The sequence below is a fragment of the Miscanthus floridulus genome, chromosome 17 (genome assembly GCF_019320115.1).
Source record: "Miscanthus floridulus cultivar M001 chromosome 17, ASM1932011v1, whole genome shotgun sequence".
In the NCBI taxonomy this organism is placed as follows: Eukaryota; Viridiplantae; Streptophyta; class Magnoliopsida; order Poales; family Poaceae; genus Miscanthus; species Miscanthus floridulus.
This window is the reverse complement of record NC_089596.1, coordinates 50,322,840-50,444,780: the sequence shown is the minus strand read 5'-3', so window position 1 is coordinate 50,444,780 and position 121,941 is coordinate 50,322,840. Positions and strand designations below refer to the sequence as shown.

The 121,941-nt window shown below is 44.4% G+C and overlaps 1 pseudogene; it reads right to left on the bottom strand.

Annotated features, from left to right (window-relative positions):
• Positions 1–2,287: 2,287 nt before the first annotated feature.
• On the bottom strand, positions 2,288–67,606 carry LOC136517992 (uncharacterized; annotated as a pseudogene).
• Positions 67,607–121,941: the final 54,335 nt, after the last annotated feature.

Genomic DNA, 121,941 nt, shown 5'->3' with positions numbered 1-121,941 from the left:
GCGTCCGGTCACTGGACCGACGCTGGCATCAGCTCTGTTCTCACTTCTATCTTCTCCACCCTTGCTCCAATGTGCCAACCACCAAGAATTTGCATCCGGCGCAATAGAAAATAGGCATTTCATTTTTCCAAAAGCGCCGAACCCAAACCCATCTCAACCCTGCAAACACCTTGTGCACATGTGTTAGCATATTTTCACAAATATTATCAAGGGTGTTAGCACTCCACTAGATCCTAAATGCATATGCAATGAGCTAGAGCATCTAGTGGCACTTTGATAACCGCATTCCGATACGAGTTTCACCCCTCTTAATAGTACGGCTATCAAACCTAAATGTGATCACACTCTCTAAGTGTCTTGATCACCAAAACAAAATAGCTCCTACAAGTTATACCTTTGCCTTGAGCTTTTTGTTTTTCTCTTTCTTCTCTTCAAGTTTAAGCCCTTGATCATCTCCATGCTATCACCATTGTCATATTATGATCTTCATTTGCTTCTCTACTTGAAGTGTGCTACCTATCTCATGATCACTTGATGAACTAGGTTAGCACTTAGGGTTTCATCAATTCACCAAAACCAAACTAGAGCTTTCAGGAGCCCAAACCGATTCGGATCTACCATGCGAGGACCTCGAGATTTGCTCCCAAGAGGCCCGGTGGGGGAGATGACGCCAGGGACTTGTTGTCCACCAGCTTGACCAACCAGGTGAAGCTCATTGTAGCAGTTGGCGACATAGGCTAGGCTCTCAGAGTTGAGGACCCAACCCGGGGTGAAGGCACCGGCTATGATGAATAACTCGCTAGGGAGCCGTCTAGGGCGGCCTACTATGACGACGAGGCGGTTGACTCCGGCCACCATAGAGCCTTGATCACACTTAACGCACTCCTGTACCTAGCGTGCCAGCTGTCGCGGGTTGGTTGCCATGGCAAGCATTGTTATTCATCGGGTGTCACTGAGTGTGCGTCTCCGGTGACTCAGGTGGACTCAAGAACACAAGAAAAGACACTACGATGAATCCTAGTTCATGTTATCGTAGCCCTATGTCTAGCAGCAGTTGTTCTTTGTATTCGAGAGCACCCAAATCGAGGGGTTACAACGAAGAAGAAAGAGACTTGGCAGGGGATCGCTCAGTGCTATCCTAGGCTCGTCGGTGGTGAGGTTGGTTTCCCGATGAGGGAGAAGAACACTTCTCTCTCCCCCTGATTGTCGTGGGGAGGAATGCTCGGTTGTTCCTCTCTACTTGCTCTGCCTCTCCGCTGAGCTTCGACTAAGATCTCACGCAGGGGCATAACAGCCTCCCGTTGCATACTAAGATCTCATGCAGGGGCATGGACATTGACACATGATGCCTAGTCTGTTGGCGTCTTGATGAAGATGGAGGGCATTGCTTTCTAAAATGTAAAATGGTGAAAAAATGTTGGATAGCTTTGTCCATAAAACATATCCGCGTTGATCTTTTGGAGTCAACTTCAGCAAAGGATATGGTGCTGAAAATCCTATCTTTACAGCAAGAAGCAAAGATGAAAGTAATGTGACTCTTTTTTTATGGTGGGAGGCACACAATAAGGCAAATGCTAGCAAACAGTTGTGGTCGACAGCGGAGGTTGTACATAGAGCCATGCCCATAAACCCTTCTTGCTCTATGCAGTGGCGAGAGAGAGGTGTAAAACACATGATAGAAAAGGTACGCTGGTGTCCGCCAAACTCTAAATATGTGAAAATTAGCTTTGATGGTTCTTTTATCTAGGACAGAAAGAGTGGAGCCTAGGGTTTTGTTGTGAGGGATCATGAAGGATCCGTGATTCTAGCAGGCGCATAAAATTTGGATAATGTTCATGATGCTCTATGTGCAGAAGCGCATGCATGCTTGATAGCTATCACCGCGGCAGCTGATCAAGGATGATGCAAATTCAGCTTGAATCGGATTCTATGGTTTTGGTAAAGGCCCTCAAATCTCCTGACTATGATCTTTCCGCTAGAGGTACTCTGTTTAGAGAAGCTAAATTTCTTCTAGACACCCAGTTCATTTCTTTTGATGTAAATTATGTTACACGTTCTTGTAATGTCTGTGCACATGAGTTGGCTCGCTGTGGTCTGTTATGGGACCCGGATCAATCCTATGTTTGAATTAATCCCCTCCCAGAGTTTGTAATTTCTTTGGCGGTTCGTCACCTTCACGATCCACCTGAGACGTAATAAAGTTGCGAGTCTTTGCTTTCAAAAAAAAAATATTAAAGAGCACCCCTCTATATTAAAAGTCCATGAACGGATCATGATTCAACATTAGTCTTGGGGCCTCGTGCTGATCTGTCCCTAAGAATCTGATGAGAAGGAAATCTGCAGTATGCTTGATTCTTGTCTTGGTAGCATACTGCATGTTAAGAAAGTAGGAATACCAAAACTGCGTCAGGGGCTTCAAAGCCTCCATCTGTGGTTGATGAATGGGCGTTGCAACACGGACTACAAATGTAAGCATAACTAATCCTTCTGGTGTATTCTCATTCATCTGGCAAACTCTGCATAAGAAATCAGGACAATAATAAGATAAAATAGTGTCTGATTTTTTTAATAGACCTTGTCCAAGATAAACAATAGAGCAGGCTCCGTAGGAGAAATAAGCAGAAATATGGCCAGAAACGAATAAATCATGGCTCATAGTTGGTAATTTATTTCTATGCTCTTAATTACGGATGAAAACGGTACGGATATTTTCCGACCGTATTCGAAACCGAATCCGTTTAGAGGGGTCGAGATCTGTCTGTATCCGAGTCCGGATATCCAACATCCGATACCGTATCCGTATCCGAATACTCAAATCGCATATTTATGATGTCGATATCCAATCGTATCCTATCCGACATAGTTGACACTATCCGTATTTGAATCCGAATCCGGACAGAAATATGAAAACAAATGTAATATCGGTGATATCCAATCAATTTGTTCAGCTGCATTTCATCATAAAGATAGTTTAACCCCACGTATAATCGTATAATTCAAGAGTGTATATGCAACGGATAGGTTCGTGAGACCAAAAAACATATTTGAAAAATAGGTGGTGCCACATGTTGTCACTTTACTAGTTGCACATTAGAGAAAATTCCAATGTGCTTACTTCAGTCGAATACAAATAAGTAGTCACTCCGTTCCAAATTATTGGTCATTTTGGCTCTTCTAGAAACATAATTTTTACTATATATGTCTAGACATAGCATATACCTTAGGTGCATAGTAAAAGCTAAAAAAACAAAAACAACCTATAATTTAGGATGGAGGGAGTATTTAGGTGAAGAGTTCCCATTCAGTGTGATCTCTACAATGTAACACAAGTTTTCATGGTGCAGGATAAGCCACGTGTATGGAAACTGTTAGATGTACTCCCTACATCCCATATTATAAGACGTTTTTACTTTTCTAGATACATACCTTTTGTTATGCACTTAAATATACCCTATGTCTAGATATATAATAAAAGCAATGTATTTCGAAAAGCCAAAACATGATAACATGGTAACAGAGCTCTAATGATAGGATTCCATCCTCACTTGGCTGCTGCCGTCGCCGCCGGATGGCAAGCTTTCCCCGGCGAGCAACTCCACTTTTTTCCCTCCCCTCTTTTTTTCCCGCCTCCACAGGTCGCACAACCCCATTCGTGGCTGCCGCATACGCTGGCCATGCAAGCCCTGAACGGTAGCCACATCTGCACTCTGGGCCGTTGGTAGCTCCACAAAAAGAGAGAAGAGAGACAAGACGGTTGTGCCTTAGTGCCATTCATGTTCCTTGATGCCCGATTATTTTCAGTGACACCAATTAAGGAGAGTTTGTTTTTTCACACGGAGATCCATATGGGTGGGTAGCAGCTATGGGCTTATCTCACTGGTGAGGCGAAAATGTCTGCTATGTCCGATTCTCTACACACCACCCACGTATCCCCCCAATGTTGAGGATGCCATCAAGACTATCCGATTGGAGGTGGATTATGATGGAGGCCTATCAGTCTGATCTTGTTGTCTATGACACTTGGCTGTGTGAGAAAGCCTGTGCTAAGGCCATCTTGCTTGCGAGCATTGCAATTGATCTCTCAATGTCTCTCAAGGGTCTTGCCTCCACGTATCTGCTTCGTGGTAGTTATGAGGTCCGTAACGAGGCTATGTATCTTATATAGAGTTGCTTCGTCAGCTAGACTTCTAGCTTAACCGTGGAGGGACTTCCATCGTCAGATTGCCTGGACAGCTTGGGAGCTGAATTCTGTGGTTCCAACACTTGCATGTTGCAAGTGTTGTGATTGTCACCGGAGTCTGTTGTGACTGTCACCGGAGTCAAAGAGACTCTCCGTCTTCATGTGTTCCTCTCTCGGCTTTGTCCTGAGTTCAAGACTGTTCAGTTGCCGAGGCAATGCCTGAGCTATAGGCTGAGGAGATGTGTCTTTGCACTGGTGGTGTGAGTCAGGCTCAGCAACAGGACAGTAGCCCTACATGCTAGCTGCTACGACCTCACAAGTGTCTTTGTTGCTCGCCTCCCTCGCTGCCTCAGCCCTAGCTGGTGGCGGACTTCTTCTATTCTTTGTGGCCATTGTGGCCGGCAAGGCCACGAGGAGCCGATTTTTCACAAGAACATGGCTGCAAGGGCCACAACCGATGTTCCTCTCTAAGCTTGAGTGGTTATTCTACTCCTCAAACCTCTCAATCAGTGCCTACTACCGAGCAAAAGGTCCTCCTTGTTTTGTCGCCTTACTACCTTGATTGCCAGTATGGATTGTTGCTGCTCGAGGAAAGAAAAAAAGGAGAGGGAGAGAAGAGTGTGGGTGAAAGAGGTAGACAAAATCTCAAACGTACATTTTGGTCCAATGGTTAAAGGACAAGGCCTTGGGGATGAGATATTGGGAGACTGCAAAAGCATCCCCTCGATAATACTGGATATTGTATTGCAGTAGCCCCATTACCACTTTATTGGGGAATCATATGGGAGGACTGCTGGAGATGCTCTTAGGGCGTGTTTGGTTTGCGTGGGCCAGGCATGCTTTCCGGGGTGAGAAGCAAACAGCCCCTTTTAGTCACTAGTATAGGGTGGTATCTGTACTTTGTACATGATTATATCCAGCCCTTCACATAGCAATAGATCTAAGCTGCATTTCTAACAGAAACTACTTACCAGACCAAGAGCCTCTGCAGCTGTTTTTACGTTACCAGCAGTACAAGCGCTCCTGTATAGATATAGAAGGTGAACCCTCTCGGCAACATGCAAATTCTTTTCTAGTCCAGCAGCCACCATTTCCATCTCTGCCTGTACGAAACAATAAAATGCAATTATGCTTGTAAGGATAACAATGCAGTAACAAAACCGAACAGTGCATACAGGATGTTGGATTTCTTCAGACAAATAAATAATCATCTTGCATACAAGTGACAAATATATGCTCTCAGCTATGTACCAGGGAAACTATTTAACAGAGGCACGACAAAAATATCAATCAAACTGGCACAAAAAATCCAAGCTTTATATGAGGCATCATCTGCTGCTTCAGGCCTCCAGGTCTAAACATGCTATGTCCTAGCTCAGGCGCACAGGACATAAGCAACTTACTTGGACTTGCTTCCTAGTTTTAATAAGCCTTTAACTAACAAAGAATTAATATTGTCTAGTTATACTCCTACACAGGTCCAGATGCACAATTTTGAACCCACACAGTTCAACCAGCACATCAAGACACAGAGTACACAAAGGGGTGAAAATAGAATGAATGCAGAACAAATGTAATGCCAAAGACAAGCTTTCAAGCTTAAAACGAAACGACATACAGAATTGTCCTCTGGAGGAAATATGTAATGAATTCTACAAATCTTCACAAGTTCATCCAGTGCTTCTGGCCGTTTTCCTTGAATCTCTAAAGCCTAGGGACGAAAAAAACATGGAATCAACATTGTAAGAACATGGAATCCCTGCAGCTATGTATAGGTAAATCCATACCCAGCATTGCAAGAAGCATGTCCGTGTACGAGTAGCAATTGATGCACATACAAGAGTGGCAGCACAAAACTTGTCTAATCCAATATTGCTAGCAAGACCGGCGAGAAACTCCCTTGGATCCTCACCATTAAGTTTTGCTGCACCGATGTCTTTTGCTGCTCTTTATTAAGCACAAAATATCAACGAGTCCAGATCAAGCATAAAATAAGAACAGTATGTACAAAGAAATACGTAAAATTAAAAAAAAACTGTCTGGCAGCAGAAATTTACAAATAGCTGATGAACGGAGTAACTGAAGCCAAAACAAATTCTTTGAACAAAAGCAATAAACACCTGCTGCAATCATCTAAAACAAAGTTCACTGCTGCTCTGTAGAAAGAATCACGAGCATTTTCAGTATCAAAGCAGACCTTTACCCCCGATATCTTGCATAATTGCCTAAGCTGCATATCAAAGCTTGATTACACAATGCTGACAAGCACATGGAACAAATTGCAGCATCATCATCAACAACAACAACAAAGCCTTTAAGTCCCAAACAAATTGGGGTATGCTAGAGTTGAAATCCAACAGAAGCAATTAAGGTTCAGGCACATGAATAGCTGTTTTCCAATCACTCCTATCTAAGGCTAAGTCTTTGGGTATATTCCATCCTTTCAAGTCTCCTTTTATTGTCTCTACCCCAGTCAACTTCGGTCTTCCTCTGCCTCTCTTCACGTTACTATCCTGGCTTAGGATTCCACTACGCACCGGTGCATCTGGAGGTCTCCATTGGACATGTCCAAACTATCTCAACCGGTGTTCGATAAGCTTTTCTTCAATTGGTGCTACCCCTAATCTATCACGTATATTATTGTTCCGAACTCAATCTCATCTTGTATAACCGCAAATCCAACGCAACATACGCATTTCCGCGACACTTATCTGTTGAACATGTTGTCTTTTCGTAGGCCAACATTCTGCACTATACAACATAGCAGGTCTAATCGCCGTCCTATAAAACTTGTCTTTTAGCTTCTGTGGTACACTTTTATCACATAGGACACCAGATGCTTGGCGCCACTTCATCCACCCTGCTTTGATTCTATGGCTAACATCTTCATCAATATCCCCGTCTCACTGTAGCATTGACCTTAAATATCGAAAGGTATCCTTTCTAAGCACTACTTGATCTTCCAAACTAATATCTTTCTCCTCCCGAGTAGTAGTGCCGAAGTCACATCTCATATACTCAGTTTTAGTTCTACTGAGTCTAAAACCTTTAGACTCCAAAGTCTCCCGCCATAACTCCAGTTTCTGATTCATTCCTGTCCGACTTTCAACAACTAGCACTACATCGTCCGCGAAAAGCATACACCAAGGGATGTCCCCTTGTATGTCCCTTGTGACCTCATCCATTACTAAGGCAAACAGATAAGGGCTCAAAGCCGGCCTTTGATGTAGTACTATCATAATCGGAAAGTCATCTGTGTCTCCATCACTTGTTCGAATACTAGTCACAACATTGTTGTATATGTCCTTAATGAGCCCGACGTACTTCGTTGGTACTTTATGTTTGTCCAAAGCCCACCATATAACATTCCTTGGTATTTTATCATAAGTCTTCTCCAAGTCAATATAAACCATGTGTAGGTCCTTCTTCTTCTCCCTATACTGCTCCATAACTTGTCTTATTAAGAAAATGGCTTCCATGGTTGACCTTCCGGGCATGAAACCAAATTGGTTCATAGAGACCTGCGTTATTGCTCTCAAGCGATGCTCGATAACTCTCTCCCATAGCTTCATAGTATGGCTCATCAACTTAATTCCCCGGTAATTAGTATAACTTTAAAGATCCCCTTTATTATTGTAGATCGGTACCAATATACTTCTCCTCCACTCGTCAGGCATCTTGTTCGATCGAAAACTATGGTTAAACAGCTTGGTTAGCCATACTATAGCTATGTCCCCAAGACATCTCCACACCTCGATTGGGATACCATCCGGTCCCATCGCCTTACCTCCTTTCATCCCTTTCAACTCCTTTCTGACCTCAGATTCTTGGATTCTCCGTACAAAGCGCCAGCATCAATCCAAAATAAATTCAGGTATACCAAAGATTGTGAAACTTATACGTTTAATTTATTTACCCAAATAAATCATACGTCTGCTCAGAACTATGGCTAAGCATAACATTACCATCTGCAATTGTTAGGTTCATTGTGTAATAAAAGGAACAAACAACTTCTTCTAAAGCTTGTATGGTCATATAAAGGGGGACAAAGTAACTTCATTTAGGTTCGCAGTTTAATGCTACTTGCTTGGTAGCTTCTTCCCTCATAAGTGTTTCGCCTCAATGTCCAGATGGAGATTGGAGAAAGATGAAACTGACACCACCATGATAATGATACACCACGGACAGGCGGGCAAGAAGCTCACCAAAACTCAGAACACATTTCTCCCCAGTCCCAATCAGTTTGCAGCTCTGCGTCCACTCACCTTTACCAACTGCCGTGGGCATTAAGAGATCGACCATGACCTTTGCCCTTCATTATCAATCACAGACAGGCAGGCAAGCGGCTTCATCAACTATCTCATTCCCATCATATCCGGTTCTCCTTCACCATGGAAAGGTTTTCACCTGTTGGCTGACAGCCACAGCACCACCTGATTGGATGGTCTCATGGTCATCACTCATCAAACTTTGTTGTGGCTCTAACCTCCCAAGACAACACCGATGGTCACCATTGCCTGCACACCAATCATGTCTTCTCATCATTTTTTCCTCAGAATGGTTCCTCACCACTTTTTATCACATTCACATCAGTGCCATGAAATTAACAACCTCCTCTGCCAAAGCGTCCTCACAGCCACTGTTGAGAAGAATTATTCCTCACCTGTTTTGATCACATTCACATCAGTGTCGTGAAATACACGGCCTCCTCTTCAAGACGTCCTGGCAACCACTGTTGAGAAGAGCATCAGAGATATGCCAAGCCATCGACAAGCGTATATGATGGTCTGCAGTTTCAAGGTCATATTGGGTTACTTCAGAAGATCAGACATTCAGAGGTTTCCTGCCATTACCTTCTATGTATTGATAAATTTTCTGACTTTAGAACTGCCACATCAGCAGGTCTTACTTTGCAGGTACTTTCTTATTTCTGATACATTCATTTACTAACTGCTGACTTAGTTTACCTTCTCAAGCACAACTACGCTTTAATACTTATCTACTACATTCGAAATATGTATACATGTACTTATTTCCCAGTTTGGTGGTAGGTAATGAAGTTCCTCGCTGCCTAATATCATTGAAAATATGATTCGAAAGATATGGTTAAGGATTTGACACTATGATCAAGCAACAAAACTGATTGAGTCTCCAGGTCTTCTTTTTTGCTTTTCCTCTACTTCAATGTCATCCTCACAACTATACAAATATAAATTCAGATATCATACAGGGTGCAGGCGGCGAAACGAGCGCGTCCCCCTGCGGTCGAGGCTGCAGCCGACCCTATGGCCGGAGAAGATCACACTACCGAGCAGTGTATGACACCCCCATACAACCGTACCTCTGAGCAACTCGATGAACATTCTATTGAAGAGACTGTTACTTTTTCCTGGAGACCAGCGGAAGAAGTGCTACCCATGGAACTGAGTTCTCATGATGAGGCGCCTGTCCAGCAATCAGGTGAAGCAGGCATTCTCGTCTACTCAAGGCGTCCAAGAAAGAAGCATACCGAGACAGTTGTAGAATTGGGGCCTACGGAGGATTTCATCCACCGGATCTCCAGGCCCTTGCCAACTCTCTCCACCCCAGCTATTCCGAAGCATCGTTGCCAACCCACTGTTTCAACTCTCCCTCCAAGGCGAAGTAGGCGGATAGCCAAGCTGCCGCCAGAAACCAACCCACAAGCAGCCGGGACAGTACGTCGACAACTAGGCTTTGCGGAGAACCATAGCTGTCACTCAGAAGCCTCCAAAGAAAAATGCGCTCGCTTCTTCGACAAACCTCTCTCAAAGAGCCATGTGACTGCCCTTGCTAAGCTCTTGGGCAAAGAGGTGCCGCCGGATGTGCTCGGCGTCCCCGTGGAAGACATGGCTGTGAAATTCTTTGAATCTGTGGTCGCATTTCTTTTCCAATGGATTCCCCAAATTTTTTGGTGTGGAATGTTCGAGGTCTTAATAAACGGGCTCGACGAGACAATATTCGCAAGGTCGTTGATTCTTGACGCCCAGCAGTTGTATGCTTGCAGGAATCTAAGCTTGCCCACATATCTCTCTGGGATGTCATGTCCATTCTTGGTCGAGACTTTTAAAAGTTTGTTTTCCTCCCTGCACAAGGAACTCGTGGTGGCATCCTTATTGCGTGGCGCGATGGAGTGTTTGAGGCTGATGTATGGCACGTACAGCGGCATTCGGTGTCAGTCAAATTTAAGTCCGGCGATGAGCATGTTTGGTGGTTCACCAGGGTTTATGGACCACATCAAGATGCTGAGAAGATTGCTTTCCTAGATGAAATCAGGGAAGTGAGGGCTAACTGTGGAGGGCCATGGATGATGGCCGGTGATTTTAACATGATTTACTCGGCCGAGGATAAAAACAATGAAAATTTAAACAGAGCGATGATGGGTCGATTTCGCCGGCTGGTGAATGATCTAGAGCTGAAGGAAATTCCACTGATGGGCAGACCCTATACCTGGTCCAACGAAAGAGATGCCCCTACCCTGGTTAAATTGGACCGTGTCCTTTGCACGGCAGACTGGGAAGCATTGTATCCAGAGTGCATTTTGCAGAGTGAAGCTACCGACTCTTACTCGGTCTTAAGGAAGGAATTCAAGGCAAAAAGAGATTTCACTTTGAGAGTTTCTGGACGCTTGAGGGCTTCCTAGAAGCTGTAGAGCAATCTTGGTCCGCGCCGGTTACAACCAGCTGTCCTCTTGACCATATCTCAATTAAGCTCAAAAGGCTTGCGCGTGCTCTTCAATCTTGGAGTCAGAAAAAAGTTGGTAATATCTGTGCACAGCTTGGAACAGCCCGTGAAATCTTACATCGACTAGAAATCGCAAGAGACAGCTGGTTATTGACAAGAGAAGAGGATTGGTTGCAGTGTGAATCCAAGCGACACTGTCTTGTCTTGGCATCACTTGAGCATAAATCTGAGAAGATGAATAATCACTCCATCAGTGGAGAGGTATATATAGACACTCATATGGGCCAATAGTAGATGGGCCTTCACTTAGCACCCCCCTTTAAACTCAAGGCGGAAGTGGAGGATCTAAAGCATTGAGTTTGAAAAAGGCAGTTCAGTTGCCACAAACCAAAAGAGCAAAGCTTTGGCCAGCGCTGGTGCTTGTGCTGTGTGTGTGCGCTTGAGCTCAACCCCTTCTTCTACCTCTAGCCATAGTGAGTGTTGTTTACCTGTGCAGGGAGGCGAGGGACCAACAGGTCCGGAGTAGGGGGTATAATTGTACGAGATAGTTTTTTTTCTCTTAATACAATGATACGCAACTCTCTTGCGTATTCGAGAAAAAAAAGATATCATACAGAACGACTATTCTAGAATGCTATTTTATTTTTGGTGTTTTAACCATTGTGGCTACATTCTACAACTGCAAGGTTCCAATTTCACACCAGACAACAAAGGCAGTGTTCGGTTAAACGGGATTATTTGCTATTCATGCTGAAAACACTGTTCATATTGGAATGTTGTAAGAGAAAAATACTGCTCCGGCTGAAAAAAAAAAACAGAACAAGCCGGCTGACGAGCGAGCCGAACACTATCAAATTATAAGCAAATGAAAGGCACCGATGAGCTCACAGCAATTGCTGCATGGAAGACTCTAATAAAAATAGTATATTCCCTTCCATGACTTCACTATTTCTCACTAAATCCTCCTGAAGTCCCACAGCAACGCATGGTGTATCATCTAATCATTAAAATAATTAAATAATATATTTTCTTCCGTCATTTTACTATTTCTCACTACATTATAAAAATATATATTTCCTTTCAAAATTTTACTATTTCTCACAACATCAAACCTCTAAAATCCCACAGCAATGCGCAGGGTATCATCTATCTAGTTACTAAATAGAGAAAGCAAATAGCTATGCTATCAGCAAACTGCATGCTCAAGACAAGCATCGAGCCATCGATGCCGCAGATTGTCTATCCGCAATGACGCTATTGGGCATGCTGATCACCACATGGTGACCCTCTTCCACGAGTTTGACAATGTTACTACCGGCATCCAATATGCTAGGCGCCGGCGTGGCTAAGTGGTGCCCAGATCAATAGATGGCGCCTAGATTAGATGAGCTAATAGCCCAGTTATCCTTATGCTTTATTATTTGTTATTTTCCCCAATAGGATATTTATTTCTTAAAATAGGATTGCTTAGAGGGGATATATATATATATCTTGTAAACATTATTGTGGAAATTAAGCAAAGCAACAATATTGGTTGCACGGCTTCCCTGAAAACCTAGCCGCCACCCCTCTCTGTTGCCGGCGCTGTGGATCACCATGGTGCCAACTCGCTGCCGCCGCTTCCTAGGACCTCGCCCTCCTCTCTTTCATCCCTACAATCTACGCAGCAACTCCGACAGGACTCCTAGTCCTATCAATCTAGTATCAGAGATGTCGGGTCCTCCTCCCACCACCACCACCCTACCACCGCCTGCCACCACCTCTGCACCGCCAGCCACCATGCCGGCACCGCCCATCTCCTCGGCGCCGACTACACCTTCCTCGTCGACTCCTGACCCCCTAGTCAAGGCGGTCGCCAATCTTGCTCGCTCCATCGCTGACATCTATTCCCACCTTGCCAGCGTGGAGACACAGAGGCAGCCGCCCCCATCAGCCACAGCCTTCCTGCCGCCGGTTTTCCCTTATGGGATGCCGGGGTACGGCACGACGGCACTACAGTTCCAGGGCATGCAGGCAACCGTGCCGGCTTCATCCAGGCGACAGCCCTGGTTCCGCTCCATTAGATGCGGTGGCCGCCGGCCCCCTCGCCGATCCCATCCTATGTCATGGCACCAACAACCAGGCTAGTGTTCACCACGGCGCCGCCCTTCACTGCCGCAACGATCGCGTCAGCAGCCACCACCAGCGCCACGCCTTGGCTCGGTGGGCTGAGCCACCAGTACCAACACACTAATGGCACCTTCTATGGGGGCTCGGACGGGACCCTTCTCTATGGTGGCAGTTCGCCGTACCTGTTTGGTGCCGGCCTGATCGGCGCGTCGCCATACCTAGGCTGAGTTCCAGAGCAGGCCATCCACGTAGCCAGCCCGGGCATGGCTCCTCCGCGCTTCTACAAGCTTGAGTTCACGACATATGACGACACCGAGGATCCCCTAAACTGGCTCAACTATTATGGACAGTTCTTCCATGGACAGTGCACCCTGGCTTCGAACAGTGTCTGGCTCATGTCTTATCAATTGACCGGCGCGGCCCAGACCTGGTACTATGCCCTAGAACAAGACGAAGGCATGCCCATCTAGGATCGCTTCAAGGAGCTCTGCAACCTTCGTTTTGGGCCAGTGGTTCATGTCACCCACCTGTCCGAGCCTTCCCGGCTGTCGTTCCTGTCGATAGTCCAGGACAACTCTGACTGCTTCAATGCGGTGTTGTGCCATGCCCGCAACCTGTCCGCCCCTGAGAAGGTGGAACTCTTTGTGGGAGACTTACCGGAGCACATCAAGGTTGACATGGAGCTGCGCAAGCCTCAAGATCTCCAGACGGCCATGCATCTGGCGTGGGCCTTTGAGCGCCACGCCATAGCCATGACGCCGGCCCCTGCCTAGTGTGGGGCATGACTGCCACAGCGCCTAGGCCTACCAGTGCCTCCCCGGTCGGCTATAGCAGTACCAGCGAGCACGGGTGCCCCCCTGGCGTTGCCTGCTCCCCCACCAGTGGCCGACCAATCAGCTCTGGCTCGTCCCTTCCATCAGAAGATGCCAGCTGAGTAGCTGGAGCGTCGTCGCTAGGGGCTCTGTTACAACTATGACGAGCCCTATGTCCACAGCCATCAGTGCCAGCGTCTCTTCCACTTGGAGTCGGCCGATTTCCTTGATGACGACGTCCCAGCTGAGGTGGCCGCCGTGACTACTTTCTAGGAGGAGGCTGCTGCTCCTGAGGCTACGCAAGATGCAGCAGCCCAGCCGACAATCTACCTCTCCGCCATCGCCGGCATTCAGATGGAGAACGCCATGCACCTACATGTCTTCATCCACGACCACCGCCTTGTGGTGCTTCTTGACTCTGGCTCCACGCATAACTTCATCGACGCCGACCACATGCGCTGCCTATGCCTGTCCATAGTGCCACATCCCACCATGAGGGTCTTGGCGGCCAACGGGGACAGAGTGCCTTGTGAAGGGGTCGCCCATGATGTGGCGCTGGCCATCGGCACAAAAGAGTTCTCCATCAGTTGCTTCGGCATCAACCTTGGTGGTTTTGATGTCATCCTCGGTGTCAACTTCCTCCGCACGCTCAGCCCTATCCCCTAGGACTTCGAGGACTTGTGCATGGCCTTCACGCGGGGCTCTTGGCGCATCTTGTGGAAGGGCCTCGGCTCCCCCCATGATGACATTCGGGAGCCGATGGCCCGTGAGGTGGCTGCAGCACCTGACTAGCCCTTAATGGACTGCCTCCTCCGCTAGTTCAATGACATCTTCATGGAGCTTTGTGGTCTGCCTCCAATGCGCCCCTATGACCACTGTATCCACCTGCTGCCCGGCACCATGCCCATCGCCATTTGGCCGTACCGCTACCCGCAGCTTTAGAAGGATGAGTTGGAGCGGCAGTGTGATGCCATGCTCACTTAGGGCATCATTCGGCCTAGCACATCAGCGTTCTCCACACCCATCCTCTTGGAGTGGAAGGCCAATAATACTTGGTGCTTTTGCATCGACTACCGCATGCTCAACAACAAGACATCCAAGGACAAGTTCCCCATCCCAGTGGTCGATGAGCTCCTCGACTAGCTCCATGGCGCCCGCTTCTTCACCAAGCTCGACCTCCGCTCGGGCCATCACCAGGTGCGCATGTACCCAGAGGACATAAAAAAGAAAACATTTCACACACATCATGGCCACTTTGAGTTCCTGGTGATGCCTTTTGGCCTCACCAACGCACTGGCCACCTTTTAGGTCCTGATGAATGACGTCGTTCGACCGTTCCTGCATAGGTTCATCCTTGTGTTTTCGATGACATACTAATCTACAGCTCATCATGGGACAAACATTTTGCAGCACATCCACCTCATCCTCGACGCACTCTGGGCGCACTACCTCCACCTCAAGCGCTCGAAGTGCTCCTTCGGGGTGCCTTCGGTCGCTTACCTTGGCCACATCATCTCCACCAATGGTGTTACCATGGACAGTGACAAGGTGGACGCTGTCGCATCGTGGCCTACACCGTGCTCAACACACGGCCTACGTGGCTTCCTTGGCCTCATGGGATACTACCGCAAGTTCATCCGCGACTTTAGCACAATCGCAGCGCCTCTCACCCGACACTTGCATAAAGACACCTTCTCCTAGTCTGAGGAGGCTGAGGTGGCTTTTCAGGCACTCAAGCGTGCCTTGTCAACAAGGCTGGTCCCCCAAATGCTTGTCTTCGACAAGCTATTTACTGTTGACTGTGATGCCTCCAGTGCCGGTTTTGGGGCTGTTCTCCATCAAGATGGGGGACCGCTCGCCTTCTATAGCCACCCATTCGCCGCTCGTCACCTAAAGCTCACGGCCTACGAGCGGGAATTGATCGGTATTGTGCAAGTTGTGCGTCATTGGTGCCCATATCTCTGGGGCGTCGCTTCCATGTCCGCACCGACCACTTCACCTTGAAGTTCTTGCTTGATTAGCGCCTCTCCACCATGCCTCAACATTAGTGGATCAGCAAGCTCTTTGACTTTGACTTCACTATGGAATACTGCCCAGGGCGGTTGAACATGGTGGCTGATGCTCTATCCTGCTATGACTTCAACACCGTTGCAACCGATGCCGGGGTGCATGCCATCTCAAGGCCCTCGTTTCGCTTCATCGATGACATTCGAGCGGCCACGACCACCGCTGATGATGCCTGTCGTCTCGTGCAGTAGCTTCAGGATAGCGAGCTCGGTGAGCCATGGCACCTTACTAAAGGGGTCCCGCATACATGTGTTGGCCCATGATGACTTGCTCCACCAGGTCATCATGCTGGCGCATGCCGCTGGACATGAGGGCATCCAAAAAATGCTACATCGGCTACAAAGCGACTTCTTCATCCTGGGTGACAGCTCTTTGGTCCAAGACTTCGTGCGTACATGCAGCATGTGCTAGAGGAACAAGGCGCAAGCTCTACTACCAGCGGGTCTATTGTAGCCCCTCGACATGCCGTCCTAGGTTTAGGCTAACATTTTGATGGATTTTGTGGAGGGCCTGCCCAAGGTCAAAGGCAAATCTATCATCCTCACGGTGGTCGATCGCTTCTCCATGTATGCGCATTTCATCGCCCTCAGCCACCCAGACAATGCTGCGTCTATCGTAGGTCCCTTCTTCAATGGTATCATGCGTCTCCACGGGTTTCCCTCCTCCATTGTTAGTGATAGGGAACCGGTGTTCACAGGCCATGTGTGGCATGATCTATTCAAGATGGCGGGTGTCACATTGCGCAAGAGCACAGCCTTTCACCCTAGACGGTCGGCCAGTCCGAGGTCATCAACAAGGTGCTGGCTATGCATCTTCGCTGCATCACAGGGGATCGGCCTCATGCATGGGTTGAGTGGTTGCCTTGGGTGGAGTACTGCTACAACACATCCTTCCACTCTGCCCTACGCGCCACTCCATTTGAGGTGGTCTACAGTCAGCCCCCACCGCCTCTACTACCGTATACAGCAGGGACAACCCATAACGACCAGGTGGATGTGCTCCTTCATGACTGTGATGCCTTCCTCATTGAGGTTCGTGAGCATCTCCTCTAGGCGCAGCAGCTGTCCAAGAAGTACTATGAGGCCTCTCACCACGACGTGGAGTTTGCTGTGGGCGACTGGGTGTGGTTGCATCTCCTCCACCGCACCGCACAGTTCCTGGAGCCCCAAGCCAAAGGTAAGCTTGGCCCTCGCTACACTAGGCCATTCCAGGTGCTTGAACGCATTGGACAGGTTGCCTATCGTCTTCAGCTGCCCGAGGGTGCGCCTGCATGATGTCTTCCATGTGGGATGTTGAAGCCACACAACAGAGACCTTCTAGCCGCTCCAGCAGCCCTGTCTTCAACGCTGGATGGTCGTCTCCTTCCGGTGCCTGATCGTGCTCAGCTTTGTTGGGTGCTTGGCAGGTCCTCATCAAGTGGCATGGTTTGCCAGAAGATGAAGCTACTTGGGAGCCACTCCAAGAGTTCAAGGATCTCTACCCCAACTTCTAGCTCGTCTCGAGGACAAGTTGTTTGTCGAGGGAGGGAGAGATGTTATGACCGACATCCAATTTGCCAGGCGTCGTCGTGGCTAAGTGGCACCCAGATCAATAGATGGCGCCTAGATTAGATGGGCTAATAGACCAGTTATCCTTATGCTTTATTATTTGCTATTTCCCCAATAGGATATTTATTTCTTAAAATAGGATTGCTTAGAGGGGATACATATATATCTTATAAACATTATTGTGGAAATTAAGTAAAGCAACAATATTGGTTGCTTGGCTTCCCTGAAGCCCTAGCCGCCACCCCTTGTCACCAGCGCTGTGGATCACCATGGAGCCAACTCACCGCCGCCGCTTCCCCGGACCTCGCCCTCCTCTCTTCCATCCCTACAATCTATGTAGCAACTCTGATAGGACTCCTATTCCTATTAGACAATCTCTTTGATGAACCACATGGGCCTACTACCTCATCACCATTTGCATCACTGGATCCGTGGTCACAAATCGAATGGTAGTGTGATGAGATGTTGTCTACACATGATCCGACCAAGCTCGTCTCCGTTCTCCTTCCTAGCTCTTCTCGCCATGAAGCAGGATGGTGCCAAGCGATTCTATGTGGACTACCGCATGCTCAACATAAAGGCAAGTTATACATTCTAGTGTGGAGGAACTCCTAACAGGCTGGAGGTGTGAAGTTCTTCACCAAACTCAAGATGTGTTTCAACTATCATGTAGTGCTCATGCACCCAGACAACGTGGAGAAGACCATGTTCCACACATACTAGGGCCTCTTAGTTCATGGTCATGCCTTTTGTCCCAACAAATGCACCCATGACATTCCAGGCATTAACGAATGACAAGAGCAGGGGCAACAAGAACATTGTTAAGGGAAAAAGAAGCATCGGCTATGGGAAGAGTGAAGGTTCCATGACTGATGATGGGAATGGATTGGCCATTGCCCATAATTATATACAGAGAAGAGGGAGGCGAGTGAGTAAAAAGACCTGCCGAGTAGGACTTGTTGGAAGTAGCACCCAAGTGGTGGCACCTAGAAAGGAAATACCACTATCCCTAGGAAATACCCAAGTGCACCATTCCTAGCTTTGTTCCTGTCCCACTCGTCTTCTCATTCTCTATTCAAGGCTGCCAGCAATGTTCAAGAAGGCGCTAGGCGGTCTCTAGCCGGTGACCCACTGCTGCAAGCCTAGGTGAGCCTATGCGTTTGCAAGGCGTTTTCTAGGCGTTAGTATATACACATATATATGTTTCAAAAAGAAAAAGAAAACAAGAGATAAGTGGACTTCACTAAGGAGAAAGACCTATAAACCAGTAAAAGGCCCAAAGCCCAAGTCCCCCACGCATCGGCTTATCCCTTCCTCCTCTGCTCGGTCTGCCGCATGGCCACCGCACACGTATACGCATACAGCCGCTGTCGCCGGTTCCTCTCCCACATCTCTCTCTTTCTCTTCGTCTCCTCTGGTCGGTGCGCCGCCCACACACGCACGCCGTTCCTCGCCCCCACCGGTGACTTCCATCCACCGTTCACCGATCCTCCTCCCCCACCGATGACCTCTGCTCATGGCGTGGCTTCTTCCCTCATGTAGTGCGGCTCTGGATTTGGGTGGATGTCGCCTATCCCTCCGCCTACCCCTTAGGCAAGGCGGCACCCCTCCACCCAACGCGTAAGCACGCCTGGGCGAGCACCTAGGAGTGCCTTTTTGAACATTGGCTGCCAGCAATAGTCGGGCATAGGGCTATGGGATAGGCCAAATCCTTTGGTGGTCATGATCGCTCTGAGGCAGTTGGCACAATCGCGGTAGTTGGCACTCGCCCACTTGAGGCCCACTGAGCATAACAGAATGGCTGCCTAAGCCCAGAGCGCAATGGACCACCTAGACCAATCAAGTGAGGGAGGAGGTTTTTGGTAGCAAAGTTGCTCGAGCCTGGTAGGTGGGTGGCGATGACGTGAAGGCTTGGGCCAAGGGCATGGGCGCTCGTGCCACTCATGCTAGGCTAGGAGCACGGGGCTTCGTGCTCAGTGTTAGCCTAAAGTTGATCTCTATGAGCTTCGAAGCGTTGATGGATAGCAATGTTGACCAAAAGCTTATGGCAACTACAACACATTGAGTGCAGAGGAAGAAGACAACAGGTGCGAGTACAAACTAAGAAGGCTCACCTCCGCCACCGCCCTTGAGCCGTATCAGCCTTATCGCCACAACCGGGCTCCAGCAAACTGGCACAGCATCACCAGTCCTAGGTGACCGCTGAAGTTAATGACAGTTGGGCCCCGTAGGATAGCAGTCACAAAAGAACCGGTACAAAAGCTATGCGGCCAAACATCTAGTTTTTCATCCCTGAGCTTTTTCAGCAAGCCACTTGTTTGGGCAGCCAACAAAAAGCTGACTTAAAAAGCCTGAGCTGTTCCAAAAGGGACCTATGTATTTCAGCACCTAGCATCATCCGGTTTCTTCTGGATGCTAGGAATATGATTTAAATTAATTTGTTTAATATATCATGTGATTATGAAAGGATGCCCAAATAAGGTTAGCATACATAAATTTGGTATTTTCACCAATATTACCAAATAAGGCTTACCATCATACATGAAGAAATTTGGTCATATGTGGTTACATACTACCTCAGGAGTAATTTGGTCTTTTCATATGTGTTGGTACGAAAATTCGTCTCGTGCCGGGCACACGAGCAAGCCAGAAGGGACTGCTCGATGGAGCTATAGATCCGTCTGGCTTCAACGCAGGGGTGGTCGATCCTACGTACTCCTTCCGAGACGTGCCAGTCAATTTGACCCTGCAATTGACAAGGAGAGAAAGTTTATCAGTAATTTAAAGCGGAACATGCCGGTGTTGGTAGACAGTTCCGAATGTGCGGCTCTGAGAGCCGATGTGGAAGGAGATCGACTAAATAGCTAATTCCAGCATACTCATAAGAATAAATCAATTAAAGCTCATGGAATTATGGAAGAAAAAATCAGTTATCATTCAGGATGAATATCAGTTATTTAGATAAATATTAGTCAATGATAATAGGATGTCAACACTAATCAGTTTATGCTAAGCCAATGACTGCAAGTAACCTGAATCTCCTTTTATATAAAAGAAACAGCTCATCATCATTTAACCATTTAATAGAGATAAATATAATGAACATATTAGATCTCATCTATCGCTATGACTAGTGGGCATGAGGCAGAATCATGCAGGCCGTAGAAACAACAATAGATTTGACGATCCCTAACTTATTACTAATATTAGTGGGGCATGAGGCAGAATCATGCAGGCCGTAACACAATAATAAGATCATGGGGCTAACATATCTTTCAATCTACCCTTACTTCAACTAGTCTCATGGCGTGAGCTGTATATGTGAAAACACTCGATATCGGCTAAAACAGCCGATTCAGGCATAGCGCACAATTAAGGCCATGCCCTATCAGAAATAAATCTACCAAATAACGGTCCCCGCTCCTACGGTGTTAACAGTGGGGTAGTGAGGCAGAATCACATAGGCCATGATAACGGGCCATGGAACAGGTTTTCGTTAGCCGATAGATCTATTCAAGACCAGCATGCCTTAACCGCACACTATGCACGATCAAGATTGACATAAAATAGCCGAATAAAACATAACTCATCGTTTAAGGTGCAGATTAGATCAGTTTAGATTAATAAACGATGGGTTAAACAGGATATAAGGCCGATCTAGATCAATCCCAATCGGGCAAAGTGATATTGCTGTAATTAAATAAATAATGAAAGCAATAAGCAATATCGGTAACTTAATGAATCTATCCGAAGGACGTCACCCTTAGATAGAGCCGATAACTTGACCTTAATCTAGTTCGAGCAGTGGAGGTCGACCGGATCGATGCAGTCCGTACTTGAACTAGACAAGAGTCGATAACTAGCTTATACCAGAGTCGTAGTGGAGGTCGACCGGATCGATGCAGCCAGTACGAACAGAAGTATAAGCCATGACGGTACTTACAGACAAGTCAGAGGTCGGCTGGACCGATGCAGCCCTGCTCGCTAAAGAACTCGTCGAGACATACTCTACTCCTACTCCTAAGGGGTGGCCGGAGCCAAAAAAGTAAGTAACTTGTATTTGATTGATTGATTGTTCTTTACAATAGCCGGGGTCTAATATTTATACCTGGAACCTACGCATGAATCCTGCTTAAGCACGACTCATTATAACTTTTGGCCTAAAAGAAAATATTTCTAATTTAAGATAACTTGGACCCTAATCTTTCTCTTTTTGTATAGTCCAACATGTTTTTTCCTGGCGCCGATTGTAGCTATTATAGTTATCTACTGGCGCCATCTGAAGAGAGCCGATTCCAGTGTTGAATTCGAATCAGCTGATACCGACCTTTATGCAATCGATTCCTTGATGACATGATCTTAGGAGCTTTGAAGTTCCTGCAATCTTTCTTCCAAATTCTGGTGTAAACACATGCCCCCTAATTTTGGTATAAAAGTAATTTTATTTCAAAATTATCACATCTGTACTCCCGATAGGTCCTGCTAGTCACGGGTAGAGAATCTTGATCTGGGGTCTACTGTTTGTCACCGTCTATGTCAGCTTATGAGCCCATGCTTCAAAACTTTTACGAGAGCATCATTGCTTCACGGGTGCTTGGATCCATCTTTCCAGGCCTGACTATAAAATGTCTATCCTGACTCTGGCGAGAGCAATTCAACAATTCAGCTATGTTTCTCTTCTATCTGCTTCCTTGAGTGCCTCTGACTCGCCGGACCCTCCATGGTCTATCTTTTTGCCATGAAGATCTTGAGTGGTTAGAAGAATTCTTGTGCATAGGGTGATTGTGTCGCTCATCTTAGCGCCTTGTCGAGCAAGAGGATCAGCTACTGTGGTTAGAAGAATTCTTGTGATATCACCTAGTCTTCTCTCCATGCTCGCTAGAGCTGTTCTAGTGTTTGCAAGGGCTAAAATGTGTGGACACCTTCCCTTGTTTGCTCCATCAAATGCCCATCGGGAGAGCCACAGGCTTCTTTCCCATCAGTTTCCCAGTCACCGAGAAATCAGCTGGGCATCTGTTAGGCAGGCGGCCTTTTCCCCTTCTCTGGCATAATTTTATCAACTGGGCCGATGTGACTTGGTTCATGATGACCTTCGGCCTTGTGGGGATCTAGACTCCCTTCAATCCAAAGAAGCTTGGTGGGTTGATTGCTGGTCAATGTAAACCTTTCGTATCCATCCCACGATATTTTGTAATTATGGGAAGCAATAAGTCTGAATCTATTATCTCTTCGTTATCCATCCCCTGAATTTCTGGAGTGTCGATCCATTTCCGTATCTGACTTCAATTCCATACCCCGGCGAAATCTATCTTCTCACCTTCCTGGGCTATATATACGGGCCACGGCTGTGGATCGAAAAACATCCTGCTTCGTCTCAAACCTTTCGTGTCTTTAGTGCGGTTTCTACTTTCCCATAGGTTTGAGATCATGGAGAACAGCAAGAGGTCTACTGAGGAGGCCCTCAATGGAGCTACGTCATCACGCCTAGCGCCTTCATCACTAGGAGGGTGCAACTCATGATGCTCTCACTGCCTCGGAGCATAGGGCCTGACTCCATTCAGCCTTCGAGGTTCTCTTCATCAATAGCTCACCACCAGCTCCCCTGCTATCCGAGGAGGCGGGTCGACAATGATTACTTGCTCGCCTCCATCGATAGGCATGGCCAGAATCTCATCGACTTATCTCTCCCTCGTAGAATCGGCTCTAGCCTAGGGTCCGATGCCTGATCGCTCTCCCGAGGCCGATTCGGTGGAGGATAGGTTGGCCAAGGCCGACGCCAGAATCGCTGGGTGAGATATCTATCATAACTTTTGTTTCCTCTCAATTTTATCTTCAAGATTCTGATCATCTCCCCTTTGAATCTTTTTAGATTTGTCCGCTCAGCTAGAAAGCCTCCGATTGGCTGCGGAGTATGCAGCGGGATTCGTCAACACCAGAGGCGCCATCCTGGTGGTTCGCCTGCACGACATCCTGAACCATGTTAGGGAGGTCGCCTTGCATGGCGTTCGTCATGGTGCTGCCATGGCGTTGGCTGCAGCGCAAGCCCATTCTGGCCACAAACTATGACTTCTTCCCCACGGGTTTCCAGCCGCGGCACACCCTGGGGATCATGAGCGCCTGGTTGAGGATTTCTTTGGTGCCGCCAACTCCGTAGCCCTTATTTCCTAGGCCGATGATATAGTAACCAAAGTGTTTTTTGGCCTGTAGTTTGTAATAGGTGATATTTAGCAAACAATTTCTCCATCTAGAGTGATTTTTTCTTTTTGCTTTGTACTTCATATTCCATGCATCAATCTGTCCATGTTTGCTTTGCTCCTTTAGGCGATACACATCGTACCGGCTTCTACCCCTTTGGGTTTTATTTTTGCACTAGAGGTGATACCATTCTGGTATCGGCTATTAGGGCCGACGACCGAACAAATCGGTTATCAAGTATTAATCCAAACGCTAGGGTAATATTTCTTTAGATATTTCCCATTGATTGCTCTGCCAAATTCTTCCTCTCCTCTTAGTGTTTCCAAAATATAAGCATTATCAGGCGCACAACGTTTGATCCGATAGGGTCCTTCCCAATTAGGTGACCATTTGCCGAACTTGCTGTCCTTTGACCCGATCGACAATTTCACTTTCTAGACCAAGTCTCCTTCAGAAAATTGCTTACTCTTGACCTTTTTATTGTAATATTTTACAACCCTCAGTTTATTGGCTTCGATATTTTCAAGAGCACGTAGCCGAAAGCAACTCAAGTCCTCTAAGTCATCTATCATAAGATTCTTGTAGACTTCGACTGACAAATCATTTTGCAATGTAACACGCCTCGATCTAGTCTGAACTTCCCAAGGAAGGACTGCATTATGGCCATACACAAGTTCATAAGGCGACTGTTTTAATCGATCCATGATAGGCCATCCTATATGCCCATAGTGCCTCATTAAGCGTTGAATGCCACTTCCTTGGCTGTTCCTCAATCTTTTTCTTGATCAGCTTAATCATAATCTGATTGGATGCCTCTGCCTGGCCATTAGCCTGAGCATAGTAAGGAGAAGAATTTAGTAGCTTGATTCCCATACTGGCAGCAAAATCTCTGAACTCTTCTGATGTGAACATTGTCCCTTGATCGGTAGTTATAGTTTGAGGAATCCCAAAACGATACACAATATGCTCCTTGACAAAATCAACCATGTTCTTTGAGGTTACCATCTTCAAAGGAATTGCCTCAACCCATTTAGTGAAGTAATCTGTTGCTACCAATATGAACTTATGTCCTTTGCTTGAGGGCGGAAAAATCTAGCCAATTAAATCAATTCCCCAACCTCGAAACGGCCATGGTTTGATTATTGGATTCATGGCTGATGCAGGTGATTTCTGGACATTACCAAAACATTGACAGTCCTGGCACCCCTTGTAATATTCAAAACAGTCTTCCAATATTGTTGGCCAGAAATATCCAGTTCTGCGAATAATCCATTTCATCTTATAAGCCGATTGATGAGCTCCACATATCCCTTCATGCACCTCACCCATCAACACCTTAGCTTCCTCTTGATTTAAGCATTTGAGCAACACCCCATCGACTGTTTTATAATATAGCTGATCATCTAGTAAAACATACTTAGTCGATTTATACCTTAGCTTTCTGTAACTTTCCGTGTTGGATTCCTAAGGTAGTCGGCTATTTCAATTCTCCAATCATTACTCAAGGTTTCACTACTCAAGACTTCTTGAAACACTCGATAACCTGAAGCGCTTTGAGCTAAATGATTAGCCTCTTGATTCTGTGCCCTCAGAATATGTTGAAAAGAGACATGAGGAAACTCTTTGAGCAACCTTTGACACTCATCATAATATCCCCTCAGAGTATCTTCTTTGCACTCATATAGGCCGATCAACTGATTAATAATTAAATGTGAATCTCCAAATACTTCAATTGCTTCGGCCTTTACTTCATGAAGAAGTTGAAGCCCCTTAAGAATAGCTTCATATTCTGCTTGGTTGTTGGTAATCATTGGTTCAGTCAGAAAAGCAAACTCAAAACTTGCCCCCTGAGGTGAAATAATAACAATACCAATGCCACCACCTTGCTTGCATGATGATCCATCAAAGAATAACGTCCAAGGTACCGGCTCTACATAATCAATGCTTGGTTTATGATGCTGGGTGACGAAATCAGGCCATTACTTGCCCTTTGACTGCTTTAGCCGATTCGTACCTCAAGTCAAACTCCGATAACATCGAGAATCCACTTTCCCACTCTCCCATTTCAGTATTGGCATTGATAACATGTGCTTGATCACATCAGCCTTGGAAACAACCGTACACTCGGCCGATAATAAGTAGTGTCGCAACTTAGTGCAAGAGAAATATAAGCACAAGCATAACTTTTCGGTGGGAGAATATCTCTGTTTCTAGATCCAGGAGTCTTCTACTCAGATAGAAAACAACCCGCTCTTTTCCTTCGAACTCTTGCATCAAGGCCGATCCAATTGTTTTGTCATCAGCCGATATGTACAACTTAAAAGGCTTACCTTGCTGAGGAGGGACCAGCACAGGTGGACATTTCATATATTCCTTTATCTCCTCAAACGCCTTTTGTTGCACGTCACCCCATTTAAATTCTTGATCATTTTTCAACCTCAACAAGGGAGAAAACGACAGAACTCTCTCCGACAAATTCGAAATGAATCTCCTGATAAAATTAATTTTACCAAGCAAAGATTGTAACTCTAGTTTTACTAGTCGGGGTACTGCTTCGTTGATTGCTTTCATGCTTTTCTGACCGACTTCGATTCCTCTCTCGTGGACCATAAAACCCAAGAATTGTCCAGCTGATACTCCAAAGGCACACTTATTAGGATTCATCTTTAGACCATGCTTTCTTGTGCATTCCAGAGTCTCCCGCAAATCAGCTAGATGCTCTTTGTACCCCTTGGATTTTATCATCACATCATCAATGTAGATTTCAACAATCCTGCCGATCAACTTATGAAAAATATAATTCATTGCCCTTTGATAAGTTGCACTAGCATTCTTCAGACCAAAGGTCATCACAACCCACTCAAATAAGCCGATTGCGCTAGGGCACCTAAAAGCGGTCTTTGCTATGTCTTCCTCAGCCATGAAAATTTGGTTATATCCTGCATTGCCGTCCATGAAGCTAATAACCTTGTGCCCGGCTGCTGCGTCCACCAACATATCAGCTATTGACATCGGATAACCATCCATGGGTGTGGCCTTGTTTAGATCTCTGAAATCGATGCAAACTCTTAACTTCCCATTCTTCTTATACACAGGGACAACATTCGATATCCACTCTGCATATCGGCACATGGTCGGATAAACTTTGCTTCCAGTAACCTTTAGTCTCCTTCTTGATATCATCAAGTACGTTTGGGTTGAATCTCCTTGGAGCTTGTTTAAACGGCCGATATCCAGGTTTGATTGGCAATTGATGCTCAACAATCGATCGATCCAGACCTAGGCATCTCATAATACTCCCAAGCAAAACAATCTTTAAATTCCTTTAATAAACCTACTAACTCTTGCTTATACTCAGGATCCAACTTGGCACCTTACATACATCGGCCTAGGCCTATCTCCAGAACCAATATCCACCTCTTCTAATTCATCGGCCGACTGTGAAGCCATGTCCTAGTTTGCCATCTGTACCATCTATTGGATTATCCATTAAAACAAATTTCTAAAGCCGACTGCTTGGATCGGCTATTGGCTTCATTATTGACTCTAATGAAGCCTCCCTTCCATAACTTGCTAGAAAAGCATTCAAAGTCTGCTAGCTCCCAAAAGACTAGATCGGCTGTTGCGATACTCATAGACTCATCAGTGTGAACCAGCTCGACATCATCTCCATGCCATTGAATCAAACACTGATGCATGGTTGATGGCACACAACAGTTTGCATGAATCCAATCATGACCAAGGTAGTAAACTGTATGACCCTTTTCCATCGAATGACGAAGAATGTGGTGAGCAGAGTCTTACTCTCGATTGTCAGTTCGACGTTCATTGCCCCCCAGGTCTTAGACGCATTACCTCCAAAGTCCTTAAGCATCATGTTGGTTTCAATCAAATCTTCTGGTCCCTTGCTAAGTTTACAAAAAGTGGTGTAAGGCATGAGATTGATAGAAGCACCTCCGTCCACCAACATCTTGTTCATCGGCTTCCCATCAATAAAACCTTTTACATATAAAGCCTTTAAGTGCCGATGCTTGACTGGTTTATCAAATATTGCCTGCTGTATAACTATCAACTTGGCAACTATCTCCTCATACTTCGATTCATCAAAATATGAGTAAACGTCTTGATCTGCTGGAGCTCTAAACTTTGATGGCAACAGAAAAGCCATTTGAAAATTAGCCGATGGTTGCCTTCTATCGGCTATTTGCTTAGCATGCCATACTTGAGGTTTACCGGATGCCTGAGCCTGTTCCAACTCTCTATTCCTTAGGCATTGCACTCTTCTCTTCTGGCTTCTTGTTAAACCTCCTGGACACCATTGGCCTTCCTACCAAACACATTCTTCTTCATTACTTTCATAATCAGCCCAGTTTTGATCAACAACTCGTTTTCCAAGACAATCATGAACACTTCCATTTTTAAGCGCCGATCCATGTTATTATGATGATACGCATCTTGAGCATGGATAGACTGGCGGTTGGCTTGAGATTGCCTAAACTCCCAATATTGATCGCTACACTCTAGACAGTTATTTCTGGTAGGCAATTTCAAACCTTCGTTCTAGCAATGTCTGAAGAAAGGACAATTCCAATGTGATTCAGCTTGCTTTCTTTCATACCTCTCTTTTTCCATTGACGCTGGTATTCTTGCTCTTCTAACCAACGCTGATAATCCTTTTCCTTCTGCCGCTGCCATTTATTCAACAAAATTCGAGATGTAACCTCAGTGGCTTTGTCACCCCATCCTTTGACGTTTCTCCCTGCTCATATCGGCTCTTTTGCTTGTCGCGATGTCTTTTAATTTCTCTGTATTTGTCAGCCGATATTTGCATCTTGGGATCAACTGTTCTAGTTTCTCTTGACTTGGTTGATGTCAGGACCTTAGCCTTTCCTTTGAGCAGCTTAGCATCGACCATGTTTTGATCTCCGTGGGAAAGGATTATCATCAACTTTCATCTTTCGAGGCGTATCAAATTTGAGCCTCCCTTGCTGAATAGCCCTCTATATATGCTACCGGAAAACTCTGCATTCATTAGTAGAAAGAGACATAGCATTGTGAAACTTGCAGAACTTCTTATTTTTCAATTGATTAGGGGGCAACATAACATGATTATCGGGCAACTTGATCTGTCCCTTCTCAAGTAAGAAATCGAAGAGCTTGTCTAATTTTGTGACATCAAAGTCATAGCTCTCCTTGACTCCTCTTCCCCAAGGATTTGGCACCATTACTGTCTTTTTGCCCCAATTCCATTCAGCTGCGGCAACCTCTTCTTCATCTTCATAGCTATCATCGACTGAATATGGATTATAAGCTTCAGCCACTGTGGTACTCTTCTAGAATCGGGTATCTCTACGCATACTCTAGAATTGGCTATTGAGCGCTGCCACTCGTTGAGCCAATTGACCCAAGTTGTCAAATTCTTGTCCTAGCAGCTTTTCTTTCCATGTTGGCAGCATCCCTTAGAACGGCCAAAGCAGCTAGCTGATCATCAGCCAAATTTAATGAGAAGCACAAATTCCTAGTCTCTCGAACCTCTGAAGAAACTCAGTGCCCGATTCGTTAGTTTTCTGCCTTATAGTTGTCAAATCAGTAATCTTCTTTTCTCTAGTCCTAGTATAAAAATATGTATGAAATTTCTTTTCCAGGTTAGCCCAATTGGCAATGGAGTTGACTGGCAGTGATGAAAACCAAGTGAAGGCTGGCCCTGACTAGGGACAAGGAGAAGAAACGAACTCGATGGGCCTCTTCAAGGATGCTTCACCCAACTATGTAAGATACCGACTGACATGTTCTATTGTGCTTGTGCTATCTTGGCCAGTGAACTTAGCAAACTCTAGGAGCCTATAATTTGTAGGAAGAGCGACCAAATCATACCATTCTGATATGGGCATTTGTACGAGAAGGTCAGCCCTTTTGGCTTCAGACCGAACTGATTCTTCATCATCTCGGTCACCTTTAGCAACAACTCATCAGCATGTGAATTTGGATTTCTCTGCACTTGCTGACCCATCTATGGATTGAAATCCCATGTGCCTTGATACCCTAGGATTCAGAATCATGTGAAGGGTGTTATAATCTGATGCCATGAATGATACCCTATGGGAATCTCTATCTACTGGGTCCTTTGCTAGTTTAGCTGCTTGAAGTCTCTGATTGTAGACATGAGGATCTATATCTCTATGGATCCTTTGAATTGATGGTGCTATTTTTTGAGCCGATGACGGTATGTGGCCTGATGTGCCAAAATTAATCATCTAGGTTCTGACCTTGCCCTACTGGCTGTTGCACATGCTGCACTGACGATCTAGGATTATACTGTATCTGATTCATAGTAGTACCTTGAGCTTGCTTAGATGAACTCTGAACTACCTAGACATCATCATTAATAGCTGGTGCTGATTCTTGATGGCTGGTACCTGACTTGATTAGTCCCCTAGGTCGACGGATGTGGAATGTTGTAATAAGCCGGTCCAACCTGATCAACTGGGAAACCCATGAAACATCTCCTTCATGGTGTTGTGGAATGTGTTCAAGAAAATTTCATTATGGTTTGATATGGCATCATGAACAGATTTGTTTATAGCTTCCATGAAGAAACGCCTATCTTCAGTCTCATTTGCATCTATCTGTCCCATGCAACAGAACTCTTGGTAGTGGATATTTCTGAACAATTGTATTGTCACGTGTTTTGGTGTAGGACAACAAACACTTGTTCTGAAATTCTTCTATAGCTTTGCTGATGTACATCTTTATCTCCATTAGGTAGGTCTTAATAAGGTACCATAAGGATGTCATTGTTATTGTAAGCCGCCATGACGATTGTGGAGTCCCACCGAGCGTGCCAGAACGTGTGTCGGCACAAAAATTTGTCTCATGCTGGGCACACGAGCAAGCCGAAAGGGTCTGCTCGATGGAGCTGTAGATCCGCCTGGCTTCAACGCAGGGGTGGTCGATCCTACGTACTCCTCCCAAGACGTGCCAGTTAATTTGACCCTGCAATTGTCAAGGAGAGAAAGTTTATTAGTAATTTAAAGCTGAACATACCGGTGTTGCTAGATAGTTCCGAATGTGTGGCTCTAAGAGCCGATGTGGAAGGAGATCGACTAAATAGCCGATTTCAGCATACTCATAAGAATAAATCAATTAAAGCTCATGGAATTATGGAAGAAAAAATCGGTTATCATTCAGGATGAATATCATTATTTAGACAAATATTAGTCAATGACAACAGGATGTCAACAGTAATCAGTTTATGCTAAGCCAAAGACTACAAGTAATCGAATCTCTTTTTATATAAAAGAAATAGCTCATCATCATTTAACCATTTAATAGAGATAAATCTAATGAACATATTAGATCTCATCTATCGCTATGACTAGTGGGGCATGAGGCAGAATCATGCAGGCCATAAAAACAACAATAGATTTGATGACCTAACTTATTACTAATATTAGTGGGGCATGAGGCAGAATGTTGCAGGCCATAACACAAAAATAAGATCATGGGGCTAACATGTCCTTCAACCTACCATCACTTCAACGGTCTCGTGGCATGAACTGTATATGTGAAACACTCGATATCGGCTAAAACAACCGATTCAGGCATAGCGCACAGTTAAGGTCATGCCCTATTAGGAACAAATCTAACAAATAACGATCCCCGCTCTACGGTGCTAACAGTGGGGTGTGAGGCAAAATCACACAGGCCGTGATAACGGGCCATGGAGCGGTTTTTGTTAGCCGGTAGATCTATTTAAGACCAGGCATGCCTTAACCGTACACTATACATGATCAAGATTAACATAAAACAGCCGATAAAACATAACTCATTGTTTAAGGTGCAGATTAGATCAGCTTAGATTTATAAATGATGGGTTAAACAAGATATAAGACTGATCTAGATCAATCCCAATCGGGCAAAGTGATATTGTTGTAATTAAATAAATAATGAAAGCAATAAGCAATATCAGTAACTTAATGAATCTATCTAAAGGACACCACCCTTAGATAGAGCCGATAACTTGACCTTAATCTAGTTCGAGCAGTGGAGGTCGACCGGATCGATGCAGCCGTACTTGAACTAGACAAGAGTCGATAACTAGCTTATACTAGAGTCACAGTGGAGGTCAACCGGATCGATGCAGCTGTATGAATAGAAGTATAAGCCATGACAGTACTTACAGACAATTTGGAGGTCAGCTGGACCGATGCAGCCCTGCTCGCTGAAGAACTCGCCGAGATCTACTCTACACCTACTCCTAAGGGGTGGCTGGAGCAAAAAAAAGTAACTTGTATTTGATTGATTGGTTGATCTTTACAATAGCCGGGATCCAATATTTATATCCAAAACCTATGCATGAATCCTGCTTAAGCATGACTCATTATAACTTTTGGCCTAAGAGACAACATTCCTAATTTAAGATAACTTGGACCCTAATATTTCCCTTTTTGTAGAGTCCAACATGTTTTTTCCTGACGCTAATTGTAGATATTATAGTTATCTGCTGGCACCATCTGAAGAGAGTCGATTCCAGTGCTACATTCCAATCAGTTGATACTGACCTTTATGTAATCGATTCCTTAATGACATGATCTTGGGAGATTTCAAGTTCCTGCAATCTTTCTTCCAAATTCTGGTGCTCGCCGTCAGCACAGAAGGCCCCATCGCCAACCCCAGCTATCGCCCCTGGTCTGAGGTCCCCATCACCTTCAGCACGGCTGACCAGTGGGCGGACATCCCTTACACAGGGCGTTTCCCCCTCGTCCTTGATATAACCATCCAGAAAGTACTTTTTAGAAAAGTGCTCGTCGATGGCGGGAGCGCTCTGAACCTCCTCTTTGCCGGAGCCCTAAAGGAGCTAGGCCTTGGGATTGGAGATCTCACAACCTCCAACTCCTCCTTCTAGGGTGTGGTACCTGGCAGGGCATCCAAACTACTTGGAGAGATCACCCTACTAGTATAGTTCGGTATGGCTAGCAACTACTATGTCGAGCACATTAACTTTTACGTCGCCGACTTGAACACCGCCTACCATGCCACACTTGGTCAGCCAACTCTGGCTAAGTTCATGGCCATATTGCACTATGCATATCTAGTGCTGAAGATGCCTTCACTTGCAGGAGTCCTAGCCCTATGGGCCAGCCTCTCCATCACCTACACCTACGAGACAAAGTGTCTCGCCCTCGCCGAAGCCACCAACCTCTCCATCTAGATGGCCAGTGTGGTCACCGACGCCAAGATGGTGCCCGCCGATGACCTGGAGATCCCATCGCTGGAGCCTCCTCGTGCCTCAGCCAAGTCCAAAGAAACCAAGGAGGTTGGCCTTGGCCTCGATGACCCCTCCAAAACCGTGAAGATTGGGGCTCACCTCGACCCCAAATAGGAAAGCGTGCTCATCTCCTTCCTACGTGCCAACACCGACGTGTTTGCTTGGAAACCTGTAGACATGCCGGGGTTACCACGGGAGAAGATTGAGCACTCCTTGAATGTCTCACCGACCGCCAAACTGATCAAGCAAAAACTAGCTGGGTGCAACCATACCTATTGCATAGCAAGGGCCAATGACTCTTGCTAAAGCATGAGAACTTAATTATCAGGTAAAGTTGTTCCTCGCTGTCCAAACAATTTCTTCTTCGGATGGGATACTACTAAATCCTTGTGATGATTTCCTTATGCTTAGGAAGATGGAAGGAACTAGCTGGGTGCAAGGTCATCAAGATAACCATCAAGCGGATGCTGGTGTAGACAACAAGAAGACCATACTAAACATTCGAAGCGCATGTTTGGACATTGCAGTAGCACCAGATTGATTAGATCATAACTCTCGACTCCAGATGTTGTTGAAGGCCCATGAGTACTCATTGGAAAGATCTTGATGTCTATTTTCACATGGATTCAACCTCATGGCCAGACTCCACCGAAGACGAGTAGAATCAATGAAAAGACATTCAGACCTCCAGTCATGGGCTGAGAACCACTTATCAAGTAAAGCCCACTAGGGGCCATTCTAATTTAGGGTTTCCACCCTCCCATGCCTCCTGGCTATTTCCCACTATAAAAGACATGTAGCAGTCGCCATTTGAGGGTGGGTTTTGTTCAGATGCAAGTTTAGCTTTAGCTACTTCCTTGTAAATAGGTGTGTCGGCTAGACCACCCGATTTACTTGATTCAGAACCCCAAATTCATGTCCTGATTCGGATCTGTGAGTTGTTTCTTGTTTAACTTGTTCTTGCTTGTTCTTGATTGCTTGCAGGTTCAGGGTTGTTCTTGGCATGGCAAGAACAACAACAAATCAGAGTCAGTGTACCTATTGCTAAGGCGTAGCAACCCTACTGGATGTTGTAGTCGGACAGCCAACATCGAATCCTTCCCCAAATTGAAGTTACCCCATCCTCTCATCGAAAGATCAGGATCAACCCCTGCCATATCATGTGGTAATCAGAGCAAGGTTAATCAGTGGGAGTATCTACCCATCCCTTTTATCTACCTACAGTCCACAAACCCCCCCCCAAAAAAAAGGATAGAACTGAAATCCCTATGACAAGTTTGTGCCTTGCTGTTCTGCATAGTCCTTACTTGTTGAGTTTTCCATTGCATCGATTGGTTGAGTTGCTACTTCTAGTGTTTAATCCATTAGAGTTTTGAGTTCTATTCACGTTTTTGTCACCACCAGATCCACCACTGCTATCACCACCAGTCCCACCTTTTCGCCTCCATAAGAACCACCAGATCCTCCACCACCATCATCTCCATACCATCTCCGCTGCATTCCAAACATCCCCCTATTCAAACGTGGAGCTCCCTAAAGTTTTCCATGCATTGTGATTTGATTAGCATATCTTAGTTCCTTGATTCAAAGAAAAAGAGTGTTTGTGCTTGTTCTCTTATGCAAGTTCAATTTTTGTACCCCTAGTCACAAAAATAAATTGTATGTTGTGAATTGTTTGCTCTCAATTTCTGGTTGCAAAGCTTGAGAGTTGTACTATAGGTGAAAAAAACAAAAAAGGGGTAAAAGAATCAGAAAAAGAAATGAAGCAAGAAAGATAGAAGAAAGGGTTTCAGCAGTTATTATTTTCCACTTCGCTTGTGTTGTGTTGTTGGTGTCCGGTGGCTACATTTGTGTCTAGGCTCGCGTCTCTAGAACGGTTCAACCTAGGACCAGCACAATATCATCGTTGAATGATTATTCAATTTGTTTTGGCTAACGTGGTTCTAGTTGTCCCTTGAATTTGTTTCCAGCCACCTATGGCTCCACAAATTTATCTACAACACCACAAGTTTACATTCGCTGCCACAATTGTTGTTGTTCTTGCTGGCTGACAACACCTTCTACAAGTGTGGTAAGAACAAGTAAGAACTTGGTTAAGCAAGTTTGAGAGGAATAGAATCAGCCATTACTTAGTTTTCTTTTGTTATTCGAGCACCTTCTTGTGTTATTGTTGCTGTTCACTAACCATGTCAGGAAATGGTGAGGATGAGCAGGGGCAACATGCACACTCACCACGCACAAGGGGCATCATACATGACTTTGAGCGTCGTATGAGGTTACGCGCTGAAGACCTTGAAGAGGACGTTCATGTTACCAATGAGCGCCTTGGGCAATTAGAGGCAACTCAAATTGGCACCAACCAAAGGCTTGCTGCGATGGAGGTTTCCATTGGAGAAGTGAACACTTCTCTTGCTGCTTTTTTGGCTAGACTTGAGAGAATGCAAGATGGAGGATGTAACCGTGCACATCAACACCACCGCAATGATGGTAGTGTGGGTAGTGTTTCAGCCAAGAATGATGATGTCTATGCAGGAGACACCGAGCATGATGATGAGGTGGATGCTCAACCCCGTCGTCAACTGCACCGTAATTGGCATGGAATGGGTGCTAGGCCGCCACGCCGAGAGGTACGTGACAATGATGATTCTTTGGGTAAAATTAAGTTCACCATGCCATCTTTTGATGGGAAATATGATCCTGATGCATACCTTACATGGGAACTAGCTGCTGATTAGAAGTTTGCTTGTCATGATTTCCCTGGAAATAAATGGGTTAGGGCTGCAACTAGTGAGTTTACTGATTTTGCTTCTATTTGGTGGAGTGAGTATTGCCGCACTAATCCAAACAATACTCCTCAGACCTAGGATGCTTTGAAAAGGGTCATGAGAGCAAGATTTGTTCCTTCATATCATGCATGTGATTTATTGCATAGGTTGCAGAAGTTTAGGCAAGGGAATAAATCTGTAGAGGAATATTATCAGGAATTGCAAACTGGTATGCTTGGTTGTGGTTTGGTAGAAACCGAGGATGCAGCAATGGCTAGATTTGTAGGTGGTTTGAATCGAGAAATTTAGGACATTTTAGCTTACACGGAATATAATTCAATCGATCGTTTATTTCATCTTGCTTGTAAGGCTGAACGGGAAGCTCAGGGACATCGAGTTAGCACGAGGACTAACTTTTCCGCAGGTCATGCTAACTCTTGGACACCAAAACCTGCTACTACACCATCGACACGAGTAGTTGCTCCATCTCCTTCAAACAACAAACAACACCCTTCTCCATCAAATTCATCAGCGTGCCCGGCTGAACCAACAAATGGAACAACAGCTCCAACAACCAAGAGTTCTTCCATTGCTTCTATGGGAAGAACAAGAGATATTCAGTGCTTGCAATGCAAGGGTTATGGACATGTGAGATGGGACTGCCCAAGCAAACGTGTTCTGATCATGCGACATGATGGTGAATATTCGTCTACTAGTGATTTGGATGACAAAACATATGCTTTGCTTGCCGCTGACCATGTAGGTGGAGATGAGAACCCAGTTGAAGAACACATTGGAGCTAAACATGCAGATCGTTATGAGTGCCTCATTATGCAATGAGTGTTCAGTGCACAAATGGAGAAGGCTGAATAGAATCAGCGCCACACCTTGTTCCAAACAAAGTGTGTGGTATAGGAGCGTTCATGTGGTGTAATAATTGATGGAGGGAGTTGCAACAACTTGGCAAGCTTAGAGATGGTGGAGAAGCTGGCTTTGGATACCCGACCACACCCCCAACCTTACAACATTGAGTGGTTCAACAACAGCGGCAATGTAAAGGTAACACGGTTGGTACGAGTCAATTTTGCAATCGGCTCTTATCATGATTCCATTGACTGTGATGTTGTACCTATGCAAGCATGTTCTATGTTGTTAGGTAGACCATGGCAGTTTGATACAGACTCTATGCATCATGGTAGAACCAATCAATATTCTTTTGTGCATAATGGAAAGAAGCTTGTGTTACATCCTATGTCTCCTCAGGATATTATGAAAGATGAAATTGCTAGAGCTAGAAAGTTGAACACTAAGGAGCATGTTAAGAGTGAAAATTAGATTGTGGCTAAGGAACTTGAGCAACATAAAAAGAGAAACACTAAATCTATTCATGATAAGAAAAATGAGATTAAGTTGAAGGGTTCCTATTTTCTTGCTACCAAATCTGATCTGGAAGAGATTGATACTTGCACTACTATATGATATGCTTTGGTTTGCAAAGAAACTTTGTTTTCACTTGAGGATACTCCTATTTCTTTGCCTCCTGCTGTCACTAACCTTTTGCAGGAGTACGCCAATGTTTTCCCAAAGGAGGTACCACCGGGACTGCCACCAATTGGGGGAATTAAGCACCAGATTGACCTCATTCCTGGGTCCTCCTTGCCAAATCGTGCTCCTTATAGGACCAACCCGAAGGAAACTAAAGATATACAGCGCCAAGTGCAAGAATTGCTTGACAAAGGTTATGTGCATGAGTCTCTTAGCCCTTGCGCTGTTCCCGTACTTTTAGTTCCTAAGAAAGATGGATCCTGATGCATGTGTGTGGATTGTAGAGCGATTAATAATATCACAATTAGATATCATCATCTGATTCCTAGACTAGATGATATGCTTGATGAATTGAGCGGCTCAATTGTGTTCTCTAAAATTGATTTGCGTAGTGGTTACCACCAGATTCGCATGAAGTTAGGAGATGAATGGAAAACAACATTTAAAACCAAGTTCGGTCTATATGAGTGACTAGTCATGCCTTTTGGCCTCACTAATGCACCCAGCACTTTCATGAGATTAATGAATGAAGTTTTACGTGCTTTCATTGGCAGATTTGTGGTGGTATACTTTGATGACATTATGATATATAGCAAAACTTTGGAGGAACATCTTGATCATTTACGTGCTATTTTTGATGCTTTACGTAATGCTCAATTATTTGGTAATCTTGAGAAGTGCACGTTTTGCACAGATCGAGTCTCTTTCCTTGGCTATGTTGTGACCCCGCAGGGTATTGAAGTTGATCAAGCCAAGGTCGAGGCAATTCATAGCTGGCCAGTTCCCACTACGATCACACAAATAAGAAGTTTTCTAGGACTTGCTGGGTTCTATCACCGCTTTGTGAGGGACTTTAGCATGATTGCAGCCCTGCTACATGAGCTCACCAAGAAGGGTGTGGCATTCACTTGGGCTGTAGCACATAGGAATGCATTCGACACGCTAAAAGATAAGTTAACACACGCACCTTTGCTCCAACTTCCTGATTTCAACAAAACCTTTGAGCTTGAATGTGATGCTAGTGGAATTGGGTTGGGTGGCGTGCTGTTACAAGAGGGAAAACCTATGGCGTATTTCAGTGAAAAGTTGAGTGGCCCTAGTTTGAACTATTCTACTTATGATAAGGAATTGCTTGCTCTAGTTCAGACTTTGGAAACATGGTAGCATTATTTATGGCCCAAAGAGTTTGTCATACATTCCTGATCATGAATCTTTGAAATACATCTGTAGTCAAGCAAAACTGAACCATAGACATGCCAAGTGGGTTGAATTCATCAAGTCCTTTCCTTATGTCATCAAACACAAAAAGGGGAAGGAAAATATAACTGCTGATAGTTTGTCTAGATGTTACACCATGCTTTCACAATTTGACTTTAAAATCTTTGGTTTGGAAACTATTAAGGAACAATATGCACATGACAATGATTTCAAAGATGTATTACTGAATTGCCAAGAGGGAAAAACATGGAATAGATTCGTCCTCACCGATGGGTTTGTCTTTAGAGTTAACAAGCTATGCATTCTAGCTAGCTCTGTGCGTTTGTTATTGTTGCAGGAAGCGCATGGAGGAGGGCTGATGGGACATTTTGGTGTGAAGAAAATGGAGGACATCCTTGGTGATCATTTCTTTTGGCCCAAGATGAGGAGAGACGTGGAAAGGTTCATTGCTCGCTGCACAACATACCAAAAAGCTAAGTCATGCCTTAATCTTCATGGTTTGTATATGCCTCTACCTGTTCCTAGTGCGCCATGGGAGGATATTTCTATGGACTTTGTTTTAGGGCTGCCTAGAACAAAGAAGGGGAGAGATAGTGTCTTTGTTGTGGTGGATAGATTTTCTAAGATGGCTCATTTCATACCATGCCATAAGAGTGATGATGCTACACATGTGGCTGACTTGTTCTTTCGTGAGATCGTCTGCTTGCATGGTGTACCAAACACCATTGTTTCTGATCGTGATGCAAAGTTTCGTAGCCATTTTTGGAGGACTTTGTGGGCTAAGTTGGGGACTAAGCTTTTATTTTCACCACTTGTCATCCCCAAACAGATGGGCAAACTCAGGTTGTAAATAGAACTTTATCAACCATGCTTAGGGCTGTTTTGAAGAAGAACATAAAATTATGGGAATAGTGCTTACCTCATGTTGAGTTTGCTTATAATCATTCACATCATTCTACTACTAAGAAATGCCCTTTTGAGATTGTTTATGGGTTTTTGCCTCGTGCTCCTATTGATCTTTTACCCCTTCCAACCTCAGAGAGGGTCAATGTTGATGCAAATAAACATGCTGAACTGATTTTAAAACTACATGAGACCACTAAGGAGAATATAGAGTGCATGAATGCAAAATATAAACTTACTGGTAGTAAAGGAAAGAAACATGTCACTTTTGAACCTGGTGATCTAGTTTGGTTACATTTGAGAAAAGATAGGTTCCCTAATTTGAGGAAGTCTATGTTGCTACCTAGAGCAGATGGTCCTTTCAAAGTGTTAGAACGGATTAATGATAATGCATACAAACTTGAGTTACCTGCAGATTTCGGGGTTAGCCCCACGTTTAACATTGCAGATTTGAAGACGTACTTGGGAGAAGAGAATGAATGTGAGTCAAGGACGACTCAAATGCAAGAAGGGGAGGATGATGAGGACATCTCTTCCTTGGATACAAACATACCTACTGCACAACAAGGGCCAATGACTCGAGCTAAAGCACGAGAACTTAATTATCAGGTAAAGTCGTTCCTCGCTGTCCAAACAATTTCTTCTCCAGATGGGGTACTACTAAATCCTTGTGATGATTTCCTTATGCTTAGGAAGATGGAAGGAACTAGCTGGGTGCAAGGTCACCAAGATAACCATCAAGCGGATGCTGGTGTAGACAACAAGAAGACCATACTAAACATTCGAAGCGCACGTTTGGACATCGTAGCAGCACCAGATTGATTTGATCATAACTCTCGACTACCGATGTTGTTGAAGGCCCATGAGTACTCATTGAAAAGATCTTGATGTCTATTTTCACATGGATTCAACCTCATGGCCAGACTCCACCAGAGATGAGCAGAATCAATGAAAAGACATTTGGACCTCCAGTCATGGGCTGAGAACCACTTATCAAGTAAAGCCCGCTAGGTGCCATTCTAATTTAGGGTTTCCACCCTCCCACGCCTCCTGGCTGTTTCCCACTATAAAAGACATGTAGCGACCGCCATTTGAGGGTGGGTTTTGTTCAGATGCAAGTTTAGCTTTAGCTACTTCCTTGTAAACGCGTGTGTCGGCTAGACCACCCGATTTACTTGATTTAGAACCCCAAATTCGCGTCCTGATTCAGATCCATGAGTTGTTTCTTGTTTATCTTGTTCTTGCTTATTCTCGATTGCTTGCAGGTTTAGGGCTGTTCTTAGCACGACAAGAACAACAACAAATCAGAGTCGGTGTACCTGTTGCTAAGGCGCAACAACCCTGCTGGATGTTGTAGTCAGATAGTCAACATCGAATCCTTCCCCAAATCGAAGTTACCCCATTCTCTCATCGAAAGATCGGGATCAGCCCCTACCATATAAGCCTCGGCCTCGACGACCCCTCCAAAACCATGAAGATTGGGGCTCACCTTGACCCCAAATAGGAAAGCACGCTTGTCTCCTTCCTACGTGCCAACACCGACGTGTTTGCTTGGAAACATGTAGACATGCCGAGGGTACCATGAGAGAAGATCGAGCGCTCCTTGAATGTCTCGCCGACCACAAAACTAATAAAGCAGAAACTCCGATGGTTCACGCCAGACAAGGAGGAGGCTATTTGGGTAGAAATAAAATGGCTCCTAGATGTCAGATTTATAAAAGAAGTGTATCATCCTGAGTGGTTAGCAAACCCTGTTCTTGTTCAAAAAAAGAATAAAGAATGGAGAATGTGCGTTGATTACACTGATCTCATCAAACACTGCCCTAAAGACCCCTTCGGTCTACCTTGGATAGATGAGGTTGTAGACTCCACCATCGGCTGCAAACTGCTCTCCTTCCTTGATTGTTACTCTGGCTATTATAACACCCCAGGTGTTTGTCACCAGTTAAGCAATGGGTTTAAACTCAAGCATGGCATGTTAAGTGGTGATGGAGATGTTAGGTCAAACATATGAAAATGAGCCACACTTAAACTTGGACCATGCACCATTGCTTACATGCTGCCCTTTTCGAAAAGTATGCTTGAGTAATGTTGGATGTACTTCTTTCATGTGTCTCACATCAATATCCATCTATATTGATCCATGGAAAAGTTTCGTGAAGTTTGGAATCAAGAAGTCACATGAAATGATAAGTTATATCCTTATTAGAATGACTTTACTAAGTGCTTGAATTGCACTATTAAGTGAATGGAAATGTAGGTCATTAACCAAACCTTGCAACCTTGCCCAAATGACTCTAGATGAACTCTACAGCAAAAGTCATGAAAGGTTCATGTTGAGCACATGTCAAGAAAAGGCCTCAATTGGTCGAAAACTCTAATTCTAGGGTTAACAAGATGCTGCTTTGACCAAAGTAAAAAATGGTTTATATTCAAGATACAAGGTTTAACCTTCAATAAAAGTTGCAGTATAGTTTGTGTACTACAAACTTTATTTAAGGACCCAAGTCTAAATCTATCTCTAAGCTTGACAAACAAAGGTCACAAGATTGATTCTGCTGCAGTCTTCAACACTTAGAATTATTCTAAGTCTGGAATTTCGCTAAGCAACGACATCAACATCCCATTGTTGGGTACCATAACATGGGGTATCCCAAGTGCATACCAAAAGAATCACTTAAACCCCATCAATAATAGAGCCAAAGGGTAAGCCATTTGTTAAACCCCGGCCTCGTCCGAGCCCGCCAGCCCTCCGCCCCGCTCCTGGCCTCGCACGGGAGGTCTCGGCGGCCTGCCAAACCTCCGCCTCGCGCGAGGCCTTGCATAGTGGGCCTCGATGGGGAACCGATTTTCTATCTCGCCCGAGGCCCCGCACGTAAAGCCTCGGATGAGACGTCGATTCTCCGTCTCGCTCGAAGCTAGCTCGGTAATAATCCGTCGCTTCCGCCTTGACTAGTCTCTCCGATAGCGCGTCGCGTCCCATTAATGCATCAACCACTCCCGCAATCTCAGCCGGACGATGGCTCGACACCGTAGAATGGCCGACGAGACGGGAAGTCACATCAACGCCATACTGACCAGGACCGGGCGCGGCCGGGGTTACCGGGCGCTGTTCTGGTGCTATGCCCACAATCAGCGCCTGCACTACACTGTGCCACGTAACTCCCACCCCGAAGACAACGCGGCATGGGGAGTCTAGTTTGGGTCACCATAGCCTCGGAATCAGTGTACGAGATTAAATGTTCCCTCCAAGCCTCATCAATCTACATTAGGGTCTCGGCAATCTCAGGATTCACGTCATAATCTCGGGATTCACATCTGCTGAGACCCCCATGATGGTTCGGCCTTGGCCCCGACTGAGCCTCAGCTTCTCGCGTAGTCAATACACAGTGACCCGCATGCCGATCGTCACGTCCGCTTCGAGGTAACCCTGGAGCTCCCACGACGCACAAGATCGGATGTGACCGGCGCATCGCCCCAGTACTTCGAGGACAAGACCACTCCGTCGCCCATGCCGCCACAGTAATAGGCTACAGGGCTCGGACATGTCGCCTCCATTTGCACGATGCTGTGTAGCTAGCGCATGTATCACCCTTGTCCCCCCCCTTTCAACTATAAAAGGGAGGGACTAGGGCCGTTTCTAGGAGAGGAGACGGACGATTAGGCCTATGCCCACGTAGCGAACTCACGCATGAACACATAGATGAACGCCCAAGCTTCCTCGCTGCCTGAGATCAACATCTCAAGCAATTCACGCCACTCCACGTAGAGACCTAGGGCTAGTTCCCTCTCTCGCCCTGCTTGTAACCCCCTACTACGAGCACTTCGGTGCAAGGAATACAAGATCGACCTCTTAAACTGGATGTAGGGTGTTCATTACCCAAACCAGTATAAACCTTGTGTCTCTTTGCATCACCATCTGGGACTGGGAACACGCAGTATAAATTTACTAGTTGGTTGAGGGCCGGCCGGTCCAAAACACCAACACCCACGTTCTCCAATTTTGCTAAGCAACTTGAGTTGGTCCAAAAATAAAAGTTGAAGGTTATATTATGGAGAAGAGCATACAAAAAGTTGCACTGAGTTTAACCGAGTTTTGACCTCCGAAGGCGAGCTCCCGTGACTGTTATCAACATGCTGACACTATCACTTTGGAGCCTAATTAACTGCTAATCCATTGCTCAAATGGCCGCGGTCCGTTAATGAAATTTGTAGGTCATCATGTGGACAACAAACTTGCTTAAGGGCCCATGACTTAGTTTGGACCAGAACAAGCCCAATAACGTGGTCCAACCGGCTCGCTCCGACACCTACCAGCTACTCGGTGGAATGCCCCAAAGGGGGAGCACGTGGCAGCCATGCAGAGCTCAGCCACGCCATTGCCGTGCACCGCTGCCGCGTGCCCTGCCGCCCTGTCGCACCCTTGCTCCTTAAACCGAGTGCTCGAGCTCCTCTATCACCCACTCGCCTCTCCACTCTCCCTTCCTCGCTCTCTGGCATTGCACGCGAGCTCTAGGGTGCGGCCGCCATTGATGCTGCCGGCCAGCTCCTGCTGCTACTCATGTAGGTTGTAGCTGGGCCGCTGCTACATGTGGCCGGCTGAGCCTGGGCCTTGGCACGACCATAGCTCTCCTTCGCAGCCAGCTGGCCAGGGCCCAGCGAGCAGCGCCGTCGCCGTCCGCCGCCGGTGCGCCCGTCGCTGCTGCCACTGTAGTACGTGGCTGTGCTGTCTTAGGCTACCATGGGCCAAGCTGTGCGCGTGCGGGCCTAGGTTAGAGCGCAGCGTCGCCGCTCGCCGCCGCTGTCGGCTCTCGCTGGCCGAGCCGGCCGGCCAAGCCTCTGCTCCGACTCGGTGAACAGGATAGGGAGAAGGACTTCGCGCTCAAATTTGAAGAAAGTGAGGGCGTTAAGTGAAGAATCAGTGACTCATATGAATAGTGCACTATTGGATCTGTTTGTTTAGGTTTAATTTCTGTAAACTGCAGGGTCCCCGATGCAAGACTTACATGTCTTTTCTTTTGTTTTTACAGATTTGAATGATGAACTTTGAAAATTCATAGTAATTAGTATAAAAATCGTAAAATAGTAAATGAGGACTTTTTGGAATCCTTGTGAAATTTTCTATGCAATAGATCTATAATATGACATGTTTTAGTTTAAATATTTAGCTGTAAAAATGGATTTATGCAGGTTAGGGTTTGAATGCTAGTCTTATTTGTCTTTTTCATAACTGCAGTTTTTCTGCTCAACTAATTGTGAAATTTTTGTGGAGTGCTACTAAGGTTATTATTGATGTCTGGTAAAAATTTCAATATTTTAGGCTTGATAGTTTAAGATCTATAAAAATAACAAATTACCTATATTGCTTTGCTCCTATTCTGAATAGTCCTGCATGTTTGAATTAATTGGCTTAGTTAAGTTATGAATCATGACTTTATGATAATACATGAGTTGTAGTAATTTTATTAAGATTTTCAAAAAGATAAATATATTGATTTTTGGTTAAGTAGATCTTGAGTTATAGTTGCTTAAATCTCTGTGGTTGTTTCTGCCCAAACCCTGACAGGGTTTCTTTGTTGGCACTGTGGGGACATCTTAATAGTAGAATTAGCTTTAGGTGTTTCTAACAAAGTTGTTTATAATTTGTTAAGCTTTCTAAAAAGTCAAGAACCACAATTATTGGACATGTATAACTTCAGTTATAGCTGTTTAAAGTGGCATTATAGTTTCTGTCTATGTTTTAGACAGAGATGCAATTATTGGATTAATTGACCCTTCTAACTATAGAATCATCTTAATATGAGAATAATAAAGTTGTAGGTAACGTCTTAAGCTTTTCAAAAAGTTATGGTTCATGTTTGTTGGAGGTCTAGAACTCCAGTTATGCTTCTCTGAATTTCCTATCAGTTTTCTGTACCACTGCTGTTGGGCTGCATTTGCAGTTTTGCTTGTGCAATTATTTTCGTAGTGTAAATGATGTTTGCTATGATTGTAGTGAATACAAAAGTTGTAGAAAATTTCATGATCTTGCTTGTGTTCAAAATTTAAGGCCATAGGCCTGATAGTGTAGGAGTTACATGACTTTTAAGTCTTCTGTCAGGATTTGATTGTATTCTGAGCAGATCTAAAAGATGCTAGTTTTTGATCTAGTTAGGATTTGAATAAGCTTTTGGTGATAATAACAAAGTTGTAGATAATTCATGTATCTAGCTTCTGTTAAAATTTGGTGGTATTTGGCCTTGTGGTTTGTGATTTATGCCTGTTTAAAGTTGGGTTTCAGAAATGGCTGCTCTCTATCAATTGTGGATCAGTTTCTGTAAATGGGTATATTTGACTTAGTTAACTTGAGAATCATGCTAAGATGATTAAAGATGAATTGTATAAAATTTCATAAGCTTTCCAAAATGTCTTGTTGCATGGCTATTGGATTTGTATAACTCTAGTTATGATCCAAACATTAAGCTGTTGTTTCCAGTCCAGAAATAGACATATGTTAGTTGTGGTTGTTTACTCCATGTGTTGCTAAGTGTGGCTTATGCCCTTGTTGATGGTCAAGTTATGATACTTGTGACCTTGTTAAACTTGTGTCATGCTTGATGTGCTTGCTCTCTATAGTTAGTTGTGTGATGTTAGTTAAATAGCTATTGGTGTCTATGTCTTGCATAATCTTGTGTTTGTCTTGAATGTTTATGTGATGCCTCTTGTATTACCATTCTTCATATTCATGCACTTGCATCTTGCATCTCATCTAGGTGCGCTAGATTAACAACGTGAAGGACATGATGTTGGAGCCGAACCCGAAGACGGTGTATGGTGGACCTATCCCGAAGGTGGAAGGACTGGACAAGTGCTAGGACGGGAGATGCTCACTTAGCGAGTGTCGTCTAACTAACACTCACTCAGTGTGGGATCCCAGGCAAGCCCTGGAGCATTCTAAGTCTCCCATGTTTTTATAAATATCTTGAGTATCTTTTATTGTTGATGATGCATTAAGTATAGGAATTAGTTGGAATCAATTGTTGCATTATATCCTTACCTTGTCCAGATAAAATCCTATGAATCCTAATTAAGTGTAGGATCGAATGATGCTTAGCTATGCTTAGACCGGTAGAAGTCGGGTGATTTCCTGTCACCTACGAGATGTAGGATGAGCTCTGGTCATGGTTGGCTATATTTGCTATCATGAAAAAGAACCATGTGTTAATAATGAAAAGAGACCGGATGGGATGATGGTAGTGCAGCAACAAGGCATGGAGGTCTTGGGTGTGAATCTAGCCCCGTCTGTGTCGTTTAAGGACCGATACGCTGTATGTCCTCTTGTCTTATTGAACGCAGCCTAACACTTAGCTGGCCGGATAAGTCATTCCGACCACAAAGCCTAGTAGCTTGACTCAGGCCGGGAATGCGAGCAGTGGCGTGCATTCTGGAGGTTGTAGGGATGTGCGGAGAGCCATTGGCATAAGTCCAAGGCGGGTTAGATTCCCGAACAACCTTGGCAGAGTGGTTCTCTTTAAATGCTGATCTATTCAGACTCGCGACTCCTAAATTGTGCCAAATTTGACTTGTTTGCGACCCTGATGGGGGAAGCAGGGTTTGTGTTTAGGAACACCCCTCTAGCTAGATAGGAATCGATTCGAATCACTATCTCTCCTAGATAGTGAGAACTTGACTGAGTAGCGGCAACGTAGATTCACTAAATTTAAGGATATGGTTAAAGGATGATGATGATGATGATAATGATAATAAGCCATGAAATACCTAATATGGTTATTATTGTTTGCAACTTAATCAAGTGATTGATTAGTACAGGTGCTAATATAGATGGTAGGTAATGGCTAAAAGTCACTGCTAGTATAGGTGAATAATGCTAATGGTTACTCAAGCTTTTATGCAAAAAGGTTGTCCAGCTAGATCCACTGAATTAAGTTATGCATGATCCTTGGTGTCATTTGTTTTGGTTTGCGATGTGTAAGTCTGGCTGAGTACATTCGAGTACTCAGGGTTTATCCCACCATGTTGCAGGTGGAGTTCTCAGCCTGTTGAAGATGGTGGCTAACCGTCGGTGGGCTCGGTGATTCTATAGTTACTTCTCATCTATATGCTTTTGTCTGATGATGTCACTTATGCTAGCAATGTATTTAGAACTTATATTAATGTAATCATTTGAAAGCTATGTTGTTTTTAATAATCGGTTTTGAAACCCAAACGTTTACTATTATTTGTGAATCCATTTGTAATATTATTTCCGCTGTAACTCTGCGTATGTGATGTGTATTTGCTTAATCATGCGATCTTGGTTGTGATGTTGATTTATCGAGGTCTTTCGGGACACTCGGCGGACTACCGGGTTTATATGAGTGAAAGTATGTGTGTGTCAATGTGTTAGTGGGGACAGCCGTACTTGATCTTGTATAAATTGGGCAGTTCTGTTATAGCTGGCATCAGAGCAAGATTAAGCATAATACTATCATGCACATAGTTTTAAAAACAAAGTTTTTGTTTTGAAAATCCTATTTTGACTAAAACTTTAGCTATAGGCAAATTTGTCAAAACTTATTTGTAAAACTATGCTAGCGACATCCTCCTTTATACCCAGTTAAGGACTATTAGGTGGCTATCTAAGTACTAACATGGGGGTTTTTACTTTCGTCATCCATATAGCGTGCTATCGTATGGATGACATTCATTTGAATGGTAATGTATGGATCAATTGCCTCTACGCCTAGGTAAGTGTGAGTTGTGAGAGCATGACCGTCCAACTGTCGGTCTTGGGAAGAGTTAGTTGTGGTTACTGGAATATTTACATGTTACACGCATGTATATATGAAGGTACTTAATTGTGGGTATATCTATTGGGTAGCTATGGATACCAAAGTATATACATCTGGGGATGTATATATGGAGAGTATCTTAGTTTACTGCTTTCATTGTGTGCTTATTTATCTCTTGTGGGGATGGGCTGCAATGAATTTGCCTACAGGTACACTAACCACGAATGCGTAGATTGAATGTAGCTGACGACTTGCTATATATTGAGAGAGTACGTGTTATGCCACCGACATAGAACGTGATTGCCACCTTAGGCTGGCAATTTTGTGAGGACAAATAGGACAAGTATGCATCATGATTGTGCTTGTGCATAACTATGCTTCCCTCACTTTGTTCTAATATTAAGTAACTTGTGATCAATGTGATGTTACTATCTTCCCTGTGTGAAGCTAGACAAAATGCCTTGTCCCATGATGCTTGAATAGCTGTGCTTGACCGTGTGTGATTAGTTTCGTCTTGTATGTTTGCTTCCAAAGGAAATAGATGATGAGTTATTAATTAGCAAAAACTCCACCCCTTCGAAGACTAAATTGCTAAATGTAAGACTTGTTTTGTAGAGATATCCACCTACTCAGTAAAAAGGAAATAAAAGATAATAGTACCTTACCACCAGGTTTGCATGTTTATGTGTAGTGGTGTTACTGTAGGTGACTGTTTATTATGTACGAGCTTTGTGCTTAGTAATAGTCGCTTAAGCTAATCGGATTGAGTATATTCGAAATGCTTGCTTAAGACCATGATGTATGTGTGAATGCTCGTTATCTAGGTAGTGCCATAGCTGTCGCCTCTTTTGTCCTCGGTAAGCATACGAGTGTTGAAGAGCGCTATCCTGGAACAACGTCCAAGTTTTGATGATCTCATGGTTGTCATCTCCAATTAAGTTCTCTTTTAGGAGCCTGATCATGTACACAAGGTTGCTAGCCCTTGAATGTTGCGCTATGAAGACCTTTATCCATGCCTTTGCTTGACCTTAGGCCCAAGCTTAGTTCTCTTGAATGCTTGCATGTTTCGTGGTTGTCCCGCTCCTGTGTGGGAGGACCCTGCTGCAAAAATCCTTATTAGATCTCATTGCTCCTTCCTTTACAGATGATCTGGTGCAACGCTAATCGCTATCTACCCTGGCTTTGGAACCTTTTACTCACAGATCATGTCATTGCTTTATCAACTGGATCTCTAGTCAGTGCATTGGCTCTATCCCTCGAGTCTCGTTTGTTTTGTCTCCATCTCTTTCAAGTCTCTGGATGTTTATCAGTCTTAATCTCATGTTGCTCCTCGGCAAGACCAAATCTCATGTTAATCTTTATCTGATAGTCACCTTGGTGGACCCAAGGCATATATGAAATTATGTAAGAGTCCCCTGCTCAGTTGTCTTCGACAATTAAGCTATGTTCTTTTGTGCTATGTTTTGATCTTCTGATCACCTCCTTGTTGAGTCCTAACCTTGTGACTACCATTGTTTGCTATCCCTCCTTTACATAGTGCCTATTCTTATGACCCAATCCGTGCAACTTGAAAATTCACTTTGGGTGTGTGATCAGTAATGGTGTTATGAGTAGCAACTATGGTGCCATGACAGAACCTAGGGCCTCCTTGTGGCCGGCCGGCACATGGTTGTGCTGTTGGGTGCGCGCCGATATCGAGGTTTCTAGTCATGATCCATTGCTGAACTACACCGATGTGTTATTTTTACGTGAGCTCTTCCTTGGTTATCTCTCCATATCTTATCGAAGATCCATATATCAAACCGAAAGTAGTAGATCTTCCTTTTGAAGTCACTAAAAGGATAACCTTTGAAGAACTGGTCACCGACATAAATATTAACAGACTACAAGAGGTGGTAATCAAGTGACCCTACTTGACTGTCCCTATAATGACATCGGTCATCTAGTGAGAAACTTATGTCATTCTCGTTGGATCAACACTTAATGTTGGACAAGTTGTTAGTCAGATAAGAATCGAACGTCACATTATGATTATGACCTGGTTATCCAAGTCTTGATCATTATGTTTATGCAGATCGCACAGTCGAGATCAACCATCTCTAGTGTGACCCCTTGTCTACTGACTTCGATGGCGACCATCTGTTATGCGTCAATCACAACTATTGTTGGCAAGAGTGAAGATTTAGAACTTTTAGTGTTGAGAGACAACTGATTAGTTACTAGTCAGAAGCTTAACCTCTAGCTAGGTGACAACTTTTTGTTAATTATGAAGGCTATGTCTCGTAGAGCAATGTTAAGCAATGTAACAGCAAGTCGTTTAGCAATGCAGCTACTGCTTTGTTTTCCAAAACCTATGCTATCAAGTCAATTCCATCTTGGACAATCACACAGATAGTACAAGACGTTGTATCGGCTATGTAGGAGCTAGCGAAAGCACGTCCCTAGTTTCAGTCAGCATCTTTGTGCCCCTAGGTGCCACTAACACATGTGTCCGGACTGTATTGGACGAAGTGCCGAAGAATATATAGGAATGGTTCCTTATCTCTATAGGACAGTCCCTCCATGAAGAGTATGCTTTGTGTCCCGAAAATATAGCCACAAGTCCAATGCTTGTGCGTTGTCAAGTTGGTGTCTAAATCAAATGATTTAAGTTGTTTCCTGAGAACCACATATGGAAAACCTTAGTCAACATCCTCAGAGAAAAGAGCTGTTGCTGCTGCTATAGAAAGAGATCGAGAGTATAGAACACACACCACAACGTGTGAAGCAAAGAAAGAGAAGAACGAGAAATCTGTCCAGATTTTAGGGTACAGAACCGAACATCTTCAAGCCAACGATCAGTTACTCAAACATGGTTGGAATGGCCCCAAACTTGGTGATCTCATTCCTTGCTTAGGACCCTTCCATGTCTTAAGTTGGCTTGAGTATTGGTTGAGTAAAACATCGGATTTGAGAGATATCTTGTCGGCTCGGTTTGCTGCCATTTCAGAACAGAGCAGTTTTGGTAGATGAATTGTTTGGATACTCAAACAGTGTCCGTTTGAGCTGAATTTTGGTGAGCAGTTAGGGAACTCATGGATCTATATTCCTACCAAAATTCATGCACAATGGAGCACTAGTTTGTGAAATATGAACAGAAAACCGAAGAGTACAGAATTTGTAATTTCTTTGTGACTGCGGTCATCCTTCGCATTCAAAAGTTGTGTTTGCAATTGATGCCAAGGTATGCAACATGGTCAATGTTTTGCTGTTAGGTAATACTTTAGATGCCCTAAAGAAGACTCCTTGGACCCCTTTGTACCTTGTTCTTGGCCTCTTCTATCAACATTGTTCGTGCAATCGAAGTGTTCTACGAGTCAATGTGTACCCTTGCAAATCGGAAGCAATTTAAAAGGTGTCAAACAACATATTTCAAATTGTGATTTGGAGATATTGACTGACATTAGAAACGAAGCCTCAATGTCAAGAGTCATTCAACAAATCTGGTTTTGCTACGATGCAAGTCAACCCAACTTGCTGTGCAACTGCACCATGAAGGAGAATCGTACTCAAAATGCATGGTAGTGAACTATTTCCCTTGTTTGAGGAAATACTTACAACTTTTATTGTACTCTAGGCCTCGCTATCCATCATCCTAGGCAATGTTTACCAATGCTGCCTTGTCATTTGGTGCCTTCCATGTGTTTTACCCATGAGGTTGCATCAACTTAACCCAGATTCCTGTTGCCACTTAGATTCTAAGGTTTCCTTAGCTAATGAGCATCGAAATTGCTGGGTAGACAGAGTCAGCTATCACATTCACCTTCACTCAACAGACTCAGATAATATAGTATTGTTATCAGAGAAAGAGCACTGCACACATGGAACATTATGTAGCTTTCCATCAGTTGACATATGGGTGATTGCACTGTTATAACCAGTTTGGATATTGGTTAACTAGCTTCTCATACCCTCAAAGGATGTTTACCCCGTCTATGATCACATCCTTTACGAGAAGTTGTGCTCAAGCCACTTTAGTAGAGAACTGTTTTTCAAACCTTGGGAGCAAATATAGCACCGTTGCAAGGAATATCCGTCAACCGACTATGATCTAGTGCAAAGTCCATAAGTTCTGTGCTATATCCACTAGGGAAGTAAATGTTACAAGTATTTGGTTTATGCTTGAATCACTCTTCATACATCGAGGATGAAGTATGTAGGATAGTTCTATCTTGGATTCCTCCCAATGTAACAATGCTTTATGGAAGCCAATGAAGGAAATTCTTTTGACAAAAATTTACTACAAAGAACAAGTATAGAAAGTTGTCTCGACCAATTTGGTCCCTCTGATGCTTGAATGCTATGTAGCCTAAAGCTATCGCTGATATTGGAAACTGGTAACATGTCTCTCTTCCTTAAAAGTCTTTCGCACCGAATCTCGGGACGCAATTCCTTTAAGGGGGGAAGGCTGTAACACCCCAGGTGTTTGTCACTAGTTAAGCAATGGGTTTAAACTCAACCATGGCATGTTAAGTGGTGATGGAGATTTTAGGTCAAACATATGAAAATGAGCCACCACTTAAACTTGGACCATGCACCATTGCTTACATGCTGCCCTTTTCAAAAAGTATGCTTGAGTAATGTTGGATGTACTTCTTTCATGTGTCTCACATCAATATCCATCTATATTGATCCACGGAAAAGTTTCGTGAAGTTTGGAATCAAGAAGTCACATGAAATGATAAGTTATATCCTTATTAGAATGACTTTACTAAGTGCTTGAATTGCACTATTAAGTGAATGGAAATGTAGGTCATTAACCAAACCTTGCAACCTTGCCCAAATGACTCTTGATGAACTCTACAGCAAAAGTCATGAAAGGTTCATGTTGAGCACATGTCAAGAAAAGGCCTCAATTGGTCGAAAACTCTAATTTTAGGGTTAATGAGATGCTGCTTTGACCAAAGTAAAAGAATGGTTTATATTCAGGATACAAGGTTTGACCTTAAATAAAAGTTGCAGTATAGTTTGTGTACTACAAACTTTATTTAAGGACCCAAGTCTAAATCTATCTCTAAGCTTGACAAACATAGGTCACAAGATTGATTCTACTGCAATCTTCAGCACTTAGAATTATTCTAAGTCTGGAATTTCGCTAAGCAACGACATCGACATCCCGCGTTCTCCAAATTTTGCTAAGCAACTTGAGTTGGTCCAAAAATAAAAGTTGAAGGTTATATTATGGAGAAGAGCATACAAAAAGTTGCACTGAGTTTAACTGAGTTTTGACCTCCGAAGGTGAGCTCCCGTGACTGTTATCAACATGCTGACACTACTACTTTGGAGCCTAATTAACTGCTAATCCATTGCTCAAATGGCTGTGGTCCATTAATGAAATTTGTAGGTCATCATGTGGACAACAAACTTTCTTAAGGGTAGATGACTTAGTTCGAACCAGAACAAGCCCAATAACGTGGTCCAACTGGCCTGCTCCGACACCTGCCAGCCGCTCGGTGGAATGCCCCAAAGGGGGAGCACGTGGCAGCCATGCAGAGCTCGCACCACGCCATTGCCACGCGCCGCTGCCGTGTGTCCGGCCGCCCTGTCGCACCCCTGCTCCTCAAACCGAGTGCTCGAGCTCCTCTATCACCCACTCGCCTCTCCACTCTCCCTTCCTCGTTCTCTAGCGTCGCACGCGAGCTCCAGGGCGCGACCGCCATTGATGCCATCGGCCAGCTTCTGCTGCTGCTCACGTAGGCTATAGCTGGGCTGCTACTACACGTGGCTGGCTGAGCCAGGTCCCCGGCGTGACCACAACTCTCTTTCGCAGCCAGCTGGCCAGGCCCCAGCGAGCAGTGTCGTCGCCGTCCACCGCCAGTGCGCCCGTCGCTGCTGCCGCTGTAGTATGTGGCTATGCTTGTCTCAGGCCGCCATGGGCCAAGCTGTGCACGTGCGCGCCTAGGTTAGAGCGTAGTGCCGCCACTCGCCGCCGTTGCCGGCTCTCGCTGGCCGAGCCAGCCGGCCAAGCCTCTGCTCCGACTTGGTGAACAGGATAGGGAGAAGGACTTCACACTCAAATTTGAAGAAAGTGAGGGGGTTAAGTGAAGAATCAGTGACTCATATGAATAGTGCACTAATGGATCTGTTTTTTCAGGTTTAATTTCTGTAAACTGCAGGGACCCCGATGCAAGACTTACATGTCTTTTCTTTTGTTTTTATAGATTTGAATGATGAACTTTGAAAATTCATAGTAATTAGTATAAAAATCGTAAAATAGTAAATGAGGACTTTTTGGAATCCTTGTGAAATTGTCTATGCATTAGATCTATAATATGACATGTTTTAGTTTAAATATTTAGCTGTAAAAATGGATTTATGCAGGTTAGGCTTTGAATGCTAGTCTTACTTGTCTTTTTCATAACTACAGTTTTTGTGCTCAACTAATTGTAAAATTTTTGTGGAGTGCTACTAAGGTTATTCTTGATGTCTGGTAAAAATTTCAATATTTTAGGCTTGATAGTTTAAGATCTATAAAAATAACAAATTACCTGTATTGCTTTGCTCCTATTCTGAATAGTCCTGCATGTTTGAATTAATTGGCTTAGTTAAGTTATGAATCATGACTTTATGATAATACATGAGTTGTAGTACTTTTATTAAGCTTTTAAAAAAGATAAATATCTTGATTTTTGGTTAAGTAGATCTTGAGTTATAGTTGCTTAAATCTCTGTGGTTGTTTCTGCCCAAACCCTGATAGGGTTTCTTTGTTGGCACTGTGGGGACATCTTAATAGTAGAATTAGCTTTAGGTGTTTCTAACAAAGTTGTTTATAATTTGTTAAGCTTTCTAAAAAGTCAAGAACCACAATTATTGGACATGTATAACTTCAGTTATAGCTGTTTAAAGTGGCATTATAGTTTCTGTCTATGTTTTGGACAGAGATGCAATTATTGGATTAATTGACCCTTCTAACTGTAGAATCATCTTAATATGAGAATAATAAAGTTGTAGGTAACATCTTAAGCTTTTCAAAAAGTTATGGTTCATGTTTGTTGGAGGTCTAGAACTCCAGTTATGCTTCTCTGAAATTCCTATCAGTTTTCTGTACCACTGCTTTGGGCTGCATTTGCAGTTTTGCTTGTGCAATTATTTTCATAGTGTAAATGATGTTTTCTATGGTTTTAGTGAATACAAAAAAGTTTGTAGAAATTTCGATCTGCTTGTGTTCAAAATTTAAGGCCATAGGCCTGATAGTGTAGGAGTTACATGACTTTTAAGTCTTCTGTCAGGATTTGATTGTATTCTGAGCAGATCTGAAAGATGCTTGTGTTTGATCTAGTTAGGATTTGAATTAGCTTTTGGTGATAATAATAAAGTTGTAGATAATTCATGTATCTATCTGCTGTAAAATTTGGTGGTATTTGGCATTGTGGTTTGTGAGTTATGCCTGTTTAAAGTTGGGTTTCAGAAATGGCTGCTCTCTATCAATTGTGGATCAGTTTCTGTAAATGGGTATATTTGACTTAGTTAACTTGAGAATCATGCTAAGATGATTAAAGATGAATTGTAGAAAATTTCATAAGCTTTCCAGAATGTCTTGTTGCATGGCTATTGGATTTGTATAACTCTAGTTATGATCCAAACATGAAGCTGTTGTTTCTAGTCCAGAAATAGACATATGTTAGTTGTGGTTGTTTACTCCATGTGTTGCTAAGTGTGGCTTATGCCCTTGTTGATGGTCAAGTTATGATACTTGTGACCTTGTTAAACTTGTGTCATGCTTGATGTGCTTGCTCTCTATAGTTAGTTGTGTGATGTTAGTTAAATAGCTATTGGTGTCTATGTCTTGCATAATCTTGTGTTTGTCTTGAATGTTTATGTGATGCCTCTTGTATTACCATTCTTCATATTCATGCACTTGCATCTTGCATCTCATCTAGGTGCGCTAGATGAACCACATGAAGGACGTGATGTTGAAGCTGAACCCGAAGACGGTGTATGGTGGACCTATCCCGAAGGTGGAAGGACTAGACAAGTGCTAGGACGGGAGATGCTCACTTAGCGAGTGTCGTCTAACTAACACTAACTCAGTGTGGGATCCTAGGCAAGCCCCAGAGCATTCTAAGTCTCCCATGTTTTTATAAATATCTTGAGTATCTTTTATTGTTGATGATGCATTAAGTATAGGAATTGGTTGGAACCAATTGTTGCATTATATCCTTACCTTGTCCAGATAAAATCCTATGAATCCTAATTAAGTGTAGGATCGAATGATGCTTAGCTATGCTTAGACCGGTAGAAGTCGGGTGATTTCCTGTCACCTACGAGATGTAGGATGAGCTCTGGTCACGGTTGGCTATATTTGCTATCATGAAAAAGAACCATGTGTTAATAATGAAAAGAGACCAGAAGGGATGATGGTAGTGCAGCAACAAGGCATGGAGGTCTTGGGTGTGAATCTATCCCCGTCTATGTCATTTAAGGACCGATATGCTGTATGTCCTCATGTCATGTTAAACGCAGCCTAACACTTAGCTGGCCGGATAAGTCGTTCCGACCGCGAAGCCTAGTAGCTCGACTCAGGCCGGGAACGCGAGCAGTCGCATGCATCCTAGAGGTAGTAGGGATGTGCGAAGAGCCATTGGCATAAGTCCAAGGCGGGTTAGAGTCCCGAACAACCTTGGCAGAGTGGTTCTCTGAGAATGCCGATCTGTTCGGACTCGTGACTCCTAAATTATGCCAAAGGTGACTTGTTTGCGACCCTGACGGGGGAAGCAGGGTTTGTGTTTAGGAACACCCCTCCAGCTGGATAGGAATCGATTCGAATTGTCGTCTCTCCCAGATAGTGAGAACTTGACTGAGTAGCGGCAACGTAGATTCACTAAATTTAAAGATATGGTTAAAGGATGATGATGATGATAATAGTGATAATGAGCCATGAAATACCTAATATGGTTATTATTGTTTGCAACTTAATCAAGTGATTGATTAGTACAGGTGCTAATATAGATGGTAGGTAATGGCTAAAAGTCACTACTAGTATAGGTGAATAATGCTAATGGTTACTCAAGCTTTTATGCAAAAAGGTTGTCCAGCTAGATCCACTAAATTAAACTATGCATGATCCTTGGTGTCATTTGTTTTGGTTTTCGACGGGTAAGTCTGGCTGAGTACATTCGAGTACTCAGGGTTTATCCCACCATGTTGCAAGTGGAGTTCTCAGCCTGTTGAAGATGGTGGCTAACCACTGGTGGGCTCGGTGATTCTATAGTTACTTCTCATCTATATGCTTTTGTCTGATGATGTCACTTATGCTAGCAATGTATTTAGAACTTATATTAATGTAATCATTTGAAAGCTATGTTGTTTTTAATAATCGGTTTTGAAACCCAAACTTTTACTATTATTTGTGAATTCATTTGTAATATTATTTCCGCTGTAACTCTGCATATGTGATGTGTATTTTCTTAATCACGCGATCTTGGTTGTGATGTTGATTTACCGAGGTCTTTCGGGACACTCGGCGGACTACCGGGTTTATATGAGTGAAAGTATGTGTGTGTCAACGTGTTAGTGGGGACAACCATACTTGATCTTGTATAAATTGGGCGGTTCTGTCAGCTATCACCAAATATCCCTCCAGGAAGACGACCAGATCAAGACGTCGTTCATCATGCCTTTTGGTGCGTATTGCTATACCACCATGTCCTTCGGACTCAAGAACGCTGGGGCAACCTACCAAAGGGCCATCCAGATGTGCCTCGATCAATAGATCGGCCGCAACGTTGAAGCATACATCGATGATGTGGTCGTCAAGTCCAAGACCACCGATAATCTCATCCCCGAACTCGAAGAAACTTTCACCAACCAAAAAAGGTACAGATGGAAGTTGAACCCTTCAAAGTGCATCGTTGAAGTTCCATCCAGCATACTCCTAAGCTACATTATTAGCGCCCATGGCATCGAGCCCAACCCCGACAAGCTCCACCATCACCAACATGAAACGACCAACTTGCGTAAAGGACATACATAAGCTTACATGTTGCATGGCTGCTCTTAGCCGCTTTATATCATGCCTCGGCGAAAAGGGAGTACCGTTCTTTAAACTCCTCAAGGCCTCTGAGCGCTTCTCTTGGTCGGAGGAGGCAGATACAGCTTTTGAGCAGCTCAAGTTGTTTCTAACGAAGCCTATGATCATGACGGCGCCTCGACCAGACGAAACTCTACTGATCTACATCGATGCCACTTCTCGCGTCGTTAGCACGGCTATCGTCATCGAATGTGAGGAGGCCGGGCACTCCTATAAGGTGCAACGTCTGGTCTACTTCATCAGCGAGGTCCTTAATGAGCCCAAAACTCGTTATCCTCAAGTTTAGAAACTGCTATACACTATTCGGATCACGTCACACAAGCTCTGCCATTACTTTGAGTATTACAAGATCACTATGGTCACCGAGTTCCCTCTAGGGGACATTCTTCACAACAAAGAGGCCAATGGCCGTATCATCAGGTGGGCTATTAAGCTCGGCACTTACTCCATCGAATTCAGAAGTAGGCCTACCATCAAGTCACATGTGCTCACTGACTTCATTGCTAAGTGGATCGAGATCTAAGAGCTCATCCCCGCTACTTGCCTCGAGCACTGGGTGATGTACTTTGATGGCACCCTCAACATCAACAGTGCTTGTGCTGGCATTCTGTTCATTATGTCGACCAAGGATAAGCTCTGATATGTTCTCTAAAAACATTTTCCAGCCTCTAACAACGTCGTCGAATATGAAGCGTGTCTCCATGAACTCCGTATAGCCATTGAGCTCGGCGTCAAATGCCTCATGGTATACGGGGACTCTGCGCTGGTCATCAACTAGCTCAATGAAGACTAGTACTGCTCCATTGAGAAGATGGATGTATATTGCGCTGAAATTAGGAAACTCGAAGGGAAGTTCTATAGTATCGTGTACCACCACGTGGTACGAGATCAAAATCAGCTCACCGACCACCTATCTAAGATAGGATCTTCTCGCGTCGCAATTCTACCTGGGGTCTTCATTCAAGATCTCTTTGCACCATCTATTAAGGAAGAGAAGGAAGTTCAAGAAATTCCCCCTGCCGAGCAGTTGGTACTTACAGTACCTTCGTCGGCCGCCGATTGGAGGGAACAGTTCATCAAGTACCTCACCAGCGCCAACGTACCCGCCGATAAGACTGAAATGAACGCTTAATCCATCGAAGCAAGCATTACATACTGGTGGATGGGAACTTGATGAGGAAAAGTGTCAAGGAAGGGATACTACAGAAATGCATCACCCAAGAAGAGGGAGTGAAAGTACTTCTCAAAATTCACTCTGGTTCCTACGAGAACCACGCGGCCTCGAGAAACCTGGTCAGCAAAGCTTTCCAAGCTAGTTTTTACTGGCCCACGGCCATCTCCGATGTAGAAGACCTTGTCCGACATTGTGAAGGATGTCAATTTTTCACCAAGCAAATCCACGTGCAGGCATAAGAACTGTAGACCATCCTAGCTTTCTGGCCTTTTGCATGCTGGGGACTAGACACGATTGGGCCTTTCAAGCCAAGTGCCAAGTGGTTTTCGATACGTGTACGTTGCCATCAATAAGTTCTCTAAGTGGATCGAATACAAACCACTTGTTTCAGCTACTACAACGAAGGTAGTCGAGCTATTCGAAGATATCATCCATAGATTCGGTCTCCCAAATAGCATTATCACCGACCTCGGCACTACATTCACTGGTCATTATTTTTGGGACTTCTGCGAAGACCGATGCATCTCCGTCAAATATGTCTCCGTTGCCCATCCTAGAGCCAATGGCTAGGTCGAACGGCATGATCCTCGATGCCCTCAAAAAGAGGCTCTATCAGAAAGAAGAAAGCATCCGAGCAGATGGCTCAAAGAGCTACCAGCTATGGTATGGGGATTGCGCACTCAAGGTAGTCGCAGCACCGATGTGTCTCCATATTTCTTGGTCTATGGCTTAGAAGCCATACTACCAGTGGACATTGACTTCCGAGCACCTAGGATGGAACATTATAATGAAGAGCAAGCCACTCGGATAGAGGACATCGACAGGGCCGAGGAAGAATGCCTGATCACTTGTGTCCGCACAGCCAAATATCTAGAAGGCTTGCGGAGATACTACAACTGCAGCATCAAAGGTCGTTCATTTGCTGTCGGTGACCTCGTTCTCCATAGAAAATAGAAAACCGAAGGGATGCACAAGCACTCCTCCCCTAGGAAAAGCCCTATGTGGACAAAGAGTTTACCCGACCAGGGTCTTACTGGCTATGCGACTTGGACGGACTCGATGTCCCCAATTCATGGCACATCGAGCACCTTATACGTTTCTATCCTTGAAACGCTCCAGATATGTATTCTCCACTCCATAATGAATGAAGTTTTGGTCACCATAATTTGTCTCCATTATATCTCCATTACAGTTTAATCTCCATTTGTGTTAGCCAGCTCTAAGCTACTACTTAACAAACTCCAATACGTGATCTCCATAAATGCACCGCCATGTTTGTCCATATCTCCAAGATATTTTGCCAACTGCCGAGCAGCACATGTTCTGTTCTGTGCTCTATGGAGAAGACCCAGTCTCTGATCTCTCCCTACACGTGCTACGGGCTCCGCGCTCTGCATTATGGGTGGTCGGCTGTGGTTCCTTGGTCACGCCTATTCCTCCTACACGTGCATAGACTTTACGCTCAATGTTATGGACTATGGGCTAGCCAAGGCCAAGAGTCCAGTAAAGAAACTGCTTAGACGTTACTTATGCTACGTATATCTCTGAGATTTTTTGCCAACCACCGAGCAGCACGTTCTGCTCTATGTTCTGTGGAGAAGACCTAGTCTTCGATCTCTCCCTACATGTGCTACGATGCTCCGCGCTCTGCGTTATGGGGGGTCAACTGTGGTTCCTTGGTCATGCCTATTCCTACACATGCACGGGCTTTGCGCTCGACGTTATGGACTATGGGCTCACCAAGGCCAAGAGTCTAGTAAAGAGCTAACTGCTTGGACGCTACTTATACTACATATAACTATATTAGGGTTAACACTACAATGATTTTTTCACCAAAATACTGGCAAATTGCATAAACATGCACATGTCACTTTACAACATTTATACATATACATAAATGTTTGTCTACGCCCTTGTGCATTTTAACTACCCTCTCCAGTTATTACAGAATATTCTCTGAGCAGATCATTGGGTTTCACCATCGCTATCCATCTCACCGAATAGGTCAACGTCGCTGGCCAGTTTGTTTGCCACATCTTCCACCTCATCTTCTAGCTGCTGATGCTCCGTCGTGCCCATCCCTCTGGTGAATCTGGCCCCTATCGCTTGAAGGTCAATGGCTGGGTAGTGGGACCGGACCACCGCTAGGGCGTGTGTAACGGCAGAGATGGTGGCATCACGTTTGAAGCTTTTGAAGTTTTCCCACGCCGCCTTGCACCTATCGATGATGGTGTCTGGATGCGGCGGTCTCCCATCGGGCTGAGGAGCCACCTCCAAGTCAACATAGTCGAGCACCGGCTTGACTCCGACAACTACGGCGTCGAGCTTGTTCCTCTGGGTTTTCACCTCCTACTCTAGCACATCGAACTATGCCTTGGTCCTCCAACAATAGTCTACAGGCATCACAATGGTTCGTCAAACAAAAGAAATCAATTTAGCAACAACTCTGACCATGAAGTACTCACCTTTCAGCTCCTCTACCAGCTTCTCCACTTGCCTAGTTAGTTTCTTCTCCTCCTCCTAGAGTTGCCCGACAGTTTGGCGCAGCTGGCCGAGCTCCGCATCTTGCTCTACAAGCATAACAGTCCAAAGCAACAATATGACTGTTCAACAATGCAAAGCAAAATCACCAATATGCCATACCTTTTCTCTGCTCAGAGACATTTTTGAGCTGCTCAGACGTCCACTCTAGCTGCTCAGAAACCATCGTCAGCTACTCAAATATGGTGGTTAGCTACTCGGACCTCCCTACAACTGCTCGGACACAGTCGCCAACTGCTCGGACAGAGCCCCGTTTTGGTATTCCAGATACCGCGCTTGAGACTTGATAGGATCCCGCTCGCGCTGGGCCCTCTAGACATTTTTCTCCATAAGCTTCATCGCCTCCTTCAGCTTTGCATTTTCTTCGGCGAGGGGCTCCATCCTCTTGATCAGCTGGCGCCGTTGTTCGATAGTCCAAGCTATCCCCTACAAAAGCACAAAGACTATGAAGAACTCCAATCTCCAACGTTAAAGATGAACATTGATATTGCAATGCTAACCTTGATCTACTTCATCGCCGTCGACAGGGTGGACTCTAGCCTCCTAAGCTCCCTAGTGGTGTCCTCCTCCTCAACGACCACCACTTCGTCGCCCCGCTTGCAGAGGATTTGGACAGCTTGGGGATGTGGTTCCTCACGTTCGATCTCTTCCACCTCGTCCTCCTCCTCCATAGTTGGCGGCACCACCACGGGCTCTATGGCCGCACAGCGTGTGCGACCATGCCCTCCACCACCTCAGGGAATGCTGTTGGCTCTTCTAGCACCACAGGCTTCTCCACTCTGAACTCCAGCATGATGTTGGCAACTCTAGCATCTGCCTCTAAAGCCACGACAGCTTTTGTCATTGCCCCAGGCATTGCCGCCGACCCGTCCGCCCTTGACGCCAACCGTTCACCACTGCCAAGTCCACCAGCAGTGGTGGTTGACTCCTCCGTAGGCCGTCGAGCGCCTAAGGACTCCAGGACAGGATCTGCCGGCATCTCCTCTATGCCGGGACTAGCCCTCGGCTGCTCGCTAGTCTAGACGGATGGATTCAGCTCCTCCGTATGCCTCGCTCTGCATTAGATTAGCTCATCAATCGCCACTGCGATAAGGATCCGATAGCAAAATAACTCCAAGGCAAGGATACTTATGTATCGGTCTGCTGGTACACTTTTCTAAACTGGCACTGCCAACTAGAGCCCCTAGGTGTGGCCCTGGGGTCGACTCCCGTGCCCTAAGGTGGAGGTCTCACGGTCTCCGCTGTTGGCATCTCCTCCGCTTGCCGCTCTAGGACTCCCCTCGCCTGCTGCTCGGGGACTCCCTCTCCTCCCTTCGATCACTCCTCTACGCGTGTTGCTTGGAGGTGCTTCAGTGCTCGGAGGAAGAGCTACTAGAGCCCCATCGTCATCCGACCACTCAGACATCGCCGCACTCTATGTCTGAGTGGTCCGGTCACCGCCAAGTGAGATGCCGCTCGGCTTGTGGGGAGTGACACCCGCCATCTTCCTCTTCTTCTAGGCCGGCTCATCTACCGCTGCCCTCTTCCCCTGGACTTTCTCCAGCACTAGGGGGAGGACTCTCTATCCGACCAGCGTCCACACCACTGGATTCTGATGGGGTGCTGACGGCACCTTCCTCTGGCTAAGTTGGTGGTCGAGCATCTACCGCCTACGGCCAATCAGCCCCTCGACATGCCCGAGAAGTACACCGCTCGTTCCTGCGAATGGATCTTTCCATAAGTGAATCATTTCACTACTCAGCAATGATACAGGATAAAAAAGGATTAGGACACACAGTTGAGATGTTTACCTGAGGAGGCGGGTTCGTATAGTTAAAGGGTCTCGTCTGCCCTAACATACTGAATGAGGCAAATAGAGCAAATAGCTCTATAGCCCGCTCTAGCATATTATCCCTCGATAGCATCCCTGTCCTCTCCTAGGGTGCCATCGGTGTCCCCTTTGAAGTCAAAGCCCGCGTGGGCCCTCTCCTTGCAGGGTTGGATGCGGCGCACTACGAAGCTCGCTGCCACCAGTCTACCGTTCATCTTTACGCCCTTTATTAGGCTAAGGAGCTCCCTCACCTAATCCATATCATCACTGCTTGGCCTCTCCAACTAGCTTTTCTGCCTCTCTGGGATGTGGTCGGCGTCACAGCGGATGGCCGGATGGCTCTACTTCAGGTAGAACCACCAGGTGTTCCACCCTTTTAGTGATGTGTTTAGGGGCATAGTGAGGTACTCGCTCACCATTCCATCGCGTAGTTGAAGATACATGCCGCCGACCACCTTGGAACCACCACTGCCTTTTTTCTTCAGCCAGAAGAGGTGCTGGAAGAGGTTGAAGTGGGGAAGAATCCTGAGATACACCTCACAGAAATGAATGAAAATCGAAATGTGCAAGATTATGTTTGGGTGGAGGTTGCACAGACTAACTCTCGAGAACTCCAATAGATCCCTCAAGAAAGGATGAACAGGAAATCCTAACCCACGCTAGAAGTAATCCTCAAATACTATAGCTTCATTAGTATGAGATAATGGGTAGGGCTCACCACTGGCCGGCCGCCATCCGATGGTGATGCGGTCAGGAAGAACGCCCACCTCCACCATCCTATTGAGCTCCACCTCTCTCGTGCGTGATGGCACCCACTCTTTGTCACGGCTGACTCTAGCGCTCGCCTTCTTTGGGTTACCAACTCCCTTCTTCGGCACCATCTCTTAGATCTGGTTTGGGATTGGTGGCGGAAACGCGTGTGAATTTGAATCTGGAAGCACGAGGGCTGAGGAGGAAGATGAAATGGCAAAGTGGCACAGGTGGGAGCATGGGGTGCGGTAGCATAGTTATAAAGCACTCCCCCCACCTTTTGCTTTCGAAGGTTTTTGGGAAACCGCTCCATGATTTGTGCCTCTCTGCATTCTCTGAAACAGCGTGGTGGGCCGTTACCTGGGCTTTCACTACAACTACAGCCTATATCGCCCATTTATTGCTTCAAGTTGTTACTGCTCATCGAATATTCACCGACTTCTCTGCCATCTGTTATGGCTTAGTAATTATTACTGTACATCCATTACTCTGGTTTTTTCTCCATGATTTGTTTTCTCCAAGATTTTCTCTTGTGGCTCAGGGACTGCATCATCAATATGACTTGGTTCCTCACCGCACTGGGGTCTTTCTTCTGTTGACTATTTCTGACCCTGGCACCACATGATCACGTCACCTACTGTTAGGCTCGAGGACTAAGTGGGTATACTTCACCTTGCGGTGAATGTGCTTCTCATTTCGGGGTTACACCTGGGGACTAGCTGCCTGCTCAGCTGGTCTTGTGCTTTTCTTTACTTTGGACCATGGCACCATGTGACAACGTCACCTACTATCAGGCTTGGGGACTAAGTGGACACACTTCACCACATAGTGAGTGTGTTTGCTTTAATCTGGAAGACTCCATGCCACCCAAAGCTAAAGAAGACTATCTCCCTTTCTTGTGGTCGGGCTCTAAGTGGGTACACTTGGTCCAGTATGAGGAAATTTTCGATTTTGAACTTGAGCTCCTTACATCCTTATGGCAAGCCTAACTTGGGATATGCTGCTCGGCGATGGTTCACGTAGCTCGGCGACTGGTTCACGTAGCTCAGCGACTGGTTCTCACTGCTCGATGATGGTTCACAACTACTCAGCAACTCATCACGGTGGTCAGACCATGAGTTTGACTACTCAGCTTTGTTCGCACCTACTCGGACAAGCTCAAGACGGATGTTGCACAATGGATACAAAGTGCTTGGGGACTAGCTGTGGGGGGGGGTAGGACCCTGGATACCCAGTGGTAGACCACATGGGCTGTGCCCCTAGGGGCGGCCTAGCCCATAAGACGGCGCCTTATAGGGCACGACTCTTCCCACAAGACACTAGGAAGATATCCTGAAGATACTACGAGATCTATTAGGATACGTATGATCCCATGATTCATGTAATCTGTTATTGCTTTCTAGTTATCTCCTAGAACTAACAGATTTGTAACCCTGCCCCCAGGACTATATAAGGTAGGGCAGGGACCCCCTCCAAACTCATGCAATATCATACGATAGCCAATACAATCCAACAGATCATAGGAGTAGGGTATTACATCGTACTGACAGACTGAACCTGTCTAACTCATGTGTCTCTATTGTCTTCTTGTTCTTGATTACACGCATCTCTGCTGATCAATCTACCATCGTGGGATACCCCTCAGAGGACTGCTGATGATATTCTAGTCGACATCACCATAAACCTTCCTCCAATTTCCCTTCATCTCTAGCATGTGACAATCGCTCTGTTACTTCTAACAAAGGGATAGTTTAAAGTGGGAATCTATGCTTCTTTTTTCTCAAATGCACATGAGAAGTGCATGCCATTGCATTAAAGAAGAGAACTCAATGCTTCTCGAACTTAATGATACAACTCAGAAGTCATTCGCATATATGAAAGATTATAGCACCAATGTTAAAAAGTAAAAAGCACTAACTTGAATTGCATCATCATATCTATAATCCCTCCCCATGACTCTATTATCAATTATTGCCGGCACAAAAAAAGGATTTACAAATTTCAGTAATAGCAACAAGTAATTCTAGGATGAAGGACAATCCACTTTACTTCCCAAAGAAAAAGAGTAAATATGTTATATGTACCTATAATTCTGGTTGACCGATTGTGTACATTAATATATATGGAAAACAATAGTAGCATCCCACAATGCAAGTATGAAGTGGGTAACTTGATTTCAAATACAGTAACAAGAAGGTTCCTCCTATTTGTTTCACATTTGGACTATGTAGTATATTGCTAAAGATAATAAGATTCACATGCAATATCTTATTCACATGCCAAATTTTTGTCATTGTTAGATTTCTAGCAAAACTGTAAGAACTATTACAATTTCAAGGTAATAATCATGACAAGAGCTAAGTTATCATGCAAATTTCAAATAATCATGACAAGCATTAGGGCAACACATTCAGAATTATGCCAGCAGCCTAGAATTGAAATTTACGGGCATTCACCTCGGACCAATCTGTTTGCCATTCTTGCCCACTTCTCCATCTTTGGCCCAGATTTCATCACCGTTGCTCCAACCTTCAGCCACTAGTCTAGCAACTTCGCTTGTGAGTACCTCCTCCATACCTCCTTTGCTGGTTCTAGGACACGACTGATCCGAGCTGCCTCCATAGGCGACGATGACACAGCAACCACCACCTCTTTCCCTCCCAGGCTGTGGTCCCTCCTTCGCACAACCGCCCTACTGCCTTCACCTCCACCCCACAATCCCCTCCCCAACCCTCACCGCCACCAAGCTCGTAAGACCATCCCCAGCAGCACTCGTGCTGCGACGGCGTAGGTGAGCAAGAAGAGGAGCGCTTCTGCGAAGTAGCACAGCGACGAGCGACAGAAGGTTAGGACCACGCAGTCCCTGCTGACCTCGCGCACCGCTGAGCGTAGGTTGTGGTAGACAGCATCGACCTCGGTGCCGAAGCATTGCATCTACAGCTCCACGAGGCGACGGAGGTGCCAGGGCTCTGCTTCGAGTGTGCCAAATCCATCGTCGGGGTGGGCAACCGGGCCGGACTTGCCTTGGGAGCGGTTGGGGCTAGGTTTTACACCATGGAAATGGCGTGCGAAAATAGTTATCGTCATGGTGGAGGTAGGCCGGTAGCCACGACGGAGGTGGGAGTTGAGGAAGGATGGGGGGGACGGCGAGAAGGTGACCGTGGCAGTGGCTACGGCCATCGACAGTCTTACGGCGACGGTGGAAGTGATAGGAAAGAGCACCCTGTTTGGTCGGGGAAATTTAAATATTTGCTGTCCTTTCTGAGAGCACTTGTCAATTACCAACTTTATTAGTTTGGTAATTACCGTTTGCTACATAAACAGTAAAAGTTAAATTATGTTTGCCACTTTTGATGACATGGCACTGTCAACTCACCATGCCAGCATGGAGAAAGCCTGGGAAATGACTATCTTGGCCCTATATCCTTATCCTCACGTCCTCTCTATCACATGGGCCCCACTAGTTAGGTTCATCCTCAACCTCTAGCCGTGGTCTCTCTAAAAATCCATCGAGCCTCCTCCTTGATGCCCTTGTCCTTCATCAACTCCAAGTTGAACACCTCCGACATCTAATCCTCCCGCACCACGGACTACACCCACCAGGGTAGTTCCGTCACCACACCGCCATTGGGGAGCTTGCTCCTAGGGTACTGACCTGGAGCTCTAGGAGCACCACAGATTCATGCTCTCACCTCTGTTTGAATGATTATAGTGTAGTCTATCCTACTTCCTTTTTCTATTCTAGTATGCTTTTGTCGAGGTGTTTAGCTCATACTTCCATAGGCTTTTAAGTTAAGCATGGTGTTTAGGTTAATTAGTCTTCCTTAATCAAATTAGGCATGGTCCCTAGTTTAATTATTGAAATAAAAATTACTTGCTTAGAATTTGGTTGCACATATGGACTAGCTCCTGCAGGCAATTATCAAATTCAAGAGGGTAAGTGTTGATGATAAAAATGATCAGAAGAGTGAATTTGTTCTTGGATAATATTTCTAATAATTATATAGAAGGACAAATACATTTGGAATATCATATTGGAAATTGGAAGGAGAAGGAAAGGAAAATCAGCATCATTTTCTATCAAATCAGCATGGTGTAGGGTCGAGATGGCGAGCCAGAGGGGGTGAATAGTCCTTTCTAAAACTTAATCATGCCGGCTAACCGAAACAAGTGTGGAATTAAAACTATCGGTCTAGCCAAGACAACACCCCTCTATCTATGTTCTCTAGCACCTTACAAAGATCCTAATTAAGCAACAAAGGTGCTAGGCTAGCTATAGCTCACCTAACCAATTCTAGAAGCAATGTCACACAAACCTATGCCACTAGTACTTCAAGCAATGAGGGAGCTCCTACTCATGCTAGTAAGCAAAAGCACAAAGCCACCTAAGCTCACTAGCAATGCTCAATAACAAGGCAACCAATGCCCAATTAGAGAGCGCAAATACTTAGCTACACAAACTAAGCAATATGACAAACAAGGTTACACAAACCAAATTAGCCACACAAGGGAGCTACTTCTATGCTACACAAGCTAGAAGGTAACTAGCAAGCTACACAAGCTAACTAATTACAAGAGCTACTACACAAGCACAATGTAAATGAAGTAAATACAAGCATGTGAAACAAGGATGCAACCCAATAGGAATACAAGGACGACACGATGATTTTTATCTTGAGGTTCACATGCTTACCAACACACTAGTCCCCGTTGAGACAAGCTCCAAGGTTGCCGCCGGTCCTCTTGATAGTGGTGACCCGCAAATCACACTCTCCCATGTGGAGTGCTTACCACAAGCTCTAGCACTTGACCCGCCCAGACCACTTGTCGCCCTTCGCGTCTCGCTTTACTAGAGTTGCTCTTCGTGGCTCCCGTGGGGTGAGCACAATGCCCCTCACAAAGCTCTTCTCTGAAGCACCGCACAAACTTCTTGCCAGCTTTGACAGAGGCCACCACCAAGCCATCTAGGAGGTGGCAACCTCCAAGAGTAACAAGCACCACCCGCTTACAAGATGACCACCTAGTGCCACTCGATGCAAACCTCACGATGCAATCGCACTAGAATCGCTCACTCACTCAATCAGATGAACACTATCAAGCTAGAGTGAGTTAGAGGGCTCCCAAGCACTCTCAAGCATGGACACAAAGTCCCCCAAGGTGCTCTCAGGTCAGCCATGGCTGAGACCCCCTTTGATTTATAGCCCCACGAAAAATAGAGTCGTTGTACCCCTTCACCTGGGGACTACTCGGGGCGATCGGACGCTCCGGTCAGATCGACCGGACACACCCAGTCCAGCGTCCGGTCAATGGATGCACGCCATGTGTCACCTCCATCCAACCTTAGTCGCTTAATCTCAACTGTCAGCTGCACGTGTCAACAGTCAAGTGACAACCGAATGCAGCACAGTGCCAAGACCGAATGCACCTCTACCGAGTCCGATCATTTCTAGAGAGGTCCTGAGAGAGCCAAACAACGACATGACATGTCAGTTTGATCATGACCGGACATAAGAGGGGCAACGTTTGGTCGAGTCCAGAGAGCTCCCAGAGCTGCTCAACTGTGACCAGACACGTCAGGTAGGTCATGATCGGACGCAACATCAGCGTCCGGTCCTTCTCCTCTTCTCTGCACCTCCATGTCAGCGGGACCAAACACACCCACCACACGTCCGATCATGAAGTGACCTAGCATCTGGTCGAAGACCGACGCCTATGCCTTCAATGCTGCCACTGACCGGATGTGCCGGTCTAGTTGAGGCCAGCATCCGGTCACTCATAGTGACCTCCTTTCACCTCCGTTTCTTCACCGAGTTGATCCGTTTCAACTCCAACACTTTCTCCTTTCCAAATGTGCCAACACCACCGAGTGTGCACCACCATGTGTATGTGTGTTAGCTTTTCACAAACATTTTCCAAAGGATTAGCCACTCAACTTGCCATGCCACTCGATCCTAGCGACGATGCAAAGTTAGATCACTCAAGTGGCACTAGATGACCGATATGCAAACAAGTTTGCCCCTCTTGATAGTATGGCCATCTATCCTAAACCTGGTCATCAACTTCTCTACACGCCTATGCCTGGTGAAATGAAATGCCCTAGGTTATACCTTTGGCTTGCGCAATCATTCCATCTCCTCCAATGTTGATGCAACACATGCACCAACATGATCAACAATGATATGATCCACTTCGTATCATCACGTGATCATATTGGTTCATCGATCTTGACTTCACTTGCTTTTCACCGTTGCCTTCATCCATCGGTGCCAAGTCTTGCTCAAGCTTCACCACCATGTGGTCTATCGCTCCAAAGCCTCCAACTTGCCCTTCACGCTTGCAACCGGTCTATCAAGCCAAGTCATGTCTTGATCTTCTTCACCTTGATCACATGACTCAATGTCATGTCTCATGTGCAATGAGTTCCTTCATCATCACATGTGTGAGCTTTGCAACATCTCTGAGCCATTTCTACCTTCATGGCAAATGTTGCTCACACACATGTACCTGTGGACTAATCACATGTCTATCTCACATAAACATAATTAGTCCACCTAGGTTGTCACTCAATTACCAAAACCACACAAGAACCTTTCAATTGCCCCCTTTTTGGTAATTGATGACAACTCTACAAAGATATGGAAATTAAGCTCTTTTGGATTCATGTTGTTTGCCTAAGCAATTTTACCATGTGCAAATGATTTTGGACAAGTACCACAAACCCAAAATGGTAGTATTAGCTCCCCCTACATATGTGCTAGAGTGTTTGGTTTGAAGTTCGCACATATGCATAGATTGGAATTGTGGGAGGGTAATTACTACCAAATGATGCTAAGGTGTATAGAGTAAACCTTTAAAGTGTGATATCAATTGGAGTTGCACTTTTAATACCATCATTAACACCATGAGTAGCTTGATATCACTTGGAAATAAAAGCACTAGATACCTCGTGAGATCAACATTAAAAGCAAGGTACTAGCATTACTTGAAAAAGCATACCAAGTGTCTAGCTATCATCCTATACATGCTAGTTTTCATTTCATCAATCATCTACAAGTAGCATACACCACACAAGCATGCATTTTGAATTTAAAAACTTTATGCAATGCAAGCTAGCACATGAATATGCACATATCAAATGCAACCAATCAAGGTTTATGAGCTCGCTCCCCCTACTTGTGTGCTTTTCTTGTCTAAGAATTTGATCCTTTCACATCCTTCAATGTTGCTCCCCTTCTTTGTTTATGTCCATGTCCTCCATGTCCATGTCCAACCTTTACTTCTTTGTCTCAATCTCTTCCAAAGCTTTCATATCTTTGTACAATCTCTCCCCCTTTGTCATCAATTTCTATAAAAGTTGTGCTTCTTATTGATGCAAAGGTTTGCATTTGGGGTAGATGGTTGAAGCTTGAATCTTGCATTTTTTATGGACATCAGTTGATTGTTGGAATGACACCACTTATAGATACCACTTGTAGAGCTTCTTGAGATACCACACATAGGATCTTTGATCTTGATATCAATTTGTGGGACACCTCCCCCTAAGTCATTTCATGGGTCATCCATTTGATAAACTTGAGCTATTGTAGGTGAGGGATGCATTCTTCATTTGATAATCACTTAAAGTTGAGGATCACTTGTGGAACCATCATCTTGCATGATTGATACCACATGTAGATGTGATACCATTGGAAAGAATTTTCTAGTATGGAACCACTTGTTGGATTTATCAATAGAAACCATTTCTTAAACATTTGCTATCTTCATGAGCACCACTTATAGGATATCACTTATGAGTTGATCTAGACATCACTTGTGAATTCTTGATGAAATACTTGAGTCTAGATACCACTTGAAACAAACAAACTAGATATCCATTTGTATTGTTGTCTTGTGCTTGTACTCTTATCATTATCATGAGCTTCTATGGTTGACTTGAACTAAATTGATTTGCCTAAGCTTCCAAGTCCAGTTTGAACCAATGACAAGCTTCTTCACACCTCTTGCAAGGGTTATCTTGCCAATGTTGTACTTATCACTTGTTGGCAATCCAAATTAAATTAAGTACTTGGGTTCACTTAGCTCATGAACAAATTCATATACTAACCACTAGATCAATTAATCAATCAAGCAATAGTGGTAAGCTATGAATTTAAAACTTTCATTTGTTATGCATGATCTAATGAAGTATGAACTATATGCACTAATCGCATACTAGTAAGGGATGAAATGATCATGCACATTACAATGATACATTTGCTATGTTGGAGTAGAGGATAGTCACATAGATTTCAATTCATTACTCCAATAGCAATGTGAAGTCCAATTGTAAGCTTGGTGAAGACCAATATATACCATTTTGAATTCCATTCTTCACCCATATGAAATGAATACCACTTATGATCAAGTGCACTTTCTTGTTATGGTTGTCTTACTTCATCGTTTGATCAATGCTTGCATGAGAGCATCAATGTGAGAATACCACTTGAAATATCATGATTAGCTCTCTTTTGGGTGTTGCTTGCTTTTCTTGATCAACCCTTTTGATTGCTTCAACTAAGCATCTCAAATGTCCCTCGGATCATCACTTCCATGTTAGCCATCCAAGTACCAAACTTGGTTTACCTACACATAGGCAGCAAGCCCCTACACTAGGGAGAAGTGACCTCTCTCCAAGAACCATTCTTGACACTCACTTGAAATAACTTGATTGATTGATCCAAGTGATGGACTTAACTTGATGAATAACCTTGAATCCTTCTTTAAGTCTTTTTCTTTCTAGTTGTTTCAGTCCTTTTCTTTCTATCAAATGATTTCCAATAATCACTAGAACTTAAACTTCATCTTCATCTTGAGATTGATCTTGATCTTCCAATTTGAGTACCAACTGTGTGCAAAGTACACTTCCACAATCAAATGGCCTTGTACTCATTTCTTGTCATGCTTCTAGATCATCTCAAAACCAAACTTAGGTGCCTCAATCACTTATAAACATGATTCAAACTTGAGGACCTTTCAATCAAAGTGAATCCAAATAAATCCAATAATTGTCACTTTTCTAGCAGATTCTGTACTCTTCAAAGAAAAATGCATATCTCCCAAAGTACAGATCCAAATACCACGAAATTTGTTGGAGATGTGCTTCACTAAACTATCTAGTAGATGTAAAAATTTGAGCTTTATTTGACTTCTATATTTCTACTAGATTTCAATTCTTCCACCACTGTTATATGCTGAAAACTGCTGCACTATAGCTGACAAGATCCACTCTATAACCGAAGCGTCACTTATCCAATTCTCATGAAATTTGTATAGCATCTTAAACCATAAGTCTAGAGTATGTGTACCAATTTTTATGCCAATCCAATAAGTTTTGATCACTCAAACATGGCTAAGATCACAGCGAGCTCAGATTCTTAATTATAGGACAGATTTCAATCACTTGAGCTATACTTCATCAAATATGAATCAAACTTGAAACTAACTTGTTTGAATACTTTCACAAGACATAAATCCATTCAATCCACTTACTAAATGTCATCTTATAAACTTATCCAACACAAATCAATTCAAACTTGATTACTAAGCTATTATCCATTCAATCATCTTATAGCAAGCAACATTGCATATTTATCCAATTCAATCATCTCATATGCACCCAAATGAAATGATCAACAAGAGATATACCTTGGTTAGCTCATGATCATACAACTAGCAAGCTTCAACTCAATTATTTGCAAGCCATTAAATATATCCAATGAATCATCAACAACTTGAATTATAGCACTTGTATGATGTAGCACTTTTGGACTTCACTCAATTATCATGGCATTGGGTTTTGGATGTGCACTAGGCTTCATATCTCGACTCAACATATGATGATCAATATGAAATCAATTGAATCAAGTCTCCAATGCCATGGTACCTACAATCATTTATCCACTTTTTGATGGTACCCAAACAAGTTTGGGTCCTCTCAAGTTAGGTGCAACATACTTAGGCATAGCCTTAGTATGAATAGCGGGATGTTTTGCAATTGCAACCAATGAGGTACCATTGACATCCTTCCTAATCATAGAGTCATCATCAACTGAAATAGGCTTAGGAGTGTTACCTAGGGGACATGAATATGCCATGTATCCTCTTTCCCGACATGAGTAGCACTTCCTCTTCATTTGAGCCTTCTCTTACTTGCTCATTTGGTGCTTCCCATTGCCTTGCTTCTCCTTATTTGCTTGAGCCTTCTTCTCAAGCTTGTTTGGGCAACCCGAAGCTTGGTGACCCAATATGTCACAACTATAACATCTAATGTGAGCAATCTTCTTCATTTACTCTTCTTTGTTCTTGCTCATTTGCTTTGCATCTTGATTCATCCTTGGACGCATTGCTCTTTCTCTTGCTTTTCCACCCCTTCTAGTTTTCTTCTTCTTATTCATCAAATCGCTACCATCATGGTTGATCTTGATTTTCTTTTGGGGTGTCTTTTCTTTCTCTACTTGTGGCTTTGGTTGAGGCTTCACTTGTTGCTTCACTAGTTGCTTGGTTGGGCACATAGAGGTGAGATGACCCCATGTGTGGCACTTGAAGCACTTGACATGCCTTAGCCTCTCTTCTTCTTTCTTCTACTTGAGCTTTTCTTCATTGGGGCAACTATTTGCAAGATGTCCCACTTCATGGCACTTGAAGCACATGAAATGAGAGAGCTTCTCTTGTTCTTGCTTCTTCATCTCTCTTTCATATCTTCTCTTGCCCCATCTCTTCCCCTTGATCTTGCTCTTGTTTAAGCCAATGCCACTCATGTCACCTAGCTTCTTTTGTTGTTCAACATATGCTTGAAGGTGACTTGAGAGTTGTAGTACCTCTCTAACTTGTTGCTTAAATTCTTCACTTCATTTTTGAGCTCATTGTTCTCCTTCAAATGGTTAGTCTCACAAGACATAGAAGTAGAACAAGCATCTATATGTGAAGAACATAGTATTTCTAATATATCATCACAAGAGGTGGATATATGCTTCTTGCCTACATCATAAGGGTTAGCAACAATATGTGATTGATCAATTGACCCATGTGATGAGCTCTCACTAGTTTTAGTTTTTCCATTGGAAATCTCCTTAGTGAGAAAAGCATGGTCTTGTACCAAGTTATCATCAGCAACACTAAGTTCCTCATGAACCAATTTTAGCTCCTCACGTGAACAAGTAGTAACATAAAGTAGATGCTTTTGTTCTTCACATGTGTTCTTTAGAAAAAGAGTTTTCATTATTCAATTTCTCGGTTTTATCCATCTCTTTTTCTAAAGCTTTGATCATGCAACCTTATCTATCTAGAAGCTCCTTGTAACACCTCTGGTGTTTTGACCTAGCACTAAAAATTGACATGTCATCATGTGCATTGCAAAGCATTCATATAGTATAAAGTTTTGAATGCATTCACTAAATAAGGTTTATTTCATAATGTTGTTATTTCATGTGATGTGTTTCAAAAACCCTAAATAAAGATCATGACCACAAGGGTCAAATTTCATGTGATCATGTGAGGCCATTTGACTCAAATAACCCTAATGGGCCATGTTACTGGTCAAAAATCAAAATTTTAGTAAAAGGAAGACAAATCAAATTTGAATTCAAATTCAATTTATAAAAGTCCTTTTTGCCCCTTTTTACTAATTCAAAATCCATGTGGAATTTGGGGTTGAGGCAAAAAGCAAAGTTGGAGATTATTTTATGTAGATCAACTTTGGTATTCAAAGTTTTTCAAGTTTACATATAAAATTTGGAGTAATTTTGAAATTATTCAAATGCTCAAATGCACCCCAAATTCAAATTTCAAAATGGAGGCAGAATTTGAAAATATTTCTAGAAGCAAAGTTGTAGAGTTTGAAAAATTGAACAACTTTCATTTTTGGAGATTTTCAACTTCTTTAGAAAATTTGTGAGTAATTTGAAAAATGGACGCAGTGGCAGTTATATAATTATTTCAAAAATCAACCTCCACCTCTCTGCTTACCGCCGGCGCCACGCGGAGGTCACCGCCGATCGGATTTCGCTGCTTCTTCGCACGTTGACATGCAGCCAGTGCCGTGGCGAGCGCGGGCGTGCGCTGTCGACGCTGGGCAACACCTTCCTGGCTATAAATAGCAGCCGCCACCGTCGTCATTCCCGTTTTTTCCCTTATGCTCTGCTCCGCCACAAGCTTGCTCCGCCGCTCGCCGTAGCCTCTGTCGAGCATCATCCATCGTGCCTAGCTATGTCTACATGATCGCCTCGGCCTTGCGCCTCTCTGCGGCTTGTCTACGCCACTTGAGTTGGCCGGAGTTGCCCGGTGCAACTGCTTCTTCCCCGAGCCCGGCCGGAGCTCCGCCAGCATCGTCTCGACGTGGCTAGGCCATTCTAGACCATCTCCGTCTTCACCAAGCCCACCGACATGACCGTGGTGAGCCACTGAATGTGAAGTTCACTTCGCTTTTGACTCTACCGCAGTCTTGCCAGGGTTACGCCATGAGCCGACGTGCTCGAGCCACCATGGCCGGTGTGGGGTCTTCTCCGGTGTACCTTCTGCCATTCCAAGGACGGGGATGGGTTCGTAGTAGGGTGTAGATCATTTTGGTGAGGTCAGCTTCGCCGGAGCGTCACCGTCGGCGCATTTTGAGGCCGGTCAGTGAGGGCAGCGCCGTCGTGACATGTTTGAGTCACTGACGGGTGGGGTCAGCCTGTCAGTGCGAGTGAGGAAGAAGAACAGTGAAGATTTTTATTTTCTGAATTTGTGAATAGTGCTAAAACTTTGGGAATTTGTAGGAAATTCATGATAGCTCCAAAAATTCTGAAATTTTGTGTGTAGCTTCTGTACATGTTCTAGTATGATTTAAAAATTTGAAACTTGAAATTTGAATAAATTTTTAATGCTCAAATATTCAGTCTATTAATTGAAAAAAGCAATTTCCATGATTTTTGTAGGTCACTGTATAATTCCAAAAATTATGAAATTTGTTTTGGTACACTAATTTGTCATGAGGAAGCTTACATAAAATTTTAGGTCATTTGGAACAAGTTCATTTTTGGGCTTAATTCCAGATTAATTCAAAAATAAATAAAGACAAACCCTAAGTGTTTGATTAGTGTTGGATCTTGTTTTGGTCATGTTTTGTGACTAGTAGGGTTTCAAGATCCATTTGGTCAAGACACATGTGTGGTTCTTGATGGTAGGATTGCAAGTTGGTTTTGTTGGCTTGCAACTGTACCGTGAAATAAAATCATTTGCGGGGTGTTTTTACATTTCATGTACCATGAAAGCATCATGTTTACATTATCATCATGTTAAGGCATATGTTATCATTTCGTGTAGAACCCAAGAGTGAAACGATTCTAGTTGAGCAAGTTCTAGAAGAATCCCCGGTTGTCACGGGATTCGATAATTGTGGTACGGATCCAGAACCTGAGATCGTCAACGAAGGCAAGCCCTGGTTTATGCATTAAACCCTTACCTTGTTACTTTGAAAAGTTTATCACCTATGTTACTTATTGCATTAAGTTGATTAATTCAAATGTTACCTACTTGATGCATTACCTACCTTATTAATTGTTTACCATCCTTGAAGATGTTTTCATTTACAAAGGCATAGATTGCTTAGTATGCTTTATGGTAGGCTTTCAAAGTAAAAGTTTCGATACAATCAAAGATGGCATACTGGCCAAAGAAAGAAAGAAGGTTGAATGAACTAGAGACTAGTCGGGTGACTTATCTTGAATTTTGGGTAATGTTGCCGACTATGTCGCTTAAAGGCCACTCATTGTGGATCTTCTGAATGAGACACTTTGTAGTACTGGTCACATACTCCGGTAAGCCTACTTCGGCTAATCCGATACTAAGACGAATGCCCACGCATTGGGAGTGGAGAGATGGCGGGAGTAGCGTGTACCCTCGTGGCTGGAATGTGGCTGGATTTGAGGTGTGTTGTGCTCTCGGGTGGCGTGGAGACGGCTTAATATAGGAGGATCCGATAGCGAGGTTGATATATGCAAGATTAAGTTCTACATATGTCGTGTGATAAGGAATCCCCAGCTAGGACTTGAATCAATTCGAATTGCCGGTGCTCCGCGGATATGGAGACTCGATTCATTACAGAAGCAATGCAGGACTGGTGAATTACTAAAATATGAGAAAAGAATGGAATGAGAAGGATTGGAATATGGGAAATGTACATTTAGTTGAGGTAATGAACTAAAAGAACTTAGGGGTAAAATCTGAGAATAGGATAAATATAGTAAGCTTTTGGCAAAGGACTTTGAATTTTGCTACATCCTTACCTTGTCCCAAGCACCTGCATCTCTAAAGTCTTACACCCTGTTACATCGGGTTAGTCTTGTTGAGTACCTTTGTACTCAGGGTTTGTTAACCCTTGTTGCAGGTGAGTCACATGCGCTGGCTTGTTTTGGTCCCTGCTGCATGTCTGTGTTTGAAGTCAACGACGATGAGGAGTGATGAATGGCCTTTGGACAAGGCACTAGTTTGTATGATAAATAAAGTTAATGTAATATTACCCCACTACTATGGTTGTATGACACTTATGGTATTGTAAGTTTGAAAACAACTGGTTTGTAATTATGTTATCTTAAGACTTCCGCTATCTTTTACTCTGGTATATATTTGAATAAACTATTGTAATCTGCAATGACTGTGATTGGGATCCTGTTTGAAAAGAGAATCGTGGATGATTCGGGTTTCCTAAGGACACCCGATAGACCTATTGAGTTGTTAGGAACTCGTGTACGCTATCCAGGGTCTATTAAGACAACGATAGGTGCACGTGGGCCCGATTCCTTAGGAGGTTCTGCCACAGCTGGTATCAGAGCAGTTCCCATCTATGATCATTGTAGGTTACTTTGGAAAACCTTCAAAACTGATTTGGATAAAAGAAAGTAAACTTGATATTTTAAAGTTCAAATTTCTTTCTTCTTACCTTTGATCTAGACTCAATCCTGTCTTATTTGAAAGTTTGTGGCGGATAATATGATTAGGTTTGTCCTATGTATTAAAAATCTAGTACTTATGATTATATAAATCTTTTATACTTAGATTCGTAAGATTGATTCATGCATCATGCTTAAGCAGATTGCATAATAAATCCCCTTAATAGTGGTTGGGTAAGTAATGTCAATCCCATTCTTGCTAACCTCCATTATCCTCAAGCTATTCTTATAGTCCTACCTTCAATCCTACAGGCTATGGCAAAGACCAAGAAAACCGCACGCAAGTCCATCGGACCTCATGGAGTCCCTCGTCACCAGTTGGCACCAAGAAACCATGAGTTTGGTGAAGGTAGTGCCAAGACCCTAGGATATGAAGGATCTTCAAGCAACCCCACCAACGTCGAGAACCTTAATAAGGAGCTCAACACTCTTCGTCGAGCTCATGCCAAAGATCAAGAGGAGTTGGCAGAAATGCAAAGGGGTATCACCATGACCATGGAGCTGTGGAATGAAGCCTGGACACGAGAGGATGCGGCCAATGAACGCGTCCATGAGTTGGAGTTCTACGTAGAGGACCTGGAGATGGACAATGCTATTCTTCATGAGAATGTCCACATGTTGTACGCTCAACTTCATCCACCTCATGGGGATGGTGAAGTTACTGATGAAGAAATAATTGTAGCTCTAGGAGAAGTCGAGAATGAAGAAAAGGAGGAGGATCCTGAGGAGTTGGTGTACTTCTCAGATGAAGATGAGGTTTCGTCCGATATGGGCACGGATGCTGAAGACTGAGAGCTTGGAGTAGAAGTAGTTCCTTTACTGCTTTCTTAGAAAACCAGGGTTGTCTTGTGGGATACAAGACATGTAATATAAATAAGGACCCTTTGTAGCATGAAACCTTTTAAATGCTTTCAATAAAGAATAATGTAAGTAAATGTGTTTCTCTAACAGATGCCTCGTCGTATCACCCGCACTGGTGCTAGTGGCTCGCACGATGATGATAAGTGCCCAAATCCTCCACCAATGCCCTCGACTATGGCAGATGCCATAGCCGCACTCATCAATGCAACGGCAGAGAATGCTAGGCTGTTAAGGGAGTTGGCGCAGAACCAGCAGGCACCATACCCTAATCGTGGCCATCGTAATAATGGAAATGACGAGTCAACCTATGTGGATTTTACTGACACATGTCTGCCTATGTTCTCTAAGGCAGACAAACCTTTAGAAGCAGACGATTGGCTTAGGACAATAGAGCAAAAGTTCGAGCTGATTCACTGTACCGAGGTTCAGAAACCAAGGTTTGCGACACAGCAACTTCGAGGAGCTGCTGGTGCCTGGTGGGCAAATTTGGTAGCAGTATAGCCTGCTGGTCACCAAGTCAACTGGAAGGAGTTCAAGGATGCCTTTAGGGCACACTATATTCCAGACGGTGTGATGACCATGAAGTTAGAAGAGTTTTTGGCTCTTAAGCAAGGGGAGCACCCAGTGATGCATTATGTTGGGCGTTTTAACCACCTGTCGCAGTATGCTATTGAGTATGTGAATACTGACAGGAAGAAAAAGAATCATTTTCTTAGAGGCATGAACACTAAACTTCAGACCATGATGACAACTTGTGGTAACGCAACTTACCACGAGACAATCAACATTGCTATTGCTTCAGAGGAGAATTACCGTCGACACAAGGAGGCGAAGAAGAAGAAAATATTTGCTTCTGGATCATCGAGTGGAAAGCATTAGAAGATCGTATACCATCCTCAGAATCATGGCCGTACGCCATTCCACCCACAACAAGGCCAAAGCAGGCAATAGATTTTCATTTGCCCTACAACTAATACGCCTTATACTCATCAAGCACCGCAGCAGCAGAACAATACAAATAATGCAAACCGCAATGCTACTGCCCAGAATCACAATTTTCCATGCTATAATTATGGTAAACCTGGACATTTTTCCTGAGAATGTCCGTATCCTAGGAAGAACAATCCTGATGCACCCAAAGCCCCTGTTAATCAAGCTCAGAATCAGTACAAGGGTAATGCTCAGATCAATCAGAAGGGTCAGGCTGAGAAGAAAACTAGAAGGGTATTCTATACTCAAGTGGAATCTGTTCCAGAAGGAGAACCAGTTATGATGGGTATGTTTCCCATTGCTAAGCATCCTGCAATTACCTTATTTTATTCTGGTGCATCCCATACATTCATCAATCGTACATTTGTTGTGAAGCATGGGATAGCTATTGGGGAAACAAAAGAACCCTATCATATACAGTCGCCTAGGGGACGAATCTGTACAAGGGAGGTAGTTTAGCATGTACCTATTGATTTGGGAGGATATGAGTTCCCTACCAATATGCTGATATTAAAGGATCAAGATATAGATGTGATCCTTGGTATGAACTGGTTAACTCAACACGGGGCTATCATAGATGTCCTACATAGAACCATAAGGGTAAATGTACCCGACAGCAAAACCCAACTTCTCATCCAACTTCCTTTTCCTAAGAGTACAGTGGAAACAGTCTGTGCAACTATTGTCGAAGGAGCCGAGAAAATTTAGTGGTATGTGAGTTTATGGATGTCTTTCCCGATGATCTGCCTGGTCTGCCACCAGACCGAGATGTAGAGTTCAGAATTGATCTGAAACCTAGGGACAGCACCAGTGTCTAGAAGAGCATATAGGATGCCACCCTAAGGAACTAGCAGAATTAAAATGCAACTACAAGAGTTGTTAGACAAGGGTTTCATTCAACCCAGTTCATCACCTTAGGGATGCCCTGCTATCTTCGTGAAGAAGAAGGACCAAACCTTGAGGTTATGTGTTGACTATCGGCCATTAAATGAAGTCACCATCAAGAACAAATACCCCTTACCCCGAATTGATTTGCTTTTTGATCAACTTGCAGGGAGCTAAGGTATTTTCAAAGATAGACCTAAGATCAGGCTACCACCAGATTAAGATCAGACGTGAAGATGTGCCAAAGACAGCATTTACTACCCGATATGGTCTATATGAGTATCTAGTCATGTCTTTAGGGCTAACCAATGCCCTGGCTCATTTCATGTACCTGATGAACTCAGTTTTCAAGCCTGAGTTAGATAAGTTTGTCGTGGTGTTCATAGATGACATTCTTATCTATTCTAAGAGCAAAGAGGAACATGCGGAAACATCTCCGTATTGTTCTACAAAGGTTAAGAGACCACCAACTATATGCCAAATTCAGCAAATGTGCATTTTGGTTAGAGGAAGTACAATTTTTGGGTCATGTGCTATCTGCTGAAGGTATAGCTGTTGATCCGAGTAAGGTAGAAGAAGTTCTTAACTGGAAAGCACCTACAACTGTTCATCAAGTTCATAGTTTCTTGGGGTTGGCAGGGTATTACCATCGGTTTATCCCTGACTTCTCCAGAATTGCAAAGCCAATTACTGGACTGTTGAAAAATCAAACTAAGTTTGTATGGTCGATAGAATGTGAGGGCCTTTCAAACATTGAAGAAGTTGCTGACAACTGCCCCAGTATTAGCACAACCTGATATCGAGAGGCCATTTGATATCTATTGTGATGCATCTAGAATTGGTATTGGCTGTGTTCTAATGCAAGAAGGCAGAGTCATAGCATACGCTTCCAGACAACTCAAGAAGCATGAAGAACATTATCCCACCCATGACCTTGAATTAGCTACTAGTTGTTCATTCACTCAAGATTTGGCGACATTATTTATTAGGCAATATATGTCATATCTATACTGAATCACAAAAGTTTGAAATACATCTTCACCCAGTCAGAGTTGAATATGAGGCAAAGAAGATGGTTGGAACTTATTAAAGATTATGATTTAGAAGTGCACTATCATCTGGGCAAGGCTAATGTGGTTGCCGATGCCCTGAGTCACAAGAGTCATTGTCATTGCCTAATTGTAGAACCTATGCATCGAACATTGTGTCAAGAGATGGAGCATCTGAATTTACAAATCATAGAACAAGGTTTCCTGTCCAACATTGTAGTTGAGTCCAATATCAAAGATCAGATCATTGCTGCTCAACAGAAAAGTAAGGGCATAGTCCATATTAAGGATAAAGTCAGATCTAGGAGACCAACATGTTTCAAGATTGATGAATCAAATGTCGTATGGTTCAAGGATAGATTGGTAGTACCCAAAAATCCGGAGCTACGAAAAGAAGATTCTTGATGAAGCTCATTCTACCAGATACCCCATTCATCCAGGGTAGCAACAAAATGTATCATGATCTGAGAAAGAGATATTGGTGGACCAAAATGAAAATAGAAATAGCTCAATATGTAGCCAAGTGTGATATTTGTCAGAGAGTCAAAGCGGTTCATATGAAGACTACAGGTCCATTACATTCTTTGCCAGTTCCATCTTGGAAGTGGGAAGATATCTGTATGGACTTCATCGTAGGATTGCCCAGGACATCTGCAGGCTACAATTCAATATGGGTTATTGTTGATCGTCTAACCAAGATAGCTCATTTCCTACCAGTCAGAGATAAATATCGAGCGGAGCAGTATGCAAAGATTTATCTTGATAGAATCTTCAGTCTGCATGGGGCACCCAAGACCATTGTCTCTGATAGAGGGTCATTGTTCATATCCAAGTTTTGGAAAAGTCTACATGAGTCTTTAGGAACTAAACTTATCCGTAGTTCTGCTTATCATCTGCAAACAGACGGACAAACTGAAAGGGTAAATCAAATTCTTGAAGATATGTTAAGAGCATGTGTCCTTTCCTTTGGTGCTAAATGGGATGAATGCCTTCCCTTAGCTGAATTCTCGTATAACAATAGCCATCAAGAGAGCATTAAAATGGCACCATTCGAAGCACTGTATGGCCGTAGGTGCCAAACACCTTTAAATTGGTCAGAAGCTAGAGAACATTGGTTCTTTGGACCGGATGTGGTCAAGGAAGTTGAAGAGAAAGTTAAACTCATACAAGCTAATATGAAGATAGCTCAATCCCGACAGAAAAGCTATGCTGATAAGAGGAGACGACCGCTAGAATTCAAAGTGGGAGATTATGTCTACCTCAAGGTATCACCGATGAAAGGAGTTCATTGTTTTGGGATTTAGGGAAAGTTGGCACCCCGTTATGTAGGTCCTTTTCAAATCCAACAACGATATGGACCAGTCGCCTATCGCGTCAAGCTACCTAGATCACATGTTAGTGGTGCATGATATCTTTCATGTATCTCAGTTAAAGAAGTGTCTTCAAGTACCTGACCAGGAGATCGACTTTGGTGGTGTAGAACTAGAACCTGATTTGACTTATGCCGAGTACCCCATTAGAGTTTTAGATCAGAAAGATCGAGTCACTCGTAGACGTACAATCAAGTTCTACAAAGTACAATGGAATCAACACACTGGAAGATGAAGCTACTTGGGAGTCCGAGGATTACTTAGAAGAGAACTTTCCTGACTTCTTCACTTCTATCTAGCTGAAATACCTTGTCTATATTGTAACTTGTCTTGTTGTTAATAGAATGGAAAACCCCCTCACTAGCCTTTTGAATAAAGTTATGATGTGTTAGCTTGACACATTTCCTTTTCCATTACTTAGCCTTAAGTTTTAAATCTCGGGACGAGATTTCTTTAAGGGGGAAGGGTTGCAACACCTCTGGTGTTTTGACCTAGCACTAAAAATTGACATGTCATCATGTGCATTGCAAAGCATTCATATAGTATAAAGTTTTGAATGCATTCACTAAATAAGGTTTATTTCATAATGTTGTTATTTCATGTGATGTGTTTCAAAAACCCTAAATAAAGATCATGACCACAAGGGTCAAATTTCATGTGATCATGTGAGGCCATTTGACTCAAATAACCCTAATGGGCCATGTTACTGGTCAAAAATCAAAATTTTAGTAAAAGGAAGACAAATCAAATTTGAATTCAAATTCAATTTATAAAAGTCCTTTTTGCCCCTTTTTACTAATTCAAAATCCATGTGGAATTTGGGGTTGAGGCAAAAAGCAAAGTTGGAGATTATTTTATGTAGATCAACTTTGGTATTCAAAGTTTTTCAAGTTTACATATAAAATTTGGAGTAATTTTGAAATTATTCAAATGCTCAAATGCACCCCAAATTCAAATTTCAAAATGGAGGCAGAATTTGAAAATATTTCTAGAAGCAAAGTTGTAGAGTTTGAAAAATTGAACAACTTTCATTTTGGAGATTTTCAACTTCTTTAGAAAATTTGTGAGTAATTTGAAAAATGGACACAGTGGCAGTTCTGTAATTATTTCAAAAATCAACCTCCACCTCTCTGCTTGCCGCCGGCGCCACGCGGAGGTCATCGCCGATTGGATTTCGCCGCTTCTTCGCACGTTGACACGCAGCCGGTGCCGTTGTGAGCGCGGGCGTGCGCTGTCGACGCCGGGCAACACCTTTCCGGCTATAAATAGCAGCCGCCATCGTCGTCATTCCCGTTTTTTCCCTTCTGCTCTGCTCCGCCACCAGCTTGCTCCTGCCGCTTGCCGTAGCCTTCGTCGAGCAGCATCCGTCGTGCCCAGCTACGTCTACGTGATTGCCTCGGCCTTGCACCTCTCTACGGCTTGTCTACGCCACTTGGTTGGCCGGAGTCAACCGGCGCAACTGCTTCTTCCCCGAGCCCGGCCGGAGCTCCGCCAGCATCGTCTCGACGTGGCTAGGCCATTCCAGACCATCTTCGCCTTCACCAAGCCCACCGACGTGACCGTGGTGAGCCACTGAACGTGAAGTTCACTTCGCTTTTGACTCTACCACAATCTTGCCAGGGTTACGCCATGAGCTGATGTGCTCGAGCTGCCATGGCCGGCGTGGGGTCTTCTTCGGTGTACCTTCTGCCATTCCAAGGATGGGGATGGGTTCGTAGTAGGGTGTAGATCATTTTGGTGAGGTCAGCTTCGCCGGAGCGTCACCGTCAGCGCATTTTGTGGCCAGTCAGTGAGGGCAGCGCCGTCGTGACATGTTTGAGTCACTAACGGGTGGGGTCAGCCTATCAGTGCGAGTGAGGAAGAACAGTGAAGATTTTTATTTTCTGAATTTGTGAATAGTGCTGAAACTTTGGGAATTTGTAGGAAATTCATGATAGCTCCAAAAATTCTGAAATTTTGTGTGTAGCTTCTGTACATGTTCTAGTATGATTTAAAAATTCGAAACTTGAAATTTGAATAAATTTTTAATGCTCAAATATTCAGTCCATTAATTGAAAAATGCAATTTCCATGATTTTTGTAGGTCACTTGTATAATTCCAAAAATTATGAAATTTGTTTTGGTACACTAATTTGTCATGAGGAAGCTTACATAAAATTTTCAGGTCATTTAGGAACAAGTTCATTTTTGGGCTTAATTCCAGATTAATTCAAAAATAAATAAAGACAAACCCTAAGTGTTTGATTAGTGTTGGATCTTGTTTTGGTCATGTTTTGTGACTAGTAGGGTTTCAAGATCCATTTGGTCAAGACACATGTGTGGTTCTTGATGGTAGGATTGCAAGTTGGTTTTGTTGGCTTGCAACTGTACCGTGAAATAAAATCATTTGCTGGGGTGTTTTTACATTTCATGTACCATGAAAGCATCATGTTTACATTATCATCATGTTAAGGCATATGTTATCATTTCGTGTAGAACCCGAGAGTGAAATGATTCTAGTTGAGCAAGTTCTGGAAGAATCCCCGGTTGTCACGGGATTCGATAATTGTGGTACGGATCCAGAACCTGAGATCAGTCAACGAAGGCAAGCCCCAGATTTATGCATTAAACCCTTACCTTGTTACTTTGAAAAGTTTATCACCTATGTTACTTATTGCATTAAGTTGATTAATTCAAATGTTAGCCTACTTGATGCATTACCTACCTTGTTAATTGTTTACCATCCTTGAAGATGTTTTCATTTACAAAGGCGTAGATTGCTTAGTATGCTTTATGGTAGGCTTTCAAAGTAAAAGTTTCAATACAATCAAAGATGGCATACTAGCCAAAGAAAGAAAGAAGGTTGAATGAACTAGAGACTAGTCGGGTGACTTATCTTGAATTTTGGGTAATGTTGCCGACTATGTCGCTTAAAGGCCACTCATTAGTGGATCTTCTGAACGAGACACTTTGTAGTACTGGTCACATACTCTGGTAAGCCTACTTCGGCTAATCCGATACTAAGACGAATGCCCATGCACTGGGAGTGGAGAGATGGCGGGAGTAGCTGTGTACCCTCGTGGCTAGAATGTGGCCAGATTTGAGGTGTGCTATGCTCTCGAGTGGCGTGGAGACTGGCTTAATATAGGAGGATCCGATAGCGAGGTTGATATATGCAAGATTAAGTTCTACATATGTCAGTGTGATAAGGAATCCCCAGCTAGGACTTGAATCAATTCGAATTGCCGGTGCTCCGTGGATATGGAGACTCGATTCATTACAGAAGCAATGCAGGACTGGTGAATTACTAAAATATGAGAAAAGAATGGAATGAGAAGGATTGGAATATGGGAAATGTACATTTAGTTGAGGTAATGAACTAAAAGAACTTAGGGGTAAATCTGAGAATAGGATAAATATAGTAAGCTTTTGGCAAAGGACTTTGAATTTTGCTACATCCTTACCTTGTCCCAAGCACCTGCATCTCTAAAGTCTTACACCCTGTTATGTCGGGTTAGTCTTGTTGAGTACCTTTGTACTCAGGGTTTGTTAACCCTTGTTGTAGGTGAGTCACATGCGCAGGCTTGTTTTGGTCCCTGCTGCATGTCTGTGTTTGAAGTCAACGACGATGAGGAGTGATGAATGGCCTTTGGACAAGGCACTAGTTTGTATGATAAATAAAGTTAATGTAATATTATCCCTGCTACTATGGTTGTATGACACTTATGGTATTGTAAGTTCGAAAACAACTGGTTTGTAATTATGTTATCTTAAGACTTCCGCTATCTTTTACTCTGGTATATATTTGAATAAACTATTGTAATCTGCAATGACTGTGATTGGGATCCTGTTTGAAAAGAGAATCGTGGATGATTCGAGGTTTCCCGAGGACACCCGATAGACCTGTTGAGTTGTTGGGAACTCGTGTACGCTATCCAGGGTCTGTTAAGACAACGATAGGTGCACAGTGGGCCTGATTCCTTAGGAGGTTCTACCACACTCCTTATATGAATCAAGATCAATCACATTTGCATTATATACCTTAGTGTCACCTTGTGACATGAAGCAATGTGATGTAGTTTTGAGAGCTTGAAGAAACATCACTCTCATAGCATGATCCATCATTATCACCATCAAGTGTGCATGGAGTAGCATCATCATTGGCATCACTTGTGGCATTATCATCAACCTTGTCAAGTGATCTTGTGGTAGTATGATCATCATCATCACTTGACCATGAGGTGGAGCAATCTTCCACAATCACCAAGTTGTGGTCATGCTCAACATCCTCATGTGCCTCCTTCTTGGGCTCATCATCATCATAAGAGACCATCCCATATTTCTCATTGAGATAACTCCAAATCTCATGGGCGGTCTTCATGTCAATGATCTCTCCAAATATGCTATCATTCAAAGATCTATACATGATGTTAATAGCTTGGGTGTCGAGATATAGGCATTTCTCTTGTGCTTGAGTTAGATTATTTTCATCCAACACATGAGAAAAGCCTACATCTATCCATCCACCTCATTTGAGGGCAAATAAACTTAAAATTGCATATCATCCAATTTTTCCACCGTGCAAAGTGTGTGCCATAAAAAATGAGTGGACAATCAACATCTAGCCCATAAGTCGCCATCCTCTCAGGTCGGTGAAGACCACAAATGAGAGACCTAGCTCTTATATCACTTGTAGGGTTGAGATGGTAGACTAGAGGGGGGGGTGAATAGTCCTTTCTAAAACTTAATCGTGTCGGCTAACCAAAACAAGTGCGGAATTAAAACTATTGGTCTAGCCAAGACTACACCCCTCTATAGATGTTCTCTAGCACCTTGCAATGATCCTAATTAAGCAACAAAGGTGCCATGCTAGCTAGAGCTCACCTAACCAATTCTAGAAGCAAGATCACACAAACCTATGCCACTAGTACTTCAAGCAATGAGGGAGCTCCTACTCATGCCAGTAAGCAAAAGCACAAAGTCACCTAAGCTCACTAGCAATGCTCAATAACAAGGCAACCAATGCCCAATTAGAGAGCACAAATACTTAGCTACACAAACTAAGCAATATGACTAACAAGGTTACACAATCCAAATTAGCCACACAAGGGAGCTACTTCTATGCTACACAAGCTAGAAGGTAACTAGCAAGCTACATAGGCTAACTAATTACAAGAGCAACTACACAAGCACATTGTAAATGAAGTAAATACAAGCTTGTGTAACAAGGATGCAAACCAATGGGAATACAAGGATGATACAATGAATTTTATCCCAAGGTTCACGTGCTTGCCAACACGCTAGTCCCAGTTGAGATAAGCTCCAAGGTTGCCGCCGGTCCTCTTGCTAGTGGTGACCTACAAGTCACACTCTCCCATGTGGAGTGCTTACCACAAGCTCTAGCACTTGACCCAGCTAGACCACTTGTCGCCCTTCGCACCTTGCTTTACTAGAGTTGCTCTTCGTGGCTCCCATAGGGCAAGCACAATGCCCCTCACAAAACTTCTTCTCCGGAGCACTTGCATAAGCTTCTTGTAGGCTTTGACGGAGACCACCACCAAGCCATCTAGGAGGTGGCAACCTCCAAGAGTAACAAGCACCACTAGCTTGCAAGATGGTCACCTAGTGCCACTCGATGCAACCTCATAATGCAATCGCACTAGAATAGCTCACTCACTCAATCAGATGAACACAATCAAGCTAGAGTGAGTTAGAGGGCTCCGAAGCACTCTAAAGCACTAACACAAAGTCCCCCAAGGTGCTCCCAGTCAGCCATGGCTGAGACCCCTTCTATTTATAACCCCACAAAAAATAGAGCCATTGTACCCCTTCAGTAGGCATTGCTCGGGGCGACCGGACTCTCCTGATCAGATCAACTAGATGCACCCAGTCCTAGCGTCTGGTCAATGGATGCACACCATGTGTCACCTCCGTTCAACCTCAGTCACTTAATCTCAATGGTCAGCTACCATGCGCCAATGGTCAAGTGATGACCGGACGCAGCACAGTGCTAAGACCGGATGCACCTCTGCCGAGTCTGGTCATTTCCAGAGAGGTCCTGAGAGAGCCAAACGATGACTGGACGCATTAGTTTGATCATGGTCGGATGCAGGAGGGGCAGCATCTGGTTGAGTCTAGAGAGCTCCCAGAGCTGCTCAACTGCGACTGGACATGTCCAATAGGTCACGATCGGACGTGGCATCAGCGTTTGGTCCTTCTCCTCTTCTCTACACTACCACGTCAGCGGGACTAGACACACCCACCGTGCATCTAGTCATGAAGTGACCTAGCATCCGGTCAAAGACTGACACCTACACCTTCAATGCTGCCACTGACTGGATGTGCTGGTCTAGTTGAGGCCAGCATCCGGTCACTCACAGTGACCTCCATTCGCCTCTGTTTCTTCACCGAGTTGATCCGTTCCAACTCCAACTCTTTCTCCTTTGCAAATGTGCCAACACCACCAAGTGTCTACCACCATGTGTATGTGTGTTAGGTTTTCACAAACAATTTCCAAAGGATTAGCCACTCAACTTGCCATGCCACTCGATCCTAGCGACGATGCAAAGTTAGATCACTCAAGTGGCACTAGATGACCGATATGCAAACAAGTTTTCCGCTCTTGATAGTACGGCCATATATCCTAAACCTGGTCACCAACTTCTCTACACGCCTATGACCGGTGAAATGAAATGCCCTAGGTTATACCTTTGCCTTATGCATTCCATTCCATCTCCTCCAATGTCGATGCAACACATGCACTAACATGATCAACAATGATATGATCCACTTCATATCATCACGTGATCATATTGGTTCATTGATCTTGACTTCACTTGCTTTTCACTATTGCCTTCATCCATCAGTGCCAAGTCTTGCTCAAGCTTCATCGCCACGCAGTCTATCGCTCCAAAGCCTCCAACTTGCCCTTCACGCTTGCAACCGGTCCATCATACCAAGTCATGCCTTCATCTTCTTGTGGGGGGTACGACCCCAAATACCCACGATAGACCACATGGGCTATGCCCCTAGGGGTGGCCCAGCCCATAAGACAAAGCCTTGTGGGGCACAACGCTACTCGGTGCGTCCCGCAAGACTCTAGGAAGATATCCTGAAGATACTACGAGATCTGTTAGGATACGTATAATCCGATGATTCCTGTAATTGGTTATTACTTTCCAGTTATCTTCTAGATCTAACCAACTTGTAACCCTACCCCCAGACTATATAAGGTGGGTAGGGACCCCGTCTAAACACATGCAATATCATACGATAGCCAATACAATCCAATAGACCACCGGAGTAGGGTATTACGTCATACTAATGGCCTAAACCTATCTAACTCATGTGTCTCTGTTGCCTTCTTGTTCTCGATTACACGCATCTCTACTGATCAATCTACCTTCATGGGATACCCCTCAGAGGACTATCGATGATATTCTATCAACAGTTGGCATGCTAGGTAGGGGTGTGCATGCTGTTTCCATGTCAAACAAGATGGTATGTTTTGAAGGCTCTTTGTCCCTCCCAAAGCCTAGCTAGATCTTCATGATCGGATCGATCTCGTGGATCATCAATGCTGACGGAGTCAGAGAGCTCATCGAGCCGGTGCAGATAAATTCTGCGCCGATCACCCCAACACCTATGACTGTAGATCTGATCTCAGAATTGCCTCTGAGGTCATCTCCATTGACAATTCACTGCCCATTCCCCCCGCTACCAGAGGAGGCAAATCATCAACGACGATCTAATCGCATCCATCGATCAGGTTGGCCAAAAGCTTGCCGATTGCCTCTCCATCATAGAATCGGCTCTGACCACTCTAGTTTAGCACAGACCACCCTCTGATCTAGATCTATCGGAGGCTACTCGGGAAACTCCAGGGGTTATGGCCCTACCCTTTAGGATCACCAGCATCGCTGCTACCTATCAAGATGCCCTAAGGGGCAAATTTGTCGACCAGGTGGGAGATATCCATCCTCTCACTGACCAGATCGCCAACTAGCTCTCGCCGGCTGTCCACATGCTACACATCGGTCGATGCCCCAGAGCATCCCTCCAAACCATCTTAGAGGAGAATCCTGACTCTGAGTCCTAGGGCTCTACAGAGACTGTCGCCTGAAACCACCGCCGAACAACCTCCTTTCCCTCCCTTCCGTGGAGGCATAATCTTCAACGTCAGCATCGACAGCCCTCCATAGGAAGGGGAAACTGAGGAAGACCACGTCACCCTACATCAATAGGAACGTCAATCAAGCGCAGCGTCGAGCAAATGAGGCTGCCCTTGTGCTAGCCGAGGCCCTAGCTCGACACACAAGGAATGCCACGCCAACTCCAACGCAACCTCAATGACGAATTTGTCCATGTTGATGGCCACGCCGTATACAAGACCCCAAGCGCCAACTTGGTCATGGCCGCCAATGATGTCGCCTGGCTCCCACAGACACCAGAGGTCACCAAGGTCGCCGCCATGCTTAAAGCGGCGCACTACCAGGTCAACGAGATCCGCTAGGATCAGAGACCATTATACTCCACAAGCTCGATTCACCGATCCGCCGTGCCAAGATCTGATCGCCGCCCAAGTCATTTCACCGACCAGCACCACGATGATAGACAACCCCTCTAGGGGGGAGCTAGGGGCAACCACCTCAAACACCCTCGCCAACATGACTAGGAAGTCAACCAAGACGTCCGAGTGCACCTCAACAATCTCCAAGACACGCGACGATGTATCGACGAGCACCATTTCGGTCACCATGAAGAAGAAGTACACCACCGTCAAGAGTACGAGCAAGAGTTCGGTAATCCGGACTCAGCCCTCTAGCCACTCAATGCCGCAGATCACGACGGCGATGATCCCAAAGGGCCCAAAGCATTCACAAGGGCACTCCGGACACTCCAGTGGCCCCTTTGTTTCAAAATCACTAGGGTCGAGCCCTACGAAGGATGGATGAACCCCACACAATGGTTACAATGCTTATGCCCCTACTGTGCGCGCCACCGGGGGAGATACCAGCATCATGGCAAACTATCTTCCCATCATGCTTAAGCCAACTACGATGAACTGGTTCACAAGCCTCGCCCCAGACTCCATTGGATCCTAGGAAGAGCTAAAGAAGGTTTTCACCGACAACTACATGGCTACATGTACTCAGTCGGGCACCAAGCACGATCTGAACCACATCTACCAGAAGCCGTCCGAGGTCCTCCATAGCTACATCAGATGCTTTTATGAGATGAGGAATTATATTCCCAACATCACGGAAGCAGTGGTCATCACCGCCTTTGTCTGAGGACTCCATCACCGTGAACTCTGCTCCAAGTTCAACCGCAAGCCACCCATGGGGATTGGCGAGATGATTATGACCACCAACTAGTATGCTGATGCCAAAGAAGCTAAAGTACGCTTCAACAAGGACGTGGGCACTCATCTCCCAACTCACCACAGTGACAAGCAACCCGACAACCGACACCATAGTGACCGCTGCTATGACGATCGCAGTCACCATCGGGACAGTGGCCGTGATTGGCTAGAAGGATCCAAATCCACTCAATATCACCGCCGTCAACCAGAGCACATCATTGCCACTGTTGATGAACCTCACACCAAGCGCAACTATGATGAGTAGTACAAGAAGATCCTCGAAGGCCCGTGCCCTCTCCATAAAAATGCCAAGCATAAGATGAAGGACTGCCTCGATTTGGCTAAGGAGTTCTAGGCTAAAAAGCTGGACAACGACAACAATGATGGAGCTAGAGGCCGCCGACCACCTAGGGGCAACAACAATGCCTTCCAGGATCATGACAAGGTGGTCGCCACCATCTTTGAGGGCCTCACTGCCATCGAGAGTAGAAGAGATTAGAAGTTCACCGCTCGCCAGGTGCTCGCCATCAATGCGCAAGACGCCGTTGCCAACCCTAGCTATCGCCCCTGGTCCAAGGTCCCCATCACCTTCAGCAGGTCCAACTAGTGGGCAGACATCCCTTACATAGGGCATTTCCCCCTTGTCCTTGATGCAACCGTCTAGAAAGTACTTTTTAGAAAAGTGCTCGTCGACGGTGGGAGTGCTCTGAACCTCCTCTTCATTGGAGCCCTAAAGGAGTTGGGGCTTGGGATAGGAGATCTCACACCCTTCAACTCCTTCTTCTGGGGTGTGGTACCTAGCAGGGCATCCAAACCGCTTGGAGAGATCACCCTACAAGTATAGTTCAACATGGCTAGCAACTACCGCATCAAGCACATCAACTTCTACGTCACTGACTTCAACACTGCATACCACACCATACTTGGTCTGCTAGCTCTGGCCTAGTTTAGGGTTGTACTGCATTATGCCTATCTAGTGCTGAAGATGCCTTCACCTACAGGAGTCCTAGCCCTATGGGCCAACCTCTCCATCGCCTATGCCTACGAGACAGAAAGTCTCACCCTCGCTGAAGCCATTGACCTCTTCATCTAGATGGCAAGCGTGGTCACCAATGCCAAGATGGTGCCCACTGATGACCAAGAGATCCCAGCACTGGAGCCTTCGCGTGCCTCCACTAAGTCCAAGGAAACGAAGGAGGTCGGCCTCGGCCTCGATGACCCCTCTAAGACCATGAAGATTGGGGCTCACCTCGACCCCAAATAGGAAAGCGCGCTCGTCTCCTTCCTACATGCCAACCCCAACGTGTTTGCTTGGAAACCTATAGACATGCCTGAGGGTATCACGGGAGAAGATCAAGCACTCCTTGAATGTCTCACCGACCGCCAAACCGATCAAGCAGAAACTCCTATGATTTGTGCCAGACAAGAAGGAGGCTATTAGGGTAGAAATTAAATGGCTCCTAGCTACCGGATTTATAAAAGAAGTATATCATCCTAAGCGGTTAGCAAACCTTGTTCTCATTCAAAAAAGAATAAAGAATGGAGAATGTGCGTTGATTACACTAATCTCAACAAACACTACCCTAAAGACCCCTTTGGTTTGCCTCAGATAGATGAGGTTGTAGACTCTACCATCGGCTATGAACTGCTCTCCTTCCTCTATTGTTACTCCAGCTATCACCAGATATCCCTCAAGGAAGATGACCAGATCAAGACATTATTCATCACTCCTTTTGGTGCATATTGCTATAACACCATGTCCTTCGGACTTAAGAATGCTGGGGCATCCTACCGAAGGGCCATCTAGATGTGCCTTGATCAATAGATAGGCCGCAACATCGAAGCTTACATTGACGATGTGGTCGTCAAGTCCAAGACCGCCGATAATCTCATTGCTGACCTTGAAGAAATGTTCGCCAACCTAAAAAGGTACAGATAGAAGTTGAACCCCTCAAAGTACATCTTTGGAGTTCCATCCGGCATACTCCTAGGCTACATTGTCAGCGCCTATGGCATCAAGCCCAACCTCAACAAGGTCTCCGCCATCACCAACATGAAATGGCCAACATCCATAAAGGATATACAGAAGCTTACAGGTTGCAAGGCTGCTCTCAGCCGCTTTATATCCTGCCTCGATGAAAAGGGACTACCATTCTCCAAACTCCTCAAGGCCTCTAAGCGCTTCTCCTAGTCGGAGGAGGCAGATACGCCTTTTGAGTAGCTCAAGTTATTTTTAACGAAGCCTCCGATCATGACGGTGCCTTGACCAGATGAAACTCTACTAATCTACATCGCCGCCACTTCGTGCGTCATTAGCATAGCTATTGTTGTCGAATGTGAGGAGGCCGGTCATGCCTACAAGGTGCAACATCCAGTCTCCTTCATCAGCAAGGTCCTTAATGAGCCCAAAACTCGTTATCCTCAAGTTTAGAAACTGCTATACACTATTATGATCACATCACACAAGCTCTACCATTATGATCAACTAGCTCAACAAAGACTGGTCCTACTCTAGTGAGAAGATGGATGCATATTGCGCTGAAATCAAGAAACTCGAAGGGAAGTTCTACGGTATCGAATACCACCACGTGGTACGAGATCAAAATTAGCTCACCGACCACCTATCTAAGATAGGCTCTTCTTGTGCCACAATCTCACCTGAGGTTTTCATTCAACACCTCTTTACCTGGTCTATTAAGGAAGAGAAGGAAGTTCAAAAAAATTCCCTACGCCGAGCAGCTGGTATTTACAGTACCTTCACCGGCCACCGATTGGAGGGAACAGTTCATCAAGTACCTCACCAGCACCGATGTACCCACCAACAAGATTGAGGCCCTGTTTGGTTGGGCTTTTGGCTTTGGCTTTTGGCCCCAAAAGCCAAAAGCCCAACCAAAGGGGCTGCTTTTGGAGGGTGCTTTTTTAGAAGCAGCTGCTTTTCCGTAGTTCATTTTTGAAAGCTGGGTTGACCCTGCTTTTGGCTTTTGGCTTTCTGCTTTTCAAAATTGATGGAATAAAAAGCTCTTCCATAGTTGTTTCAAGAGAGGTAAAGATAAAAGGTATATTTTATACTTGTTTAACCAAACAGCTTTCAGCTTTTCTACAGCTCACAGCCCACAGCAGCTTTTCCACAGCTCACAGCCCACAGTAGCTTTTTCCCATAGCCACAGCTCAACCAAACAGGGCCTGAAACCAAATGCTTAATCCATCGAAGCAAGCATTATGTACTGGTGGATGGGAACTTGATGAGGAAAAGTGCCATGGAAGGGATACTGCAGAAATGCAACACCAAAGAAGAGGAAGTGAAACTAGTTCTTGAAATTCACTCTGGTTCTTGTGGCAACCACATGGCCTTAAGAAACCTGGTCGACAAAGCTTTCTGAGCTGGTTTTTATTGGCCCATGGTCATCTCTGATGCAGAAGACCTCGTCTGATGTTGTGAAGGATGTCAATTTTTTGCCAAGCAAATCCACGTGTCGGTAGAAGAACTACAGACCATCCCAGCTTCTTGGCCTTTTGCATACTGGGGACTGGACATGATCAGGCCTTTCAAGCCAGTGCTAGGTGCTTTTTGGTATGTGTATGTCGCCATTGACAAGTTCTCCAAGTGGATCAAATACAAACCGCTTGTTTCGGCTACTGCTAAGAAGGTAGTCGATCTCTTTGAAGATATCATACACAGATTCGGTCTCCTGAACAGCATTATCATCGACCTCGGAACTACATTCACTGGTCATCATTTTTGGGACTTCTAGGAAGACCAATGCATCTCCATCAAATACATTTCCGTTGCCCATCCTAGAGCCAACTGCTAGGTTGAACGGGCGAATGGTATAATCCTTGATGCCCTCAAAAAGAGGTGATATCAGAAAGAAGAAAAGCATCTGGGTAGATGGCTCAAAGAGCTACCAGCTGTGGTATGGGGACTATGCACTCAAGCTAGTAGCAGCACCGGTCTATCTCCATATTTCTTGGTCTATGGCTCAGAAGCCATACTACTAGCGGACATTACCTTCCGAGGACCTAGGGCGGAACATTATGATGAAGAGCAAGCCACAGCTGTTCGGACAGAGGACGTCGATAGGGCCAAAGAAGAACGCCTGATCACCTGCGTCCGCATAGCCAAATATCTGGAAGGCTTGCGGAGATACTACAACCACAATATCAAAGGTCGTTCATTTGCTGTCAATGACCTTGTTCTCCATAGAAAACAGCAAACCGAAGCGATGCACAAGCCCTCCTCCCCCTGGGAAGGGCCCTACATGGTCAAAGAGGTTACCCGACCAGGGTCTTACCAGCTATGCAACTTGGATGGACTCGATGTCCCCAATTCATGGCACATCGAGCACCTTATATGTTTCTATCCTTGAAATGCTCCAGATATGTATTCTCCACTCCATAATGAATGAAGTTTTGGTCACCATAATTTGTCTCCATTATATCTCCATTATGGTTTAATCTCCATTTGCGGTCGTCAGCTCTAAGTTACTACTTAACAAACTCCAATACGTGATCTCCATAAATGCTCTGCCACGTTTCTCCATATCTCCAAGATATTTCACCAATCACCGAGCAACACACATTCTATTATATGCTCTATGGAGAAGACCCAGTCTCCGATCTCTCCTTGTAGGTGCTACAGGCTCCGCGCTCTATGTTATGGGTGGTCAGCTATGGTTCCTTGGTCATGCATGTTCCTCCTACACGTGCATGGGCTCCGCACTCGATGTTATGGACTATGGGCTAGCCAAGTCCAAGAGTCCAATAAAGAACCAACTACTCAGACGCTACTTATACTATGTATATCTCCAAGATTTTTTGCCAACCACTGAGCAGCACGTTTCGCTCTATGTTCTTTGGAGAAGACCCAGTCTCCAATCTCTCCCTACACATGCTTCGGGCTCTAGGCTCTACGTTATGGGTGGTCGACTACGATTCCTTGGTCATGCCTATTCCTCCTACACTTGCACGGGCTCCGTGCTTGATGTTATGGACTATGGGCTAGCCAAGGCCAAGAGTTTAGTAACAAACTAACTGCTCGGACGCTACTTATACTACGTATAATTGCGTTAGGGTTAACACTACAACAATTTTTTCACCGAAATACTGGCAAATTGCATAAACATGCACCTATCACTTTACAACATTTATACATATACATAAATGTCTATCTATGCCCTTGCGTGTTTTAACTACCCTCTCCAATCATTACAAAATATTCTTCAAGAAGATCATTGGGCTTCGCCATCACCGTCCATCTCACCAAATAGGTTGACATCACCGACCAGTTTCTTCGCCGCGTCTTCCACCTCATCTTCCAGCTGCTGATGCTCCATCAAGCCCATCCCTCTAGTGAATCCGGCCCCTATCGCTTGAAGGTCAATGATAGGGTAGTGGGACCAGACCACTACTAGGGCGTGTGTAATGGTGGTGATGGTGGTGTTGTGGTTGAGGCTTTTGAAGTTCTCCCACGCTACCTTACACCTGTTGATGATGGTGTCTAGATGCGGCGGCCTACCGTCGGGCTAAGGAGCCACCTCTAGGTCGACGTAGTCAAGCACCAGCTTGACTCCGATAACTATAGCATTAGGTTTGCTCCTCTAGGTTCTGGCCTCCTGCTCTAGCACATCAAACTGTGTGTTGGTCCTCCAACAATAGTCTGTAGGCATCACAAGGATCCATCAAACAAAAGAAATCAATTCAGTAATAACTCTAACCATGAAGTACTCACCTTTCAGCTCCTCAGCCAGCTCCTCCGCTCGTCCAATCGCTTTCTTCTCCTCCTCCTAGAGTTGTCCGATGGTTTGGCGCAGCTGGCCAAGCTTCGCATCTTGCTCTACAAGCATAACAGTCGTCAGCAACAATATGACTGTTCAACAATGCAAAGCAAAATCACTGATACGCCATACATTTTCTCTACTTGGAGACGTTTCTGAGCTGCTCGGACTTCTGCTCCAGCTGCTTGGAAACACTTGTCAGTCGCTCGGAGATGGAGGCCAGCTACTCAGACCTACCTCACAACTACTCAGACACGGTCGCCAACTGCTCAGATAGAGCGCCCCCCTTTTGGTATTCCATATCATGCGCTTGAGACTCGGCAAGATCCTACTCACGCTAGGCCCTCTGGATGTTTTTCTCCATAAGCTTCATCGCCTCTTTCAGCTTTACATTTTCTTCGATGAGGGGCTCCATCCTCTTGATCAGCTGGTGCCATTGTTCGGTAGTCCAAGCTATCCCCTGCAAAAGCACCAAGACAATGAAGAACTCCAATCTCCAACGCTAAAGATGAACATTGATGATGTAATGCTAACCTTGATCTGCTTCATCGCTATTGATAGGGTGGACTCCAGCCTCTTGAGCTCCCTGGTGGTGTCCTCCTCCTCAATGACCACCACTTTGTTGCCCTGCTTGCGAAGGATTTGGACAACTTGGGGTCATGATTCCTCATGTTCAATCTCTTCCACCTTGTCCTCCTCCGCAGCTAGCGGCACCACCAGGGGGCTCTATGGCCGCATAGCATGTCTAACCATGCACTCCAACACCTCAAGGAGTGCTGTCGGCTCCCCTAGCACCATAGGCTTCTCTGCTCTGGATTTTGGCGTGGCGTCAACAACTCCAGCATCTGCCTCCAAAGCCCTAGCAACTTTCATCGTTGCCCTGGGCAACATTGCCGACCCATCTACCATCGGTGCCAACCGTTCACTGCTGCCAAATACACCAGTAGTGGTGGTTGACTCCTTCGCAGGCCGTCGAGCGCTTAGGGACTCTAGGATGGGATCTGCTGGCATCGCCTCTAGTGCCAGGACCAGCCCCCGGTTGCTCGTCGGTCTAGGATGAACAGGGTTCAACTCCTCCATATGCCTCGCTCTAGCATCAGATCAGCTCGTCAATCAGCCACCGCAATGAGGATCCGATAACAAAATAACTCTAAGGCAAGGATACTTACATGTTGGCCAACCGGTATACTTTTCTAAACCAGCGCTGCCTACCCTGAGCCCCTAGGTGCGGCCCTAGGGTGGACTCCCGTGCCCTAGGGTGGAGGTCTCATGATCTTCGCCATTGGCCTCTCCTCTACCTACTGCTCCGGGACTCCCCTCGCCTGCTTGCTCAGGGACTCCCTCCCCTCCCTTCGATTGCTCCTCCACATGCATGTTGTGCGGAGGCGCTTCTGTGCTTGGAGGAGGAGCTATTGAGCCCCATCATAATCTGACCACTCAGACATCATCGCACTCTACGTCTGAGTGGTCCGGTCACCGCCAAGTGAGATGCCGCCCGGCTTGCGGGGAGCGGCACCTGCCGTCTTCCTCTTCTTCTAGGCTGGCTCATCTGCCGCTGCCCTCTTCCCCCAGACTTTCTCTGACACTAGGGGAGGACTCTCCGTCCAACTAGCGTCCACGCCTTTGGACTCTAATGAGGCGCTAATGGCACCTTCCTTAGGCTAAGTTGGTGGCCAAGCGTCTTTTGCCTGTGGCCAGTCGCCCCTCGACACACCCGAGAAGTACACCGCTCATTCCTATGATTGGATCTTTCCATAAGTGAATTAGCTCACTAGTCGGCAATGGTACAGGATAAAAAAGGATCAGGAACACACAGTTGAGATGTTTACCTGAGGAGGCGGGTTCATGCAGTTAAAGGGTCTCGTCTGCCCTGACATGCTGAATGAGGTGAATGAAGCAAATAGCTCTGCGGCCCGCTCTAGTACATCGTCCCTTGACAGCATCTCTGTCCTCTCTTGGGTGCCGTTGGTGTCCCCCTTGAGGTCAAAGCCCATGTGGGCCCTCTCCTTGCAGGGCTGGATGCAGCGCACTATGAAGCTCACCGCCACCAGTCCACCGTTTGTCTTTACGCCCTTTATTTGGCTGAGGAGTTCCCTCACCTGATCCATATTAGCACTACTTGGCCTCTCCGACCAGCTTTTCTAGCTCTCCAGGATGTGGTCGGTGTCACAGCAGATGGTAGGGTGGCTCTGCTTCATGTAGAACCACCTAACGTTCCACCCCTTTAATGATGTGTTTAGCAGCATAGTGAGGTACTCACCCGCCATTCCATCATGTAGTTAAAGATACACGCTGCCGACCACCTTGGAACCACCACCGCCATTCTTCAGGTAGAAGAGGTGATGGAAGAGGTTGAAGTGGGGAAGAATCCTGAGATACGCCTCATAGAAATGAATGAAAATTGAAATGTGCAAGATAGTGTTTGGGTGGAGGTTGCATAGACTGACTCTCTAGAACTCCAATAGATCCCTCAAGAAAGGATGAATAGGAAATCCTAACCCATGCTAGAAGTAATCCTCAAATACTATAGCTTCGTTAGTATGAGGCATTAAGGTAGGGCTCACCACTGGCCGGCCTACATCCGACTGGTGACGCGGTCAGGAAGAAAGCCCACCTCCACCATCCTATTGAGCTCTGCCTTCCTCAGTGCGCGACGACACCCACTCTTCATCATAGTTGACTCCGGACATTCGCCTTCTTCGGGTTACCAGCTCCCTTCTTCGGCTGCCATCTCTCAGATATGGTTTGTGATTAGGTGGTGGAAACGTGTGTGAATATGAATCTAGAAGCATGAGGACTGAGGAGGAAGAGAAACTGGCAAAGTGGCAAAGGTCAAAGCAGTGGGGTGCGGTGGCACAGTTATAAAGCACTCCCCCCACCTTTCACATTCGAGGGTTTTTGGGAAACCGCTCCGCGATTTGCGCCTCTCCGCATTCTCCAAAATAGCGTGGTGGGCAGTTACCTAGGCTTTCGCGCAACTGCAGCCCATATCACCCATTTATCACCACAAATTTTTACTGCTCACCGAATATTCACTGACTTCTCCACCATCTGTTACGGCTCAGTAATTACTACTGTACAGCCATTACTCTAGTTTTTTCTTCATGATTTGTTTTCTCCAAGATTTCCACTTGTGGCCCGGGGACTATGTCATCAATATGACTTGGTTCCTCACTGCACTGGGGACTTTCTTCTGTTGACTGTTTCTACTCAGGGACTAAGTGGGCACACTTCACCTCATGGTGATTGTGTTTGCTTTAATTTGGAAGACTTCATGCCTCCCAAAGCTAAAGAAGACTATCTCCCTTTCTCATGGTCGGACTCTAAGTGGGCACACCTGGTCCACTATAAGGAAATTTTTGATTTTGAACTTGAGCTCCTTACATCCTTATGCCAAGCCTAACTTGGGACACGCTGCTCAGTGATGGTTCACGCTGCTCGGTGACGGTTCACACTGCTTGGTGATGGTTCATAGCTGCTCGATGATGGTTCACACTGCTTGGATGATGGTTCACAATTGCTCGGCAACTCATCACGGTGGTTGGACCATGAGTTTGACTGCTCGGCTTTGTTCGCACCTGCATGGACAAGCTCAAGACGGCATTGTAGAACGGATACAAGGCGCTCGAGGACTAGCTTTGGGGGGTATAACCCCGGATACCCATGGCAGACCACATGGGCTATGCCCCTAGGGGTGGCCCAGCCCACAAGATGAAGCCTTGCGGGGCATAGCACTGCTCGACGCATCCCGCAAGACATCGAGAAAATATCCTGAAGATACTATGAGATCTATTAGGATACATATGATCCCATGATTCCTATAATCTATTATTACTTTTCGGTTATCTCCTAGATCTAACCGACTTGGAACCCTACCCGCTAGACTATATAAGCCAGGCAGGGACCCCCTCCAAACACATGCAATATCATACGATAGCCAATACAATCCAATAGACCACAGGAGTAGGGTATTATGTCATACTAATGACCTGAAACCTGTCTAACTCGTGTGTGTCTGTTGCCTTCTTATTCTCGATTACACGCATCTCTGTCGATCAATCTACCTTCGTGGGATACCCCTCGGAGGACTATCGATGATATTCTATCGACACTTCTCCACCTTGATCACATGACTCAATGACATGTCTCCTGTGCAATGAACTCCTTCATCATCACATGTGTGAGCTTTGCAACATCTCCGAGCCATTTCCACCTTCATGGCATATGTTGCTCACACACATGTACCTGTGGACTAATCACCTGTGTATCTCACATAAACATAATTAGTCCACCTAGGTTGTCAATTATCAAAACCACACAAGAACCTTTCACATGGCCGATCATCAATCCGGCTAAGCCGTTCCCCTGTTGTTGCCTGAATGGCCTATAGGGCCATCTAGGCCGGCTGGGCCCCTACTGGCTACTTACTGCCACTATGCACTGCTACCCCTAGGTTGGCCAAACCTGCTATAGTGCTGCCTCTTTGCTCCTTAGTGCATGTCCTGCTATAGTGTGCTACTTGCCTACTCGGTTGCCATGCCCTTTTGCCTTTCTTTTTTCTCTGCTAGATTGGCTAAAGATTATGAACTTGCACATTTGCTGCTCAGTCACATTTGTTACCTAGTGCTACTGTTCCCCTATTAGCTGACCAGCTTAGCTAAGCAGCAAGCTGGCTTTCCATGCCTACCCCTGCGCCATGCACTGGCTGCCCTGGCTCACCGGCCTAGACGATCAGCCAACCAGGTAGGCTGGTTTGCCTGTGTGCCACTGCCCAACTGGCCTGGCTGGTTTGGGACCTGGCCAGGCCAGTTTGCCTATTGCCTAATAATTTTGACCCTGCTGAGGCTCGATGAAACCGGCCAAGCCGGTTTCAGTCTGACTCAAACTCTTTTTTATCTGGATTTAGATGATATTTTTAACAAAAAACTTGGAGATTATGATCTAGAGTTGTTTTCTATTGGGATAAGACCATCCTCCTCTATATATATGAGAGGATCACGGCTGATTGAAGGATCCATCCCTTAATCGTCAAAAAACACATCTACAAACCCTTTTATCTTCTCTTCTCTCTACCTTGTTGTTCATCATGTGTCCCGGTGAGATTTGATGTAATTCTATGTGGCCTTGCTAGTCCTAGGACATCCTCCATGTGCTCCTCCCCGACGGGTCATCCTAGGAGGTGGTCGGGAGTTTTCTACGCAAGGAATGAGCCCAAAATCGGCCTAACCAAACTTTAGATCGGTTTCGTCGGTTCGCTCATGTTCTTGCTGGTTGTGGGTTGATTTGCAACCCCCTAGGCTTGCTAGACCTACTGGTGTGTGATTCAAATCACATCCGACATCAACATACTTTTTGCCCACTCCACTGGGGAAAGTGAAGCGATCCAAGATTCAATCTACTAGCGACATGGGAAACAAGGGTGACGCTGCAGGTCAGATGGGCAACAAGACTTGCGTCGCTCATGATGCTAACATCAACCATCCCAAGACCATTAAAGAGCTTCCCGAGGAGCTAAAGCAACAAGTGGAGGCCAAGTTCAACGCCGTTCTGAAGGCTTTTCTTCAGAGTTGCACTAAAGATCGGCGGGACTAGGTCACCCAATACAAAGAGCTAGATTTTAGCGAATTGATCAATTCTACATCATCCAGACACATTGCACCTGAGGTAAGGACCACCGACAAACCCAAGTATGACGATGATTCATATGTTGATCCTTATCCCACGCATGCCAATTATGCTACCATGATGGATGATCATAAGAAATTAATTGATAATAATCTTTTAGCTACGGTAAATATGATCATGGCTTGTTTTGATAAGTTTGAAGGGAAAACAACCGATGGTGATCAATTGGGTGTTGCTTCTGCTTCTAAACAACCTAAATTTGGCATGCCTTTAAATTTTTATGAGAATCAAGGATTATATGCAGCAGCAAACAAAGGCAAATCAGCCCCTTCAGCATCTGAAATGGATAAGGCCAGTTTAGCTAGTGTTGCTCCATCTTCACAATTGGTTATCTATGATCAAAATTTGGCTCAAAACACACAAACCGATCAAAGATCAGCAGCAAACTGAGCTTTGGTAGGGCAAAACATGGTTCTTCCTAACCCACCGAAGTCACCAAGTCAAATTCCTTGGGTTTGATAGTGCTCCTGTAGCTCCCATTATCGATTTTAGTGATACTTTAAATCGGTTTAGAGAAGAATTATCTAAATCATTTGAGGAAAGCTTGGGTGTACAAATCAAGCCTAGTAGGACTACATACCGTAAGTCGTATCCTTCGCATTTTAATTTCATGAAAGCACCTGATGGGTGGAGGGTACCAGATTTCAATAAATTTAGTGGTGATGATAGTAAATCAATCATGGAGCATATTAGCATGTTTCTTTCACAATTAGGTGAAGCTAGTGCTTATGATTTTATGAAAGTTCATAATTTTCCTTTATCTCTTACTGGCACAGCTTTTGCATGGTTTACTTCATTACCATCTTGTTCTATTGGTTCATGGGCTGAGCTAGAAGAAAATTTTCATATTCACTTTTATAATGGTGCTCATGAAACTAGATTGTCTCATCTTGCATCGGTTTGTCAAGGGCGTGATGAGCCCGTCCTTGATTTTTTCAAATGATTTAGAGAAATCAAGAATCGATGTTTTCATTTAATGATTTTTGAAAGAGACTTGACTAATTTATGTTTTGCTGGCCTATGTCCTAACATTAGAGAGAAACTTGAGCATTATGAGTTTGTTAACTTTAATCAATTGTTGCAAAAGGCCATTTTAGTTGAATCCCCCTCAAAGAGTCTCATGATACTTATAGGTCACATCATTCGAATGTGCATGTTATAGATGGCTATTCCGATAGCTCGGACAATGAAAATAAGAATCCTATGCTGCTAAAATTAGATGGCTAGCAGAAAAAAATTAGTTACATGTCCTTCTCTCAAGCTGATCCATAAGAATAGGAATGAAGAAGTGAAGTTTACTTTTAATGTTTCTAAATGTGATCGAATCTTTGATGAATTACATAGATTCGGTTATATTAGAATTACTCATACATTGCCATCACCTGTGGAATTGAAAAGGAAAGCTTATTGTAAATATCATAATTCTTTTTCGGATGTCACTAATGATTGCAATGTTTCCCGCCGACATGTGTTGGTATATTTAACGGACATAGATAAATCCATAAGTGCACGAAAACCATTGTAGCTTTCACCCAGAGGTATTCCAAGTATCGTATCCACAAGGAAACGTGTGAGACTAAATATGGTCTAACTTAACTAGGGATAGCAACAAGGTTAGGATAAATAGGAGCATAGAGAGGATTACTAGGGTTCTCTAGTTCAAACTTGGGTAAGCATATGTCTTCAACTATCCAACTAGAGACATTACTAGGGAAAGACACCAGCAGAGCATGCACTTATGATTAATACTTTACTCCCCCTATGTAGAGAATAAAGCACTCAAAAGAGTCGCAAACCTGATCAACAATACAAACAAGATGCTTAATTGAATCAGAAGTTGATTACCAGAGAAATCTTAGAAGCAAGCTCAGGTAGAACTTGAATCCACCAAGGTACAAGCCATAGAGAGAGCACCAATAGGCCGACACCTCCTCCAAACTCTTCCCTCACTCTCTATCTCACTATTTCTAATCATAAGACTAAATCCTATGGAGGACTAATCTTCTCTTGATGGCTGGCTCTGATCCTCATGATATGAATTAGGGTTTCAGGGATCTATTGAGGGAGGAGGGTAGGGATTGGTATATATAGGCTGGAGCATCAATTCTAGACCCTCGGATCAAGCCGACTTGAAAGAACAACGTAGATGCAATATATGAGATGGTGGGGAACCAACATTCGAAGCGAAGGCTGACCGGTGGGACCTACAGGCTGGCTGGCCTATAGGTGGGGCTGGTCAGCCCCACATTGCAGCACCTCAGGGTTTGCTTTGGTGGAGAGACTCTTAGAGTCTTCTAGAATCTTCCCACACTGTTTATGCGGCGAAATTTCATAATTTTCTTTGACGAATAGTTCCCCCTTGATGGTTTTCTTGATAAACCCTACTGAAAACACACATTTACCAAAACTCGTTGAATTTATTAGTTTAAACCCCTATACCTATGTTTGGTGATAGAATTAAACATATATGCAGGTTATGTTGATGGTTTATAATTGATGTTAGTGACCATCAACAAGCTCCCCCAAGCTCAACCTTTGCCAGTCTCTATGCAAAGCTAAACTCAGCAATGGATTAGGAGTTGCTACAATGCTTTCACGCCTCAAAAGTACACATGCGTTCAATGAAAAATTCTCCTCTAGATTAGAATAAACTGATCTGACTTTTAAACTTACCCATATTACCTTCAACCATGGGGCTTCTCAGCCTTCACTTGGGTTTTGAGCAATTGAAAGATAGAACAATCAAGTCAAGCACTATGTCTCGAGTTCTTTGTTCAACCATTGTTCCAGAGTTTTTATAAGTTTTTAAAATAAAACTTAGAGATTCCATTGTATGACACTCTCAAGTCTCTCAATATATGTGGCATTTGTGGATCCTCACCAAGGAAAAAATAATGTTATGTCTTTTCTCTTCCTACCACTAAGGCTTATGTGGAGTTCATAGGTAGGGAGAAAGCTAGAGCATACTTGCAATGCATATATTGTAAAGGCAAACAATGGATCCAAAGAGAGTTGAGTCATACAATCAAATCAAGATGTGCATGTGTGAGGATATATGGTGGATAACCTAATTCTACTTTTCTCCTTGAAAACATCTCTTTCTTGAAACTTGGAAATATTTTTGCGAAAGAACAGGGGCTATCTTATTCATCTCTTTCTTTTTTTTCTTCTCTTTCTTTTTCAGGCGGGCATGTAAGTACTCATTGTCTTCAATATCTTAGACACTTGTCCATTTTTTCCAATACTTTATTTTTCTCTCTTTTTTACTGAATAACTTTTGCATAGACCCATGCCTCTTTTCTGTAACAAAACTTTTGAGAGATAGTAACAAGAACTTGGAGCATTTATTTGGTGAATGAAAACCTAACAAGCATGTTTTTGTGTTCACCCCCAGTGTAGGAGTAGAACATTTTTGGGTGAATCTAGATAGAGGGCATGCTTTTGCGCTTACCCCCAATGCAGGAGTAGTGCATATTTGGGTGGTGTGTACGTGATCTTGATTTTAAGAGCATGACAAACCTCTCATAAGGGTCAACAAAGCTTGAGAAAACTCAATGCAAAAGCAAGCAGCATATATGTCAAAGTTTTCCTAGCCTAATTAACATGTATGGCTCTGGTGGGAATTCAAGCTTTATCAGACAGGAACTCATCATGTAGTATTTTTGTGTTTTTCAAAAGATAAATCTCTAAAACTTTAGTGTCACATGGAACAAGATAAACAATAGCTTAGACCTTCTCATATCATATCCATCAATTACCTAGACTTAGATCAAGCATATGCTACCCACGAGTTTCAAGTTTAGAGTAAATCTTTATATCAAATTAGTTTTATCCAAAACTCGAGAGAATTCAAGGCTAAAAACTAGACACTTGAAAGGAATTAAAACAGAGCAACTATTTATCATTTCCCTTTAAGAGATTATTCTGAGCCCTCTTTATTTTATTCAGCTCTCAAAAACAAATTAAATCAAACTAGGCACACACCTTTTTCGATTTTACTTGATCACATATTATTACTATAACTATATATATTTATTATGAGGATAACTTTTTATTTTGTTTTCATTCATCATTTTTTAACTATTTAAAAGAAACTAAAAACTAAAACAAAAGGAGAAAGAATACTTACATGGATACATGGGAGTGCTTCTCCCCAGGCTAGCTCTTTTAGCGAGGGTTTGGTGTCTTAAGTCCTTTGAACCGGACTTCTCCTTGTGAAGTTCATTCATCGAGTACCTCAGTTTGTTCTTGAAGACGAAGATTCTTGTGATGACGCCTCTAATGGTGATGTCACCTTCTTCCGTCGAACCTATCTTGGTTTTGAGTTTTGATTTTGGTTTAATAGGTTTAGGACCTTCACTTGTAGAAGTTTGGGGAATCGACTGTCTTCCCCCACACTTTGCTTGAAGTGTCCTGCTCATAAAACAAGGTAGAGATCAAGTGCATGGGCTTCATTGGTGGGAAAATACCAATAGAACCAAAACTTTACTTATTCTTCTCTAACCTTAGGCACATTGAACAAGATAAAGTTGATGTTGTGCATTTTGTTCAATTATGTCATGGGTGATAAGATCAAAAGATTGAGCATGAGTGTAGCATTTAAGTATATTTGGCAGAAAAGATTGAGTTGCTTAACCTATGGAAGGATTGTCTATCTATGCATACTATATCAATCTTTACATGATTATGACTGTCATCTTCTAGAGATATGATGTGCAATATTTTAGCTCAATTGGTTAAAACTATGAGATCAAGAAAATGGTGCTAGGAACAAGCTTAAAGAATATGTTAAGTTAGTCAGGTTAGATCAAGTAATGGAGTTGTAACCCAAACATGTTTTGTTTCTTATTTATATACATACCTAGAATCAAGGAAAAGCATTTTGAATAGTGACCATTTACCTTAGAATGTTACCTTTGTCATTGGAGTGTGGAGACACCCTATGACGAAGGGTAGATGACTCGGGATGATCCTTCCCATTTTGCTTGAAGTTTTCCTTGTTTGCACTAGTCTCGCATCTTGAGCTGTTCATGAGGTTCTTTCTCTCCTAGGTTGCACCCTTTCTTACTCATCCTTTTGTCATGCCATCTTTCTACTCTTCGATCTTTGACACTTTGTTAGACCTTTCAGCCTCACTCATTGTTTTATGCCTGCAAAGGATTAGTGGACAACGCATACCCAAAGGAATATACAATTTTGAAACATGGGTTGTTTGTCCTAGAAGTTTGTAATTTCCCTCTATGCTAATGAAAAGATGGTTTTGGGATTACTTTAGTATAGAGATCATGTTTTATACAGGCATGGCTCAAGGCAAAGGTAACTTGCAGCAAAAGACAAAGTGAATGAACTTTGGTACTTATAGTTCTTTCATCCATGTTGAATGAGGTGTAGTTCTTACATCTATGATGAATGAGCTGTGTCTTCTTGTGTAAGTTATTGAAGTTCGTCATGTGCCTTGCTTCATCTCTGATTTGAATTCATCTCGTGACTTACCCAAATTGAATTAAGAGTTTCCTATAGGGGTTAGTCCAACAAAATAGCTAGTGTCTACACAAGCAATTTTTAGTTCAATAACCAAACTAAACCCCATGTCTAGTTTTAGTTAAGGAAGGCATAGCTTGACAACATTTTGCATAAAAAAGCAACTAATTCAGTTGTACAATTATAATTCGGTCATCAAGTTAATTATAGATATTCACCTCTAGATTAGCAACTAACCTATGCCAAACATCTGGTATATCATTTAGTAGCATACAATAGTAACCATAGCCGGTGTAGTAATTCCATGTTCATCCAAACCATCATATTTCATAACACAGTTACTACGATGTTGGAGCTTGCCAAGTTTCTCACTGTCCAAGAGAGATGGCGATTCGAATCAATTTCAACTAGCTAGGAATTTATTCCTAACACAAACCTAGGCAGACCAAATCAACGGTCACCTTAGGTCACCTTTGGTACAACTTAGGTCCACATTTCATGGGTTTGCCCAATGCTGCACAATCAGGGACAACCAGCTGCTAGGACGTTTAGGCCCGGCCTGCCCTTGGGCTCACATCTGGCTCCCTGCACATCCTTACTACCATCTAGAGTGCGCACTCTAACAAAATAGGGCCCGGCCTAAGTTGAGCTACTCGGCTTCATGGTCGGAATGAGTTATCTGGCCAGCTAAGTGAGAGGCATGTGTTCAATCTTGTTAGAAGTGCTTACAACGGTACGGTCCTTAACTGGCATAAACGAAATCATATGAGTCCACCTACACATAGACTCCACCTAGCCTCCATTTACATTACCCCATGGTTCTTTTCCACGATAGCAAATATAGCCAATCGTGCTTCGATATCCACCTATATCTCGCAGGTGACAGGAAATCACCCGACTTCTACCGGTCTAAGCATGGCTAAGCATATATTCAATCCTAGACCTACATAGGGTTAAAGGTATATGTAATTGGACAAGGTAGTTCTATGCATCAAGTGTTTCCAATCAACTCTTATAACCTAATGCATCAAACATAAAGGACTCGAGTGATATTTTGTAAAACATGGGAAACTTAGAATGCTCTAGGGCTTGCCTTTCAGGAAAGAGGTTGGCTGGTGATTCGAGCACTTAGGGAGATCCTCAAGAGTTTGGTCCTCTTCTCCTAGAGCTATGGCCTAAGGCATCTCCTACTGATCCTCATCTTCTTCCTCGTTGAACTCCAAAAGAGTTATCTCTTCGGACGATCCTATATGCATGAGCATGAAATAAGATACCACGAATGCATATACGCTTAATTTAGAAGTATGGCAAGTACTTCCAAACCAAAGCATACTATGGCAAACAAGGGTAGCATGAAAGTATTATAGAGATTTATTCAAATGGAGATGAAAGAGCATGATTGTTATTTAGCAAATTGATCATGGCTTAAAGGTAGAGACAACCAAGATGAATTAGCAACATGGTATAAGATTTTTTAGAGAAGTCCATCCCCTAGTTTGAATTTTGCAATGCAAAATCAAGTTTGGATGGATGTGATTCAATGTTACATGATAATTGGTTGGACATACCTTGCGTCATCATCCTTCATTCTTTTCGCTTCAATCCTACAATGGTTAGTGACAAAATGCCCGAAGTTATATTTTCACAACTATGCTTCTATGCTTATTTCACAAGGGTATCACAACAGAAGGTGAAAACTCATATTATCTTCCAAAAGTGCTTGCTTGAGGACAAAAGCTTGTCCTTGGGAAACCTTCGCTTCAAGTTGATGAAGTGGTTTCCTCTCCAACATCAACCTTTGTGTAATGATCTCAAGATTCACACAATGAGATCTGCAATATTTATGATAAACATATGCATCTACAACCACCCTTTCAAAGTCTTTATGAATATGAAGCATGAGGGGGTTGAAGATCTTGTGTGTGTCAATGTTGGAGAGACCAATTGCTTCAGGAGATTTCTCATGTGAGCATGGATTTGATGATGTGTTAATGAAGTAGCTTCCATGCTCGCTAATGTAGTCTTCCTTTTCAAGCTCTAGGGTTGATTCTTCATGAATGTCTATAGGTGACAACATTGTCTCCATCATTCCATGCCTATGACATTCATTGGATGTTTTTTATCCTAGGATTTCCCATGGATTGGTGGCTCTCAGGTTGATCTCGTCTAAGGCTTCCTCCAAACTTGGATGAGTCATGTTTGCAAAGGGAATTGAGTTAAACTCACCATTTGAATCTAGGCCAAGTTTGGATTCTACCCATAAGGCTTCATCCTTGTCCATCCATTCTTTAGCAACGGCATATGAATTCTTAATACATTCTAGCCAATTCTTAATACATTCACACTAATGTCGTTGCTCTTTTTGGTCAGTCCTTGTGGCCTTCATGATTCCTATGCTTTGGTTGTCTTAGTGGATTTCTAGGGTCATCATGAGACTTAGGAGAAAGAGCATAAGAGGGATCATCGGGGTCTAGGATGGGTTGAGAGATGGGTTCATACAAGACATCTAATGTGGGCATAGAAGGGGAGAGAATAGGAGTGGCTTCTAAATGTCTTGGCTCTCCTTCTATGGCATCACTTGACATGCCATCCTTGAATTCTTCTCAATGTCCTATATGGGAATAAGGACGCTTCCTAAGAGATCCCTTCTTGAGAGAATTTGAATTATATTCACTCAAAGGTCTCGTATGAGAATTTAATATTCTCCTAAAATCAGCACCAAAGAGGTCTTCCTTAATTTTAACAGGGATTTCCAAAGGTGGAATTCCTCCTTCTCTTGGAGGATTTTAGGGGTATTGGTGGTTCAGGATTGATAGCTAAATCTTGGGATCGGAGTGGTTGTGATTCGGCTATCAAAACTTCCTCTTCTTGTTCGGGAGAGGATTCCTTCTCTTCTTTGAGGAGTTGATTATGAATGCTAGTGCAGGGAGTCTTTCCACTAATTTTATAAAGCATCGCCCTAGCTTCACTAGAAGACAAATGAAGGAAATCTCCTCTAGAGGCTACAACAAGGGATTCCCTAGAATCCTTGCTAAGTGTAATAGAACCTTCCAATTTTTAAGAGCTCAAGTACAATGGCAGCCCGTAAGCGGTCGCACTATCATACTTGAGCCCATATAAACCTGGTAGTCCATCGAGTACCACGAAGGGTCTCGATTCATTCACCAACATACAACCAAGATCGTACATGATTCAACATACATGCCACATATTATATAGAGTTCACAAATACATTGCCTTACATCAGAGTATGATTAAAGTTATTACAGCCCAAGTTCTAAATAAAGTAATAATAGCGGAAGCAAAGTAGTTTTAAAACCAACATATCACACCATTGTTTAATACAAGCCAGTTCATGATCACCACCCACAAAAGCATCACAAATAAGATATATAAGTAGAAGCACCTTTCCCGGGCCTACTCCTCAGTCCATAGTGGGATAGAAACAATTCTTACAATAGCCATGAAAGACTGTGTTATCTGCAACAAGTGGGAAATAAACCCTGAGTACAAGAAGGAACTCAGCTAGACTTACCCATCATAAACCAAAAATAAAGTGACTCCAAGGATCATGCAAGGCTTTATAAGTGGAGCTAGCTTGACACCATTTTGCATAAAAAGCCACTAATTCTGTTATACATTTTATAATTCAGTCATCAAGTTAATTATAGCTATTCATCTCTGGATTAGCAACTAACCTATGCCAAACATGTGGTATATCATTTAGTAGCATAATAGTAGTAACCATAGCCAGGTGTAAGAATTTCATATTCATTAGAACCATCATATTCCATAATCCAATTACTACGATGAAGGGGCATTTATCAAGTTTCTCACTATCTGGGAGAGACAGGTGATTTGTATCGTCTGTAACCAGATGGGCAGTATTCCAAACACAAACCTAGGTAGACCAGATCAACGATCACCTTAGGTCACCTTTGGTACAATTCAGGTCCAATTCAGTGGGTTTGATCAGTGCCGCACAATCAAGGACACTACCAGTATACCAGGTCGATCAGGACTCTAACCTACCCTTGGCCTCACACCAGGCTCCCCACACATCCTTACTACCTCCACTATGCGCACTCTAACAGAACAAGGCTCGACCTAAGTTGAGCTACTCAGCTTCATGGTCAAAATGAGTTATCCAGCCAGCTAACTGAGAGGCATGCGTTCAAAATAACAAGAGGGCCTCCAACGATGTGGTCCTTAATCATCACAGATGGAATCACATGAGTCAACCTACACATAGACTCGGCCTAGCTTCTAGTTACATTACTGTTGATAGAATATGCTTGGCAGTCTACCAAGGGGTATCCCGTGATGGTAGATTTGTCGGTGGGGGTGTGCATAATCAGGAACCAGATGGTGACACAAGGCGCAGAGACAACGATTTAGACAGGTTCGGGCTGTTTGATCGACATAATACCCTATGTCCTGTGTCTTTGGTGTATTGTATGAACACATGATGTCGAGTAGAGGACCCCTGCCTCTCCTTATATACTCTGGAGGGGCAGGGTTACAAGTAAAGTATCCTATTTGGTACTATACAATGTCTTGCGATGCACACCGAGCAGCGCCGTGCACGCCTTGATCTTAGTGGGCTGGGCCACCTCCGATGGTGCGGCCCATGTCTTGGGGGCCATACCCCCACAGTTAGTCCCTGAGCCTGACAGTAGGTGACGCAGTCATGTGGTGCCAGGATCATAAAGTAGAAGACCTAGCCGAGCAGGCAGCTAGTCCCTGGGCATAGCCTCGAGATGAGAACAAGCACATTCATCGCAAGGTGAAGTGTGCCCACTTAGTCCCCAAGCCTGCTAGAAGATGAAGAATGAATCTTGTAGCAGGGTCAAAGAAAAATAAGTCTGAAAGCTTGCCAACATCGTCTGACATGCACGTATCAAGACCCTAGACATGCTGCCCAAGATTAGCACCCTGATCTGAATAGCATGGAGTAGCTTGATAGCACACTGACAAGACGTAACAAGATCCAAGCACCAAGGAGTCCCCGACGTAGCCGGCGATGTCCGACCAATCAAGGAGTTCCCAGCATAGCTGGTGGTGACCGAGAACCAAGGAGTGAGGAGCGAGGAGTCCTCGGCATAGGCGGCGATGATCGAGCACCGAGGAGCGAGGAGTGTCCGATGTCGCTGGCGATGACCGAGCACCGAGGAGTCCTCGACATAGGCGGTGATGACCGAGCACCGAGGAGCGACGAGTCTCTAGTGTCGCTGGTGATGACCGAGCACTGAGGAGTCCCCAGCGTAGGCGGCAATGACCGAGCACCGAGGAGCAAAGAGTCCACAACGTCGCTGGTGATGATCGAGCACTGAGGAGTCCCTGACGTAGGCGGTGATGATCGAGCACCGAGGAGCAAGGAGTCCTCGGCGTTGCTGGCGATGACCGAGCACCGAGGAGCGAGGAGTCCCCGATGTAGGTGGCGATGATCAAGCACCGAGGAGTGAGGAGTCCTCAATGTCGCTGGCGATGATTAAGCACCGAGGAGCGAGGAGTCCCCAACGTCGCTGGTGTTGTCCGAGCACCGAGGAGCGAGGAGTCTCTAGCATCGCTGGCGTTGTCCGAGCATCAAGGAGCGAGGAGTCACTGGTGTCACTGGCGATGATCGAGCACCGAGGAGCAAGAAGTCCCAAGGAGCGAGGAGTCCCTGGCGTAGGCAGTGAGGTTCGAGAACCGAGGAGTCTCCCATGTAGGCAGTGATGTCCGAGCACTGAGGAGTCCTTGGCATAGGCGGCGAGGCCCAAGCACCAAGGAGTGCCTGGTGTAGGCGGCGAGGTCTGAGCACCAATGTAGCTGACGATGTCCGTGCGGTGAAGTATGCCCACTTAGTCCTCGAGCATGAAGAATCCGAGGGCCGAGGAGTAACCGGCATTGCTGGCGACGAAGCATGAGCGACGAACAGTCTGGTCGACTGGTTAGCGGCGAAGTGAACATTGAGTAGAAATGATCGGTGAACAGTCCAATCAATTGGTTGGCGATGGAGTCCATGAACCAAGTGGTCCAACCAGTTGATCGGTGGAGAAGTCCGAGCACTAGGTGGTCCGATCACCTAGACGATGATCCTGCAATACAAACATGTAGAATGGATAGTACATGATGTAGAAATAAATGAACTATGGAGAAAAATCAGCAATGGTGATAAAATGGCGTATGTAGTTCGGTGATCAGTTGGCGTGAAAATATATTTATGTTTAATATAAACCGCCCGAACAGTTAGTGTGTAGCTGAGTCTCTAGCCCTAGCTAGCCCATAGTCCATAACGTCGAGCGCGGAGCCCATGCACATGTAGGAGGAACAGGCGTGACCAAGGAGCCGCTGCCGACCACCCATAACGCAGAGCGTGGAGCCCGTAGCACGTATAGGGAGGAGCCGGAGATAGGGCCGTCTCTAGAGGCGTCCGAGCATCAACGCGATTGTTCGAGGGTTCGAAAAATCATTTGGAGAGCAAACATGGAGAAAACAGTTTGAAGAAATATTATGACAATATACGGAGATTGGAGAATATTTAGAAGAATATTAAAATGTGACTTAGCTTTAGATAGAATGTCTGGTCAGTGGCGTATGGTGTTATCTGGTCGGCGACGCAGGCAGCTCACTTGTAGCTCAATGGCGATGAGGGATGTTGGTGAGGGCCGCCGAGTAATGATGACGAGACAACGGCGAGGGGCATCGGCGAAGGATGTCGGCAAAGGCCACCGAGCGGTGACGATGAGTTGACGGCGAGAGACATCGGTGAACGATGTCGGCAAAGGCCACCGAGCAGTGATGACGAGTCGATGGTGAGGGACGTCGGTGAAGGCCGTCGAGCGGTGATGATGAGTCGACGGCGAGGGACGTCGGCAAAAGATGTCGGCGAGGGCTATCGGTGAAGGCCACTGAGGGCAGCGGTGGTGAGTCGTCGACGAGGGCAGCGGCGGCGAGTTGTTGGTGAAGACAACCTTGGAGGTGGTTCCAAGATCGGATCTGCTGTCGCAGGGGCTGGTGTGGCAGCGATGAATCGTCGTCGTGGACCAGGATGGATCTCCATGAGATTGACAATGAGAACGCGTTGTTGATTTGAGATCCATCTGGCTCGCCATGGATCAAGCGTAGACCCCTACCTGGCACGCCAACTGTCGATAGAATATGCTTGGCAGTCCACCGAGGGGTATCCTGTGATGGTAGATTTGTCGGTGGGGGTGTGCATAATCAGGAACCAGATGGTGACACAAGGCGCAAAGACAGCGATTTAGATAGGTTTGGGCTATCTGATCGATATAATACCCTACGTCATGTGTCTTTGGTGTATTGTATTGAACACATGATGTCAAGTAGAGGACCCCTGCCTCTCCTTATATACTCTGGAGGGGCAGGGTTACAAGTAAAGTATCCTATTTGGTACTATACAATGTCTTGCGGTGCACGCCGAGTAGCGCCATGCACGCCTTGATCTTGTGGGCTGGGCCACCTCTGATGGTGCGGCCCATGTCTTGGGGGCCATACCCCCACAATTACCCCATGGTTTTGTTCCACGATAGCAAATATAGCCAACCAGTGCTTCGGTATCCACCTATATCTCATAGGTGATAGGAAATCACCAGACTTCTATGGTTCTAAGCATTGCTAAGCATATATTTGATCCTGGACCTATACAAGGTCAAAGGTATATTTATCTAGACAAAGAGTTCTATGCATCAAATGTTTCCAAATCAATTCTGACAACCTAATGCACCAAACATAAAGAACTCAAGTGATATTTTGTAAAACATTGGAGACTTAAAATGCTCCGGGGCTTGCCTTTCAGGAAAGAAGTGGGTCGATTGGTTAGGGCACTCCAAAAGTTCCTCAGTGGCTAGCTCCTCGCCTTCGGGAGCTACTGGCTATGGTGTCTCCTAATTCTCCTCTGCCTCTTCTTTCGAATTCTAGTAGGGTTACTCCTTCGGGCAATCCTATATGTATGAGCATGAAATAAGATATCATGGATGCATAGATAATGACATGAATGATATGATATGACAAAATGCATAATCACAAGTATCCTTAGCAGTAATATATTAAAGTGATAACAAGATAAATTTTCTTTTACTGAGTAGGTGCATATCTCCTCTCTAGTAATTAAACAAATTTCCATTTAGGCAATTTCTGGATTGCAAAACAATTAGCCAATTGTTTTGACCATAACTAGAGTTTTACACATCCAAAATAATATGATCTTGGACTTTCTGGAAAGCTTATAAAATTGTCTACAACTTTCTTATAATCATCTTAAGATGACTCAGTAGCTATCTAGGTCAAATAATTCAATCTTTTAGATCTATCTAGAGGACATGCAAATCTGATAGCAGACTTTTAAAAGCTATAATTTTCAAACCATTAGGCCTATGATGATGAAAGTTTTGGACAAGCTAGATGAGTAAGCTATCTACAACTTTGTTATTGACAAGTTTCACATAAAAGATCATTATCATTATGAATTTGTCACCATAACAGAAACTACTCATGCAGCCATCTAGTTGAATTATAAAGCAATAATTAACTAGCTGCCTATAACCTAATTAATTCCAAGCACAACTACTAATATCAATAGAGCATATGCATCACAAGCACCATAGAAAACATCAGTGGTTAAGCCCAAATAATTTACTTATGTGCATTTATTAATTTCCTTATATAATAGGGTGATTTAGAGGATAATTATTTTCAATGATCAATAAATTTAGAGAAAAATACAGTGCATTACATATGATCGGAATAGTCTACTGTACAAATTTCATGCCATTTGGATAAGTATAGCAACCTCTACAAAAATGACAAGTTACATAGGATTATTTTAGTAAAAATAGTTTAGCCTAGTCAAAAGTGTCAAACAACAGATTTCATATTTTCCTTACTTTCACCCTAGCATAAGAACACTATGTAGAAATTTGTATGATCATAAGTTTTGTATTTTTACCCCTAATTAATTTCACCAGAAACTAGCATTTAATTAAGGTGAAATAGAAAGACCATATTCCAAGTATGCCCACTATAGGTTTAGTATTTTTCCTAGCTAGAGCATACCAACACAAGACCCACAAAATTGGAATCACAATTTTAGCAACTTCCCTAGCCCAAGTTATGCATTTTACTAGATAGAAACAAATTTGAAAGCACTTTACTAGCTTAATTTAATTCCCCTAGAAAAATACCCCAAACAGTTGGTTTCATATTTTTATCAAATATTACACTTCATGATGAATCCAGCAAAATTTGGATCACCCCATTTGGACCCTCCTAGCACAAGATATGGATTTTTGAAGTTTGCTTTTAAATCTATGAAAACAAATAAAGAAAACAATTTAAACTCCGACTGATAGCTACGGCCCCGTGGGTCAAAGGGACCCACATGTCAGCGAGGCAGAGCAGAGCGCCAGCTTTGACCGGCGAGAACTCACCGATGGCGAGGTCTCCAGGCGACGGCATCACCACCACCACACTTGTCTCGTTAAGCTGCATTAAGGGGTACCCTTGGTTGACTCAGAGGCTCAGGCGGCGGCCATGGCAGCTCGACGGTGATGCGCAGCGGTGCACCAGCCATCTCCGGCCACAAGAGACTCATGCGAGCTTCGCTATAGCTTCACTGGTGACCTAGCGAGGCTAAAGGGTGAAGGTTAGGGTTAGTAGCGGCACTGGAGGAGGACGACCAGCGTGCATGGCGGCACAGCAGCGCGAGCACGATGACGGTGAGGTCACCGTTCCGACGAGATGGTGGTCCGTGATGGATCTCCATCTTCGGTGATGGTGCTAGGGTTAATGGAGATGCGGAAACACGTGCTAGAGGGGGATGATAGGACCTAGTCGGTGCTTGGCCGCGGCGAGCGTGAGCTCATGGCCCTAGGCGAGCATGCATTCCTACTGTGACTTAAGACTGATGACTGTTAGCTACTATGACTTGTAACACTCTAAAAATTGCCTCTTTTGAAATAGAGTTAAAATGATTTAAGTTAGAATTTTTGCTGCACATGAAATATAGGAAATAAATTTTTTCATTAATTTAAAATACATCATAAGGTAGCAACATGTATGAGCATACATGCCATTGCATTTGATTTTATTGGTTGAGTGACTTTGATTGGAAAGTCAAAATGGTTAAAATGGCTTTGAAATAAAAGAAAATTTGAAAATAAGAGGATTTAAAAGAAATGGAAAAGTCTATTTTTGGAAACTTACCAAAATTGCTCATTTATATTTGAGATGAAAAGTATATTGAGAACATATTTGAATTTGATTTGATTTTGGCTTAGGATTTGAAAACTAAAAATAGAAAAGGAATTAGAAAAATGAAAGAATTTAAAAAGTTATTTTTGGAAAACTTACCCAAAATTGGTTCATTTATGTTGGAATTAAAAAGTATATTTTAAATCATATTTATGCTTGATTGGTTCATATTTGAAATGGTTTTGAATTAAGAAAAGAAATAGAATTTAGAAATAGAAAAGGATTTTTATTTGAAAAATATTCTATTCTTCATTTTTCAGCCCAGCCCCTGGAATCGGCCCAGTCCCTTCCCCTTTTCCTTCCTCCTCTTCATGGCCTCAACATGCTGCGGGCAGCCTAGTTGGTGCCTCCTCCTCTTTTCCTTTTTTCCTCCCGCACCGGCCCACTGTTCCTGCATCGGCCCTGTTGCTCGCGCTTAGGCACCGCGCGCTTGCTGCTCCTTGTGGCCTACTCCCAGTGTCTCAGCTCCAGTAGCCCACCTAGCGTGGCCTGCATCGGCCTGCCTTGGCTTCCTCCTCAGCGCCCGCATGCACCATTTCCCTTCTCTCTCACTACGATGCGGGTCCCACTCGTCAGCGCTGTCGTCCCCTTCCCTTTCCTTCTTCCCGCGCCCCTTTCCTTCCTCTGCCCACCGATGGTGCTGCTTCCATGGTAAGCCACCAGCGCCCATATGGCAGGTGACCGAAATCACCGAGCACCCGCTCTCCTTCCTTTTACACAGTGCCCACCGCCTATAAAGCTCTGAGCCGAGCCCCCGTCTTCTCCCCTATCCTCTGTCTGTGCTCACGCTCGCCAATGCCACCGCGATTCCTCATTCTGGTGCCTCGAACCATGACACTGACATGTTTCAAAGGTCTGCCT